Below are 144179 nucleotides of genomic sequence, written 5' to 3'. Positions count from 1 at the left end.
CAGTCCAACTGACACCCTTACCTTGGAGTGTGATGAAAATAGCGTTCATACATGCAAGGGTTTTTTCTAATGTTTATTTCAAAACTATCAGCTGATTAAATAAACATTTTTTGTGATATGTATATATTATGGTGGTTGAAACATTGTTTTCAAGCATTCCTGATATATATCCAAGAGTACTGTTGCAGCAGGACAAGTTCCGATTGTCGCAACAGAAAAGAAAATAAGTTCCAATCCAGGATTATAGATCTTCTCCCACAAACCATTCGAGCTTTATTATAAGAAAACAAAATTGTATAGAGGCAAGCACATTTAAATATAACAACAATAATAATTAATGAATCAATTAACAAGTCATTGGACTGCAATTCTTTGAGTTAAGTATATAATATAGTTAATAATATCATGAAATCAGCAAACAAATGGAACGATTTCTTTCAAACCTAACCAGGCCAAATGCTTGTTTTAATATAATGGACCATGTCAAGTTGACCATTTCTTTACCTCTTTTCTCTTTTCCCTTTTTCTGGCAACAAGTCATATTCACACTTGAAAATTCAAACTTCAAAATTATATTAAATTAACCTAGCTATCAAATCACTTACGGCTTTAGGCCAAAAAAAAAAAAAAGAAACTATTCAGATAAATTATCTCAGGCTTAATTTTGTATTATTGTCCTGAATTAATTCGTCATTTGAGTGGTAAACAAGGATGTTGTTATGAAAGAATTGATGGTTGAGACTGGTTCAATTATGGATGCTGGAGTACTGGAACCTTCACATAAGTTATTATAAACTAAACCACTTTTAGAGATTAATATTGGATGGTCCTTTGAAAGAAAACAACACCCAAATCGGAGAAAGACATTGCATTCCTGCAGATTGGCTTCTGAATTCAAAAAGAGGACGACGAAGGAACATAGAAAGGCTGGACTAGCTTCTTGTTCATTAGATAATATGAAACCAGCTGCTCCACCCAAATCAGAAATCTTTTATGTTAGCATCAGAGAAAGAAAGATGGAGGGTTTGGGTTACTTCTTGCAAAGCAATACCATCATCATGAGATGGATTCGGTGGATTCTGTTTCTAGTTGCAGGTCTTCATGTCGCCTCTGCTTCCACAGATACCGAAGATGGTAAAGTAGTAGACCCCAATTGGAATTTATTTCTCATGTTCTTTCTTAGTAGTAGACTCAATATTATCCCATCTCTGTAATACTGATCAAATCAACTTTGTCCACCTGAAATAGCTTTAAAGAACTTCATTCTAGGAGGATTAATGATACATAGCTATATTTGTTCTTCTAGTTTCTTCATCATCTTTGAGGCTAGAACTAGAAAAGCTCATGTCTTCCTTTTCTTCTTCTAATTTCTTTCTTTTTGTTGGTTTCTATAAAATTTCAATTTGCTTGAAGCATCCAAATTAAAACAGTTTCCTTAACGTTTTAAAGGATCTGTATCAGATTAGGCAAGAGCAGTGAGTCAGCGCGACTAGAGCATAAATTCATTTTCACGCCTTAGATCCTTGGTCTAGACTCTAGAGTTTGGTTCTGCTCCTCACACCAACTTCACAACACGTCCCACCTGCACATCAGGAGCGTTTCTCATACTTGTGTTGTGTTATTCATGGGGGAGGTTTCTAATACATAGGAGGATGTGCTGTGCGATCGATGTGAGGTGCGCTCTGTGAAGAGCAAACCCTGATTCCTCGGTGTAGGGATATATAGATCCCATAAAAATGGACTGTCAGAACTATAGAGAATGGATTTCTTCACACTGGCCCTTTTCATATGCAGATCTGTTCATGGGCCGGGTAGTTCGACAGGCTGGCCTGGCCTGGCCCATTATAAGTTGAGCTTGGTCATAATTTTAGGCCTGCAGGTTCAGGTTCGGGCCTAGAGCACCGGGTCTGACTTTTTTCAGGTTAGACTTAGGTTTTCTCAAAAAAGCCCGGCCCAAGCTCAAGCCCGATTTGATATTATATATTAAATAATAAAAATATATTTTATTTAATAAAATATATATATACAATATTTTTTCTTTATTCTTCTCTTTTTTTTTCCAAATAATAATGAGATGTTTATTATTTTTGAGTTTTAAAGGTTTTTAATATAAATAAAACATTTTTTTATTGAATAAAAAAGAAAAAAAAATTCTGCAAATTCAAATTTCTGGTTGGACTCTTGTTTGGGCCTGAATATATACTCTTGATACATACACAAAACTCGTCCCAAACCCGGCTTGGCCCGCCCATGAAGAGGTCTATTCGTATGGTAACACAACTGGGTATATCTACCATAGATGAGTTACAGAACAAATGGGGTCATATCTTACTCGGGAAATGGATAGTAAGAAATGGATTAGCTAAACTTGATAGATGTGTTTTGGGCTGTAGGATCAAACATAAATTCATAATGCCCCCATGTCAACTGCCACCCATAAAGTCTATATGGCCCACAATTATAACTGACATGGGACATTGGGGCTTTGATTAATCACATGGCCCAAAACAGAGCTATGAAGTCCAGCTAATCCATTTTTATCATATTCCCTTCTACTTGAGGTAGGGGTGTTCACGGGTCCACTAATAGACCAAATCGACCTGGTTGGTTTGAGTTAAGTTGGGTCGGTTTCGGTTTTGCTCCTGTACAAAAGGACACCTAATTGAATTCTGATTGTAATTGCCTAATGGGTTGCCTATTTAGTGTAAAAGATTATAGAAAGTTAGAAACTAGGATAGATTGTCTATTCTAATTATAATTGCCTAATGGGCCTTCTAGTTCTAGTAAAAGACTAGTTATAGTTAAGTAAGAAACTACTCAAACTAGGAACTACTGACTAGTTCGGTTCGGGTCGGGTTGACCCGATATATCAATTTATATATTTTCTCAACCCGAAACTGACTGGTATTGATGAAAACGAGTCGGTCGAGGTTGGTCGGTTTGGTCGGGTTGGACATTCTTATGAACAGCCCTAACTTGAGGGGTAAAATATTACTAGGAGCATTTCCAGACGTAGTTCAGATAATCTACAGTTCTACCCATGACACACCATATAACCTTTGTTCATGTGGGTGGCACATGTCAGGATGATTGGCTTGGTATCCTCCGGTTAACACAGAAGATTGAAAATTTGCTCCAGATTTAATTTAACATATTTTGCTCCAGATTTAATTTAATATATTTTCATTCCGGAAAGTTTGTTTTTTTGTAACGAGTCCATGACTGTAGGGTTGTTCACAAACAATGTCAGAATGACCAAACCGACCAAATTGGCCTGACCCAATTTGATTTGGTCGTTTTTTTTTTTTACCACTGGTTGGTTTTGGGTTGTGAAGAGGGATAAATCAATAATTTGGTTCGATTTTAGTTTTCATGTGTGAAAACCGAAATAAATCAAGTTAATTTCTGATTTCCTAGTCTTTCCCTAACTAGACAATCCCTATCCTAATTTATTCTTTCTAATTAATTACTTATTTTTAATATTAAAGAACAATAAAACATTAGTTAAATGGAAATTACTTTTGTCTTTAGGATTCTTTTATTTTTTTGAATAAGAAATTTTACAGTAAAATAAGGTTATTCATAAACAATGCCAAACCGACCCAAACCAACCCTTGATGTTTGAGTCAATTTTGCTTAATGGCAGATTGGTTTCGGTTTGCTCTTTAAGTAATCCGAATAGGTTAAGTCGGTTTTGATTTGCTCTTTAAGTAACCCGACTAAGTCAGGTTGGTTGAAAAAAATCTATTAAACCAACCCAACTTGACCCATGAACAGCACTACTTGATTGGCCAAGATTAGCGATTAGCCCTAAACCGTACTAAGACCCAAGCAAGAACTCATTATCCAGGTATTCAATCTTGGGCCCAACCCATCATGTCCCAGCCTGAACCCAATTATTGAAAACTCTATTGATTTTGTATCCTGATATCAGCATCTTATGTTTCTGATAAACCAGTTTAGGAGGGCTTAAGCTTGCTTTAGATAAGTTGTTTTGAATAAGAAGCTTCAACGGAGAACCGTGTAAGTAGCTGAAAAGTAATCAAAACATAAGGTGCTGTTTGGCATCAATGCTGGTGCTTCCTTACCTAAAATCACCAAAATCAACCAACAAAACAGAAATTTAGCGCTGATGTGGTTCCAACGTGGCAGTGATTTTCAGGAAATTGGCATCGATGCCAAATATCCCCTAAATTGTTTTCGCTGTATTTGGTTATGCAAATAAATTTGCACTGCTGCTGACGGTGCAAATGATTTGGGTATAAATTCTGACCTATTTTTTGTTTCAAATTTTAGTTTTTGTTTGATTGCGGTACAAATATAGTAAATTAAGACATAGAGCAGAATAAAGTAAAACTCAAAACAAAATTAAATGAGAATTTACATTTTTTCATTTGCACTCCCATACATTTGTAATAGTGCAAATAAATTTGCACTGCAACCAAACACAGCCTTTAGAACAAATCCTTCAAAGCTCAATTTCTCTTGGACTATAGGCTGATGTGGTGGTAGTTTTGGTTTTACAAAATAACACCATTCACATTGGCCAACACCCCTAAGAGAAATCTGTTGAAATTTCTGGCCATTCACATTGGCCAATTCCCCGAGGCATTCCATGAAATTCCTTGATAACTTCTCCAAACTTTTCCCTTTCTCAATTATTTTCCAAAGAACCAAGCAACCGAGAGAAACAGAAAGTTGAGTGACACTTGAAAGCTCTCAAGGAATTTCACAAAATTCCTTGATAACTTTCCCTCAACTCTGTCAAGCCAAATACAGCCCTTAAGAACCTGTACATCATCATCATCATCATCAAAGAAAACGAAATGACAAACTGATAAAATGGTGATGGAGCAGTTGCAGCACTGCGATCTCTTATGTCTCACTGGCAGAACATTCCACCAAGTTGGGGCAAGACAGATGATCCTTGTGGAACACCATGGGAAGGAGTCAGTTGCAGAAATTCCAGGATCACTGCATTGTGCGTCTCCTTCCATTGCTTCAAATTAACCAGCATTCTTTTGTCATTCCTAGAAACTCTATTCTTTACCATTGGAAAAACTAAACAAATTCTCATGGTGCTTTTCAGGAGTTTGTCTACCATGGGCTTAAAAGGTACACTAAGCGGTGACATTGGTCAATTCACTGAATTGACAACCCTGTGAGTTCTTTCTCTCCTTCCCTGTACTGACAACAGTGGCTTCACTAAAGCTTAAGATAGAAGTAGAATAACTTACTGGATTTGAATAAACTCTGTTGTCACAGGGACCTCTCATACAACAAGGAACTCACTGGTCCCCTGTCACCACGGATTGGAGATCTTCAAAAGCTTAACATTTTGTAAGGATCCTACAAGTCAACCATCCATTCATTTTTTCAGTCTCTCTGGATTACAAAATTTATTTAACTCTATAATTATTACTTACTTTTTCTTTATTTTTTTCTTTTTGTTGTTTATCTTTCAGGATCCTAGCTGGTTGTGGCTTCACTGGTACTATCCCAACAGAAATAGGCAACCTAGCAAAACTCACCTTCTTGTAATGCTCAGAAAATTTTCAATATATATTTTTTCATAATGGAACCATGAAAAACTGATGATAACACAGATCTAATTTCCTTCCTTCAACATCCCTCTCCTCAGGGCTCTTAATTCAAACAACTTCATTGGTGGTATACCTCCTTCCTTGGGTAGCCTTTCCCAACTTTATTGGCTGGACCTTGCAGATAATCAATTAACAGGGTCTTTGCCCGTCTCTGACAACAATTCTCCGGGCTTGGATCTTCTTCTCAAAGCAAAACATTTGTGAGTCCCAATCAACAGAAATGATAAAATAAAAATAGATAAAAAACAAATTATTTAACACACAGACAGCTATTGAATTTTTTTATGCTCTTACAGCCATTTCAACAAAAACAAACTATCAGGTGCCATTCCATCTAAGCTATTCAGTTCTGAGATGGTACTAATACATGTGTAAGCATAACACCCTGCCATATCTTCTTGCTCTTTCAAAGATGATCACGATGATGACAGATTTTGCTTCTTGATAGGCTATTTGATGGAAATCAATTAAATGGGAGTATACCTTCCACATTGGGTCTTGTTAAGACCCTTGAGGCTCTGTGAGTAATTGCCTATGATATCTATTGCTTGCTTGTCAATGTGATGGATTATATTTTCTCATATCCCTGATTTTCATGGTTTGTTGGTTTATGTGTAAAACAATCACATTCTGCAACAGCCGGCTTGATAGAAATTCTCTTACCGGGCCAGTTCCATCTAACCTCAACAACCTTACCAGCCTCAATGAATTGTAAGTAATCTTTTCTGATCACAATCAGCATTTCTGGTGGTTCAGGGTTTGTATACTTTATACTCATGCTCTTTTAATTTCTTGCAGGAATTTAGCATACAATAAACTGACTGGCTCAGTACCTGACCTAAGTGGAATGGGTTCCCTCAATTATGTGTAAGAAAACATCATGAGATTATAAACTCCTAATGCAAACACCCAGACAGAAAACCAAAAGGGAAAAGAAAAAGAAAAGAAAAAAAAAAGGAAAGAGAGCAGATTCATCATGGGTCAATGTATTTTCATTCTCTTACTACCATAGACTGACAATTGTATTCATGCTTTCTCCTCTAGGGACTTGAGCAATAACACATTCGACAAAGCAGAAGCTCCAAGGTGGTTCTCAACCATTGGATCCTTAACCACTTTGTAAGTTTCTTATGTACCCAGTTCAACTTTTCCAGAATATGAGAAACATCATTGAATTAACGATTCAAGCTAATGGTGGGTGCAGAGTTATGGAGTATGGACAACTTGAGGGGTCAGTGCCATCAAATCTCTTTAGCCTCCCTCAAATACAACAAGTGTGAGTATATTTGGTTAGAGAAATGTCAGAACTTGTCAAGATGAAATGACTAAAACATAGTTGCAACTTGCAAGAGAAACAAAGAATTTATTACCCTATCAAACATCAGTTTATAATTTTTGCAAGTTCTGTGACAGGAAACTGAGAAATAATGCATTCAATAACACACTAGACATGGGTAACAACATTGGCCAACAACTGCAGTTCGTTGATCTACAAAACAACAATATTCAATCAGTAAATCGCTCTGGATACTCAAACACTCTAATGTGAGATCATGCATGCACTACTAGTCTTTTCCCTTACAATGTCCTCTATATGAACTCTCATCTATTTTGACTACTAATTTTCATTTTCATTTACCATGGGTTGCAGACTTGTTGGAAATCCAGTATGTACAATTACCACGAATGATAACTACTGCCAGCTTCGAGGAACAGGACAGGCTTATTCCACTGACTTGACTATCTGTAGCTCCAAGTCATGTCCCCCACAACAAAGTGTGAACCCTCAGAGTTGTGATTGTGCCTATCCATACACAGGGATTTTAATTTTCAGAGCACCTACCTTCCGAGAATTGTCCAATGCCGCTATGTTTCATTCACTAGAAATGAGCCTTTGGGTAAACCTTAGCCTTGCGCCTGGTTCAGTTTCCCTCCAAAGCATCTTCTTCAACAAGGATGACTATCTACAGATGCAATTGGAACTCTTCCCGTCAAATGGAAAGTACTTTAACAGGACAGAGGTTCAAAGGATTGGGTTTTATTTGAGCAACCAAGTTTATAAACCTTCAGATATATTTGGGCCATACTTATTTAATGCATTTTTTTACCCTTTCCCAGGTAACTTATTCTGTTCTTGCTTAAAAACAAAATTTGAGTCATAACCCCTTGAAATGATGGATCTGATAAAAAATGAACAAAACAATTGTTTCAGATGGAAGTCAAGGAACTTCACTAAGCTCAGGTGCCATTGCTGGAATAGCAATTTCTTGTGTTGCTTTGGTCTTCTTACTCATGGGTGTGGGAATCTATGCCATTCGGCAAAAGAAACGTGCAGACAAAGCTACTGAATTGAGTAAACCATTTGGTAATGTGCTCCATGCAATTATGAATATAATGTTTTCTATACCAAATTTACAAGTGCATATGATAATATGTTGAAAAGTTGCAATTTCCAATATAAATTGCTTATCTGAACTATTATCCACCATTTGCAGCATCATTGTTTCAAATGAATAGTGATAATGGTGGTGCACCAAAATTAAAAGGAGCTAGATTGTTTTCTTATGATGAACTCAGAGCGTGCACCAGCAATTTCTCAGAAAGCAATGAAATTGGATCTGGGGGCTATGGCAAGGTACTATCCATTTGTTATAACTCATAAAGCACTTGACATCTAGCAATGCATGGCAACATAGTGAACTTTGTTCCCTTTCCAGGTTTATAAAGGAATTATCTCTAGTGGGCAAGTGGTAGCAATTAAAAGAGCAACACAAGGTTCAATGCAGGGTGGGCATGAATTTAGAAATGAAATTGAGTTGCTTTCACGGGTTCATCACAAAAATCTGGTGAACCTGGTAGGCTTTTGTTTAGAGCAAAAAGAGCAGATGCTGGTCTATGAATTCATTCCTAATGGGACGCTTTGGGAGAGTTTGTCTGGTATGTTTTGCAGTTCCATAAATGTTCTCCTATTTTGTATATCTTAATACATAGTAAGAAATTATTCTGCAATCATCAACTGCAGGGAGATCAGGAATTCACCTAGATTGGAAGAGGAGACTCCAAATTGCTCTAGACTCAGCCAGAGGATTATCGTATCTTCATGAACATGCTAATCCCCCCATAATTCATAGAGATGTTAAGTCGAGTAATATTCTATTGGATGAAAATTTAGTTGCAAAGGTTTCAGATTTTGGACTGTCCAAGCTGATATCAGACATTTCTAAGGGGCATGTTTCCACCCAAGTTAAAGGAACAGTGGTAAGTATTATTTCATAGACCACCCTTTTTCCATCTTGAAGTTCTCTTCAAGAATGCATTGCCATTATATTATTCTACATTTCTACTTGAGAGAATCACAATTATATCTAATATCAACAAATGCCAAATGTATGACTTCATAAGTACTTCAATTTGTCGAGGATACATATTTAGAAGGAAAAGATGCATCAAATTAAACATGTTATTTGATTATGGTTCAATAAACCCATTAACATTTGGAGGAAAAGGAAAATCTAAACTGGCTTTAGTTTTAGATCAGGATATCTATTGCCATCACCAGATTCTTGAGTTATAGAAACATCCTGTAAAATTATTGATCCTTTCAATCCGAATGATATTTTAGTTTAAGTAGGCTTACTCAAGAACTTAATTCCAAGAAAGTACATTGCCTAGTTTGGCTGATGTAAGAAAGAGTAGGGGGTCCTACGTAAGATCTGGCAATGGGCTTTTCTATGGTGGATGACTTTGGGTGATGTAAGATGAAGAAACAAGCAGACAGCTTGTTGTCCAACAAGAAATGAGTAAGAAATCGGAAAGAAAGAGAACTCTTTCTGTTAGAACAAACAACAAAGAGATAGCTAGCTTAAAAGAAGAAATAGGTGAGAGAATGAAGGGTCTTTTCTTTCCAAAAGAGAGAGAAGAGAGAAGAGAGATACGAAGAGAAGAGAAGAGAAAAAGTATTTGAGAGCCAAAAAACTGAAGTTGGCGGCTCCCAGCTTCCTATTTGTATTAACATGATGTAAAATAAAAGAAACAGAAATTACAAGCATGCCCCTAGTGGCCCACTTGCTTAACAGGGAAAGCCCGAGGAGAAGAACTGGAGCAGAGGGAATTAAAGAAAGAAGCACAAGTAAATAGCCCTTTCGGAGTCAAAGTCCAAATCCTCCTATCAGGTGGTCCAGGCAAGCAGAATCAAGTAACAATAGGAGCTTAGAAACTGATAAGGATTCCTCATCCCTCAACCCTTTGCGGAATCCAAGGTCCTAATTTGTCGACAAAGGGGTATACAGGGGCAAAATAAAGGAAGACAGTTTTTTTTTTTTTTTTTTTTTTTTTTTTTTTTTTTATAAAGGGAAATAGAGAAGAGAGAAGGGAACAGATCCTTAAGGGGCAAATTTCCCACCCAAGTGTCTTCCCAGAAAATAATACGAGTCCTAGAGCAAGCATCATACCTTACAAAGCGTAGGAACTATGGGAGGATGCCATGAATTGCCTTCCAAGGTATTGCAAGAGTTGCCCGTCTGGATACCCCTGCATCCTAATCATTTCCGGAATAGCCATGGATACTTGCCACCACTTCATGCCATAACCTCTCCCTCTCTAAAGGCCACCTCCATAACCACTTACCTAGAAGGGCTACATTCTTGAAAGTGATATTCCCTATTCCTAATCCTCCTTCCTCCTTACTTTGACTAACTATTTCCCATATAACCAAATGATCCTTCTTCTCTTGCCCCGACTCCCACAAGAAGTCCCTCATCATTTTCTCTAACCTCGTAGCTTCCCTAGTAGGAATCTTAAAGACAGACAAAAAGTAGACCGGCAGATTAGCAAGTGTGGATTTGATCAAAGCCCCAAATAATGAGCTTAGTAAAATACTCACTATAATGTGGGCTTCAAGTAGCTAGTAGCATCCATCTTGGAATTCTTCATAAGAATATCCTCTAATTTCCTTTCATCACGTTTATTGTTTTTCTCTTTGTAATTAATTACTCCTCTACCCCTTCGTTTTCTTTTTCAATGTTTATCTGAAACCAACACACACACACTTTCCTTTTCCATTTTCTTATTTGTACATGCATTATCTATGTATCTCTCCCTCTTGTATTTAACAAGCTAAAATTAAACAATAGTTTCATAAAATATCATCACCAATGCAACTAGGTGCTCCTCTGTCACTTGGCTTTGCCCTAGCACCTGGATAACTATGATATTAGGATACTGATCACATCTTGACCTGCTAAGCTGGTTATGACTTCTTGTTGCAGGGATACCTAGACCCTGAGTATTACATGACTCAACAATTGACTGAGAAGAGTGATGTTTACAGCTTTGGCATAGTAATGCTTGAACTAGTAACAGCTAAGAAGCCCATAGAGAAAGGAAAGTATATTGTTCGTGAAGTGCGAATGATTATTGATGAGAATGACAAAGAGAATAATGGATTGAAGGAGATTATTGATCTGAACATTAAAAATGATGCAAAACTTTTTGGTCTTGTAAGATTTGTAGAGTTGGCCATGAGATGTGTGGAAGAATCAGCTACAAACCGCCCAACAATGAGTTATTTGGTCAAGGAGATAGAAAGCATACTACAAAATGAAGGGCAGAATACAAATTCAACCTATGCATCCTCATCTGTGACACACCTTCCTCGACATCATATAGATGTTCTATCAGAAGATGATTTCAATAAAAGTGATGCCTTTGAATATAGTGGTGGGTTCATGTTTCCCGCTAAAATTGAACCCATGTAGTTTGTGGTAATTTTCTACAATTGCGAGTGGAGCATGAAAAATCATTTAAATTCATTATTTATTATTTATTATTTATCTATTTATTTATTTATTGAGAGAAATCTCCACAGAACAAGTTGTTTAAGAAAAAACTGAAGCGATAATGGCTTCTTATCATTAAGGTGCAAGTAAACACTTCTTCCAAGTGAGATATACTTTCCAAAAATCAAATGATAAAAATATCTAATAATCAACATAACCAACTTAAAACAAGAAAATCTCAACCAACACTAGTAGTTTAGTTCAATACAATGCAAATTGTACATACATAATTCAAGGTCAATATGGTTTGAGGCTTTAAAAGGAAATCCTAATAAACTGATTGCATCGAGCATAAATAACATCAATTGGCATTAATAGAGAAGGCCCTGGTAGAAATAAACATATCAACAACCTTTTTTTGGCTGTTTTGTTTATTTGAATATGAGCCACCTGGCAGTTTTAGTTTAACCATTGTTAATAATTAGGTTCTTTACCAATCTAGAATAGTAACACATGAACTATCATTTTTTATTTTTCATCATGAGTTCAGCATGAATTACCAAGCATAAATAAGGTAATGAGAGACTTGATATGAGTTATAACTTGGATATACCATTATGTTGATGGGATAGCTAGACCCCCCATATTACTCGAGTCAACAACTGATAGAGAAGAGCAATGTTTGCAGCTCTGAAACAGTAAAGCTTGAACTGGTAAAAGGAAGGCAACCAATAAAGAGGGGAAAACACATTTTTCACGTCTACAAATGAAAATCAGTAAGAATTTTTTTTGATCAATAACACTTTCATTAACTCATCAATAGAAGATTTACAATAGGAAGACAAACACACTTATCTTCCAAGAGCAACAAAGAATCTCAAGAAAAGGAAAAAAAGAAAGAAAAAAGAAAGAAAACACACTATAGTTACAACTTGGCCAAAAAAAGTGAATCCCTTTCTGCCCCTTGTTTAGCTAAACCGTCAGCTAGGGAATTAGTCGATCTTTTAACCCAACGTATCTTAACTTCCATCTCCCGCACCAACCACTTGAATTTCCTCCTCTCATTATTGTACTTCCATAAACCATTGTGATCTTTAATCAGCCACCCTATCAACACCTTTGAATCCCCTTCAATTAAGAGTTTCCTGATGTTCAACTCCTTAGTTTTTTGGACTTTTTTCATAACTGCAAAGATCTCAGCTCTAAGGGAGTCACCCACTCCAATTGGGCCTGAGAACATGGCAGAAATGACCCCATTTGCATCCCTAAAAACACCCCCAATCCCCGATTGTCCTAGATTTCCCCTGCTACACCCATCAAAGTTTAGTTTCACGAATCCACTAGGTGGAGGGGTCCAAGCCACACTCATTACTGACTTAATTTGTGTGCAACTTACAATTTCATCCCACTTCCTCAACATGTCATCCACAGTGTAATCTGTGAAAAGCTCCAAAGATTTCAGCCACTGTACCACCCTAATATGAATGATAGCCCTCAGATCTGCTACTCCTCTTTGAGCTTCTAAGAATATCCTGGAGTTTCTTTCTTTCCAAAGTGTCTAACATACTGCAGCCCTTAGTCCTCTCCACATTGTCCTTCTCCTTTTTATCTGCCACCTGAAAAGAGAAGGGGAAAAAAGGCATTGCAAGTCTGATGGGGGATTCCAACTACATCCAAATAGGGACAAAGCCCATTCCCAAATTGACCTCGCAAAATGGAAAGACACTAGTAGGTGAAAACCAGTCTCTCCATCCACTTTACAAAGAACACACCACTAAGGTGACAAACAAGTATTGGGTCTCTTCTTTTCAGTAAATCACTAGTGTTGATTCTTTCCAGATAGGCTTCCCAACAAAAACTACCAACCCTAAGAGGTATTGATCTACACCAAACCTCATCAACAGGAAAAGGAGGGAAGGTAGGACTGGTGGACTGGCTTAAGACTTTGAAGAAAGAAGCACAAGAAAAAATGCCATTGGGAGAAGGTGTCCAAATTCTAGAATCCGCCCTAGTAGGGTCTAAGACAACGTTATCAAGAATTGCAATAAGACTCAAAATATTGTCAAAATCTGAGTCCCTCAAATCCCTTCTTAGAGCCAAGTTCCACCCAATCCCAGAAATGGAAGAGGACGGGGTGGTAAAAGACGAGATCGGCTCATTTTTCAGATCAGAAAGAGTAAATAAAGAAGGAAACTGATCCTTTAGAGGGGCACTCCCCACCCAGGTTTGTTCCCAAAATTTTATGGAGTTACCAGAATTCAAATCATACTTGATATTAGGGGAGAAAACTGGTAACAGGTCATGAATGGCTTTCCAAGGAGAATTGCTGGTGGTCCTAGCTCTAATTCCAGCATCTCATCCATTATGCTCCAACCCATGAATATTTACTACTATTCTAGCCCATAGCTTCTCCTTCTCCAAGGGGAATCTCCACAACCACTTTCCCAACAGTCATATTCCTTCTCCTAATATTCCCAAGCCCCAAACTACCACACGTCTTACTCCTACAAACTATCTCCCAGCTCACTCTGTGATCCCTCTTTTCCTCTACCGGTTCCCACAGGAAATCTCTCATTAACTTCTCTAATTTATTTGCAACCTTCATTGGAATTTTAAATACCGATAGAAAAAATATAGGTAAATTAGCAAGCGTGGCCTTAATAAGAGTAATTCTCTCACCAAGAGAGAGGTAGTTCTTTTTCCATGACACCAGTCTTTTTTCAAACCTTTCCACCACCGGGTTCCAAAAGCTCTCTCTCATGCGATTATCACCTAAAGGCAACCCCAAGTAGTTCAAAGGCCATCCCGAGACTTCACACCCCAACACTTCAGCACTCTCTCTGATCTCTCCCTCCTCCAAATTCACCCCCACAACACAACTTTTCCCAAGATTAACCTTCAAATTGGATATTTGCTCAAACAATTGTATCACCGACTTCAAATTCCTAATAAAGCTCACATTACTACCTTTACAAAACAGAATCGTGTCGTCAGCAAACTGCAAGTGAGTAAGGGGGGTTTCCACCCTCCCAACTCTCCAGCCTCTAATGAGCCCCCTAGAATCTGCTCTGTAAATCAATTTCCCCAAAACCTCCGCAATTAGAATGAACAAGAAAGGAGAAAGGGGGTCTCCTTGTCTTATACCCCTACTAGCTGGAAAGAAATCTACCACTGTCCCATTCACTAGCACTAAGTAATGACAATTTCGGACACAACCCATGATCCACTTACACCATCTAGCACCGAACCCAAATTTAGTTAAAACGTTCCTAAAAAATTCTTAGTCCACCAAGTCATAAGTCTTTTCCAAGTCCAACTTACAAACCACTCCCTTCTTCTTAACCCTTTTAAAGTTTTCCACACTCTCATTAGCAATTAAAATCAGATCAGTAATTTGTCTTCCATTCACAAAAGGTCCTTGGTAGTGTGCAACGATATCTGGCAAAACCTTCTTCAGCCTCAAAGACAACACTTTTGCAATGATCTTATACAAGCTATTAACCAAGCTAATTGGCCTAAAATCCTTCAGGTGGGAAGCATCTTTCTTTTTTGGAATTTAGGCTATAAATGTAGAGTTCACACTCGGATTGACAATTCCTTTCCTGAAAAACTCCTCAAACACCTGCAAAAGATCATCTTTCAAAATATCCCAACAGTCCTAATAAAAATCCACTGTGAACCCATCCGGCCCTGGGGCTTTTGTTCTATCCATAGAAAATACAGCCTCCTTGATCTCTTCTAAACTAAAGCTTTTCTCCAACCTTCTCCTGTTCTCCACCCCTACATTTGGCCAATCCAATCCTTCTACCCACACCCTTCTACACACAGGCCTTCTTAGAATAGATTGGAAGTGCTCCACACAAGCCTCGACAATCTCCTCTTGATGCACTAGCTCAACTCCATCTACTACCAATTTGGAGATCAGGTTCTTCCTTCTCCTGCCTTTTTCTAGAGAGTGGAAAAACCTAGTGTTTCTGTCCCCCTCTTGCACCCATTTGCACCGAGATTTTTGCCCCCAACTAATTTCCTCCTTGTGCAGGCAGTCTTCTTAAATGTCTCCTGAGCTCAATGTCTTCCTCTCCAAGTTCTCCCCTTTCTTCTTTAGAGTCAAGGCTTTCAATCTTATCCAGCAGATTTCCTTTTATTTTTTCTCTCCTCCCAAACTCCACCAAATTCCACTCATTGATTTTTGCTTTCAAAAATTGAAGTTTCTTATGGAATTTCATCCTCTCCCATTCCACCAATGGGTTACACTCATACCACCACTCCCTCACTTTGTTAGTAAACCCTAGGTGGAGTAACCACATATTTTCAAATCTAAATGGGGTAGGACCTCCACACCTTTCCTCCTTACATAACACTATGGGCCAATGATCGGAGGTCACCCTTGGAAGAGCTCTAGAAGCCAAGGTTCCCCAATGAACTTCCCAATCTAGAGAGAACAAGAATCTGTCCAGTTTAGAGCAAATGGGTCTAGATTGGAGATTTGACCAAGTAAATGTCTTATGGGCTAGGGGATCTCTTTAAGCTCAAAGTTATCCACAATGCTGTTAAACTTCCTCATGCTTTTTGTCACCCTCTGGTTAACCTTATTGGATTCTTCCGAGAATCTAATCACATTGAAGTCCCCACCCATGCACCAGGGTCCATCCCACAACCCTCTAACATCCGTCAATTCCTCCCACAACTCCTTTCTCTTTCTGTAGTCATTTGGTCCGTAAACATTTGTGAGAACCCACGTAAAATTACCCTCATGCTGCTTAAACTTTACGGAAACCGAGTACTTTTTGATCAACTCCTCCAAACCTTCAACCACATCCCTCTTCCACATTGTTACAATCCCCCCGGATGCACCCCAAGAGGGGGCAGCCACCCAATTAATCCCCCTGGCTTTCCAAACACTTCGTGCCCAATTGTTATTAAACTCCATTCTCTTAGACTCTTGCAACAGCACAATGTCTGGGTCAAACCGTTTTATTACCTCTTTTATTGTCGCTCTCTTCCTTGCACTCCCAATTCCCCTCACATTCCAACTAAGGATCTTCATTCCACTCTTCTTTAAACCCCTTGCCACCTTCCACTACTTTCCCCCTTTCCTCCTATCTCCTTTTACCCCGAGATTCTTGTCTCCTACATCTCTCTTCAATCTCTCTACTTCACTCAATCTCCTCTTCTTTATTCTGATCTCCTTCTTCCTCTTCTGTAATCTTTCTTTCAACACATTCAAATCTTCCAACCTATAGCCCAACTTCTCTACAAATTCAGCTAACATGTCTTCTCTCACCGAGTCCTCCACCCATACCCTTCCTATAGAAACCCCTCCGACTCTGCCCATCTGCCCGTTCTTCCTCTCCCCTAGTCCCACATCTGTTCTTTCCTCTCCATCCAACCTCCCTCTCCTATTACCTCCCTCCTTCCCTGTTCCTTTCCCTCCATCTCTACCCTCAATCCTTTCCCTCCTCTCCACTAGCCCCTCCCCTCTTCCTTCCTCCCCTTCCCTCCTCCAAATCAACTTTCCTTCCACTTCCTTAAACACCTTTTCAATGATTTTCCACACTTTTTTGCTCCTATACCTTCCTTCCCTCACATTCCTGCTTTCCTTCATCCCCTTCTCCCCCTCCTCAGAGAGCCCACCTTCTACCGCGGCTGCATATTCATGGGCTACAGGACATGGAACAAAAACGGAATCTGGAACCAAAGACATAGGAGACACATTAGTAGCACAAACCAAATTCACTTGGTTACCTGGGATTGGTGGACAAGCTAGAAAAGGACTGCTCCCGGCCTCCCTCTCTTGTTCCAGAGGTTGGTAAACATCTGTCTCCCTTAGTTGGTTGGGAAGTACTTCTGTCCTTTGGTCAACCTGGTGATCTTTCCCCTCTACCCTTGGTTCACCCCTAGATGATGTGTTCCTGCTCAGCTTCCTATTCACCCGATTTACCCCTTCTGATAATCCTTGCACACTTTGTAATCTTGGAAATGAGTTGACCCAAATGCAATCTACACCCTGAAATAAACTAGCAATACTCCACCCATCCAAGTCACCACCAGCACAACTACCTTCGTCGTTTACACTACCCACGCTAGTACCATCAGCAGAATGGTCCTCCGCTTCTTCATCTCCTTCATTGCACTGCGCCCAACCTTCTTCATTCTCTTCCCTCTCTTCAGTTCTTTCCCTCGTGAATCTTGGATTCGGCCTTTCTGAGGAGTGTCGTAATTGGCTATGCTCCTCCATACATTGCCGGGAACCCATTGCAACACCGGTTTCTTCTCCAGCTTCCGCTGCTGCGCACAAGCCCCCCCCCCCCCCCCCCCCCTTTCTCACGACTTGGGACGATGAAAATCAATAAGAATGACAAAAAGCATTATGGATTAAAAGAGATAATGAATTGAAACATTAAATGTGCAGCAAGTTTCAAAGGTCTTTGTGAAGTTTATGGAAGTCTCCATGCGTCCATGAAAACCCACTCTACACTATTGCTCCTTTCCTACTGAATTAATGTAGAAGAAAGAAATTAAAATCCTCCTTCCCCTCCATCAACTTTGCCTTCTCTTTAGTCGAACCTACCTCCATCTTGTTAACCTCTCTAGAAACACGCAAGAAAGAAAATCCCCTGTCAAAACATTATTCGAATACCTCAAGACCATGACCGAAGCCTTAAACCCCAAGAAGATTGACCGGGCTGCAAATCATCGTTTCTCTCCAGCTTTTCTTCTCTTTAGTCGAGCCTACTTCCCAACTCACCCGACACATGCACAAAACCCACCCATGATCAGAAATCAGATTCAGTGCTAACAAATGGTGCTCAACCGTTCTCACAGCCCATTGCAACCGTGTATTGGGAATATATTGGTACCTTATGTTTTTATTCATAAGAGATATTTCCAATGGGCGTTCACATCAACCCCCCACAACGAAGCGCCCCGCGCATCCCAGCCTTGTATGGAACATCTCTTGATGATAGTACAATAGATGATGGGACATCTGAGAGATGTTCTCAGTACATGAATGAGGTGTGCTGTGGGACGTTGTGGGGGGCTGATGTGAAATCTTTTCAGTGCACAACCGAAAGTGTTATGAGAACATCTGTGCCATTTATAAAAAATGAGATGGTAACAATTTTTAGTCAAAAAGATTGATTTTATTTTTTCTTTTTATTCTCTATAATTTTTGTTTTTCCAGTATTTAATTTAACTATCATGATTTATGAGGTTGTTCATCAAACTTTTTCCAATGATAAAAAATGAGAATGCAAACTGTTAAGATGGTTGTATCTTGATTTTAATTTCCATTTTTACCCTTAACAATTTTTCTTTTCTAATATTCTTTTTTGATCGCTCAAGTATTTGATCTTATCATAAATGGCCACATACACTCTCCGGTGGTGACCTTGTTGCTATCTACTATTTTCATTTAACTCATTGCAACTGTCCATAAATTCTCATAAATTACAAACAAGACACATAAGGACTGGTAAATGGTGGTTGGAGATCGCATAACCAATAATTTATCATTATTTATGTTTTTGCTGAAATCATATATCAATCAATTATTATATAAATTCACCTTGATATTTAGAATAAAAATTAAAAATTCATGAACATCACTCAAGATTAACATAGTTCATGTAAAATCATCTAAACACCAAAACTTGAAAAGAACACAAAAGACACTTCTTATTGAATTAATATTAATTTTAGTTAGATAATATTAATCCTATTATGGGCTTAATTTTAATTTCTTACCCATTTATAAAAACTAGAGGTGTAAAGTGGGTCATGTCGGGTCGGCACGGCATGGCCTGTGGGAGGCCCGTACTCTATGCAGGCCCATGAGCCATCACGGGCCGTGCCGCCCTCCCTGGTGAAAAATTTGGGGGCTGGCCCGGCACGGCTCACGACTCGGGCCTATGTGGGTCTGTGTCATGCCATAGGCTAGGCTAGCCCATGGGCAAAGCCTTGGGCCAGGTCGGGCCGTGTATTGGGTCAACGCTGTTTATTTAAAAAAATTGACATAAAACTTAAAATTTTAATTTTATATGAATTTTGTGTATAAAATTGCTTATATATGCAATAATTAAATAAATTAGTATAATAAAATAAAAAAATATTTATTTTATTAATATATTATATACTATATATTATTATATATATAAAATATATATGGGTCGTGCTACGGGCCGGTCTAGACTGGGCTACAGGCTGGGTCGTGTCGTGCCAACCCGTGGACCTAAAATCCCAAGCCCAGCACGGCCTGCATGGTCGTGTCGGGTCGTGGGTGGCACGACCCAATTTACACCTCTAATAAAAACTGAAATGGATGAGTGTCCATCGTCCAACACACCGATTTTACATTTCCAATTCTACCCCTCCCTAATTTCATATTTCCAATCCTATTCTCTCTTAAAATGCTGATTTTATATTTCCAATTCTACCCCTTCCTTGATTTCATATTTCCAATCTTACCCCCTCTTAAAATGCCTGAATTATATATATACCCTTTATCATGTTTTTTATTTTAAATCTTGATTTTTGCTTTCCATTTTACACTTTATTATGTTTTTTATTTTTTAATTTTATTTAATTAATAGTTAACACTTATAATTGGATAACCTCTGTATCTCATCATTTATCAAAATGAGGATGGTGACAATGTTTTGTCAAAAAGCCTAATTTTTCCATAGAAAACGGTGATCCAAGCCACTCCTTGGAAATCAGGAAGGCATGGCTTAGAGCAACACCAAATATGGCGTTTCCTGGAGTTGTAGCTCGTTGCTGCCAATAGGGCAGTGATGTGGCAGTGGATAATGGGTAGAAGTGCAGAAAATGTTTCCTAGAGCATTGGTACCAAATGGAAAAAGTTGATGTTGCTCCAGGAAACATCCTACCCTGTAGCAACGATTCCAAACAAAAAAAAGGCATCATTTTCTGGTGCTCCAAGCCACACATTAGTACTGCAACTACAATATCGATGCCAAAAATATACTATATTGATTCATTTTAGGTGTTTTTTTTCAATTATCATCAGACCAATCTGGTAATCTGACACCCTACCAATGTAATATCGTAGGGATTGTACTTGGTAGGGCCATAGGGGTTTGGAATGCATTTTGTTGGCAGGAGATCTAGATTCTTCTATATAAATCGAATGGATGTTTGATTTGAATCTCAATATAAACGGATTAGGATTAACCTATATCCTAGTGCTAATCATTAGATATGCAAATAACGACCCCGCCATTGATGAGTAGAACGACAAGAGGTAAAAGGCCAAATGTCATCATTCACACATGAAGCGAAGACATAAATCCTAAAACCCCAATTCTCTCCTTTAAAACCTTCTCTGCATAGTGTATATCTTATCCACTCCCCTTATTTTATAGTAGGAAGGAGGAAGCAGAAATGGCATCACTCTTATCCAATGCATCGTTTTCATCAAAATGAAGAAAACGATATAAATTATAGAAAAACAAAGAAATACACAAAAAATTACAAAAATTTCTATACCATACTAAAAAATGAGAATGTTGTCTATATACCATTTATAAAAATGAGGATGGTGACAATGTTTCGTGAAAAGACCTGATTTTCACTTTCCATTTTTACCTTTTTAGTTTTCTAATTTTATTTAATTAACGGTTAACACTTATAAATGGATAAAACAAATGAAATAATAATAGTTTTTTATTTTTCCAATTTTATTTAGTTAACAGTTCACGCTTGTAACAAATAAAATAATAATAAAACCACTATGGAACCTACTCCTCTCTCTTCCCTTAGGCCTTATTTGATCTTCTCCCCAATAGGGTTGCAATCGGATCGGATTCTGATTGGATGTAGCAAAATCCACATCTGATCCGAATATTAAGTACATTCAAATTTGATCCAAAATTTGATTGGATATAGAGACTCGGATTCGAATTTGAATCTTAACAAACTTATATCGGATTCGGATTTAATCCGACTCCACTTTAAATTCTCTAAAATACAAGTAAAATTAAAAAAATATTTATTTTTCAACTTTTATATATAATTAATTAATATAAAATATAACATACTAAATTTATTCTATATGAATTCATATATAATATAATATTTAAAATATATTTTTATAAATTTTAATATAATTATATACAAATTATATATTAAAATTAATAAATATTATAAAATAATCATATTCAAATTTTAATCAAATCATATTGGGTTAAATCCAAATCCGATTTGATTATTAATTGGATGTTGATTGTAACATCCAAATTTATCTGATTGTATAAATACGTAATCTGAATCCAAGATAATCAGATTGGATGTCGAGTTGGGCCTCAGATTTTCAGGTACCATTGACAGGCCTACTCCTGTTAGGCCTACCTAACAAACCTCTTCATTAGTTAGAGCCAACATTTGTCAAGTATCAGATGGTTTGCCCAAAACCCATGAATTCAACTTGAAGGGAGGAATGATTTTTTTCGACCTCTCAATTTTCATCATCGAACAATCAATTAGATGGTTAAATGAAGCCTTTTTTGGTTTTCTCCCTATTTTTTCAAGTATTTTTCCCATTTCCCCTCTATTTCGATTGTCTCTGTTAACATAATAAGTTGTATTGGATCAAGAGATGCTTTCAGGTTCATTATATTGATTTGGTTTAGGGTGTTTTTTTCTCAACAATCATCAATCCAGTCCAATAATCTAACACCCTACCAACGTAATACCATAGGGGTTTGGTACTTGGTAAGGTCATAGGGGTTTGGAATGTGTTTTGTTGGCAGGATATCTGGACTCTTTTACAAAAATCGGACAGATGTTCAATTCAAATCCGAATATAAACAAATCAAGATCAACCTATATCCAAACATTAGCCGTTAGATATGCAAATAACAGCCCCACCATTGACGTGCAGAACGACATGAGGCAAAATGCAAATATTATTATTCACATATGAAGCGAAGAAATAAATTCTAAAACCCCAGTTCTCTCCTTTAAACCCCTCTCTGTATGGTGTATATCTTATCCATTCCCCCTACTTCACAATAGGAAGTACGAAATAGAAATGGTGTCTCTTTATCCTATGCACCATTCTCCTCAAAATAAAGAAAACAATATAAATTATAAAAAAGAAAACAAAGAAATACACAAGCATTTACAAAACAAATAGAAAATCATAAAAATTTCTATACCATGCTAAAAAATGAGAATGTAAAATACACAAAAAATTTACAAAAAAATATGGAAAATCATAAAAATTTCTATACCATGTATATCTTATATACCAAAAAATGAGAATGTTGCAATTGGTTTGGTAAAAAACCCTGATTTTACTTTCCAACTTTAACCTCAACTTTCTATTTTTTCCATTATATATTGTCACTACAAAATAATTGTGAAAAACATAAAATGAAGAAAACAATATAAATTACAAAAAACAAAAAAATACATTGAAAATTTACAAAAAATGTAGAAAATCATAGAAACTTATATTTCATATTGAAAAATGAGAATGGTGCAATTGGTTCGGTCAAAGCACTCTAATTTTACTTTCCAACTTTACCCTCAACTTTCTATTTTTCCCATTATATATATGTTATTGCAAAATAATTATGAAAAAACACATAAAATGAAGAAAATAAAATAAATTATAAAAAACAAAGAAATACATAAAAAATTTATAAAAAATAAAAAATCATAAAAATTGAGGAAAATAACATAAATTACAAATCTATATCCAATATATAAAAGCATAGTCAAATATCACCATCAATATCAAATACCCCGTGCATCACACGGGCCATTCCACTAGTTTGTCAAAAAAAAATAGAGAAAATTATAGTCAGAGTGATTGTACATTTAAAATTAGACTGTAGGTTGGTTTAAAAACCAATAAAACTCTAACAACCGGCTCTACATTTCAATTATAAAAACTCCCACCATGTCATCGGAGGCTTATGTTGTTGTTGCCAACATGAGACTCTTGATCCATATTGGACACAACAAAAAGCCTATACTGAAATTTCCATCAATGTTGGGTGATTTGAAAATAAACAAAAAGGGTTTTCAATTTGTCTCCCTCTCCTTGTGTCACTCAATCACCCTTCCACTCTTTCATTCTCATAGTCGTTGTCTCTCTCTATTCAATGGTTGTGTGATTTGAAAATAAACAAAAAATGGTTTTTGATTTCGATATTTACGTTCTCTCTGTTCATTTCTCTCTCTCTGTTAACCTATCATTTTGCCTCAATGTCTCCCATTCTCTTTCTTGACCGATCTTTCAATCTTGCATTCTCTTTTTCAATTGATCTCTCCTTCCTCTATCTCTATTGTTCTCTCTTAGTCTCTCTCCCACTCCCTCTCTCATTCCTTTTTTTTTATTTTTTTATTTTCTTACACACTTATACCATATGAAAAACATAAGACCAACTTAATATGGTTCTAAAATCATCATGGCAATTTGATAAAAATTCACAAGAAGCTCTTGACTATGAAATTTACACCAACTTGATAAAAATTTATAATTTAATTGTACAAGTGGCTGGTCCCTTAACTAACTTAATAACTTAGATGGTATTAATTAGATTGTATAAATAAATATAAATACCAACTTGATAAAACTCACAAATCATTATACAAATTTGACAAAAAATTACAAGAAACTCTTAACCAACTTGGTGTAATGATTTTAGAGCCATACCAAGTTGGTCGTATGTTCTTTTATATGGTTTGATTAATACCGTATAAGTGTGTAAGAAAAATAGAAAAGGAACGAAAGAGGGAGTGGGAGAGAGATTGAGAGAGAACAATAAAGATTGAGGGAGAAGGAGAGAACGACCAAGAGAGAGAATGATAAAGATTGAAGGAGAACAAGATATTGACGGAGAGACAAAAGAAGAGAAATTGATAGAGAGATTGACTACAAGAGAATGATTGAGATGAGAGATAAGGGAAATATAGAAACTGAAAACCCTTTGTTTATTTTCAAAGCACATAGTCAATGAGCAAAGAGAGATGACCGTGATAATGAGAGAGTGGAAAGAAGATCAAGAGAGGAGGGGCTAGGAGAGAAACAAAAAAATAAACCCTTTTGTTTATTTTCAAATCACCTAGCTTTAATAGTAGTTTTGGTTTAGACATTTTGTTGTGCCCAGCATGAATTAAAAGTCCCATGTTGGCAACAACCACATAAGCCTTTGATGACAAGGAGGGGTATTTTACAGTTTGAAATGTAGAACCAATTGTTAGAATTTTGAAGTTTTCTAAACCAACTTGCAACCTAATTTTAAATGTACAGTTGACTCTAACTATAATTTTCCCTAAGAAAACACCCATTTCAAAGTCTGGTACCTCAGGTTACTACCAACACTCATATGAATTTCCCGAGTGAACATAAATCTTGTTCAAAATTTCAATATTGGGATCTACTTCCCCATTTTAATCCCAAGATGTTTGATTGGATTGTTAACAAGTTAGGTTGTTCGATTACATTTAATTTTGTAGACTTAATTGAAGTAGTTTGGTTGATTTCAAGGTCAACCAATAAAGAGGGTAAACCCATCTCATTGTTTTTGTTTCGCTTCATGTGAATTTAATCCCAACAATAGCAAATAGGGTTCCTTTATACATGAAAGTCCTAAACTGATTGATTGGATTGTTCATTGGTCGGTTCGATTTAGTCGCAATTAATTTTGTAAACTTAATTGAAGTAGTCGGGTTGACTTTGGGGTTAACCAACACCAACCAAGGAGGGCAAATCCCACCTCATATTTTTTTTAATTTTTTAATCCCAATAGTAGCAAAAATAATTCTTTTGTACACAAAAATCCTAAATTGATTGATTCACGGTTGCATTTAATTTTATAAACCTGACTGAAGTAATTGGGTTGATTTTGAGGTCAACCAACACAAACCAACAAGGAGGGTAAACCCCACCTCATTTTTTTTTTTTTTTTTTGCTTCACATCACTTTAATCCCAAAAGTATTAAAAAGGATTCTTTTGTACACAAAAGTCCAAGATTGACTGATTGGATTGTTTATGGGTGGATTCAGTTTAGTTACATTTAATTTTGTAAGCCTAACTAACGTAGTTGGGTTGATTTTGAAGTCAACCAACAAGGAGGGTAAACCCACCTCATTTTTTTTTGTTTTACTTCACATCAATTTAATTATTTTTAATTAAACTAAACCCAAATCAATGCTGCAGCTTTAAAATGTCAATCTTAAATAAGTAGGCCCAGACTCTATCTCTACTCCCTACAATTGCAATCAGCCAATCGAGTGTTAGTCCATATTAAATATGTTGTCTCTAGTCTTCTCTCCTAGTCTCATAGACTTGCCCTTAGCTTTTACTTGCTGTTAGTTAGATTTTACTTTTTGTGGGTTTTCTGTGAAAGAAAAATAAAAGGATTAAGCAGTGTTTAGAAAAATTAGATCGGATTGGCCGGTCGGACCAATTGAACCTGACCCGGGACTTTGGCTGGTTCAGTCATTCCATAGTAACCACTTTGGTTAAAAAATTAGTGAAAACTGGGTGACCAACTGATTTAACTGGAAAACTAGTGAACCGGTCCCGGTTTCATGAAACCACCCAAGTCCTTAACTAATAGAAAGTTTAGAATGTGCTCAACAAGATTCAAACCTATGATCTTTTATTTTCATATAATTGCTTAATTACCATTAGTCCCCCTCTTAACTTGTGTTAAATAATGACTCTTGTTTGTACACTACTTTATTATGCATGTATTTAAAGAAAATGTAAATTAAGAGACTTGAGCCCTAATAATCAATGTTCAAAGTATCGGAAACACAAGGTGTATCGAAAAGGTAATTTTAAGAGAAGTATCGAGATATGCTTTGAAAACACATAGATACGGACAAAAAATCAAGATACGCATTGATACACTAGAAAATCCAAAAAAAAAACCTTAAAAATATGAACAACAATAAAAATGAGTTTTATGTGATTATATATAATTTATTTAAACATAAAAACCATTCTTTAATGATTTGTATAAAGTATCGGGATGTAATTAGTAACCGTCGAAAAATAATAGAAGAACTAAAATGTATATGTGTGTATATATACTAATATTTATTATATATAGATTTAGATAGTATTTATTATGTATACAAGTTAATATATACCTTATTTTTTAATAAATAAATATAATTTGTATTCATCTTATTATTATATAAATATTAATAATCAAATTTTAGCATTTGTTGGGAAATATTCACCAAGGCAAGAAAGATTATTTTAAGTATAAGAAAAAACATGTTGTTTTAATAAGCAATTAAGGTTGGTATAATGGTTAATTAATCATTGCTATATGCAAATGGCTTGGGTTCGAAACTTGTTATCTTTAGTTTGTGATTTTTAATTAACATGTTATTTAACTTAAATAACATTTAATGACATATTAAATGTCATAATTAAAGGTAACTCAAATGATCATTTAATTAAATAATATTAGCATTTAGTGACGTCCCAAACTTAAAGGTTTAATTAAAATTGATATTAATGAGAGAGAAGAGATGAACTAAATTTAAATTTAAAAAGGAGAGGGAAATTAAATCCAATTGATACATAATGCGTATCAGTCCACTTTGGGTTGTATTGGCCGATACGTACTCGAAGCGGGCCGATACAGACCGAAAAATACAAAACCACCCAATTATACATGTTCCATGTATTGGAACTCTTTGGAAACACATGGCAGAAAGCCCTATAAGTGATAAATCTATCTTGCCTTCAAGAATGAACGAATAAACAAACAATAAGAACAACGTCAACACCACAATCAAAGACTAGAAAACAAAGTTCCGCAATTGCTTATGGATCTGCAACCCAAATAAAAAATAGAATGAAGGAAAGAAACATGGCAAAATGATGCAATTTTTATATTAATTAGATGTTTATCTTTAATCCTACTCGGGGTTCTAGGAAGATTGCGCTTTTTTGTTGTTGTTGTCGACAACGTAGGTGCTTGGTTACCAGACGAAGATGCGCTAGCTTTTTCTGAAGTTGTAGAAACAATAATGATGGATGCATTTTCCAACTCCATAGGCATGTTTCCCAAAATTCTACGATTCTTAGGAAAAAGGATGACGGCAAAATCTGGGGATTTGATGATACAAGAGGAATAGAAAATAAAGCCAAAGCTGCTCAATAATTCCAATCAACAAATCAAAACCTACATAAATCTTCCTTGCTTTGATGAAAGTGTACTTGGGTGATACGACGGTTGTAGATCTCACGACAAGGTTTTGAAAGGACCTCTGGCTTACTATGATTTTAGAGGAGATGTTGCATAGTTCAATTGGCCATGGCCGTGACCTCAGAAACAAGTTTGATACCCATCTCGGGTCCCTCTATGAAAAACTCAATTGTCATATCTTTCAACCATGCGATTGATCCAGGTCTCAGGCCTTACAGTGTAATCTTTTATTTCTTCATATGAGTTGGTTCGTGTAAAGGAAGTATTGAGGGTGGGTTTACATGAGTTGGATTGTGTAAAGGAAGTTTTGAGGGTGGAAAAGTCTATGGTGGCTGAATGTTTCCTCTCTCTTCTAAACTCCATGTATGGGAGATTGAAATATAAGACAGGACGTCAAGTGGGTGATTCATATTGAAGTTTCTTTTAGGGTTATTTTGGTAAAAGTTTATATGAATATCATATATAAAAAGGGTAAAATGAGTATTTTGAAAAAGTTCAGGGGAGGTTTGTGTTGGGCTTTCCAAAAAGTTCAGGGGAGGTTTTTGTTAAAATGAAATTTTAAGGGAGATTTTTATATTTTATCCTAAAATAAATCAAACCTCATAAATCCTTGTTGTTTGTTTTTGTTTTTGTTTGATTTTTTTTAAAATTATTTTCATTGCATTTTCATTTTAGAATATACTTTGTGCTTTCATTATGTTGATCATTTTTATGCGAGTTAAAGTTTCTTATTATCAATATAAACGTTCCATTCATATAATTAATTAAAGTACTTGATTTTTATTTACTCATGCATACCTAAATATTCATTTAACCATCTATGCCCGTCCAAATTGTATTCAAATAAAGCACTTTTGCCTCTTAAATCCTCTAAATATTTGCTTTGCCCAGTGCTAATCAGTGATTAGTGATTGGTGCAAGGTTCAAAATTTCGATATATATCTGACTGTATCGGTTGATTTATCATATGGCTGACATCTTGATATGCCTCCATAACGGTATTTCAGGGTCTGACCTAATGGAAAGGATAGACAAGCCTTAATAAGCCCTCTGAACCAGTTTAAAAAATAAATAAATAAAAGTAACGCAAAATATGGTACGATACCCCAATCGATATTTTGATCTTTGAATTTCGATCACCAAGTTGACAATAAATAAATGTGATGAGACACCACCAAAACAAACAAGCCACCATAATAGTTAAAGTTAGATAATGGGATCAATCATTATATAGATGCTTACGCAATAGATGATGTATTTATATAAGGTGCCATAAACTGATGAGACACCACCACCACCACCACATGTTATCGAGATGCTTTTTTGGCAGCACTTAGCATTATATATGTAGCGATAAGATTCAATGTTGAAGGTGAAAACTGATGACACGTTATGCTCTAAAAATCCAAACTAAGGTCGGTGAGTATTTCTCCATTATTTAATTAGATCATATCAAGCTAGCTTGATTATAAACCAAGGGTACTACAAGACCAGCTGTCTTGCTGAGCAGATCGATCAGAAAGAATGGCCGAGACTGGGAAGGTTACTGATTCCGGCAAAGGCGATTGCTGCAGGTAAGTTGATGAATTAATTGCCCCAGTACATAAACTCTAATTATCGGTTGGAAGATGTACATATACACATGAGACCACAGTGATTATCATAAGAAATCTAATAAAGTATAGCCTTCTGTTTTGCTAGTAGGTCTGTATCGGGAAGCAAAACCATCAAAGTTGAGTATACGCTTTGCAGTATTGACAGCCCAAACAAGTCTACAGCTGATGAAATGGAGTGCCCCAGCGCTGGCGAGGCGTTCTGCAAGTGTGGACAAGGATGGAGTTGTGTCATCACCAGAACTGAAGGCCCTGATAGTGGCAAGGCCTTTTTCAAATGCGGTGAAGGCTGCACCTGCACGGCGGGTGCTAGTTGTCCAGTCAAGTTAGCCACGTGTCCCGGCGTAGGTGAGGTATTGTGCAAGTGTGGAGAAGGATGGACTATTGTCGTCACCAGGACTGAGGGACCAGCTGATAGTGCCAATGCTTTCTTCAAATGCGGAGAAGGCTGCATGTGTGTCGCACAAGCTTGTTGATCAATATTTTCTATCTCCATGTGTAGTGTAAAATAATAGTGCAAGATAGACATGGTTCAAGAACCTAATGGAGCAATTTTAAAGGTCATATATGCTTTCTTTTGAACCATATATGACCATATTATATGCAAGATAGACATGGTTCAAGAACAAGTATATGTGTGGTGTTTTTGTGGAATTAATGAAGGCCCAAGTCTGAAATATGTCTTAATTATATGCTTTAATGCATGGAAATTAAATAGACTGTTATGAAAGGTTATGCTTAATTTATTTATACTCAAGTTTCTTATCTATCTATAAACTATATATAAAGTGATATTGTCTAGGTTGAGGTGGATGAACAACAGATAAACGTCTTGATAAGCTGGACAAGTTGAAACTGATCTAATATTGATTTGAAAGAAGAGAAGTCCAGAGGTCCTCAGATGGTTTTCCGTGAAGGAACATTCTGATGCTCAAGTCCATAAGAGGATAAAGACGTCGGTTAAGCCGAGCTGGTCATAGCTGAATTGAGCTAGAAAGTCTAAAGGGCTAAAGAGAGAAAGTTAAAATGCCAGAAAGTGGAGAGAGAAGTACCTTGGATGGTGTGCCCATAAATACGTACAGGGGAGTGTCGTTGTGCTCCTCACGTGGTGTGTTCCAAGATCGTCTTTAACCAAGGTTCCCAGAGGTTATTTTCGTACTTTGAGTATGAAGGAAGTTGGATAGAGCCCAGTGTTCGTCATGTGTCCCCCTTTGCTCAAGATTTGTGTTGTGCATCACTGTCACCCTCCGTGGCAAATGATAGTGCACGCATAGCCATTCCCTACGTCGTCCATGCTGAGCAACTCAGTCAAGTGTCGTTAACATTAGGGTTCACTTAGAGGTTCAACAAGGGTGGTTTATGCCCCCATCACCTACCCCTAGTTCCGAAGTCAGGGAGCAATGTGTTTGGCAGCCATTAGGCAGATGAGCTACTTGATTTTTTGGTTGTGGAGCTATTCACTTCTCTTCATGGACCAAGCTGAACATTTTAGACTCAAATCGGGCTTGGTTCAAACATTAAATTCCAATGATTGGAATCTACCCGGGAGAAACTTGAAAAATTAAAATTCTAAACTACGGTGAGGAACAAATCGATATATGTTATGGTCCCGCGCGTAGGATCTTGTCATGGTCGGTCCACGGTGAAAAAGTCTTGCTTTGCCTTGCGTCTTCTCTTGTGTGCAGACCCTATTGCAAAAACTGAATGGGTGATTTGTCCAGGAGACCACCCGAACTCTCCCTTGGGGTGATTTGTCCAAGAGACCACCCGAACTCTCCTCACTCTTTTCTTGATTGGAAAACTGAATGCCTTTATTTCAATTCGTAGCTCCTTAAATAGGAGATTACAGAAGGAAATTCCTAATTAAACCCAAACTCCAACTTGAACTCAAACTCCTAATTACCTACTCCTAATGGTAACACACTCTTAAGATAAGGATAAGATAAGATAGGGATAAGGGATAAGGGATAAGATAGGGATAAGGTAAGCTGGCGACGAGTTGGCAGGCAGAGCTGATGTGGTAAGATAAGTGTGGGCCCAGCCTGATGAGCTGTCGTGTGGGCCCCGCCCTACTGTTGCTGCCGGGCGGTGCGCGCTTCTCGCGGTGCTGCTGCCATGAGGTGCGTGCTGCTGCCATGCGGTGCGAGCTGCTGCCTAGTGCTACTGTCGTGCGGTGCGTGCTGTGTGCTGCCAGGCGGTGCATGCTGCGCGCTATCGGCGGTGCGTGCTGCTGTGCGGCGTTGCCAGGCGGTGCCTACTGTTCATGCTGCTGCCTATAACTACGCCGCAGTGCGCTGCCGGATGGTGTGACCATAACAATATACCTTTTTCATTTGAATGAAAACGCCTGTTGGAGTTTGGTTAGAGCCTTCATCCTCGTATGGGGTGCTTGTCTTTGGTGTAGAATTCAGTAGTAAGTTGCCATGTCCTCGTCTTCCTCTTCATTGTGGTCTTAGGAGTCGAGTTGTTCCTACTGGGGTAGCGAGCGGAGTAGTGAGAGTGGATTGCCTCAAGACGAGAAAGTTAAGGTGGTGGTCCCCGAGACTAACACCAACGATGCCAAGGTCGAGGTGGATGAGGCTGAAGTCAAGGATGATGAGGTTGAGGTCGAGGTGGAAATCCTTGGAGTCAAATCTAAGGGAGATGTTTGAGAGGAGGTGGATGAGGACTTTGTTCCTTTAACCAAGGTTGAGGTGAACCCTATTGAGGAGGCCAAAGAGGTTGAGGAGGTTCCAACTTGGGCCCCTACTAGTCTTGGCAATATTTCTTATACCTTGCATGAGAGGGACATGGGTGGGATTATAAAGTTATACTCAATTTCTCTGGAATTCGAGCTCAAGTGCCTTAGAAAGGAAGAGAGGGCCGATTCACCTCGGCCAGGCGAGCTTAATTTGTGTTATGAGGGTAGCCTCGAAGTTGGACTTAGGTTCCCCTTATACTAGGGGTTACTAGACATGTTAAGGGACCATTGTATGCTACTCATCCAATTAGTTCCCAACTCCTTCTTATATGTGGTCAGACTCCTTTGCTTTTGTATCATCCATGGCCAGCCGATGACTTTCAACATTTTCCACACCCTCCTCTTTTTGAAGAAGCACAAAGGGGATACTATTACTTTTCTGCTCGTTCGAACTCGAAGGTGTTGTTCGGAGACCCTCCTCGATTCATGAATGGAAAGGGAAGTTCTTCTTTTGTGAAGTGTCAAGATGGGGTAGCCCTTTGAGTCCAAACTCGTTGTCCCAAAAACCAAAGTGAAGGTGCTTGGTCCAAAGCTCCTTTCTGATGAGGAGAAAGAAGGCACAGTGTGGTTGGACAAGCTCAAGGTTTATGTCTATTAGTGTACATCCAATGCCTTGTTAATCTGCACTGAGTTGTACCCAACTCGACTGGGTAATGGAGTCACTAAGTTGTTGACTCTCAATGTTTGTCTTTTGATTACTAGAGTGTGATTATGTTTACTAATTGTTTGTAGACTCTGAGATGGTGTTTGCAGAGGAACAACTAAAGAATGTCGAGGAGGATTATATATGAAGGCTCCAAGAAGCTCAGGCCTGGAAGAAGAGGACAGCATTGGGCTTGAAGGTGAGGTCGGTTGCTAGATTTTTACGTGGAGAGGTGGCTGAGGTCTTTGCCTCCTTGGTTAAGGTCAGGGCCACCAAGGGCGACGCAAGGTGGATGAGGTTTTGAGGGTAGTGAGGAACCTGTCTATCACCCGGATTGGAAAGTTCAGCCAATAGACATGCTCAAGGTGGAAGAAGTTCCCAAAGAGACAGCTCAAGGTATCTTTCCAAAATCGTCAAGGAGATGAGAGACCAACCTTGTGGGTCAGTCAGGAGCATGACTGATGGAGGTAAATTTGACAGTGCTCAAGGCGCGAGCTCCAAGAAGAGGAACCCCGAACTCCCCCAAGAGGGACTTGTGACCCGAGCTCCCCAAAAGAAGCCCGAACTCTCCCCTTGGCCCCAAACCTTGCGAGGAGCACAAAGGGCCACAACCCGAACTGGCCCACCCCAGGGCAGTTCGGGCCACACTTCTATCCAAACTCAAGACTTTACCTCATGCACCACTCCGGCACATCGTCTCTTGGCCACCGAACTGAACCACCGTACCTGACACCAGAGTCCGTATCCTGAGGTGGCGCACCAGACTAACTTGGGATCTGACGCTTGATAGCCGCACTTCAACGACCACCTGCCACCGCCACCTCCAGTTACAGAGACGGCTCCGACAAAGAGAGCAGTGGTGGTTGCCTGCCCCAACAGAGGTAATGATACCCGACCTGACAGGAGCTTGGGAGTGAGTGTGCGAAGTGGTTATAAAAGGCCCTCTTACCCCCGAGAATGGAGGTACGTGATAACTTTGTGCTATCTGGTTTTGATCTTGCCTTTGAGGAAATACTAACTTGAGCTTCGGAGCACTCTCACCAGGTTCCTCCCCGGAGACTCCTCGCCTTCTTCCCCATTTCAGGCACCTGTTGCTCCAGTCAGAGGCAAGGTCGTTGACAGCTAGGACCAACCGGATTGCGCAACATCATTTGGCGCCGTTTGTAGGAAACGCTTCTAAAAGCCCCCCTCTAAAACTTTCGTAGAACCTTCTGACCAAGAAACCCCAACACCTATGGCTTCTTCCAGTAATGCTGGACATAGCACGGAGATGAACGCCACCAGGGAACAACTTCAAGTCCCCGTGGTATGCATCGGACAGTTCATCATCCCCTTTTCGGTGGATGGGATCCCCAGCCTGAGTGCGCCGCGAACAATGGCGCCCATGAATCTTCCCTCCATGAACGTCCCCCTTCCTCCCTCTGTTGGAACCACCTTTGCTGAACCTACCATTGTTCCCCCGACAACTAGCCAGTACCAGTTCGATGAACTGATGCATGGCATGTGGGCCATCCAAGCCCAGATGCAGTAGCTTCAACAACAACAAATCCACCAGCAGCAGATGCTGCACCATGTCTCCCAGTACCACTACCAGTAGCAGTTCCCCCAACTGCTTCAAAGTCAGCCGTAGCTCCCACCTCAGCACCCCACCGCTAGGCGAGCCAAGCCCTCCCCTCAAGGCGGGCACCCCCACCAGGAGGCTTCCCAAGCTCGGGCTCCCCAAGCTCAGGCCTCCCAGCCTCGAAGCCCCTCTAGGAGCCAGGCCTCATCCCCTGGTAGGAGAGAGCGAGCTGCGGCCCCCACCTCACCACACGCCGACTGATCAGGAACCCGATCTGTCAAAACAGCATCACCTCGGCACCCTCAGGATGGGCTCCTGTACACCGAGAACCGGTTCAGCGCCTTATCCGCGGACTACCCCCAACAGTCCAGGCCCATCGAGCTTGGGAGCACCGAGGCAAGCAATGCCAGTGTCGGGCCTCCCAAGCAGCAGAGGCGCCACCGACAAAGTCGTCAAACTGCAACTCGCATCCTACTCGAGCTCCGAGGCAAAGAAGAAGCGAGTTCGGACGAGGTAAAAGCTACCCCAGTCCTCTTAGTCCCTTCCCCCTGTCATCAGAACTCCTTGCAGTCCCCATGCCCAGAGACATCAAACTCCCCTCACTTGACAATTATGACGGGTCCATTGACCCCAACGACCATGCCGATGCCTTCCAGTCCCAGATGCACCTGGCAAGGGCTAGCGAGTCCTGTATGTGTGTAGCCTTCACCACCACCTTCAGAGGAGTGGCTCGCGCCTGGTACAGGAACCTGGCCCCCGAGTCAATAAGGAGCTGGGCCCAGTTCGTACAAGTCTTCACCGTGCACTTTGTAACCAGCAAGCGGTGCCCCCGAACTGAGGAGAGCCTCCTCGGCGTGGTCCAGAAGGAAGGAGAGCCCATCCGCAACTACATCAAGCAGTTTAACGATGCATGCCTACAGATCCCACGCCTGGACCCCGCAGTTCAGCTCGCAGTGGCCAAGAACGCACAAGGAGTTTAAATGACACATAGTGGCCAACCAGCCCACGACCATCGTCGAATTCCTTGATCTCACGGACAAGTTCATGCGAACGGAGGAGGAGATCCATCAAAGGACTAGAGGCGGGTTTGAAAAAAGAAATAGGGAAGAACTCCCCAACCAAGGAGATAGCCAGAAGGATCCTGCTCGAGCACCGAAACTGAGCCAGCCATTCCGAGTTCCCGTGGCAGGTCGGACAGACTATACGCCCTTGAACACAAAGCAAGCTGAGATCTTAATGACAATCATGGACGCCCCGTACGTAAAGTGGTCACCTCGCCTAAAAGGGAACCCAAACGAGAGGAATAAAAACTTGTACTGCAGTTTCCATAGAGATCACGGTCATAGTACCGAAAATTGTAATAATCTCTGCGACGAGATAGAGGAACTTATCCGCCGTGGGTACTTAAGAAATTTTGTACAACATAGTAATAACAATAATAATAATAATAATAGTAAGACAGGTCGGCAAGGGGAGCGCGGCAAGGATGCTCTTGAATCTAGCAGCAGGCCGGCCGAACAGCCACAGAAGCAGCCTCTGGAAGAGAGGCCAGTTCGGGGGACCATCCACGTGATAGTGGGAGGTTCGGTTGTAGCAGGGTGCACTTCGGCAGCGGCCCGGACGTTAGTTCGCGAAGCTGCCCGAGAAGACCAAAATCCTCCAAAGTGGCCGAAGGTGGAAGAGCCAATTCTTTTCACAGAAGATGATGCGCGAGGTGTCCATTACCCTCACGACATTGCACTTGTGATAAAGATGAGGATCAACGACTTCGAAGTCAGGTGCGTGCTTGTCGACTTAGGCAGCTCGGCAGACATTCTCTTCAAATCGGCGTTTGACCAACTCCAACTGCGGGGAAGTGACTTGAAACCCGCGAACACTCCCTTGGTAGGCTTCAGTGGGGAAGAAGTCAGGCCCCTTGGGAAAGTGACAGTACCCGTCAAGGTCGGCACGTGGCCCTGTGCGGTCAGACTCAACCACAACTTCCTGGTGGTCGCGACCCCCTCCCCGTACAACGCCATAGTAGGGTGGCCAATCACCCATGTCTTAGGTGTGGTGGTCTCCACCTACTATTTGGTGATGAAGTTCCCCACGGACTTCGGTATGGGAGTAGCGCGGGGTGACCAACTCGAGTCCTGCAAATTCTATGTGGCCGTCTTGAAGGGAAAAACCAAGGTGGCCGGCGAACTCGAACTGGAACGCCTTACGGAGCAAGGCGAAGAGAGAGCTGCGCTCATAGAAGAAACGGTCACGGTCCCGACTTTGATGACAGACCTAGCTCGGACGCTACAGATTGGTGCTTCCATCCAAGAACCTCTACAATCCGAACTAGTTAGTTTCTTACTTCAAAATTTAGATATTTTTGCTTGGTCCGCAGCAGAAATGCCCGACATAGACCCTGTGCTCAGAACTCACAAGCTCAATACTGACCCTGCAGTCAGACCCATTAGACAGAAGAAACACAACCTAGCCCCAGAACGCTTGAGGGCGGTTGATGAGGAGGTTGAGAAGATTCTCGAAGTAGACTTCATCAGGGAAGCTCATTACCCGAGCTGGGTAGCCAACCCAGTTCTGGTAAAAAAGGCAAATGGCAAATGGTGCATGTGCGTCGACTACACCGACCTGAACCGAGCTTGCCTGAAAGATTGCTTCCCCCTCCCCAGGATTGACCGCCTAGTAGATGCGACCTCGGGACACGAGTTGCTAAGCTTCCTAGACGCCTACTCGGGCTACAACCAAATCAGGATGGACCCAACCGACAAGGAAAAAACAACCTTCATAACCGAGTTCGGCCTGTACTGTTACATGGCCATGCCCTTCGGACTGAAAATTGCTGGGGCGACCTTCCAAAGACTTGTGAATAAGCTGTTTCAGCCCTTAATTGGCACAAAGATAGAATGCTATGTAGACGACATGGTCGTCAAGACAAAATTTTCGCATGAATTAGTACAAGACTTGCATTCAGTCTTCCAAATTCTTCGACAATTTAACATGAAACTAAACCCAAATAAGTGTGTTTTCGGTGTCACATTGGGTAAATTCCTAGGGTACATCATCAACCAGCGTGGTATTGAGGCCAACCCAGACAAAATAAAGGCCATCTTAGATATGATACCACCACAAAAAGTAAAAGAGGTTCAGAGGCTAAACGGCAGGATAGCCACTCTGAGTCGTTTCATGTCTAAATCAGTAGACCACTGCCTGCCCTTCTTCAAGGCAATAAAAGGCAAAGGTTTCGAGTGGAACCCGAACTGCCAGCTTGCATTTGATGAGCTCAAGAAATACCTCGCCAGTATCCCGGTGTTGACCCGGCCCGAAGAGGGCGATGTTTTAGAACTATACCTTTCGGCAAGCGACGAAGTGGTCAGTTCGGTACTGATAAAGGAAGCAGATCGGGTCCAACGACCCATCTACTATGTTAGTAAGATATTGTAGGGAGCAGAAACGAGATATCCAGAGATAGAAAAGCTAGCCTATGCGCTAGTCATCGCGGCCCGCAAACTCCGCCCGTATTTCCAAGCCCATACCATCGTCGTCCTCACCGACAAACCCCTAAGGCAGGTATTACTTAGATCTGAGGTCTCTGGACGATTGACAAAGTGGGCCATCGAACTCAATGAATACGACCTTTAGTACAAGCCCCGAACTGCCATCAAAGCCCAAGCCTTGGTAGACTTTGTTGCAGAATGCACGTTCCGCTCCGAGACCCCTGGCCCGGTCGAGCATGAAGCTCCCAGTTCGGGTGAGCTCGGTGCTTCCAGGAAAATCGAGTCCGAGCACCGTGAGGTCGTACCCAGATCGGTATCTCTTCTGGTTAGGCCAAGTGCGAACTAGGATGAGGAGCCCTGGATCCTTCACGTGGATGCCAACATAGTCGTCTGCAGTGATTCCCAGCTCATGGTCAACCAGGTCACCGATGAATATGAAGCTCGCGAGTCAACCATGATCGCCTACTTACCAAAGGTAAAGGAGGCTCTCATCAACTTCCAATCACACTTCATCAGACATATCCCGAGGCCAGAGAACACTGAGGTCGATGCCCTGTCCCGGTTAGCTAGCACCAGTGACAACACCATGAGAATCGTGTATATAGAGGACTTACCTCGGCCTAGTATTCTTAGGGGGCCAGAGGAGGTTGCTCCCGTCCTTGAGGCAGAGCCGAGCTGGATTGACCCACTCGCGAGCTTCCTGCTACATGGAACCCTCCTTGTAGATCACAACACACCCAGAAGTGTGCAGTGCCAGGCAGCCAAGTATGTCATAATAGACGGATGGCTGTACCGACGATCCTACACGCTCCCCTATCTGCATTGCTTGCGACCTACCGAGGCCGAGCTCGTACTACGCGACACCCATGAGGGTTTGTGCGGTGGACACTTGGGGGGCAGGGCTCTCGCCCAGAAGGCACTTCGACAAGGGTACTACTGGCCAACAATGAAGGCCGAGGCCACCGAGCTCATTAGAAAATGTGACAAGTGCCAGAGGCATGCCAACATCCACCATCAGCCTGCCACCGACCTCAAGTACCTCACTAGTCCGTGGCCCTTTGCACAATGGGGCATCGACCTACTAGGACCATTCCCGCCAGCAACAGGTGGGAGGAAATTCCTAGTAGTGGCGGTGGATTACTTCACGAAGTGGGTAGAAGACGAACCTCTCGTAACAATTACAGCCCAAAACGTCCAGAATTTCTTTTGGAAGAGCATAGTATGTCACTTCGGGTTACCTCGGGTACTGATCTCCAACAATGGCAAGCAGTTCGAAGACATCAAATTTCAGGAATGGTGCCAAGATATGGGGATTCGGCAGAACTTCACATCGGATGCACACCCGCATGCAAACGGTTAAGCAGAAGTTGTGAACAGAGCTATCCTCCACGGACTAAAAGCGCGACTAGACCGAGCTAAAGGGTTGTGGGCGGATGAGTTACCAAGAGTTCTATGGGCTCACCGAACTACGAAAAAAACCGCCACGGGAGAGACCCCCTTTAACCTCACCTACAACACCAAAGCAGTAATACCAGTAGAGATCAAAGTACCCACACTGCGACTAGAAGCATACGACGAGCAGACGAACGGAGAAGAACTATGTACCAACCTCGATCTACTCGACAAGGTAAGAGATCTCGCGTACATCCGGACCGCAGCTTACCAGCAAAGAGTAGCTCGGTACTACAATGCCAGAGTAAAAAAGTGGAACTTTCGCGTTGGTGACCTAGTTCTCTGTAAGATCATGGCACCTGAGCTCGGCGTCAGCAAACTTGGACCGAACTGGGAAGGGCCCTACCGAGTAAAGAGAGCGCTCGGGGGAGCATACGAGCTCGAAACTTTAGAGGGCAAGTACCCCGAGCGTGGAATGTCTTTAACTTGAGATGATACTACCTATAGATCACCAAGCGAAGTGGACTAAGAGTCGTTACCAGAGCTTAAGGTCTAGAATGCCGAGCTAACAAGGACCTCGGCATGGGCAAGCAAAGGCAAAAAATGCTAACCAAAAGCTGACAAGCAAAGTGCTAACAGTGAGCTGATAAGGACCACAACATCTCATCATCAGAGGCCAAGTGTTAACACCAAAACAGGCTGCACGAGTACAGTAACCCGAGCAAAAAATGGATTGGGCATATAGTCAGTTCGGCAATATGGTCAGTTCGGAAGAAAGAGTGACAAAACAACACTTAACCAAAAGAAGAACATTTCATTGCAAAATACTTTGTTTACATTCCAAAAAAAAAAAAAAAAACAAACAACAGAAGCGAGCTCACAGGCCCGGAGGTACTTCTTCACCATCGGAAGACACTTCAACGATACCCGAAGGTCCTGCCTCGTCCTCAGAATCCGGTTCACCGTCAACCGCATTGGCCATCTCCTGAGTAATGTGCGAAGTGGTTATGGCGCTAATATCGAGCTCGGGGTACGTATTTCGGATCATCCACCGGCTCAGTTTAAAGCCCCTCGGGTACGAGTTCACCATCAGGTCATCAAAGTGCAGCGAGGCAATATAGTCATCGACGGCCTTCTTCTTGGCATCCTCGATGCCCTGAGAAAAGATCTCGGTCCTCTCCCGAATGTCCTCCTGAAGGTATTCGACCTGACGCTGCAAGTCCAGCCTCAGGTCCGCAATTTGCTTCACCACCACTCCCATGGCCTCAGTGTCTCTCTAAGACCTCGCCAGCCTGGCCTGTGCAGTGCGAGAAGCCACTTCGGCAGCTCGGGAAGCCTCTTCGGCAGCTCGCGCCTGCCTCAAACTCTTTTCCGCTTGGACCGTTAGAGCATGGATGGAGGAGTTCACCTGCCAAAAAGGAAAATAGCGACAATATTAAAAGAGTAGAAACGAAAAGGGTAACAACAAGGAGCCCGACAAGAAGTCACTAACTTACCACCATAGCATAAGAAGCAACACGCCCGGCCACATGGTTCAAAGGAAGCTCGGCCCACGCCGCGACCTCCTTAGGGTAACAAGCCTCCCTACTTTTTTGAAGTGCGTGGTTTGGCGACAGCACGCTCCTGAACTCACCTCGGCCTCCCGAGCCTGAAGGCCCAACCCGGGTATAAGCGGCCTCGGTGTAAGGTGCCCCCGTATAAGCAGCCTCGGCGTAAGGGGCCCCTGCCGCTTCTTGCATTGGAGGGGCCACCTCGGGCTCCCTAGGTGGAGAGCTCGGCACATCGGGCTCCGCGTCTTGGGGCGGTTCGGCACGAACCTGTTTGGCAACTCGCTTCCTCCTCTTCATGGCATGAAAAAGGTTCCCACCGCGAGTCTTTTCTGAGTCCATCGCACCTGCAAAAAGCAAAAGAGAGCTCGGCATCAGAAAAAAACAAAAGAATGAAAAAACAAAGGCAAGCCTCTGAGCGAGGAGCATACCCGAACTCAGGCCGGCCTGGATGTGCTTGGCCTCCGTCAAATAGTGGTGGCATTTTAGGCCGAGCCCCACTCCCAGAGGCCCTTCGCCATCTCCCTATCTAGCGTAACACCGGGGTCAGGGGCAGCCAACCCCCACCCGGTTTGAAATGGCCACCCCGATACACTTCGTACCATGAAGTAGTCCCGTTTCCACGTCGGGAAGGTCATGTAAAAGCTTGAACCCCAGGCGAGGAGACAGGTAGTACGCCCGCCTACGCCCGAGAAGGGGACCCGCTTGCTTCTTAAGCATAAGGATAGAGGAGAAGATCTCTAGGTCTAAGGGCAGAATGTGTGCGGAAAAAAGGGAGATGGTCCCAACCAAGTTACGGATAGAGTTCGGGTGAAGCTGATCGACGGTAACACCGAAGTGGTTCATGACCTCGACGATAGGGGGGTGGAAAGGTAGGCGCAGCTCAGCGACGAGCTGCTCCCGAAATACTACAATATCATCCGGACCGTGTTCCCAAGGGAAATCACTCGAGGGTATAGAATAAGTATACTCCTCGGGCAGGTTGAACTGGGCGATAAGGGAGTATAGCCCCTCGGGCGTCATGGTTGAAGGCCCGAACTTGTCTAACGTCCGACCTCGACGGGAGGAGGACGCCAAACTACCCGAGGCAACTCGGCCTACGGGTTCGAACTCTTCCTCGAGTTCCACTTCAGGTTCCGCCTCGAACTCACTAAGGTTGTCGGGGGCCGCAACTCGGTTCGAGGAACCTGCATATGACCCCCTCGAGAAGTTGTCTGAGCTGTCCGAGCTAGACATGTCGAGGAAAGGAAAACCAAAAAGAAAAATACTGACTCACCCAGAAAAATCTAAACAGACTATGGAAGGTTGACGCAAGCTAAAAATCTGGACGCGAGCTCAGGAAGCAAACGCAGGAGAATGGTGGAAGAAAATGACTGGGGTCCCCCACTATTTATACCCACAGTGACCGAAAACCAATGGCTCTGATCAAGACAAATCCAACGGCTCGCGACCAGGCTGACCGCACGCCTCCTAAGACCGAGACGTGACTAGGCTGCACGTCTTTGGAAACTGAAGCGGCGCCGATGCACGTCTCCCTACATTAAAAGCGGCAGTGGCACGCTTTTTGAATTTAAAATAATGCCCGCCGCCACGTCTCCCATGTCTCCCAGCATTGAAGGCTGCAATGGCGGGATTTTTTGAATTTGAAACACTCACCGTCGCGCCTCCATTGAAAGGCGGACTGGCACGTTTTTTCTGACTTTTTGGCGCTCGAGGAATCCAGGAAACTCCTGATGTCTGCACACTTCACGCCGTCAGTCAGACGGTTTGAAGAACGGGTCAAATCCACCCGTCACCTCGCGAACTCCCCGCACTAACGCAAAGACCCTTAGCACGAGGAGTGGGGGGCAATTGATGGAGGTAAATTTGACCCGACCTCTTGACCACCCGACACGTGGAAGCAGCCAAGGGTGACCCGGCAGGAACGACAGCTCGGCACGGCAGTGCTCAAGGCGCGAGCTCCAAGAAGAGGAACCCCGACCTCCCCCAAGAGGGACCTGTGATCCGAGCTCCCCAAAAGAAGCCCAAACTCTCCCCTTGGCCCCAAACCTTGCGAGGAGCACAAAGGGCCACAACCCGAACTGGCCCACCCCAGGGCAGTTCGGGCCACACTTCTATCCGAACTCAAGACTTTACCTCGCGCACCACTCCGGCACTTCATCTCCTGGCCACCGAACTGAACCACCGTACCTGACACCAGAGTCCGTATCCTGAGGCGGCTTACCACTTGCCACCGCCACCTCCAGTTACAGAGACGGCTTCGACAAAGAGAGCAGTGACAGTTGCCTGCCCCAACAGAGGTGATGACACCCAAACTGGCAGAAGTGCAGAGGTGACGACACCCGAACTGGCAGAAGTGCAGAGGTAATGATACCCGACCTGACAGGAGCTTGGGAGTGAGTGCGCGAAGTGGTTACAAAAAGCCCTCTTCCCCCCGAGAATGGAGGTACGTGATAACTTTGTGCTATCTAGTTTTGATCTTGCCTTTGAGGAAATACTAACTTGAGCTTCAAAGCACTCTCACCGGGTTCCTCCCCGGAGACTCCTCGCCTTCTTCCCCGTTTCAGGCACCTGTTGCTCCAGTCAGAGGCAAGGTCGTTGATAGCTAGGACCGACCGGATTGCGCAACATCAATGACCATCAAGTTAGCCATGCAAGTAGACTTTATAACTTTGTCTTTGTGTTCCTTTCCGAGCTTCAATGGAGCATTCTCATTTTGCAAACCCTTGCACCGTCATACACTTGGTGAACAGAATGAGGGTGGTCTCCCATTACTCTGAGTGTACAAATGGTAAGCTCAAGGTTTCCTACGCCTAGTTGGAGGTGGAGAGGTTCAAAGCCAAGGCTGAGAAAGAGAAGCTCTGACATTGTATAGGCGTGATGAAGTAGCTGGTGGTGGAAAAGAGCATGACCAAGGAGGAGAGACCAAGGCAGTGGAGGAAACACAAGCCCAAGCAACCAAGGAGGCCCAGCTATCTAGGAATTTCACATGATAGAGCAGTACAAGTAGGAGTTGGATGATTATGCTACCAATTCCTGCATGCTTGGATTCGAGCATTGTAAGAGGTGGGTCTCGAGGTTGTTCCTTGAGGTGGCCAAGGCTATTGTAGACTTTGATCCCTTCGCTCTCGATGAATTAGCAACATGGGCCAAGAAGAAAGGGGACGAGGTCAAAGAGGGTGAGGTCGACAGGTAGATAGAAGAGAGCAGGCAAGCTGATGGAGCCGATCTTGTGGCCAGGTAGTGAGCCTTGAGATTTTTCGTTGATCTTTTGAAAGTTTTATTCTTGATATAATCACTCTTCTTTTCTTCTAGTATTATGTAGCTCGGCATGCGTATTACCCTCACTTCTCCTCTTTTCTTTTTCTTTTTAACAAGTAGATAACTCAGTTTTCTAAGCTTTTTTGGACATATAAATGATGAACATTAATAGAAATATACCTTTTGGGTTTAGTATTCTTTTGTTCTTTTTTCCTTTTCCTCTCCTTTGAATTGTTTTCATTTTGAAAAATTGAGGACCTAGTGGGCCTACATAGGTTGAGGACCCTTGACTATGTGCTCTTTGATGAGGGCGGATTTGGCCCTCCAATGGCATTATGACACCTGACACCTCATGAGAACTAAGTGATAACAAACCAGGCAGCTCGCCTCTTCCAAGCAGCTCACCACTTACAGGCAGCATGCCACCATGCAGCACTCGCAGGCAGTAGGCAGCTCGCCACCATGCAGCACTTACAAGCACTAGGCAGCTCGCCATCATGTAGCCTGGCAGTTTATAGAGCCTAGCACTCACAGGCAACTCGCCGCCATGTAGCACTTACAGGCAGCTCGCCACCATTCTGCCTGGCACCTTACGGGTAGCTCGTTTCCTAGTCAGACCGACCACTGCATGACAACCCGGAGGAGCTCACCACCATACCCCGCATTTTATGGGATTATGACTTGTAACGACTATACTAACTCACCTACTCCCCGATTCAGGTGGGAATGGGCAACCTCACCAGTTGGTGGCATTATCCCCACCTAACATGAAAACAGGTACCATCACAGCAGGAATCCAGGAACTGCTCCACCAAACCCGCGAGGACTTCAGTATATAAAGATCTCACCCCCCAAAGGAGGAAATGAAGGGAGGCGAGAAAAGAGATGGTAACCCCTGCTCTCTAGCTCTCTAACTCTCTGATATCATCTTCAAGCTCTCTATTGTGTGCTAACTTAGCCATCGGAGTGTCCCCACTGGGTTAGCCACCCCGGGTTCTGTGATTCAGCTCTTGCAGGCAACCAGTTCCCGCCGTCTACAAAGATGAGCAGATCATCTCCTGCAGGGAGCAGCCGGATTGCACTATGCCAAGGAGCTCCGCTTCAGCCCCTAAGTCATCGGCCACCTGGGAGCAGACGGGATGACGAGGTACTTAGCCACAAAAAATGATACGTGACCAGAAATGATTTCATCATTTGGCGCCGTCTGTGGGAATCACTACAAAAAGCTAAGTTCTCATTCTACAAAAGCTAAGTTCTTATATTACAAAAAGCTAAGTCCTCTTCTCCTAGGCTCCCGTGCAATCTGGCGACCTAAAGTCCGTAGTGCTGCCCCTGTTGGTCGAGCTCCTAGCAGCTTCTTGTAGGAGTGGGTGACCGGCACCATGAGGCTGATGTAGTGCAATCATAGCTCTAAGGCACCCACCCGGTGACTTGCACGTGGCCTGGCAGCCTGCGTACGACCTGGCAAGCTGGCCCAGGCACGAACTCACAAACTAAAAAGGCACCAGCCTCAGAAACAAGTAAGCAAGCTCTAGCTCTTAGATTGTGATTTCTAGCTCACAGTGTACTATGAGAGTACTAACTTAGCCATCGGAGTGACCTCACCGGGTTAGCCACCCCGGGTCCTCTGACATTTAGTTCCTTGCAGGTCTCTAAAGAGCAACGAAGCTCATCAATCTAGCTTGGCACCTAATCAGCCCAGCGCCTCACAGGCAGCTCGACACCTCAAAGGCAGAGACCTCGACGCTACAATAAGACCCATTCGCCTCTTCGGCATGGGCGAACTTCAGGAGTGGACTAGGAGTCGCTCCCCAAAGCCTAAGGGCCACAATACTGCATAAGACCCAGCCGCCTTTTCGGCATGGGCAAAGTTCAGGAGTGGACTACGAGTCGCTCCCAAAGCCTAAGGGCCACAATACTGCATAAGACCTAGTCGCCTCTTCGGCATAGGCAAAGTTCAGGAGTGGACTACGAGTCGCTCCCAAAGCCTAAGGGCCACAATACTGCATAAGACCCAATTGCCTCTTCGGCATGGGCAAAGTTCAGGAGTGGACTACGAGTCGCTCCCTAAGGGCCACAATACTGCATAAGACCCAGTCGCCTCTTCGGCATGGGCAAAGTTCAGGAGTGGACTACGAGTCGCTCCCAAAGCCTAAGGGCCACAATACTACAAAACACCCAATCGCCTCTTTGGCATGAGAAAAATCTAGGAGTGGACTACGAGTCGCTCTCGAAGCCTAAGGGCTACAATACTGCATAAGACCCAGTCGCCTCTTAGACATGGGCAAAGTCTAGGAGTGGACTACAAGTCGCTCCCAGAGCCTAAGGGCTATAGTACCGAACTGGCAGAGACCTCGGCACCCTACGGGCAGCTCGCTTCCAAGCAACTCCAAGAGCCTAAGAAAATGAATCAGCGCTTACAAGCTCGTCGAATTACGGGCCAAAAGGAGAAATCTACTCCCTTCGCCGAGTTACTTTTAGCTCGGGAGTGGGGGGCAAATGATGAGGGCGGATTTGACCTTCCAATGACATTATGACACCTGACACCTCATGAGAACTAAGTGCTAACTAACTAGGTAGCTCACCACTTACATGCAGCTTGCCACCATGCAACATTCGCAGGCAGTACGTAGCTCGCCACCATGCAGCACTTACAGGCACTAGGCATCTCACCATCATGTAGCCTGGCACCTTACAGAGCCTAGCACTCACAGGCAGCTCGCCGCCATGCAGCACTTACAGGCAGCTCGCCACCATGCTGCGTGGCACTTTACGGGTAGTTCGTTTCTTAGTCAGACCGACCACCGCATGATAACCCCGAGGAGCTCACCATCGTACCCCGCATTTTATGGGATTATGACTTGTAACGGCTACATTAGCTCACCCACTCCCTGATTTTGGTGGGAATGGGCAACCTCACCAGTTGGTGGCATTATCCCCACTTAACACAAAAACAGGTCCCATCACACGGGAATCCAGGAACTGCTCCACCAAACCCGCGAGGACTCCAGTATATAAAGACCTCACCCCCCAAAGGAGGAAATGAAGGGAGGCGAGAAAAGACATGGTAACCCCAGCTCTCTAGCTCTCTAACTCTCTGATATCATCTTCAAGCTCTCTATTGTGTGCTTACTTAGCCATCAGTGTGTCCCCGCCGGGTAAGCCACCCCGGGTTCTCTAATTCAGCTCTTGCAAGAAACCAGTTTCCGCCGTCTACAAAGATGAGCAGATCATCTCCTGCAGGGAGTAGCTGGGTTGCACTACGCTAGGGAGCTCCGCTTCAGCCCCTGAGTCATCGGCCACTTGGAAGCAGGCGGGGTGATGAGGTACTTAGCCACAAAAAATGATACGCGACCAGAAACGGTTACATCACTCTTAGATGGGTATGGTCTAGTTCGTTGCTTATTTAGCCAAGGTGACCAAGCTCTCATAGTTCCAAGATCACATTATAAGGGAGGAAACCACTCGTCTTTTTCCAAGTGTGGGAACTTAGTTCTACGGGGTTGTGCTTATGAGTCCGTGCGAGGACTTTCCCCTGGATATGTAGTTGAGGCCAGCCATTGGTTCCGGGCTAGCTAGGTGGTTAGCCCTAGTTGTAGGACCAAGGGGTTAGTCTCGTTGATCTTTGGCCTTCGAAGGCCGAGCTAATGAGGTGATTGGAAGAATCCAAGTTGATCGGCCTCAGGCTATTGGAGGTCGATAGGGTCATCCTTTGTGTTATTATTGCTTAGTGTGTGCAGTGCCATTAGTGCTCGAAAATTTCATACATATGCAAGCAAATGAAGAGGACAAAACTTTTATTGCTTGTAAGTGCAAATTATAATGCTTAGGTACTTAGGGTTGCCATTAAGTTTGGTGTCTAATTGATAGTACATTCATAAATTTACAAAGTTCTAGGTGTAGGGTATGGAGATCCCACCGAAGTCTTGTAACTGGTAAGAGCTCAGAGCTAATGCTTTGGTGATCTAAAAGAGCCTTCCCAATTTGCACTAAGCTTGTCAACATCAAGCTTGGGTACAATGACCTTTCTCAGTACAAGGTCTCCCACTTAGAATTGCCTACCATAAACCCAAGCATGATAGTACATTCGTAAATTTGCAAAGTTCCAAGTTCGGGGTATGGCATTCCCACTGAGGTCTTCTAATTAGTAAGATCTTGGACCTAATGCCTTGATGATCCTGAGGAGCCTTCCCAGTTCAGACTAAACTTGCCGACATTGAGCTCAGGTGCAATGACCTTTCTTAGTATAAGGTCTCCCACTTTGAATTGCCTACCGTAGACCCGCGCATGGTACTTCTTAGCTACTCTTTGCTACTAAGGAACCATTATGATTTGTGTCAATCTTTGGTCTCTTCTAGGAAATTAGGGTTGGCCCAGAGTCCTTTATTGTTTACTTCTTTGTTGTATTTCTCAGTCCATAGTGTGGGAGTACAACCTTGACTAGGATAACTTGTAAATCAAAAGTTAGGATGAAGAGCGTTTCTCCCATGGTTGTCCTAGTGGTTGTACGATATGCCCAAAGGGTGCTTGTAAGTTCCTTGACCCATCATCCTTTAGCTCGGTTTAACTACACTTATAAGAGAGTGTGGTTTGTAACTTTGGTCTAAATGTTGCTCTAAGGATAGTGAACAGCCATGAACTATTTATCTATGTCGAGCTCCTTGCAAAAATCCTTGAACTTCCTATTTGTGAAATGGGTTCTATTGTTTATGATAATTACCCGAGGTATACTGAATAGGCAAATGATTGATTTCCGTAGGAACCCCTAGGCATGCTTGGTTGTAACCTACTCCAAGGGTTCAACTTCGACCCACTTGGTGAAGTAGTTGATGAAAACAAGAAAAAACTTCTTCTAGTTAACTACATGTGGGAACACACCAAGGATGTTCATCCCCCATTGGGTAAAAGGACATGGACTAGTGATGGGTGTCAAGGGGACCGTAGGATGATGAGGTATATTTGAGTACCTCTAATAGCGGTCACTTTTTGACAAGTGGTGTTGCATCTTTTGCTTCATGGTTAGGCAGAATACCCTTACCGAAGAGCTTTATAGGCCAGTGTTTGGCTTTCGAGGTGATCGCCATAGATCTCTTCATGCATCTTGCTTCATTGTTGGATCTAAGTAATTTCAAATACGGCAATGTTTGTGATATTCTGTACAAGTCCGTCAATGATGCGATACGAACCTGCCCTGTATGTAGTCTTCCTAGCCTTTTGTGGAAATGTGCCATTATTTAGATAATTGAAAATAGGATCTTTCTAGGTTGGTTGGGATTCAATGGGTAAGGCATGCAGAGGCCCCTCGACGATGCTAAATTAGGGAAGAGTGTCAACACAAACCATACTTTTGAGGTCGGAGTTGACCGAGCTAGCTAGTCAAGATATGGTGGCATCCTAAACATTCTCTAATTAGGCTTGTAAACAAATCAAATTCCAATTGAATCTAACTAGATTTGAATTTGAAACCAATTATGATTCATAATATGCGAATTCGATTCAATATTCGACGGACATCTAAAACTCAAGTTCAAATTCTAATTTGATTTCGATTATAAGTCAAATATTTGATTCAACCGATTAATTTGACTTTTCAAATATGAATTTGATTCAATTCAAATTCTATTCAATTAACTTCTTTTTACTATTTTATGCCTATCCTATCTAATAGAATAAAGTAGGTTTCAGTGGATGTTCTAATTCATTAGATTCGATTCAATTCTAGTTCATTTGATAACAATGCCAGGTCTCAAATGTACATTTAACAATGGGAAACCCAGTGGTCCAAATAGGTTTTGTTTTAAAAAATAAAAAATAGGAATTTAATGCAAAGAGTCTTGAAAAAGCCAACACTTTAGAGTCTGTAAGTTATCTACTTGTCATTCAACCTCTTGGTGTATCTCTATTCTTCAACCATCTTGCAAGCCTAAAAATATCATGTACAAATACAAACATTTGATAAATGAAAACAAGATTGACTGAATACAAGAGATGATATAGACATATTTATTAAAAGCAAAAAAGGGATGCTAAAGACATAGAGTAGTTGACCTCCACTGGTAAATAATTTGCCTATCTGATTTCCAACTTAAAGTCAAGGATGATGGGTATGTTGAGTGGTAAACCCATAAATCTCTTGAAAGTAATCAACAACTGATTTCATGTTCATTTGTTCATCAACTGAAAAACTGTTTGACGAACAAGACAAATATTTTAATGTTGGATAAAGCATGAGAAAGTGAACCAAAAAGAATCATTCAGAGATATTTGGTACATTAGTTCTCTTGTAGGTTGTGAGTAACTTCAACTTTTACTCCTCTAAGGGCTTTCTTGGCCTATTCAATGTATCAAAATATTAATGTTACCTTCATTTGAATGAATTGCAAGTTGTAACATAGCTTGGATTACTGATATAATGAAATCTTACAATATAAACAAGTATATGTTGCAGTTACATTAATTAAGTAAATAGATGCTTTTTTCTATACAAGAAACAGAAGAGCTCGCACTTGCACAAAATGTAGGAGTGCAACAATCTACCATGTTTACCTCTGGCTCTCCAAGATCATACCTAACATCAGCTAATATGTACAAGAACATGCAAACATTTCTAACATTGCTTGTCCTCACTTGGCTAATAACTAGTCGACTAATTACAATATTAATTGTCTATACACAAATGAACATTCAGAGGCATGATTATTGTCTATAGTGCTTCCTCATTTATAAGACACAAGTAATAGTTGATCAAAACTTACAAGGAAAAAAGAATGGAATCATGTATGGCAATTCTAAGTAAAAAAAAAGAAAATTAAGACATAAAACAAACAAAATGAAAGTTGGTTGCATAAAACACATAACCATATAATGAGAAACCCAGTGTGTTTAAAAGTGTACATTTCAATGCTCAACTTTGATGATCATGCCTTAGTGTTGATTTGTATATTTATATTTGTGCTTGTAACTAGTTTTTATTTAAAGACATTTTACGGTATTATTTAATAGTAGAAATCACTAATTGCATATTTAGTCGAGTTTCTTGTGAAAGGAAAGAGGAGGAAGATGAAGATTAGGAGAAGAAGAAAAGAGTAGGAAGTCAACTAGGATTTTAAAATTAACTCTAGCCGCCTACTTCTCATTATATTTATACTTAACTTAAAGGATGAGATATTACAAGGATGCCCATAGTAGGGTGGCTACTAATATAGCTGAACAGTCACAATTAAAAAAAACATAAAATAATGGGCTTAAAGCCCAACAACTTCCTAACTAAATAAAAACAATTCGGACCAACTCAACACTCCCCCTAAAGTTGGGAGTAAATGTCACATTCCCAACTTGCGTAGATCATGCTCCAGCTTGTTCTTAGCAACATCTTTTATGAAAACATCAACGAGCTACAGATCAGAAGCAACGTATGGAAGACAAACTTCTCTAGAAGTTACCCTTTCTCTGATAAAATGTCTATCCACTTCAATGTGCTTAGTTCGGTCATACTGGACTGGGTTATGGGCAATGTTAATTGTTGTCTGGTTATCACAGTATAGCATCATAGGTTCTTCTGCCTGTACACCAATTTCTTCTAATAGGGAACAGATCCAGAGAAGTTCTGAAACTCCATGTGCCATGGCCCTGTATTCGGCTTCAACACTTGATCTTGCCACCACTGTTTGTTTCTTACTCTTCCATGTGACAAGGTTACCCCCAACAAAATTTGGTACTAGCTTGACCATAGCCATTTGGTACTAGCTTGACCATAGCCATAGCCATAGCCAGGCCTACAAAATTTAAACCTAATTTATAAAACTCCTTTGAAATTATACTCTAAAAAAAATAAACATAAAGATGTCAAAATTATTAGTTGTTCATTGTTTCCCATATTAATCAAAACATTAACTATCCAATATTTCAACGAGCATAAGCAACAAAGGAGAAAAGGATAAACATAAGCTACTTGATTACTTTAGATTATAGTCCAAGCCATATTCATCAAAGTAGAAAAAACAAAATCTCACTTTGCCACATTAAACTATCAACCAAACGAAACCAAAAAGGAAAAAAAAAAACTGGCATATATCAAGTTTAGCTTCAATTTAAAATAACCAATTAGCTATACAATCACTACAAAAAAAAAGTTTAAAAGATAGTTCAAGGCTTTAAGCCTCCAAGGCAGCCTACAATCCCATTCATAACTTATTAACTTGTCCAAAGGCTCCAAGTTATCCTTCATGCAAATGAGCAATGTTAAAGTCTAGAAAAGAAAAGAAAGAATAAGAAAACCTCGTATTGCTCAAACCCATGGAAAACATCAACCATAATTCATAAATATTTAAAAGATTGAAAGTTATTTTCAATCTTAAATATTCTAATCGGTTGCACCACTTGCACGAGCACCATCATTTCCATCAAAATTTGCATTTGCACTTCCACTTGGGTTTGAGGATGGAGTCAATGGACTTTATTTTCATCATTGAACAATCAATTAGATGATTAAATGAAGCCTTTTTTTTGGTTTTCTCCCTATTTTTTCAGGTATTTTTTTCCCATTTCCCCTCTATTTCAATTGTCTTTGTTAAAATAATAAGTTGTATTGGATCGAGAAATGCTTTCAGGTTCATTATATTGATTTGTTTTAGGGTGTTTTTTTTTTCTCGACGATCATCAAGCTAGTCCAATAATCTAACGCCCTACCAACGTAATACCGTAGGGTTTTGGTACTTGGTAAGGTCATAGAGGTTTGGAATGTGTTTTGTTGGCAGGAGATCCGGACTCTTTACAAAAATCGGGCGAATGTTCAATTCAAATCCGAATATAAACGAATCAAGATCAACCTATATCCAAATATTAGCCATTAGATATGCAAATAACAGCCCCACCATTGACGAGCAGAACGACATGAGGAAAAATGCTAAATATTATTATTCACACATGAAGCGAAGAAATAAATTCTAAAACCCTAGTTCTCTCCTTTGAACCCCTCTCTGTATAGTTTATATCTTATCCATTCCCCCTACTTCACATACTTCACAATGGGGAGTAGGAAATGAAATGGTGTCTCTTTATCCTATGCACCTTTCTCCTCAAAATAAAGAAAACAATATAAATTACAAAAAAGAAAACAAAGAAATACACAAGCATTTACAAAAAAAAAATAGAAAATCATAAAAATTTCTATACCATGCTAAAAAAATGAGAATGTGAAATACACAAAAAATTTACAAAAAAAAAAATTATTTTCCAACTTTACCCTCAACTTTCTATTTTTCCATTATATATGTTATTGCAAAATAATTATGAAAAAACACATAAAATGAAGAAAATAGTATAAATTATAAAAAACAAAGAAATACATAGAAAATTTATAAAAACAATAGCAAATCATAAAAATTGAAAAAATAACATAAATTACAAATCTATACCCAATATATAAAAGGATAGTCAAATATCACCATCAATATCAAATACCCCATGCATCGCACGAGCCATTCCACTAGTTTGTCAAAAAAAAAAAAAGAGAAAATTATAGTCAGAGTGATGGTACATTTATAATTAGACTGTAGGTTGGTTTAAAAACCAATAAAACTCTAACAACCAGCTCTACATTTCAAATTATAAAAACTCCCACCATGTCATCGGAGGTTTATGTTGTTGGTGCCAACATGGCACTCTTTATCCATATTGAACATAGCAAAAAGCCTATACTGAAATTTCCATTAATGTTGGGTGATTTGAAAATAAACAAAAAGGGTTGTCAATTTATCTCCCTCTCCTTGTGTCCCTCAATCTCCCTCCCACTCTTTCATTCTCATAGTCGTTGTCTCTCTCTATTCAATGATTGTGTGATTTGAAAATAAACAAAAAATGGTTTTCGATTTCTATATTTACATTCTCTATGTTCATTTCTCTCTCTCTTTCTCTCTCTCTCTCTTAACCTGTCATTCTGCCTCAATGTCTCCCACTCTCTTTCTCGACTGATATCTCAATCTTGCATTCTCTTTTTCAATTGATCTCTCCTCCCTCAATCTCTATTGTTCTCTCTCAGTCTCTCTCCCACTCCCTCTCTCATTCTTTTTTTTTATTTTATTTTCTTGCACACTTATACCATATAAAAAACATAAGACCAACTTAATATGGTTCTAAAATCATCACGGAAATTTGATAAAAATTCACAAGAAGCTCTTGGCTATGAAATTTACACTAACTTGATAAAAATTTATAACTTAATTGTACAAGTGGCTAGTCTCTTAACTAACTTAATAACTTACATGGTATTAACTAGATTGTATAAATAAACGTAAATACCAACTTGATAAAATTCACAAATCATTATACAAATTTGACAAAAAATTACAAGAAACTCTTAACCAAATTGGTGTAATGATTTTAGAGCCATACCAAGTTGGTCATATGTTCTTTTATATGGTTTGATTAATACCGTATAAGTGTGTAAGAAAAATAAAAAAAAAGAACGAAAGAAAGAGTGGGAGAGAGACTGAGAGAGAACAATAAAGATTGAAGGAGAAGGAGAGATTGACCAAGAGAGAGAATGATAGAGATTGAAGGAGAACAAGATATTAATGGAGAGACAGAAAAAGAGAAATTGATAGAGAGAGTGACTACAAGAGAATGATTGAGATGAGAGAGAATGGAAATATAGAAACTGAAAACCCTTTGTTTATTTTCAAAGCACATAGTCATTGAGCAAAGAGAGATGACCGTGATAATGAGAGAGTGGAAGGAAGATCAAGAAAGGAGGGAGTAGGAGAGAAACAAAAAAATAAACCCTTTTGTTTATTTTCAAATCACCTAGCATTAAGAGTAGTTTGGATTTAGACATTTTGTTGTGTCTAACATGAATTAAGAGTCCCATGTTGGCAACAACCACATAAAACTTTGATGACAAGGTGAGGTTTTTTACAGTTTGAAAAGTAGAACCGACTGTTAGAGTTTTTAAGGTTTCTAAACCAACTAGCAACCTAATTTTAAATGTACAGACGGCTATAACTATAATTTTCCCTAAGAAAACACCCATTTCAAAGTCTGGTACCTCAGGTTCCTACCAACACTCGTATGAATTTCCCAAGTGAGCATAGATCTTGTTCAAAATTTCAAAATTGGGATCTACTTCCCCATTTTAATCGCAAGATGTTTGATTGGATTGTTAACAGGTCAGTTTGGTTCAATTACATTTAATTTTGTATACTTAATTGAAGTAGTCTGGTTGATTTCAAGGTCAACCAATAAAGAGGGTAAACCCATCTCATTGTTTTTTGTTTTGCTTCATGTGAATTTAATTCCAACAATAGCAACTAGGGTTCCTTTATACATGAAAGTCCTAAACTGATTGATTGGATTGTTCATTGGTTGGTTCGGTTTAGTCGCAATTAATTTTGTACCTATTCGAAGTAGTCGGGTTGAATTTGGGGTTAACCAACACCAACCAACAAGGAGGGCAAACCCCACCTCATCTATTTTTTTTTTTATGTTGCTCCACACCAATTTAATCCCAATAGTAGCAAAAAGGATTCTTTTCTACACAAAAATCCTAGATTGATTGATTGAATTGTTCACGGGTCAAGTTGGTTCAGTTACATTTAATTTTGTAAACCTGACTGAAGTAGTTGGGTTGATTTTGAGGTCAACCAACACAAACCAACAAGGAGGGTAAACCCCACCTCATTTTTTTTTTGTTTTGCTTCACATCAATTTAATCCCAACAGTGTTAAAAAGGATTCTTATGTTCATGAGTTGATTTCGTTTGGTTACATTTAATTTTGTAAGCCTAACTAACATAGTTGGGTTTATTTTGAGGTCAACCAACACCAACCAACAAGGAGGGTAAACCCACCCCATTTTTTTTTTTTTACTTTACATCAATTTAATTATTTTTAATTAAACTAAACCCAAATTAATGCTGCAGCTTTAAAATGTCAATCTTAAATAAGTAGGCCCAGACTCTATCTCTACTCCCTACAATTGCAATCGGCCAATCGAGTGTTAGTCCATATTAAATATGTTGTCCCTAGTCTTCTCTCCTAGTCTCATAGACTTTCCCTTAGCTTTTACATGCTATCAGTTAGATTTTACTTTTTGTAGGTTTTATTTGAAAGAAAAACAAAAGGATTAAGCAGTGCTTTGAAAAATTAGATCGGACTGGCCGGTCAGACCTATTGGACCTGACCCAGGACCTTGGCTGGTTCAGTCATACCATAATAACCACTTTGGTTAAAAAATTAGTGAAAACTGGTTGACCAACTGATTTAACTGGAAAACTAGTGAACCGGTCCCGGTTTCATGAAATCACCCAAGTCCTTAATTAATAGAAAGTTTAAAATGTGCTCAACAAGATTCAAACCTATGATCTTTTATTTTCATATATTGCTTAATTACCATTAGTCCACCTCTTAACTTGTGTTAAATAATGACTCTTGATTGTACACTACTTTATTATGCATGTATTTAAAGAAAATGTAAATTAAGAGACTTGGGCCCTAATAATCAAGGTTCAAAGTATCAGAAATGCAAGGTGTATCGAAAAGGTAATTTTAAGAGGCGTATCGAGATATGCTTTGAAAACACATTGATACGGATGAAAAATCAAGATATGCATTGATACACTAGAAAATCCAAAAAAAACCTTAAAAATATGAACAACAATAAAAATGAGTTTTATGTGATTATATATAATTTATTTAAACATAAAAACCATTCTTTAATGATTTGAATAAAGTATCAGGATATAATTAGTAACCGTTGAAAAATAATAGAAGAACTAAAATGTATATATGTGTATATATACTAATATTTATTAATTAATATTTTTTTGAAGCCATTTATTAGTTAATATTTATTATATATAGGTTTAGATAGTATTTATTATGTATACAAGTTAATATATACCTTATTTTTTAATAAATAAATACAATCTGTATTCATCTTATTATTATATAAATATTAGTAATCAAATTTTAGCATTTGTTGGGAAACATCCACCAAGGCAAGAAAGATTACTTTAAGTATAAAAAAACATGTTGTTTTAATAATGGAAAAATGATGCAATTTTTATATTAATTTGATGTTTATCTTTAATCCTACCTGGGGTTCCAGGAAGATTGCGCTTTTTTGTTGTTGTTGTCAACAACGTAGGTGCTTGGTTACCAGACGAAGATGCGCTAGCTTTTGCTGAAGTTGTAGAAACAATAATGGTGGATGCATTCTCCAACTCCATAGGCATGTTTCCCAAAATTCTAGGATTCTTAGGAAAACAAACGACGACAAAATCTGGGGATTTGGTTATACAAGAGGAACAAAAAAGAAAGCCAGAGCTGCTCAGTAGCTCCAATCAACAAATCAAAACCAACAAAAATCTTCCTTGGTTTGATGAAAGTGTACTTGGGTGATACGACAGTGGTAGATCTCACGACAAGGTTTTGGAAGGACCTTTGGCTAAGCCCGAATGCTGGGAGAGGCGCTTGGAGATGGGAGAAGCTATTGGAATGAAGAGTTAACGGTAAGTTAGGGATTTTTGAAATAGTAGGGGTAAGTTAGAGATTTTTTTTTAAATATAACAGTAACGTGATGTCACGTGTGAATGGTTTATGACAGAGCATTAACAATAAGGAAGGTTTTAGGCAATAATTGTCAGAAACAGTAGGGGTGGTGCAAGATAATAATTAAACAGTAAGCGTAGAATTAGTCAATTAGCTAAACCATAAGGGTAGTTTAAGAAATTTGCCATTTTACATATACATGGTTTCTTTTGTATGTAGGACTTAAAAGTTTTGTTGGAATATGTTGTATGCAGTTTGAGTTCTTCTCAGGTTGAGAGAAGAAAGAAAGAATGGATATACATGAGTCAGTAGTTGGTTTGGATTACAAACCACAATATATTATGCATTGTTTCTCATTTTCTTTAATAATGAAAATAGTTTTATTCCTTTTTGTGGATATCGACAATAAAATCAAGGGTAAAATATAAAAACCTCCCTTGAAGTTTCTGACAATCATAAAAACCTTCCCTAAGGTTTCACTTTAATAAAAATCTCCCCTAAATTTTTAGAAAACCCAAAAAATACCTCCCTTTCATTGTTGACCCAAAGAAAAAAACAATCAAGTTACAAAATTACCCCTAATTGATCGTTAGGGCATCTTCAATAGATTTTAAAATGCAAAGATGCCCTTCACTTGAGTTTTGCCCTACATATCTTTTGTTCGCAACCCCCGTCAGAAAGCCTTTCCTTTCAACTCTAGATCGCTATGTAGTGGAGCTTCCAATTCTCAGAGGGAGAGTAGGTGGAGGAGGTAGAGAGAGAAAACTCGCCCCTACAAATGCTCTAAGACCTACACCACTGCTCCTCTGATACAAAGTTGATTGCAGGTGTGGTAATCTTAATTTCTACAAAAACGCAGACAACCCCAATTAAGAAAAGAGTGAAAAGAGATAAAAGAAGCACAAGGGCCCAATTGGGTAACAAGAAAAAAAATGAGAGATTTTGATTGGAAAACACAAGATAAAAACAACAAAACCAACTGGGTTTTTTTTTTCTCTGTTCCCTAAATTCTAATAGAGTTGTAATGAGATATTGATCCTACGATGAGAAAGAGCTTTTGATGGAGGGCCATCTCATCATATGGGCGACAAATCATGGGAAGAATTCAAGATAAGCCAAAGAACTCAAAGAATCCAAGATAATTCAAGAATTCAAGATAATCAAGAACTCAAGAATTCAAGATAATCAAGAATTCAAGAATTCAAGATAACCAAGAACTCAAGAATTCAAGATAATCAAGAACTCAAGAATTCAAGATAATCAAGAATTCAAGAATTCAAGATAATCAAGAACTCAAGAATTCAAGATAATCAAGAATCCTAGAGATCAAGATAATCCAAGACTTCCAAGATTCATGGATTAGATCCAAGAAGATCCAACGGTGAAGATCTTGCCAGAGAGTTCGATCCTATCAAATTAGATATTTAGATCTATCCTAGTTATTATTTCCTAGTTCTTTTACAATTTCCAAATGTATTATAAATACTGCTATTTTCCCAAAGTTATTCATCAATTCATACTTCAGATTTTTAGATTTTCTTGAGTTCTCTTCTTTGAGTTTTCGCCAGCTTTTCTCTCTCCTAGAGAAATCGGTGTTATTCGCTAGGTGCTAGCGAACGCCCGGTGCTTGCATAGCCAGCTCCGGTTTTCCATTGCTTCCACACTGCGTCAGGTGGTATCAGAGCAGGGAATTCGCCTAGTCATGTCCAACCCAGACGGTAGCAGTCGTAACCCACCCTGTGATGAAGATCAGGGGTTTGCAGCTGTTTGGAGAGCAATCGAAAAACAGCGTACAACCACACGTAACATCGAGCAGCAGTTGGTAGAGATGGCCGAACAACTGCGAACCTTGTTACGGGAGGTTGTCCCACAAAATCGGGAAAATCCACAGCAGATCGAAGGAGACAACCATGATAGACCACCCGTCGCTACTGCGTCCTGACATCCAGTTCTTGACGACAACAGTGATGATGATTTCGAATTTGGTGGGGTTCCAGTTCTTCCCGGCAACGACAGAAATGGTAGAAATTGGCATCAAGGTAATTTCAATCCCCGTAGGAATAATGACGAATTTAAACTCAAGGTAGATATTCCTACTTTTAGTGGAGATCTTGGTATAGAGGGACTTCTAGATTGGATCACAGAAGTCGATAGGTTCTTTGATTACATGGAGATACCAGAGGAACGAAGGGTAAAACTGGTAGCTTTCCGATTAAAGGGAGGCGCATCTGTTTGGTGGGAACGGATGAGAGAGACCCGAATGAGAGAAGGAAGGGGTCCTGTTTGAACCTGGAGGCACATGAAACAATTAATAAGAGGTAGATTTTTACCTCCTGACTATGAACAATATATGTTTGAATCTTATCAGAGGTGTGCGTAGGGTTCTCGTAGTGTTAACGAATATACATCTGAATTTTTGAGATTAGCTGAAAGAAACCAATTATCTGAAAGTGATAACCAGCAGGCAGCCCATTATCTAAGCGGTTTGAGACCGTCCATCAGAGACAAAATTGGTGTACAAATGGTTCTTAGTGTGCAGGAAGCAAGGAACTTAGCCTTGAAAGCAGAATTAATGTTTCAGGACAAGGCACGCAGTGATAATTATCGTCGGTACAGCGGGAGTGACAACAGACCGACAACTGTCGACAGGAACAAATCAGTCCCGGCAGTACAACCTTCTCACCCGACAGGTACAAGTAACGCCAGTAAGGCTACTACAGGAGGACATACTCGAGGTAACCCTTCCAATCCTCCTAAACCCAGTAACCTTTATGCAAGGCCTACTCCTATTAAATGTTTTAAATGTAATGAGGTTGGACATAGATCCAGTGACTGTCCCAGGAGGAAGGCAGTTAATATGGTAGAAAGAGAGAAGGAAGAAGATATTTTGGAAGAAATATATTGTGGGCCTGATGGGGAGGATGAAGAGGGTTCATATGAACATGAAGAGTATACTTGTGTGGTAAGAAAATTAATGTTGTCCCAGAAAAATAAGGATACTTCTCAAAGGCACAGATTATTTCGTACCAGATGTACTGTTAAGGGAAAATTATTTAATTTAATTATTGACAGTGGTAGCCAGGAAAATACTATTTGCAGGGATGTCATCCAACAATTACAGCTGATTCCTGAAAAACATCTCAACCCATACACAATTGGGTGGATCAAGGAAGGAGGCGGCGTACGAGTGGAAGAAAGCTGCAAGGTACATTTTTCTATTGGTAAATACCATGATGAAGTATATTGTGATATTGTAGATATGGATGCTTGTCATATTTTGTTAGGGAGGCATTGGCAATTTGATACAGATGCAAGGCACATGGGTAGGAAGAATACCTACCAACTTGAAAAAGAGGGTATACGTTATACTTTGTTACCCAAGGCTGAAAAGAATATTACAAAGGCCCCAAAAGCAAATGAGAAAAATTTCCTTACTATTACCCATCATCATGTTGAATTTGTAAAAGAATGTAATGATACCCGCGAGGTACATTTGTTGAAGGGAGAAAATATGAATAAAACACTGGAGGAAAATAAAATTCTAGTGGAAGTGCAGGGACTACTTGATGAGTTCCATGATGCAGTTCCAGATGAGTTACCACATGAACTCCCACCCATACGAGATATATAGCATCACATTGATTTTGTTCTTGGTACTAGAATCATAATTCCCCTTGTAAATTCTTCAAAGGTTAAGGTTTGTGGTCGATGTGTAGCTATGCCAGAAGACCTTAGTTTGATGCAAGAAATCGTACTGTGTGTAAGCTTTCACATTCATAGTTCCATTTTCATTGAGGGTGATAAGTCTTCATGGAAGTTAGAAGTTCCTTCATACTTCGATTCTACTCTTTGTCCTCTTCCGGCTCTTTTCAAATTGCTGAAAATTAAGCCATATCAGAAGGTAGAAGTTATCCCGAAGGATCTTGACAAGCGAAAACGTTCCTTAAGCCTAGAGGGTGATTCAGATGAAACTGCAACACTTTTTCCTCTTTTGAAACGAAGAATGGGGGGCCAACATCCTGAGCAAAGTAACGATGAACAAGTTATCTCAAAGTCAGCTCTAAATAAGCTTGTCGGTATTGCAGATACATACAATATGGAGGAAATGGATCCCCCAAAAACACTCATGTGTGGTCTAAGGCCATATCAGAACCAAGCCTTTTATTGGGTGACAGAATTGGGGAAGGGAATTGATGTTGAGCAAGCGGCCAAAACACTTCATCCATGTTGGTCTGCCGACCGTATATGTGATAAGAGAGCGTCTGCAATCTATGTTAACAATTTCTCAGGGGAAGCTACTACAAAATTTCCTAGTGCTTTAATACTTGCTGACCTTCATCGCTACCTACCAGAGACGGTGCTCGCATATCCTAGCCACGACTCGGGGTCGAGTCTTTTCCAAGTGGGGGAGAATGATGGAGGCCCATCTCATCATATGGGCGACAAATCATGGGAAGAATTCAAGATAAGCCAAAGAACTCAAAGAATCCAAGATAATTCAAGATAATCAAGAACTCAAGAATTCAAGATAATCAAGAATTCAAGATAACAAAGAACTCAAGAATTCAAGATAATCAAGAACTCAAGAATTCAGGATAATCCAAGACTTCCAAGATTCATGGATTATATCCAACGATGAAGATCCAGCCAGAGAGTTCGATCCTATCAAATTAGATATTTAGATCTATCCTAGTTATTATTTCCTAGTTCTTTTACAATTTCCAAATGTATTATAAATACTGCTATTTTCCCAAAGTTATTCATCAATTCATACTTCAGATTTACAGATTTTCTTGAGTTCTCTTCTTTGAGTTTTCGCTACCTTTTCTCTCTCCTAGAGAAATCGGTGTTATTCGCTAGGTGCTAGCGAACGCCCGGTGCTTGCATAGCCAGCTCCGGTTTTCCATTGCTTCCACGCTGCATTAGCTTTGTAAAGTTTAACCCTCTTTTTTCTTGGTGGGATTTGTTTTAGTGCAGGAAACAGAGAAGGGTGACCTCTCTGATAGAGTTTCTAAAGTGATATGTAAATTTCTCTATTTAAAATGTTGAGTCTTAAAACGAGATCAAAGAGAAAACGAGGGTTTGTTAGAGAGAGAGAGAGTGAGGCTTAGCTATGATTTTAGAGGAGATGCTGCATAGTTCAATTGGCCATGGCCGTGACCTCAGAAACAAGGTTGATACCCATCTTGGGTCCCTCTATGGAAAACTCAATTGTCATATATCTTTCAGCCATGCGATTGATTGTCTATGGTGGCTGAATGTTTCCTCTCTCTTCTAAACTCCATATATGGGAGATTGAAAGATAAGACAGAGGACGTCAAGTGGGTGATTCATGTTGAAGTTTTTTTAGGGTTATTTTAGTAAAAGTTTATATGAATATCATATATAAAAAGGGTAAAATGGGTATTTTGAAAAAACTAATGTATAAATCAAACGTTTTTCATATGGGTCAAGGAGGGAAGGGAGGTATGTGTTGGGCTTTCCAAAAGTTCAGGGGAGGTTTTTGTTAAAATGAAATTTTATGGGAGGTTTTTATATTTTATCCTAAAATAATTCAAACCTCATAAATCCTTGTTGTTCTTGGTGGTGCTTATTTCTTTTGTTTTGTCTGATTTTTTTTTTTAATTTTTTTCATTCCATTTTCATTTTAGAATATACTTTGTGCTTTCATTATGTTGATCATTTTTATGCGAGTTAAAGTTTCTTATTATCAATATAAATGTTCCATTCATGTAATTAATTAAAGTACTTGATTTTTATGTACTCATATATACCTTAATATTCATTTAACCATCTATGCCCGTCCAAATTGTATTCAAATAAAGCACTTTTGCCTCTTAAATCCTCTAAATCTTTGCCCAGTGCTCATCAGTGATTAGTGATTGGTGCAAGGTTCAAAATTTCGATATATATCTGACTGTATCGGTTGATATGGGTGGCATTTCGATTTGCCTTCATAGCGGTGTTTTAGGGTCTGACATAACCCCTCTGAACCAGTTTAAAAAATAAATAAATAAAAACGAACCAAAATACAGTACGATACCTCAATCGATATTTTGAACCTTGAATTTCGATCACCAAGTTGACAATAAATCTGATGAGACACCACAAAAACAAACAATCCACCGTAATGGTTAAAGTTATGCAATGGGATCAATCATTATATAGATGCTTACGCAATACATGATGTATTCATATACGGTGCCATATACATGATATTTTGGCAGCACTTAGCATTATATATGTAGCGATAAGATTCAATGTTGAAGGTGAAAACTGATGACACGTTATGCTCTAAAAATCCAAACTAAGGTCGGTGAATATTTCTCCATTATTTAATTAGATCATATCAAGCTTGATTATAAACCAAGGGTACTACAAAACCAGCTGTCTTGCTGAGCAGATCGATCAGAAAGAATGGCCGAGACTGGGAAGGTTACTGATTCCGGCAAAGGCGATTGCTGCAGGTAAGTTGATGAATTAATTACCCCAGTACATAAACTCTATTTATCGGTTGGAAGATGTACATATACACATGAGACCACAGTGATTATTATAAGAAATCTAATAAAGTATAGCCTTCTGTTTTGCTAGTAGGTCTGTATCGGGAAGCAAAAACATCAAAGTTGAGTATACGCTTTGCAGTATTGACAGCCCAAACAAGTCTACAACTGATGAAATGGAGTGCCCCAGCGCTGGCGAGGCGTTCTGCGAGTGTGGACAAGGATGGAGTTGTGCCATCACCAGAACTGAAGGCCCTGATAGTGGCAAGGCCTTCTTCAAATGCGGTGAAGGCTGCTGCACCTGCACGGCGGGTGCTAGTTGTCCAGTCAAGTTAGCCACGTGTCCCGGTGTAGGTGAGGTGTTGTGCAAGTGTGGAGAAGGATGGACTATTGTCGTCACCAGGACTGAGGGACCAGCTGATAGTGCCAATTCTTTCTTCAAATGTGAAGAAGGCTGCATGTGCGTCGCACAAGCTTGTTGATCAATATTCTCTATGTATCTATCTATCTATCTATCCATCTCCATGTGTAATGTAAAATAATAATGCAGGATAGGCATGGTTCAAGAGCCTAAAGGAGCAATTTTAAAGGTCATATATGCTTTCTTTTGTCCCTTTCCCCTTATTTACTTTATCTTTTTGGTGATGAACAAGTATATGTGTGGTATTTTTGTGGAATTAATGAAGGCCCGACTTGTAATATGTCTTAATTATATATTTTAATGCATGGAAATTAAATAGACTGTTGTGAAAGGTTATGCTTAATTTATTTATACTTAAGTTTCTTATCTATCTATAAACTATATATAAAGTGATATTGTCTAAGTTGAGGTGGATGAACAACAGATAAACGTCTTGATAAGCTGGACAAGTTGAAGCTGATCTAATTATGACTTGAAAGAAGAGAAGGCCAGAGATCCTGAGATGGTTTCCCGTGGAGGAACACTCTGATGCTCAAGTCAATAAGAGGATAAAGACGTCGGTTAGGCCGAGCTGGTCATAGCTGAGTTGCGCTAGAAAGTCTAAAGGGCTAAAGAGAGAGTTAAAATGCCAGAAAGTGGAGAGAGAAGTACCTTGGATGGTGTGCCCATAAATACCTACAGGGGAGTGTCGTTGTGCTCCTCACGTGGTAAATTAACTTTATCCCAATATTTCTTGAATTTTCCCATGATTTTTATAGACATTGCTTGAATATAATCATGCTTGCTCAGTAGCCACTTATCAATCTGCATACGAATCTTCCAAATATCAGGAAAAAATAAGTTGGAAGTTAGATACGTAGTCCCTGAAAATGCATTAGTTGCCTCATAAAAATATTCCAAACATTCACAAACAACATGACCAATATTCTACTCCTCAGAAGATGGACTAAATTTATATTTTTTATCAATTTATTCCAATTAAGAAATGCATCCCCATACTCCAGTGCAGTTTTGAGCCTATCATATAATGTATTCCACCTTGTAGGGCAATCTAAAACCAACTCCTTTTTACAATGAATATTCAATTGATTTTTTGCCATTTCAAATTTCAGATTTATTTGGATTAAAGCTTGTAAATATTTGATTGATTCTCTTATTTTTCCCATCAAGTGCCTAACAACCTATAACCCATCTTGCACAATGGGTTCAAAGTATTTGTTGTGCAACACACATGGAACAATTCACCTGACAAAAGAAGTTTACCTTGCCCAGAAAGCCATTTCTTCATGTTTCTAATTACAACATCATTCATAGAGGCATTATCAAGAGTGAAAGCGATCATTTTACCATCAAGGTTCTAATGCAGAATAAGATATTTGATGACTCTAGTAAGGGTTATAATATCATGCTTCTCTTTAACAGCTCGCAAACCTATAATATTCTTTTTTAATTGCCACTCATCATCAATGTAATGTGCAGTTAAACAATAATATCCAATATTTTGCCCTAATGTCCATATATTAGTAGTGAGACTAACTTGGGAATCAAGCTTATCAAGAATGTCATAAAGTTTCTCTTTCTCATCCTCGTAGATTTTCATGCAATTATTCCTAATTGTGTTGCATAAAAGTATTTTAAACATAGCATTAAGACCAATAGCCCAAATCTCAAGAAACTCATGTTCTGCCATGCTAAATGGTTGGTTATGTTTGAATAGGTAAATTGCAAAGTCATATCCACTCTTTATGGGATCATATCTCCACCCCTTAAGTCCGATTCACTTACATTTTAGAAATTGTCAACAATTGTTGTTCAACATTTCTTTGTCCTTTTCGTAATCTTTGTGGACATCTTGAAACATGATTAGTTAGACGAGTCGTCCTCCTAGCGCTTGTAGCATTAAAATCTTGTTTACAATACTTGCAAACAACCATTTCCTCATTTTTTAGCATTCATGATTATGTCATAATGCACCCACACTTCAGATGTTCTGCTTTTTCTAGAAACTAGTGGGGGCAATGAAGAACTACGACTATTAACATTTTCACCATTCTCACTATTGGCATTAGGTCCACTAGTATATTGGAAAGGATTAATTGTTCTAAACATACTTAATATTTTCCTCAAAAGTAAAATGGAAGCTAAACTAAGATTACAAAATATAAAATAAAATGACTAAGAAGTGAGAAGCAACAAATATTCACAATATCATTTAGGAATTAGGACAAAAAAATTTGCAACATAATCACTTCTCATTTATGACAGAGAAGCAATAAAGATTCACAATATCATTTAAGATTAGGACAAAAAATTTTGTAACATAACCCCTGACATTCCAATTCCATGATAAAATTTTTAAGCTTCCTATGTAACAAAACCCAAAAACAAATCATTCTAACTTAAAGAAAAAAAAAAGAGAAACATATGACTATTGGATTAGGTTTTTGTGTTTCAGATTACATGAGAAAGGGGAAGAGGAAATAATCACCTCTTTGCACTAGAGTGTCAAATTAAAAACCCCAGATCTATAGTCCAAAAAATGGCCTGATGCCGGAATAGGTGCACTGGTGTGAGTGCGACGACAGTGGTTGATGACTAGTGTTGGACGGCTGGACTACTGGAGTGGTGGTTTCTTTGCTTGAGTTGGGCAGTGGTGAACTAGCAAACTGGCGAACGACTAATCGAGAGAGACTCAAAGAGTAGCATGACAAAGGTGGCCGGTGACTGGTGTTGGACTACTGGCGCTAGTGGTGGTGTTTGCTTGAGTTGGGCAACGACAAAGGGTTAGGAACTAAGGGTTTTGGAAATTTTAGAGAGAAAGATAAGAGGGTAGAGAGGTAGGGTGAATCGAATGGAATGACTTAGTCGACCTGGGTTGGAGTCCTAATTCCTAATTTGTTTTACCTCTATACACTCATTAATTAAATAAATGCTTGTATATATTCAATTATATATACATATATACATATATATATATATATATATTCAAATTCGATTTGATTATGTTGAATCTCAAATTCCAATTTAGATTTTCGAATACCATTTACAAGTTTATCTCCAGCAGAGAATCTGTTGTGTAGTGAAGTGCTTCAATCTAATGATGATTTCTTTGACTTCTATAAGTGGCACACCATGGTGGTATCGCGAGCTTCAAACTCACCATTAATTTGGATTATGAGAGGCTAAGAAGCGTTGAAGGCTTCCCACATGCTATGCTCTAATCTCTTATGCTAATTGGATACATGCAATGAGTGCTTAATACTTTGACTCATTGTTGGAAGCCTTTAACTCAAATCTGAGTGTGTATTCGAGGATAGTGTCCTTCGTCTCGAGGAGTAATAGGCTGGCACCATTGTCTTGTTGATTTGATGAGTTGTTCACATGGAGAGTCCAAGTCGGTGAGGACTCTTTGGTGTGCACCAAGGTGAAGGTGCACTAAACAATAAAATCAGCCAACACCTAAGCTTTAATGGTGGATTGAGGCCTGTGCTCAATGTCAAACTCATTGAGCTCAATTTCCTATCTAACCAATCTACCCGAGGTTTCAGGATTCTAAAACACTTGCCCTAGGGGTTGTCGGTGAGAACAAAGATGTGGGCCTAGTAGGCTTAACGCTTGCATGCCAAGGTCACAAGGGCTAATACTACATTTTTCAGGTCCAAATACCTGGTCTCAACATCTTGCAACATCTTCTTGGTGTAATATATGGGCTTCAACATGTCATCTTCTTCTTTGATGATGATTTAACTAACTCCCACATCTTTATCGGAGAGGTACAGGAGCAACTTGTCATTTGGGCTTGGTTTGGTTAGTAGAGAGGGTGAGCACAAGAGTTGTTTCAACTACTGGAATGCTTGCTCACACTCTTCAGTCCATAGGAAACCATTTGCCTTTTTGATAACTTTGAAGAAAGGCAGGCACTGGTCTATAGATTTTGACATGAATTTGTTAAGAGTGGCTATCTGGCCTGTAAGGCATTGCACATCCTTAATAGTCCAAGGAGAGGGCATATCTAGGATGGTTGTTTTTTTTTTATTGGATTCATTCCACTATTAAGTCACCATGAACCCTAAGAATTTACCCAAGCCCACTTCAAAGGAACACTTGGTCGGATTTAACTTTATCTAGTAGTGTAGAGGAGTTAAAGACTTCTTCCAGTTGGTTAGGTGTTGCTCGGCTTTGAGGCTCTTCATTAGCATGTCATCTACGTAGGCCTTGACGTTCTTACTGATTTGGTCCTTGAATATCATATTCATCAGTCACTTATAGGTCATGCCCGCATTCTTCAAGCCGAAGGGCCTCGCCTTGTAGAAATAAAGCCCTCGGTCAATGATGGGTGCATTTGAATCTAGTTGTTGCCCAAGAATCCATCCATAAAGCTGAGCATCTTCTGGCTCGAGGTGGCATCAAAGAGTTGGCTTATCCTCAACAAGGGGAAGCTATCTTTTAGGAGGTCTTGTTCAAGTTGATGAAGCTATTTTTAGCCTTCATCACCAATTAATCTGAGTATTCCACTTCTCAGATGAAGTCCATGGCAAGGAGATTGTCAACCTCCTCCCTTATCACTTGTCACCTTTCTAGTACGAAGCTCCTCTTCTTCTACTGCATAGATTGGTTGTGCAAATTGATGATGAGTCTATGGGTCATAATCTAGGGGTCGATTCTGGGCATATTTAAATTAGATCATCAACAAGCTTGTCAGATTGTGTTTAGAGTTCATCCCTAAGGCCTATGCCATTAAAGGCAATGGCTTCTTAAGAGGTCATCTTTCCCTTCAATGTTGTGGCATGGCATTGTTGAGAACTTCCTCGAATAGTTCCAATGCCATGCTCAATTGGCAACTTCAGTGTGAGGTGGTATGTGGACATTGAAGCCTTAACACGTTCAACATTGGGCTGTTAAGGATGACATTGTTTGGAGATGGAATTTTCACTACTAGGAAGTCTATGAAAAATGTGGTTTTCTGTTTTCCTTCCCCCTTCATGAGCAATAGGGTGTGATGCTTTCCTTTGGCCTCGTAGTGTTGCTAGAGAAGTTGACTAAAGGGGTATTCACTAGATGCAAATACTCTCACCTTATCTTCATTCTTTGCAAGGCCTTATTGAAAATAATGTCAATTGAGCTCCCTATATTGATGCAAATCCAATGCACTCTAAAGTTGGCGATGTTGGCTGAGATCACCAGTGTATTGTTGTGAGGCATTTGAATTCTCTCCAGATCGTCCTCAGTGAATGTGGCAAGAGAGTCCACCTTGGACTTCTTCTAAGGTTGGCCTTCCACTTGGTTCAATTGAGCATAGGCCTTCTGAGTTGAGGAGATCTCCCCTTAGTTAGGGTTAAAGCTAGGGTTCATATTTAGGTTGGCCCTTAACCTAAGCCAATCCATCTAATTAACACCCCTACTTTATTAGATAGAGCTAAAAAGGATTAAAAGAGATTTAAAAAGGAGAAGAGGGATTTAATGGGGAGGGGAAATGTTACAAATATTGGCTATTAGTGTGTGTGTGTGTAAAAGAGAGAGAGAGAGAGAGAGAGAGAAAAGAATGGTGTTATTAAAGAGTAAATATAGGTTTTATGACAGTCAATGAACTTGCATGAAGGTTTTAATTTTGCCTTGTTATATTTTTAATGATATTATTTAAAAATAAAATGTGCACATGTGTGAGAAAAGGAGAGTAGGAGAAGGCACACGCAAGCTAGCTCTGTGGAACAGCACACTAAATTGACAAGAGATCATAGAATCATTTCATGAAATTGAATATTTTTGAGCATTATATTATCTCATTCAACCAATATAACATTCCAGCCTTGGTTCCAACAACAATGAAGACCATAGTAGAGGGCATTAACTTTAGCTTGCATTGATGTGCAATGGCCATAAAGCGAGTATGGTGAGAGGTTTCAAAATTATAAAAAGAAGGGTAAATTACTTATACCTCCCTCCATGTTTTTGACAAATATTAAACCTCTTCTAAAGAAGGGTAAATTACTTATACCTCGTTTCTGACAAATATTAAACCACTTCAAAAATTTAACATAGACAAATTTATTAAACTACTCTTATGGTTTAGTTAATTGACTAATTCTATCCTTATTGTTTATATATCGTCTTAAAGTATTCCTACTATTTTTGACTATCAACATTGTTGTTGTTAAGTGCTAACTGAAAAAATGAAGTATCAAATTTGCCTCCACCATTCTTCAAATTTTTAAAATAAAACCTAACTAATGAAAAATTTAAAAACCACCATTGCTACGAGTTGCAGCAGCAGTCGTGAAAAACAGAGGTGACAAGAACGGAAGGTAGCACTCACAACAACAGTATTAGTAGTAGGAGCATTAAAGAGGCACCCATGCTCAATGGGACATTAATTGTCGATGCCAACCCCGGTACGGCAATTTCCATGCCTTCCATGTGGACTGTATTTATTTCTTGTTAAAGAGATCACTCGTCTCGGAAAAAATTAAAATCGGTGAGGAGGAAGGAGGGAAATAAAAAGGAAGAAACTTGGCAGTGGCAATGACGAGCACAAGAGAAAAAACTCTGAAGTCTCCATTCTTTAACAGTTAGCGCTAAATATTTCTAACTTGGTGGTGGCAATGACGAGCTTCTCCGTCATGAAGCTTCAGAATACAAGAGAAAACATGGTTTTTGTTCAAAATTCAAATCCACGACCATCTGCAATGTGAACTCCTACTCCTCCTCCCATTTTTTCTCAATCGAAAGCACCTTTCTGTTTCTACAATTCAAGCTCCAATCTGAGCTTCCACTACATATTTAAAGTTTGTTCCTTCAAATGAGAGAATCACCACCGCTGGTTCAATGGTGATAGAGGTACACGGGTCCCACTCCCGGGTTACGATGCCATAAGTTCTTTGTGACAAAAGGGTATTTTAAGGATTGTTAAAAAATATATCAGTCACGTGATGCTGCATGTGAACGGTTTATGATGAAGAATTAACGGTAGGGGAGGTTTTAGACATTTATCATAAACAATAGGGATACTTTAAAACAATATGTAAATAGTAAGGATAAAATTAAGGGTTTTTTGCAGATAAAGGCAATTTTTTGCCCTGAATATTAATAAAAGATAATATTTTTATAAAATAACCAAAATAAGGTAAATTTTTTTGAAAAATATCAAGAAAGGGCAATGACATTGTTCATTGTCTTCCTCTGCCCTTCATTCTTTGCTTTCTCAGTCACTCGCACTCAGAAACCCAAACAAAAAAGAGAACAGAAACACAGCGACAACGCCATTTCTTTCTATCTCGCTCTCTCAGTCTCTCGCCGTCGCGACTTCTTTCTATCTCTGTGTCCTACCTCCACGATCTCTACCAGTACAGGGATGCCACCTTCATCGACCAAAGCGATTTTCGCATCCTACACAGAAACACAGTGACAACGCCATTTCCTGCGAGAACCACCGTTAATGCGTTGACCAACTCGGACTTTGTTCTCCTTCACCGAACACAACGAATAAAGAGCCATTAATGCGACCTTTTTTCCGCGAGAACCTCCATTCTCCAATAGGTATACTAGAAGTGGGACGATGCCATTTCCCGTGAGAACCACTGTTAATGCGTCCTTCACTGAGGTTTCAAATCCTATGTATTCGGATGAATATAGAGGCAGAGGAAGGCGATGAACAGTATCATTGCCCTTCCTTGATATTTTCCAAAAAAAAGTTACCTTATTTTTGTTATTTTATAAAATTATTATCTTTTATTGATATTCAGGGCAAAAAGTTGCCCTTATCTACTAGAAATCCTAAAATTAATCAATTAGCTAAACCACAAGGATAGTTTAAAAAATTTACCCATTTAAAATGGGTTAACTTTGGCTGTTGGGGCCCAACAGCATAGGCTGTTGACACAGTTGGGCAGTTCACCTATTCACACCCATGCTTTTGTTTTTAGTCAAAATAAATTAAGATATAATTACTAATTTACCCATTTTCATGATAATGTGGCATTCTCAGAAATTCTCTCAATAACATAGCCTGTTGGCCCCCAACAGCTAAAGTTTTTCCATAATTAACATCTCAAAAAAAAAAAAAAAAAAAAACCTTTGATGACGTTTGGGGTAAACTATACTTTTTGACCCCTTTTACTAGTTTAATATTAGAAACCTAACCAAAATTGATGAGTTCATGCTTTAAAAGACTTTAAAATCCCTAATTTACCTAAGGATGATGTTGCATTAAAGGAAATTATAAGAAATAAAAGGTAAAACAAAAAAAAATAGTGGAAAATGACAAAAACAAAATAGAAAAATAATAAAAATAATTGAAAACAAATTTAAAATTGAAACAACTAAAATAAAGTAGTGAAACAAAAATAGAAGAAAACTATAAAAATAAAAAATAAAAAACAAAACATAAAGGGTAAAAGACTTGAGCATACCCTGCCTGAGTTTTTGTAAATTGAATTAAATATTTCCTAAGGTTTTCAAGTAGACTTAAATGCACCTTGTGGCCATTAGATATGACAGAATTTAACTGAAATACTTTTTTACCCTTCACCATTCTTCGAATTTTCAAAGAAAACCAGAAAGACCCAAACTCCAATGACCGCCACCTAACGGGCCAAACCAAAAGCAATGTCTACCTTCTACATTCCTCTCTCTCTCTCTCTCTGTCCTTTTTCTTCTCTTCTTCTCCACCATTGTCCCCTCTGTTAGTGCTGCTATTCACCCAGAAATAGAACATAACCACCTACACCTACATGGCTACATTCCTCTCTCTCCCTCTTCCGATCGTTCATTCTTCACACATATTTGAACAACATACCGTTCATGCTATTTAATTCATCCAATTAAAGATTGTGTTTCTTTACCTTGCATTAATTACGTGTCAGTAATGAGCATAAAAAAAATAATGAAAGCACTTGGCTAGCTGCTTGAGATGGGAGTCAATTCATGCAAATTGAGTTCTCTAACCATGTGAAATAAAGCCTAGATACCACTTATTGGTTCATTTGATCATTGATTTTGTTCTTGACTTCTTTATCAAACGATGGACTATGCTATTGTGCAGTTAAAAGTTACTTAAAACTTTGGCAATTGAACGTTCTCAACTAGGGGGTGTGAATCTACGGCTGGCCACGAGCCGAGTTTTTTATAAGCTATTCGAATTCAGTTAATGTAAAGTTCGATTCAGTTCGATCTAAATCGAGCTTTGAAACAAGTTCGAGCTTAATATTAATATATAGGTCCGTTTGTTAATGGAATTAAGCTCGAGCCTAATAAAGCTCGGCTCATAAGGCTCGCAAGTTTAATCGAGCTTTTACATATACGTATATACGCACATACATACATACATAGGGATGCAAACGGATCGGATCGGATTTGAAGTAGGGTATATCCGATTTCGATCCGACATTGTTCATTACAGATCCAATCCAATCCGAAGATCCGATGGGATCTGATAGAAAAGGATCTGAATTTGAATTCGATCAGGAAATCGGGTATTCGAATCTAATCCAATTCGATTTGTTTTCTTTAAAAATTAATAAATTATTAAAATAAAAATAAAATATACCAATTTAAATAAAGAAAAACAAAAAATGCAAGTATTTTTTAAATTATTTTCATCATATACATACATGTTTTTTATACAAAATAAATAATATAACAAATTTACAAAAATACAATATAAATAATATATTTATAAATAAATAAATAAATAACATATATATGTATTATATATATTTATATAAAAATATATATAACATATATATTGGATCAAATCTTCTCAGATTGGATAGGGGGTGATTCGAATCTGAATCCGATCCGAATATCCAAATAGGGGTGATCCAAATTAAACCAAATAGGATCGGATCATGATTTGATCCATTTGCACCCCTACACACACATATATATAATATAAAAATATTATACATAATAAAAAATATTATATATAATATTTTTATTTATATATATATATAATAATAACTAATTTTTATAAAACTTTTGGCTCACAGTCAAGCTCGAGCCTAATAGTTTGTTGGCAAGTCAAGATTGAGTAGCCAGATGTTCAACTCTGCTCAGCTCGAATCCACTCTTAAATGTGATCGATGTGCTATAATACAAATTATATTGTGTGGACAAACAAAACTTCTTGGAGTTGAGAAACAGAGCAGGAAAGGAGGCATATTCTTTTAAAGGGGCCAATGTTTACAAAGGGTAAAATAGGAATTTTAGAAATTAAAAGAAGTTAACGAAACGACATATAACGTTTTATCAAATGGGGGTATGTTTAAGTCGAGTGGGATCAGACCACAAGGTACATTTTAGTCTATTTGAGAAACTAAGGGAATACGTAAATGAATTCGAAAAAAACTCTAGGGTTTGTTTAAGTCTTTTACTCAAATATACATTAATATAAATAAAATGAAAAATAGTATACAACAACCATATGAGTAATAGGAAATTGAAAAGACAAGAGAAAAAATAATAACAAACAAAAAAATGTTTTTTGATCAGTAATAAACAAGAAATGTTCAAGAAATAATACTAATAACAATGAAAAGTTAATAGGAAATGATAAGGGTAAACCTGTAAATTTATCTCTCCACCATATACTCAAGTTAACGGAAGGGGTCAGTACGTATGTTTTACCCAAGCATCAGGGGAGGTTTAAGTATTGGTCAGAAACTTCAAGGGGTATAAATAATTTATCCTTAGAAAAGACTTTCCATTGATAGAAATTCTCTTGATACTTCAACCTTGCTCTTGAAGACCAAAACTGTACTATTTTATGCCCATCCACGTTGTACCAATGTATCAGATTGATGTGCTATATCATGATTGGCTTTGTATTCTTCTCTTGATGGAGGATTTGAACAATTTGGGGGTAGTCTTGGTAGTGATGTAATGAGGACATAGTCACATTGTTTCAGCTATTGATCAAGGGAGTGCCCAGTAAGCTTACTACACCAAACCATCCTGTTGGTTGGATTTATTATATACAAACATTTTGTACTGCTTTTTGTGTTGTGAAAATCAATTTTATAAGAAACACCATTCAGACATTTACCGGGATAGAATTGTAAAAACAGGCCTTGATTTATATGCAAGCCTACTGTTGGGGGAAGTTTCATTTTAGCACCTTCCCCCAAAGGGTAGGCATTTATTCACTGTTTTGTTGATGTGGTGCCTAATGGCATATAGTGGATAGTGACACTTAAGTGTCAATAAACGGGTTCATTATTAGTTTTTTCAGTTTTGCAAATAAATCAAATACAAATGCTTAGCAAATAAATGCCCCCATGCTTCCAAACACATATTTATAATAAATAGTAATAAACAAATCTTTAAAATTCGGATGAATTTCCCATAAAGAGTGTCCCACACATGCCCCACAAGGTCACACACATCCCAACCGTGAATTGGAAACATCTCCATATGACAACTACAGAATATGTTCTGTTGTTCACAAATCACAATGCATACTGAGATGCATTGTTTTGAAAACCAAACCAGACAGGATGGTTAAACCATTTGACCCAGGAATCGGTTGTGTTTCTGGGTCCAGTTTTGGACAGGGCCGCTTTTTTGAAGAAAACATTGAATTGGTCAGAAAACCACTGACCCAGACAATCGAACTGAGAAATCATTCAATTTGGGCAGTGGTTTCAAATTTAATTAAAGTTTATTTATTTTTTATGATTATTATAAAAAAAAAAAAAAGAGAATGAGAGATGGAGGGACTCGGACAATCTTAGATCTGAGATCAGAGAAAGAGAGCCATTGCTGTTGCCATCACCATCGTCATCATCATCACCGGTGAATGTTGCCACCGCGATCAACGCCGGTGAATGTCACCACCGCTACCTCCTCCTCCATATTCTTCTTTTCTTTCCCTCCTTTTCTTTCCTTTTTTTCTTTTTTTTCCTTTTTTTCCTTTCTTTCTTGTTTTCTCAGCCCACAGTCTCCTATCTCTTTTTTCTTATAAAGAGATGTGTATATGTCTGTCTATCTAATATTCTAATCTAGGGGTCGAACCACTTGAACCGTTCTACTCAGACGGTTGAGCCTCGGACCCAAAAACTGATGATCAGAACAATTCCATTTCTGGGTCGTTTTTTAAAACCTTGCTGACATGTACATGTGGGATGCATTCAGTGTGGAGCCGATCTCAAACTCTTTTAACGCTTTATGCCCAACCGATTTTCTTCCCAATTTCCAATGTTTTTATCAAATACAAACACATCTGTACAACACCATGGTAGAAAACACAACCCAAGTACAATCTACTGCCCGTCCAATAGGAATGTGTAGCTGTAGCACCATAATTACAGCAGCACTTGCTATTTGGAAATAGCTTAGGCTGCGTTTGGTTTGAAGGAAAAAGTAGAGAAAGGAAAGGAAAGGTGGAGAAACCTTTACAAACGTTGTACGAGTTTCCCTACCTTTCCCGGTTTTTTCCTTCAAAACAAGCATAGCCTTAATAAATTGCAGTTGTATGAGATATTGAAATCAACCTTAGTTCTTCGGTCTTCGGTTAGAGAAAAAAATGAATGCAGATGAAGAAACTCAAGGAAACATGTGAAATGCTAAATTATAATACGTTCTGGTACTCTTGAAGTCTCAAATGGTGTCAGGAAGAATTTGGCAAACACCTCCCTCGGTATGGCACTTGAACAGAAAATTTGAGTACATCTCGTACTTCTTCCACAATTCAAAAGCAAATTATAGAACAAAAAATATGAACAGAGGCTTTCTTCTAGAATGTAATTTCCGCCATTAAATATTTTTCTTATTAGTTCGTTTAGTTCTCATATTACTGGCAGTAATGAGATGGTACTCAGATGGAAGCATTTCACTCAGCTTGCCAAACCTTGCACCATAAAAGTGCCAAAGCTCTGACCTGCTCAAAAAAAGGTACCCACTATTAATCTGGAAAAGGTAGAAAATCAATCACGAAATGAGGATGATAAGAAAGAAGAAACTCAATTACTTTTTCATGACCTACCAGTATGCTAAGAACTGGAATGGTGCGTACCCACCATAGATCTTTTCAACATCTCTATGAACACTTTGAATGGTGGATTGTCTTGCATGGACCTGCACAAATAATGTCAAAAGTACGAAGTACAATTGTTATAAGAAACCATAACAGGGAAGAAACAAAACAAACCTGTTTTAAATGTCTAATAGTTTCACTATCAACTGGAATCATTTCATAAAATCCCATGCACATTAGGACATTGGCACAAGTGAAAGGACCAAATCCATCTATTTCCCTAAACTTGTTGAAAAGCATAGCATAGAGAGATGAGCTTTCTCCATTGCAATCCTCTTCAAGTTCTCTTAGTTGAAGTTTGCCTTGCACAATACTCTGGGCAAGTTTCAGTATGCGACTTGCACGATAGCCAAGATTGCAACGTTTTGCCAAAAGGGCTTCATTAAGGCCTGCAATTTCTCTTGGGTTAGGAAAATTTCCAATTTTACCGTTAGTACCAGATACTTTATCTTCTGAAAACTGCAGATCCAAAGCTGGATTAGCATCAACTTTAACTTTGGTACACAACTGTTTATTATAGCAGCAATGCTCTTGTGACTCATCTCCCTCCAAAGGTGAGGCCAAGGTTGCACTTATTTTCTCTTTCAATTGTAGACATTGAGTTGGATGATCAGAATTGGTCTTCCCATACACATCTGCTTCCAACTCATTTTCAGCCTTCTTAAATTTGCTATCTAAATTTAAGGAGATTTTGTGCACTGCACGCCTTTTCTTTGAGTCTCTCCCTATGGGTGTCTTGGGAAAAAAATCCTCATATTTGGCTTTTGAACACCTTGAATCTAGAGAACTTCCTTGGGAATCTGAGCATCCTAATGAATTACACTTTAGATCTGATTGAAGCTCAAAGAGTGCTTTTGCCATAGCCAAAGTCCTCGGCCACCTGTAAGAGGAAGTAAACTTTTAATGTAAAGTAGAAAGACTGAATTTGGAAACTCCTTAAACATCTGAAACATCTTATGTCATAGCTTGTTCAGAAATTGTCTACTGCTCACTTACATTGTGAGCTCCTTAACATTTTGGTTAGGTGGAGGCCATGGTGTCAGGGTTGTCATATTTGTTGCTATGCCCCCAAGAATGTGTTGGACAGTGTATGCAGGTTGAGAACCAATCCACACATATTGATGGATCCACTAACCCATTTGCCACCCATGTTTGTTGATGTTAATTGGTCACAACCCACCCAGACCCTGACCTACCCATATGACCACTAATCCAAAATTCGAGTGCGAAAAAAAAAAAAACCATAGAAATATTTTGACTAGAAACACAAAAACTGATAAAAAGTTCAAAAAGATATTTTTCAAATAAAAAATAATAAAAGGATAACACAGAAAATTGCAAAAAAATAAAAAAATGCAGGAAATTGCAGAAAATAACAGAATTATAAAAAATGTAAAATTTGCAAATAAAGAACAAAAACAATACAGGAAAATGGTTTTATGAGTGCAAGTTCTTTAGAGTGAACTCTCTTCCAAGCTACTTTCCTCTATCCACTCGCCATATCAATGTGAAGCCCATATAGATGTTTGTTTGCTGCTCCCTCTTCCAGCCTACCTTGCTTTTTCCCTTTTCACTTCTTGGCTTCTACATGTTACCACACAAGGCATCCAAGACGGGCAACCTTTCTCTATTTATACCCACACACCAAAGACCTGAAACTCCATTTCATTCGACCTAAGTTCTTTGCCATTCATTGCAGACAGCTAGTGGCAAAAAGGGGTGAGCAATTGTACGAACAAAGCATAGACATTTTTTTTTAATTAATTTTTTCTCACTAGTCCCCCCACCCCCCCCCCCCCCCAATATTCCCCTCTCCTGGGTTTTCTCCCCTAACCACTCTCCCTCCTCTCTTTTCCCCTGAATTTTTCTCTTCCTGTTTTACTTTTCCTCTTTCCCACAAGCTCTTTCCTTCTATGGACCAAATCCCATCTTAAGGACATCTAAACCTAAAATCTGTAGCATGAACAACTAACATCGAAAACCTAGCTAGAGTCTTTAGTTTCAAGGTTCCTAGCATCACTGTTATATGTTTAGTCTTGGACAAGGAAACGTTCTCCTCTCCATAAATTTTGTTCTTATCAGAACTTTGGATCATGATTTAGATGGACCATTATGCTCACAGGTTACTAAGGAGATGGAGATCTTCATTCAGGCAAACTAGGTGGAGAAGAGTGATTAAGATGGAGAAGAAGAGAATCCTTCTCGAGAAAGAGAAGTCTGAAGATTAGGGAAGATAAAAGAGCAATGATTGTCATGGAGAAGGAAGCGCTGAGCTGGTTCAAGAGCTTTGTGGATGGATTAATCTTCACTTAGAGAACACAATGTTGGAGGAATGAGTTGGCAAGAGGTGGCAAAGAATTCCTGGTAGAAAACAGGTGGAACAAAAATGGTTGGGTTGGAGAGAGTCCCCATAGTAATAGGTTCCCTACTATTTATTCACCATCAGAAAACAAAAGGAGAGTGATCTCTTCAGCTTTTATTGATAATTCTTGGGACCTGGGTCTTAGGAGAGGTCTAAGGGAGTCGGAAACGACAGTGGTGGATGAATTAGTTATCCTTTTAGGATCAACCTATCTGGATCAATCCTGTTTGGACAGTAGAATTTGGAAACCTTCCCCATTTGGTGTATTCACTTATTCCTCTTTCTTTTATGCCCTCATTCAGTCAACAAACCCTGAAAGAAACTTTCCTTCAAAGGAGGTTTGGTGTCGGCAGTGATTTAAAAGGCGTGCCTAGGTGCACAGGCGAGGCACATTTTAGGGTAGGTGCCTCGCCCAAGTCCTAGGCACAGTCCTTTCAAAAGAAGCACGCCTGGTGTGCCTAGACCTTGCACCTCAGCCCAGGCGTGTGCCTTTAGAAAATTTGACCCCCTATTTGATAATGTTGTCCATTCATTCATCCTAATAAATTATCTTCTTAAAAAGCAATTAAAACTATAAAATCATTATTTTTTATGTCAAAACTAAGAACTTAAGACCCTAACATGGACTTTTTTGGGCTTGCCTCGAGGGGCGTGACACAAAGGTGGCTCATAGAATTAGGAATGTAATATGCCACATTAGCTACTTGAAGTAATGTAATTGAGAAAAAAAGAGATTATGCATTTTATATGCTTGAAAATGCTTTATATGTTTGATTTTATTTTTAAATTCTCATTCGAATATTCTTTACATGTTATGTTCATGTATTTTAATTTTAGATAATAAGTTTTTTAAAACATTTATTTTAAAATTTAAGTTTATATTTTTTATGTTTTATAATTTTTTATTTTTTGGCTTTTCTTTAATTTTTTGGCTTTCTTTTTATTTTTTTAAATTTTTTAAATTTTTAGCTTTTTTTTATTTTTGTGCCTTGCTTAACAAGGCGTGCGTCTCACTTTGCACCTTGCACCTCAAACGCAAATTAACTGCTGTGCCTTGCGCTTTTAAAACACTGGGTGTTGGTTTGTACCTCAAAAAATTCGGGCTTTTTGTTGGAAGGTGGTTCCCAAAAAAAATCAATACTCTAGATATGTTGCAAAGAAAAAGGCCAAATTTTTGTCTGTCACCTCATGTTTGTAGCCTTTGCTTGGGTTCTAGTGAGGCAATCACACCTATTAATTTCTTGTCCATTTGTGTGCTTTCTTTGGACCTAGTTCTCTTCTATCTTTGGTTGCAAGTGGACAATTCCCTCAAACATGGTAAGCCTTTTTGACCCAAGCTCTTTTAGGCAACTGAAGAGCTGTGGAAATGTAATGTGGAGGGCCAATCTGGGAAGAAAGAAACAATAGGATCTTCAAAGGAGTTAAGAAATCCAAGGAGGAAACTGTAAAAGGAATAACCATTATGACTATCAATGGTTGAAAACTTCGGATTTATTTAAAGACTTCTCAGCTGAGGACATTTACAAGAATTGGGGAGTGGTGGCATCTACAACCTCCATAAAACCTACTATGTAGGAATTGTGGTCCCCACCAACAAAACAAAGAATGAAATTGAACTTTGATGGAAGCTCTAGGGGTAACCCTGGCCCTTCAAGTATATGGGGAGTATTTAGAGATGAAAATGGCAGAATTATGGCTATGTTTTCAGGGCCAATAGGAGTGGGGGACTCATTTAGAGTGGAGGTGATGATCTTGCTTCAAAGTGTAAGATATGCCAAACAATTGGGGTTACACCAAGTTGAGATTGAGGGAGACTCTAAATTGTTAATTGATTGGCTACAATCATGTAAGTTGGGAGCCGGGATTTATAGACAACCCATAAGGGAAATCCTCAATATAACAAGGGAGATTGGTGCAACTAATTTGTTTACTTTAAGGGAAACAAAAACAGAGCTGGAAGTTACTAGATGCAGCTTTGGAAGATGCTACATTAGAGAGAGAGGAGACAGTGAAAACAGAACAGACTATCTCAGAGAAAGAAAAAAGAGGAGTATCTAAGCAAGGTGGATGTCTGAATGCTACTTTAGATGAAACAGAGCTAAATGATCAAGTTGGGAATATAGTGTTAAACAAGGGACTGTGAGGGAAAGTATGTTCTAGGCAATTTTGTAATAAAGATAACTAGGGACTCAACACCTGGTTAGGGGTGGACAGTTGTACTTAATTTTGTATTAATGAAGTAACCATTTCCAATAAACAATGAAATGGTTGGTTCATTACATTGATTGAGTTTTTGGGGAAAGGAAGCAACTAATTTGTGTACTTGAAGAGAAACAAAAACAGAGCTGGAAGTTACTAAGTGCAGCTTTGGAAGACGCTACATTAGAGAGAGAGGAGACTGTGAAAACAGAACAAACTATCTCAGAGAATGAAAAAAGAGGAGTATCTAAGCAAGGTGGAAGTCTGAATGCTACTTTAGATGAAAAAGAGCTAAATGATCAAGTTGGGAATATAGTGTACTCTCTACTGAAACTTGTTCAAAAGTAATGTGGGAAGGCTTAATCAAGTTGTTTGGGAATGCTGTGAATGCGGAAATCCTTGCAGTCTTATAGACAGTGGAGCTTGCTAGAGAGTAGGGTTTAGGCAGATTGCTAGTTGAAGGTGACTCTCAATTGGTAATTGGGTGGCTAAGGAAACCAGAGAAAGCGCCTTGGTCATTTAGGGGGATTTGCGAAGATTTAAATGGCTAACCACAAGCATTGAAGTAAGGTTGAAGATTGGTGAATGGGGTGGCAGATTGTTTAGCTAAGCAAGGGGTACACAAGAATCAGTTATTTGGGCACAGTTTTTATTTTTTTTTGATATATGAGTTATTTGGGCACAATTTTGATTTGCTTTTCACTCCTTGAGGCTGCAGCTCGCGCCTCTTTGGTGGTAGTTTTCACCTTGTACCTTTCTCTTGTTATTCTTTAATTTCAAATCAAATTTATTGATCAAAAATAAAATAAAATTTTATATCTTATCAAAAAAAGAGGAAGGTAGTAGGTAGTGAAAGTAAAAGGTGGAGTGAAGGTAGTAGCAGGAAGTATTCGAAGTGCTGGTGGAGAAGCTTCAGTTAAAACAAAAGGTCTTCCTTATTCTGTTTGATGAGCAAAGTACAATCCTTGATGTAGGGGATTCCCAACTGGTTGCGAGGTCCTTAAACACAAAACTTGGTTAGGTTCTGGTAAAAACCGGTCACCCTCTTATAATAAGAAGGCTCTCCCACAGAGTACATTCACGATTAAACTCCTAGGGCAACTGTTCAACCTTTGGCAGGAAAATTTCTTCCACAAAGTTGCAGTGATCTGCAGTGGAGTCTTGGAGTTGTTTTCCATGCAAGATCTTTGAGCAACTAAAATCAAGGTGGTTGGTGCAAGAGCAGAGAATATCTCCCGAGTAGTGGAAATATTTGCAGATGATAACTGGAGAACAACCTGGAGAACAAAGTTGCAGTGATCTTCTCCAATCTGCATCTGAACCCTCACAATAGTCACTGTCTTTCTCTTTCTCAATCTCTTTTGTTATTTGCTTCTCTGTTCTTTCTTTCTTCCTTCACCTTTCCAAATTCTGTTTTCAGCAACAGAACCTTAACAGTAGCCATCTCACCCACTCTCTTTTCCTCTCCTATTGTTCCCCTCTCTTTTCCCCCATCTTCCTCTGTTTCAACTGACTAAATAAGAGAGGTCAGTCAGTTTCCATCTTCTATTTCTTTCTTCTTCTTATCACTCTCTCTCTAGTCTCTTCCCGCATCCTTCCCATTTTTTTCTCCCTCCTTCATTCCTCCTTTACAGCTACAAGGCAAGGACCACTGAAACAGACTACACTTTTTTTCTCCTGTCCCTCCTCTTCTTATCTTTTATCCTCTCCTATTGTTGCAGCTGAATAGTTCACAGTCAGCACCGTGGTCCCCATCATTAATTTCTGGTCATGTATCTTGCTCAACTTAACAAAACTGACTTGGAATTAAGCTGCTGTGTTCGTCTCTGCAACTGAATCAAGTTACATCAGAATACGAATATAGAAGGCCCTCGTCTTCAGCACTGCTATTTGCCAACAGCACACATTCCTTCAAGAGAAACCACAAAAGTATTTGCTATAGCTGAATCTAGGAATTGGTCACCAGCCCGAAGTATCGAAAATTCAGTTTTGGCCAGAATTCCAGGAGATACATCACAGGTTGAATAGGAAGGTAATTTAGGGCCCTCAAAAAGGTATATCTTCTCCATTTGGGTTTTGGATTAATTCTTATAAAGTTCAGATCTGCACCAGTATTAAGTTGAGAACAGCAGTAGAAAGAGGTTAGAAGAGATAGAAGAGAGAAGAAGAGGAAAATAGAGGAGAAGAAAAGACTGGTTCGAGCAAGAGAGAAAAGTCACCTCTCTCTAGTCAGCCAGGTTATATTTATAGTTTTCTATAATAAAACAAAATGTCTATTGTGTCCCTACTTTAAGTATGGGGCACATTACTTAACTTAAACATTACACCTTACACCAAACATAAATAAAAAGACTAAACTGCCCCTATACAGTCGGCACTAACAGTCCCCCTCAAGCTGGTGAGTATATATCATATAGTCCCAGCTTGTTACATACATAATCCACTCTTCCCCGACTCAACCCTTTGGTGAACAAGTCTTCCCATTGACTTTCTGTGTTAACATATGCAATACTTATCACTCTGCAAAGTACCTTCTCTCTCACAAAGTGACAATCAACTTCTATATGTTTTGCTCTCTCATGAAAACCTGGATTAGAAGAGATGTGGAATGCAGCTTGATTGTCACAACAAAGTTTCATAAGAGTTGTCAATCGAGTACCCCATCTCCTGTAGGAGGTTTCTCAACCATGGCTCTATATTTAGTTTTTGCACTGCTTCTTGCCACTACTATCTACTTCTTACTCTTCCATGTCACCAAATTACCCCTAAGAAAGGTACAATAACCTGTAGTGGACCTTCTGTCAGATACAGAACCAGCCCAATCAGCATCGGTGTATCCCTCTATTTCATGATTTCCTCCACTCTTGTATAACAAGCCACAACTAGGAGCTCCCTTCAAATACCGTACAATCCTTAGAACTGCATCCCAATGTGGAACCTGAGGATTTTGCATAAACCGACTTACCACACTAACTGCAAATGAAATAGTTGGCTGAGTAATGGTTAGGTAGTTTAGCTTACCTACCAACCTCCTGTACCTTCCGGGATCTTCAAACTCCTCACCCACATCACTACTCAACTTGGTATTTGATTCCATAGGTGTTTCAACCGGTTTGGCACCTAACAATCTTGTCTCCTCCAATAAATCAAGAAACATACTTCCTCTGACACAGATTAATACCATGCTTAGACCTTTCTACTTCTATCCCCAAGAAATATAGTAATTTACCAAGGTCCTTCATTTGGAAGTGCTCCCACAGAAAAGTCTTCAACCTATCAATCCCCAATCTGTTGTTGTCGGTAATAACAATGTCATCTACATATACCACCAGTAAAATCTTCCCAACATGTGAATCATAGATAAATACTGAGTGATCAACCTGGCACAGTTTCATGCCAAACTTCTTTATCACTTCATTGAATCTACCAAACAATGCACAGGTGGGTCCATAGTAGCAGGTTGCAGCACCTCGACCGGCCAAAACTCAGTCCTTGAGCTGATCCACGAAGAGGAGAACCCACAAAAACGGCCACGGGTTAAAGAGGTCATCTACTTCACTAAGGATGATGCATGCGAGGTCTAATACCCTCATGATGACGCCCTCGTAGTCAAACTTGTTATCCATGACTTCGAGGTAAAGCAAATTCTTGTGCACTATGGCAGCTCGGCAAACACCTTGTTCTTGGAGGCCTTTGAGCAGATGGAGTTGCTGAAGAAAGACCTTATTCCGGCCGACGTATCCCTGGTTGGCTTCAATGAAGGGGTGGTGCTACCTCTCAAGAGGATAAACTTGTCAATGACAACGGGTTCTGCACCAAACAAGGTTCACTTTAATCATGACTTTCTCGTAGTGGCAACCTCCTCTCCCTACAACACGATCTTGGGCCGTCCTATCTTGCACACATTGAGAGCAATGGTATCCACTTACTACCTGGCGATGAAATTCCTCACCGACTACAGAGTGGAAATAGTGCACAAAGATCAGGTCGTAGAGGTAGACCTGGAGCCGCCTCCGAAAAATAACGAAGAAAGAACTCTCCCCATGGAGGATACTATCCTAGTGCCAGTCTCAGATACCAAAGGAAAGCAGGTCGTAGAGGTAGACCTGGAGCGGCCTTGGCGCTTGACTACAAGAACCACTGTTCTTTGAGCTGGTAATTTTTTTAATTTCTAATTTAGATGTTTTTTCTTTGTCAGCTGCGGACATGTCCAACATAGACCCCTCTATCATAACTCATAAACTAGAGGTGGTCAGCTCGGTATTAATCCAAGAGGTGGACAGAGTGCAGGGACTTGTCTATTACACAAGTAAAGTCTTGCATGCTGCCGAGACTAGATACCCTAACATCGAAAAGCTAGCCTTCTCCTTTGTTTTAATAGCTCGCAAGTTGCACCCCTACTTCTAGGCCCATATGATCGTCATCTTCACCAATAAGCCTTTGAGGCAAGTGTTCCAAAAGCCTGAGGTATCAAGAAGGTTGACGAAGTTGGCAATCGAGCTTAGTGAATACGAGATTCAGTTTGAGTCTCACCCAACAATAAAGGCCTAGGTCCTGGTTGATTTTGTCATGGAGTGCACATTCAGCTCGCCAACCCCTGAAATTGGAGAACCTGTGACCACCTTGGAGGCATCAACCAGTGCAGCACCTGTCCCAACCTGGGATGAAGAGCCCTGAATCCTCCATGTGGACGGTTCGTCCAATCAAAGAGGAAGCGAGGCCAGACTGATCCTCCTCGGACCAAGTGAGGTCAAGTTAGAGTACTCTCTCTAATTCGCGTTCTGAGCATGGACAATGAAGCGGAGTACAAAGTTGAGCGACTCGAAGAGAATAAGCCGAAGACCGAATCTAAGACAATAAACTTGGATACTAAGAATGAACCGAAAGAGGTGTTGATTGGGTAGACTTATCTTATGAGCAGAGGGTAGTTTTGATACGGTTATTGTACGAATACAACGACATTTTTGCCTAGTCCTACAAAGATATGTCTGGTTTAGATACAGACTTCATAGTTCACAAGATTCCCACTTATCCTGATGCGAGGCCTGTCAAACAGAAGCTCTGCAAGCTTAACCCAAAGTGGTCACTTTAGATCCAAGAGGGAGTTAAGAAGCAGTTTGAAACAGGGTTCATAGAGGTAGCCACTTATCTAAAGTGGCTTGCCAATGTTGTTCCAATGCCAAAGAATGGAAAGGTCCGGATGTGTGTTGATTTTCGGGATGGATTTTCAGCATATAATCGAATAAAGATGAATGAAGTAAATAAGGAGAACACTACTTTTATTACACCTTGGGGAGTCTTTTGTTACAAGGAGATGCCTTTTGGGTTGAAAAATGTCCAGGCAACTTATCAACGAGCTATGACCACTTTGTTCCATGGCATGATCCACATAGGGGTGGAGGTTTATGTAGATGATATGATAACAAAGTCCAAAAGAGCAGAGGGCCATCTACGGGATCTCCGCAAATTGTTTGAGTCATTTCCCTAGTGGAGTCGCCAACCTGTGAACATTAGAAAAAAGTGGCAACTCACTTCATGGTTGAGTAGATGGAGTTGCCAGTCATCAAAGAGCATAATGGGGAGTGATGGCCATTCCGGTTTTCCCGACGTTCATGCAGTGAACTACCGGTTTTCCCGATGTTCACAGTAGTGTTTATAAAATCCTTGCCAAACTGCTAGCTCTAAGGTTAAGGAAAGTGATGAGTTCTCTAATATGCAAGTACCAGAGTGCTTTTATTCATAATAAGCATATCCAAGAAATGTGTTGATTGCAAATGAGCTTATTGACTCAAGCAAAGAAGTGGGAAGCAGGGGGTAGTTATAAAGGTTGATTTAGAGAAGACATATGACCATGTAAACTGGGCCTTCTTGGATTACATTATGAATAGAATGAACTTTGGGCAAAGATGGAGGAATTGGATCAAAGCGTTGAAGAATTGGGGTTACACAAAACTTGGAGGAGAAGCTTTGAGGCATATCTAAAAACGTTGTCTTTAGAACGTTATTTGGCCCCACTTAGTTTTACTGAGTTTGTTGTTGGCTTACTGGCAAATTCGTTCCCAAGATACAACAGAGCCTTGGGTGAAAAGCTACAACCAGCAAAGTTGAAGATTCTATGAGGAACACTTTTGTGAGATAGTAGCAGATCAGAATGAGAAAAACAAGTGTTTTTGTTGTGAGAAGTGAGTGAAAACTTGTGTAAAAATTGGCTTAGTTTACATCCTTTTATAAGTTCTGGAGGGTCACCACAAAGAGAGGTGTGTTCGTCTGAAGAGGTCCTTTGTACAATCACCAATTCAAATTTTGTGACTGTTCACAGAACATTAACGGTTAATGACCGTTATCGTTTGAATGATGTCTCTTGATCACACCCAATCAAGTCATGAGACTCATGACCATTTGAAACTTCTTGATTTTAGACACAGAAAGACACTCCTTCAATGTCATCCACCTCCTTCTCCCCTTTCTAGTCTATTGCTCCCTCCAGCCAAGCCAACCAAATTCACATTTCCCTTTTCCCTCTCTTCTTCCCTCATTTAAAACTCTCCCTTTTGCCTCCTGCATAAAAGAATTAACTTTTTGCACAATCTGAAAACAACAAAAGAGGTTCTTGGATGACACTGCTCACCACCTCCATCACCACGAACTAAGATTCCTCAATCAACAAGCAAATGGGCACCACAGGAATAACTTTATCGAGTTTATGATCAATATGGTATCACATCTCTCAACCAGATAGCCTCCTGTGTCCTGTCCCAACACCAACATCCTTATTAGCTTCACCAAAATTCTCAATAGATTGACAACTAACCTAAAAAACCATGCCCTAAATTTGCCACTGTCACCTCTGAGTTATACCTTGCAAATGCCTTACTCAACTCTCGTCTCTGCCTCCCCTGTCAACATTCATGCAATCAACCTCTGGAGTAGTGTCGAACATTTCCTTCTCCAACTCTTTGTCTCTATAGATGAAACTTGTCGAAGACTAGCCATGGTTTCCCCTGTTTTTACATGAGATATCTTCAGCAAACAAGCCCTTCAAAACCCCTCTCTCATTTCGCAACCTGAATTGAGAAAGCCCATCATCATTTCTAAGACCATTCAGTTTGGCCAACACCTTACCTGATCCAGCTTCCCCACCACTATTTAGCCTAACGAAAATGGGCCTGCCCCGCCCAACCATGTCATTAACATGTTGAGAAAGTAGAAACATTTGTGGATCCCTTATAATTAGATCGAACTGGCCCAACACCCCTGGCCTTATTTAACTGGTTTGATCCACAAATGCAAACTCTGTGGTTTACCTAACTTCTCACAACCCTTCATCTCCTAACATTAAACATTGAACAATAAGAAATTCTATTGCTATTTGTTCCCAATCATAAACTTAGTCTTTGATCGCACACTCCATCTAAATACGTTTTTTGTACACCCAGTAGTTAGAGTTACTTTGTTATATCTAGGCGTATTCTAAAATTCAAGATAGAAGTACTCAATTCTTTTGTGGATAATCACCTATATACATGTATGAATGCTGAATTCAGCAGACATAAATTTCTTTACTTGACATACATTTAATTTATTCTTTTTAAGTATCATTTTCTGGACTCAATGGCCACAAATCTTTTCAGAATCATCTAAGTGAATACCTATATTTAAAATTTCTGCATATTTCCCTCAAGACCTTTATAATTCCTTGTTTTATTCCCCTTTATTTATCTCGGACCTGATTTGAATTTCAGAATTTCAATCCACATATTCATTTATTTTATACTTTTTTTATCAATATTCATTTATTTAATACTTGACTTTGAATTAGTAGTGAAGTTCTACAATTCACAAAGTTTTAGGTCTATATCAATTGCAAAATTTCAAGTCTTTATTGTTCATTTTGGACTTGACCTATCATTAAACTAGAGTAAGTGCTGTTGCCATTACCCATTATTTTTATTTAAATATTTATTCCTTATTTTGTAATTTCATTTCATTAGTGAATTTTTATTGAGATTTTACCTTGTTATTTTGATCTCTGTGAAATTCTTTTTGTGACTCCATCCCTGCAGTGAGTTACTTTTGTTACTTAACTTTCTGTTATATCTTTGTCTCTATTACCATCATAGATTTCTGCAATTTCAAGTTTGATTGAGAATAAATCCTCTGCAATATCATATGGGTCCTAATGAGTTGAAAACAAACTTCTTGAATTTGCTGGTATAAACTCAACTTTTTGGGTATTAGGCTCAACCCAATGATTTATAAAGGCTTGGACTTGCTTGTTATCATCCCATCATGACTCATGACAGCCACTCAAATGTCTGTAAGCTCAGTTTGGAAGGAGTACAAATACAAATATGTAGAGGACAAAACCTTGTATTTTGTATACTGTACATATTTGCATTTGCACTCTTTCCAAACTGACCCTAAAAATCAATAAATTCCTTTATGTCTTTGTACTCTTAACACAACCAATGAAACAATCAAATCAAAGGCATGTCTATCCAATACCCAAAGAATACTATGACATAAACTAGTTCTAATTCTCATCAGAAAACCTGCACTAGTGTGTGGAGAAATAGAAAGGAAAAGAGTGAGAGAGAGAGAGAGAGAGAGAGAGAGAGAGAGAGGAGAAACTGACTGGCAGTTACAGAGGAGAATGCACTTGACCATATCTTCGAACAGGGTCGGGGAGCGAAAAACTCGGCCAAAACCCCTTTCCTTGGCTTCATGGTGGATCTTGTGAAACTCCCTTATATTCCTTTCATCACTGTCCGACAATCGCAGCATTCGGGTTACCTGAGCCTGAAATTAACAATCACACGCTAATAAACTGAATGAAGAGAAAGAAGAGCAAACACTGAAAGTAGGTAGATGGTTGAGTACCAGCAGAACTCGTTGATCATCGGGAGAGAGGAAAGCGGTGCCGAGAACGCGGACATGGAGAGAAGGGGAATTGGGGGGATGGGAGATGCGGACGAGGATTGAAGTGGTTTCATCAGAGAGTCGCAAGGGGCGTTGGAAGGTCTTAGTCGATGGGTCCCACTGGTTCGGTGCCATCATGAACAGCCCATGGCTGCAGACGGCATTCTCCAGACTGAAGGTCGAAACCGATTCCCCAAGCGGCAGAGTGAGCAAACACGACAACGACGGTGACACCTCCAGTTCTTGTTGCCGGTGGCCATCTCTTCTGTCGTCGGACTTCTCCGTAGAATGCTCCATTCTTGCTTATTCAGCAAGGGAAGGCGAGTCTGAACTCTGAGAAGAGTGTAGACAGTGAAGAGACGGAGATAACCGTTGACAGACTGCAGTGTATACTTTTAAAACTTTTCATGTTCCCAAAGGAAAAACCGAGGAAATTAACCCTCGCTGTTGATTTGTCGTGATTTGTTTGATGCCCCACCAAATCCTACAACGGTTGCAGAGATTGTCCAACTTCAATGGAAGGGGGAGAGCTCGCATCGTCTGTTCCGCTAGGGACAATACTCATTTTTTTTTTAAATAAAAAACTGAAAGAAAAAAAAAAAGAAAAGCAATTTTCGATAAATCATCTCTATTTGGGGAAAATCTATGATATGGAAAAAACCTATGGGATGAGATCGACCAATCAACATTCAACTTTTTGTTTGGGTGAATACGGGTTATCCCAGATAACCAGTTTTAAAAATAACTATTTAAATCACATTTCAAAAAAATGTCACCTTCCCCCTTTTCTCTTTATCTCCAAATTCCAACTCCATGCCCTGCGTTATGCCAACCTTATTATCAAGAAGCAATCGAGTCCCGCTACAGAGAGAGACAACCTTTATTGCTGATGGAAAATGGCTTCCCCAGCTGCAATCGAGTCCATTGTCATCTTCAAGAGACCATACAACCTTCGCTGGTAGAAGGTAATAATTAATTAATTAAGCTCTTTAAATACTTATTATTCTATTAACCACCTGCAGCCACATCTATAGACTGTAGTCTATAGGAGATGAGAGGTGTATTTTTCTGCATTTTGTTATTAACCAGATTCCTTTTTTGTAGGATTCTGCCATCAAAGAAGAGTTCCACAATGCACATATCCGTGGGCAATTGCCGAGGTGGTGAAGTAGCTGAATTGTAGCACTAGAGATTGAGTTAGTTTTTTATTCATGGGTGAGTTCATGAGGGTAAGATCAGTTTCTGTTCACATTGCTATAACTGCTAATTCGTATAATACAGCATCGTACTGGTAATAATGGTCTTTCTTGGTAGAACTCTAACTCCAACATAACAAATCGTAACAAAACAAAATATGAAAATCTCTCTAGCTGGTAACAAATTCAGAAATATGTCCAACCCAGAAGAAAATACAACTCAATTAGTGTTTCAGCTTCTTTGTTAGCATTCAGTTCCTCTGAAAATACAACTCAATTACTAGTTCCCCTGTATGTGCTTATTTTCAACTTCTCAAAGCATTTTTTCACTTAATTTGGTAGCCATGTTATCTAGGAAGAATGATAAACAATATTTATGTTTTTGGGGTTTTAATATTGTTGCACCAGTGCTTTACAATTCTTGCCTTGTCATGCTAAATCTTAGATGTCTTGGCATGGTATTTGATCTTGATGAAACACTTGTAGTTGTAAATACAATGCGATCATTTGAGGATCAAATTGATGCATTACAGCAGAAAATAAATACAGAGGTGGATCCCCAACGCATTGGTGGCATGTTAGCAGAGGTTAAGCGTTATAAGGATGACAAGATTATTTTGAAACAGTATGCATAAAATGATTAGATTGTTGACAATGGAAAGGTGATTAAAGTTCAATCTGAGATTGTTCCAGCTTTGTCTGACAACCATCAACCAATTGCTCGTCCACTTATAAGGTTATAGGAGAGGAACATTATTTTGACTCGCATAAATCCTGGGGTATGTATTCACCAAATCCAAATCCTTTACTTAGGTCAAATCCATAACCCAATTGTAGATTTACAATTTCAAAAGGAGAAGTTCGACCAGAAGAGGGAACTCGAAGGAGATAAGAATGGGTAACGAGGATTCGGTTAACGGATAAGTTAAAGAGTGTTTTAAATTTTAATTAATATATAAAAAAAAATAATTACCGGATACTTAAATAAATTTGGTAATTACTGTATATGTGGCAGTAATAGAGGTTTTAGATATGGTATGGTTTTTCATATCATAGTCGGACCCCTCTATTTTTAGTCCTTTCTGTTTGTTGTCAATGGGCAGAAAACTAAATGGAATTTGGAGTGGGTGGTGGAAGAAAACTTGAAGGATGGTGATAGAAAAGAAGGTTTTCCGCAAGTTCTATATCCTTTATTCTTCAGATGGAAGACATAGATTGATTATTCTCTCTCTAGGTTTTTGGGTGAATGGATTTAAATAGGGTGAAACTTATTTTTTGAATGGGTTATAGACTTTTAGGGTGGAAGGTTTTTAACAGGGTAAAATTTCATAAATAATTGCTTGAGTAAGAAACTTTTATGAGATTTTGAGCAGAGTAAAACTTCTATGAGATTTCAGAGATCTTCAAAGACAATCAAAGCTTTCATGTATAATTTATTGGAGTATAGGGGTTTGTTTTAAACAAGAAAGACAACAAACTATCAGGGATTATGGAATTGGCGTGATATTGTTGAATATGGTTTGATTAATATCGTATAAGAAATTTGAAGCCTTTATGTGATTTTAAAGATCTTCAAAGACATTTGAAGCCTCTATGCTCAATTATTAAGGTATAGGGGCTTGTCTCGAGAAAGAGGCGTAATAAACTATCAAATTTATGAAGTTGGTGACATATTATTTAATATGGTTTAATTAATACTGCATAAGAAATCTATGTGATTTTAGAGACGTCAAAGGCATCCAAAACCTGTATATGAGCTTATTTTGAGTGAGCCATAATAACCATTGTTTGTGGGAAATAGGAATACTCTCTATTTAATATGGTTTAATTAATACTGCATAAGAAATCTATGTGATTTTAGAGACGTCAAAGGCATCCAAAACCTGTATATGAGCTTATTTTGAGTGAGCCATAATAACCATTGTTTGTGGGAAATAGGAATACTCTCTATTTGTCTTTTTTTGTTCGCATTGCTGGGAGGAAGATTTAAAACAATAGAGAGGGACCGACTTCTCAATGGGTAGATAAATAATTGGAGAAACAAATACCTGAGCAATAGAGGACTTCAAGAATGTTGGAAGAGAAGTGATTCAATAGGTTCTATGTTCTCTCTATTCATCGGATGGAAGACATCAACTGGTTGTTTTCTCTCTTTGAGCTTTTAGATGTGGGCCAAAAGGTTTCGGACAAGGTAAAATTTTATAGACTTTTAGGGCGGGGGTTAAAAGATATATGTTTTTTTTTTCATTTTTGTGTTTGATAAAAAAGGAAAAAAAAAAAAGAAATAACGGGAGTGTTAACTCACCTCTCGTTACTTTTACACCTCTCCCAAAAGAGCAAAACTTGGATGGAAGTTCAGCTCGCGTTGTAACAACAAACTGTGTAGCCCATCCGGTCTCAATGCTAATGTAGTCTGGACTCCAAAATTTAATCAAATACAATTAATACTTTGTTCTCTTTCCTCTAATCTCTCCTTACCACCCCTTCATCCTCACCATCACACAGTGCAGATTTCACCCCGTCGGAGCTGTTTAAATCCAATGGGTTTGATTGGTCAATTACATGAGAATTTGTACCTGAACACTTGTTTGGAAAATTAGTTTTTTTCTTACAAAACCCAGTTTTGAATTTGTCCTACATTGAAAAATTATAAGTTTTGTTTTCAATATTTGAATAGGAGTTGATTTACACTCCTTAGAAATAGTAGAGAGTATGGAGGTATGATACCACGCAACGTGCATGCACGCGTGTGTGTGGTGCAATGAGGTGCTTTAGAGGTGCACTTTACTCGCACTTCTCGCAAAGGGCGACTTTGGTTTTGGTGCGATGTTGACCGTTGATCACCGTTGATGAGATCAATGGTCACGATCGATCGGGTGTGATCAAGAGGTACAACTGTTAATTACTTTTTAAAGTCACAATGTTTGAAATTGTGACCGTTCAAGGTGCCTTCTCTGAACCAGCACATACCTTTTCTTCATACCTCTTCATAAACTATTTAAGGAGCATGAATCAAACTTCAAAAACACACATTTTTCGAAATCCACTTTCTCTCTTTTTCTCTCTTAGTCCGGTTTGCTATAGTCTCACAGAAGGTTTCTTTGAAAATTCTTCAAGTTTGCTGATTGCAGATTCTCGCTCAAGGCTCTGTTATATCCCGGGAATGGATTTGCTTGTAACCCAACAGCAAACTCAATAAAACTGAATGGGAGCAAATAACGTTCTAAAGACAATGTCTTCAGACACACCTCATATCTTCTCCTCCAAAATTTCAATGACCCCATTTTCTAACAGGAGCAACCCTCACACCCCTCTCTCTTCTCTTCTCCTCCCTCAACGGTTGGAGACGGCAAAGCTTGCCACTACAACCCTCGCATCCCCTCTCTTATCTTCTCCGGCCTCAACAGTTGAAGACAGAAAGGCTCCTCGCTGCAACCCTTTTTGGGATACTTGTCATAAAGCAAATGAAAGTACGAGTAAAATGCAGGGAGAAGTACAAATCAGTCATCTCTTTAACAGATGACTGGAATCCCGATTGATAAATATTATCAGAACTCTCTCTCTCTGTATAAAGTGAAACAATTATTGTCCATAAGGAATCCCGATTGATAAATCGGGTAATTACATCAGAAAATTAAAATGAGGAAAAGATATTGGCGAGAAACAACTGGAATTATTTACTCCGTTTTCTACAGAATTATTGCTGTGTTGGTCTTAAGAAATATACTCAAATTGATGAGTTCCTCTTTCCCATTTTTTATTTCTTTTGAATTATTGAATTGTAGGTCAAAAGGAGAACCGACTTGGTTTATGTGGGAGGCAGCATTGGTTTAATGGGTCTCGTCTCTCAAGCTGTTTACGACGGCAGTCACCACGTAATTGGGTAAAATCTCTCTCTCACTGTTGACACCACAGTTCATCTCGCATTACTCGATATTTTGTTTAACAAGAAAGAAATCTGTGTAGCGGGATCCCCTGTATATATGTTGACGAAACTCATCTTCCATCCCGACATTTTCTGAAGGTTTCCAGTCGTCAAGTCCTAGATTTTCCAGTTCTAGCAAATTTTTCTTTGACTCTCTCTCTTTCTCTCTATCTCTCGGATTTTTCTTTAGCTCTTAGAGAGCTTTAATTCTCGAAGGATGAATAGAGCCACAAGGTGACAGAACAGCTACGCTGGTGGTGGCCATTGATAGAATGTTTGTCAGTGCCATTTATTCTCCGCCATTCCTGTTTCAAGTTCGGAGGTGGAGAGAAAACCAGAGCTGATGGTAGAGAGATAATGCTTATAGATCGACAAGTCGTTGCCTAAACATTCATATCTAGTTTTGGATGCTGGTGCCGGAAATGTCAATGTTGGTGCGTCAGAACTGGTGTCAAGGGGATAATGAGATATTCGGCCAGAGCCAATATTGGTGCTGGTGTTGGAAGTTATAATAAAGATATATTGAGTATTTTCAAAAGTTATAACATTCAGGTGATATATATTTGAATGGTTTGTGATGGGACATTAATGATAAAAAAAGTATTAATCAATTGTGAGAAATAATAAGAATAGCGTTAATCAATTTTTAAACGGTAAGGATACACTTGATTAATTAGTTAAACCATAAGGTGGTTTAAGAAATTTATCCTTTCTTAAATAATAGAGTAAATTTGTGTTCATTTACTGAATCATAGCGGGTGTTTATAAATCTTTGGAGAATTGGAGTCCAGACCGCTAACGACAGTTTGGACACCGTCAGTTTCGAAAGAAGAGGGGAGGGTGGCGTGTTCGGCTCTCATTAGACGGGACAGAAAAAATTGTCCCTACAGGGGACAGACGATGTGAGCTCGAAGGGGGACCCGCTCAACGGTGAAAGTGGAATGCCATCCACCACAAATGAGGCATATTTTAATGACGGAATGGTATTTTCTGAGGACTGAGGGAGAGAGAGAGAGAGAGAGAGAGAGATGGGATTGGGCTGTGCTGCTGCTGCGTCTACATTGTTCTGCCCAACCCCAACGCCACCTGTTTGTCGTGTTACGCCATTGCAATTACAATTGAAGCAGGGCTTAGTAATTAGAAAATCCTGCAATCATCATCGGCATTGTCATTCCTTCGTCAGTTCATGTCTCTCTACTGCATCTCCACCGGCAAGCAGCAGTAACGTCTTGGAGGTGAGAGAGATAAGGGAGAGAAGTAAAAGATGGCAGTGGAGAGGCCATTCTATCAACTACTTCGTTCATCTTCCTCCACAAGAAGGTCCTTCCCCTCCACCTACTCTTCTCCTCGTTCACGGCTTCGGCGCTTCCATCGCCCATTGGCGCAGGTTAGTCGATTTTCTTCCTTCTTGATTTTCGATTTTGAAAAGAAGGATTATCTGCAATATAACGTTTGGAATCGAATTCAGTAAGCGGAAAAAAAAAACCTGATTGTTTTCTGACAAAATAACATCTACACTGACTCATTCACCATAGAATAGAATTTAGTGTGTTTGCAGCTTGAATCTCCAGGTGACTTGGTGTTGGAATTCTCGAGGATTCCAAAGAGTAGATTTCTGCATTTGTCAAGTTTAACAGACGAATAGTCAATAAAACGTCAAAGCCCAGCGTATGAAATTGTTGAGGAAAAAATCTTCGAAGTGAGCTTGTGGATTTCCTTCCAGTAACGTAAAGCTTCCCATCCTTTCCAAGCCTTGCATCAAATAAATAAAAAAGCAATCTACAAGTACCCAAAAGAGAGAATAGGAGTTTAGACACAAAATCCAGTAAAGAAAATCACATATGAAATAGAGAGAGGTTAAAGAAGGTGAATGGCCTATGATTGATGAGAAATATAATATCAATAAAGTGTTACATTAGGGGTGTCAACTGTATTCGGAAATCCAATTTCAAATTCGAGATTTGACATAATGTAATCGGGATATCCTATTCATACCATTTAAGTAAAATATTTTATATAATTTAAATATATAATAATTAAATTATAAAAATAAGATACTTATTTTATATATTTATTGATTACTTAAAATAATTAATCGGCCAATTTCAAATTGAATTGAATTGTCGAATATTTAATTGAATTCGAACATTAATTTTCAATATCCGTCGAATATTGAATTTGATCCGTTTACACCCTGAGTCACACTGAGTTACACTAGTAAAACATAGCGAAACAAGGTGTGTAAGTTAGGACCTGAAAGGTGTGTGAGTTACACTAGTCCGCTGCAGATTGCCATGCCTTTTAAAACTAGAATATCTTGTATATGGTAGGGGTGTAACTTGGGTTGGATTGAGGCCAACCCTAGCCTAATCCAAGGTGTACTGCCAAACCTAAACCTAATTGAAATCAACCTTCAACCTTCAAGCCAATTTAGTCAACCCTAACTAGAGGTGCAAGTTGGACAGGTTAAGGCTGGGTTTAGGGCTAACCTAGGCCTAACCCTAAGACCTGAACGAGGTCTTATTATTTGTAGCCTGACCTGGAAGCCTGGGCCTAGTCCCACATCAGGCTTGAAAATTTGTGGATTAGGTTTAGACCAAATACTTTAAGCCTAGCTTGGGTCTGACCAATGTGAGCTTGTCTTGCACTGTCGGTCCCAAGCTCTCAGATAAAGGAAGATGGTTGCATTAGGTTGGTAGAAGGCATTTAAAATTTTTGAAACTCTTATGGTCATGAATCTTGAATTATCTTTCCATGCTCATGCTTGGGTGTTCCCTAGAGCAGCGTGCTACACTTTAAACCTAAGTGTGGTGTTAAATTGGCAAGGGTATGCTAGGGTGTTCCGCAAAATCCATGCATCATGGCTATGCCTAGTTGTGGTGGAAAATAGGCATGGGTTCCTGCATCATTTTGGACAAGAGTTGGCAAAGAAGTTTGTCCAAAAAACATGAATTCATTTTTTTATCAATAGAAACACAAGTTCCCCCTTGAAATATAGAAACACCAATAGGAAAGACTATTTTTGAAGGAAGGTGAAATATATTGTATTAATTCAAAAAAGTATATGGACCTTTGTACTATGAGTTTCTGAACAGGTATAAGCCCTATTAGGAACTCAAGAAAAAAACTCATAAAAGAAACAGCCATAGTATGATTCTTAAATACATTATTCATTATTAATAGTCAACCAATCTCTAAGAAATTCTACCACCATAGGGTAAAGAAGAAAGATTAATATTGCATGCTTTAAGAAACTAAATGAAAGGGTAAAGAAGCTAAAGAAATTGATGGGTACAAATTATAGTACACAGAGAAGTAAATAATAGAAATTGAGTAGCAATAATGGTAAGGATCTAAAAATGAAATTATAAATGTTAAAAGAATTGGAGATATAATAATTTTAATTAAACTTTTTTTAATTGATGAAATTATTAACATAACTAGTGCTTATACACCTCAATTGGGTTTAGAAGTAAATATTAAAAGACGATTTTGTGAAAACTTAGAAAGATTAATCTAAAAAATTCCAAATGAAGAGGAGAGAGAGTTACTGATGAGTTAATGAGAAAAGTTGTAAAAGTGATTGGCTACTAGAGTTATTTTGTTCAATTTTAAAAGAATGAAATAATAAGAAACATTCAAGGAGAAAGGAGAGAACATAGATAGATAGATACCATCACCTGCTCATGTATTACCACAAATTCTTAAAGTAACTAGCATGTATAAAGCAGATTAAAAAGCTATTTGATATCATATTAAACAATTATAGATAAACATAAATAAAAATCTCTAGAATAGCATTGTCATTAGTCGATTAGTTGACATAATCAATGCTTAGTTGTACTAGGTGACTTTATACTGCATTGATGGACTAGTTAGTGACGCAATCAATATGGCCCTTAACCAGCTAATCAGTCGACTTATTTTAATGAAGCCATAGAAAAGGAAGAATTGAAATCTCAGAAGGAAGAAGAGATTAAAGAAGTTTGAATAGGATCTATAAAAGACTCCTATTTCTATCTCAATCCAAATTACAAAAGCTGATTGCTGGCATGCTGATAATACTCTAATACGTGCTAAAAGGGTTAGGCCATACATAAGTGAAGTTTCCTCAACAGATGTGACTTTCATGTATGTAGAAATTTAAAGAAGATGTAAATGTTATTATATTTACTCTGATATATGACAGATACAGTTCTCAAGTGTTTGTTGATTCCCAACTCTTCCATGGGAAGTAGAGCATCAATAATTCACAGTCAATGTGATATTCACTGAAAATATTATAGGCACCATTTGAAAATATACAACTATGTGCATAGATATGAAATTTGGCCCTTTCATTGATGAGGTTTTAACTCTATGTTAAAGGTATTGAAACATGTGATGTTTTCCTGGCAATACTGTTGCCATATGATGTCCTGCTTCTCACCTCTCAAGAAAGAGGTTAACTACATCATCCAGTTAACCTGAAGGAAGATTCAATTTCATTGTTAGGCATGGATAAAGAACTTGATGACATCTCTTTCAATCGCAGCTTAATGGTGCACAATGTTTTGGAGGAGGTAGGCTTCAGTGATTCTTCTTTTCTTTCTGAATTTGAAGAGGGGAGGAGCTTGAAGAACACACAACCAGAGCATGGGAGAGAGGATATTACTACGATGGTGGATTTGAACCAGTTCGCAGGCCTGAATCCTGTTGAAGAGGAAGAAAGAGCCATTGAGGTTTTAAGGATAGAGGAAACCTTAGTAGAGGGGCCCCACCCTGTTATAATTGGCCCAGATCTATGGAACAAATTGGACAAAAAGAAAGAAGAAAACGTAAAAGGGACTTTGCTTGCTGATTCTGGTTCTAAGGTTTATTTAAGGAAAAGATCATATTGAGCAAGACTTTTAATAGAAGAAACACTGGAAGGTGATGACTCTTCTGACGAAGATGAGAGGTTAAGTGAGTCAAGTGAGGAGGAAGTTTATTTGGATGAAACACACTACGTCAACAAGACCATTGACTTAAACAAAGTGGTTGATAAGGCATTGGAGGTAGGTAAGGCCCTGGGTTTGCTTGTGCTGGGAGGCAAATCTTTCAAAAGGAAGATGTTTAAAGAGCTAGAGGAACGCTATGAGATGCCTGTAAGGGAGAATGGTGGAGATTCTCAAGAACATCCACCACTGACTGAAGAGAGTTATAATGATTTGAGTACAATTAGACCAGAAGAAGCTGATAACGAAAGAAGTACAGCTTTGGTTGATTCTCAGTATTTTGAGAAGAACATGGTCCTAGAGCTGGAGAGGATTAATGAGAGATTTTATTGCCCGTTGGAGTCCAGGAAGATTGTTGCAGCAAATAGAAGACTTAAAAGATAAAGAAAACATAGAAATGTCTTGGTTGATTTGAGTACAATTAGACCAGAAGAAGCTGATAATGAAAGAAGTACAGCTTTGGATGATTCTCAGTATTTTGAGAAGAACACGGTCCTAGAGCTGGAAAGGATTAATGCGAGATTTTATTGCCTGTTGGAGTCCAGGAAGATTGTTGCAGCAAATAGAAGACTTAAAAGACAAAGAAAACATAGAAATGTCATGGTTTCAAAGGCTTTTGCTAGACTAGAGGGAAGTCTCTTTGAGATAGGACCAAATAAGAAGTTGCTGAAAATCAAGAAGATTGTAAGAAGATATTAGTTTTTAGCAGATCACAGGTTGTAGCTTGTGAGCTGCTTTTGGTTTTGGTTGTGTTTTCGAGTTTTAGAAGTGCATTTGTGGGGCATTTTGAATGGTTCTTGTTTTGAGTTTTGTCTTTGGACTAGATTTTTGTTTTTTTTTTTGTCTGTTGAGAGGCTTTTGTCTTGTGGGCTCTGCTTTTTGATGGTCTTGTTGAGGCTAGGCTGGCTTAGAGTTCTCGTGTTTTGAGCCTTGGAGTGCTATTTTGTTCCTCTTCTCTCCCGAGTGGCTTTTGGTCACTCTTCTCTGTAATCTCTTTTTCCTTTTAATAAATTTTTATTTTATTACCAAAAACTATTTATCATATAAAGATGTCCTGCTTTTTGGAAGGCAGCAAGAGCTGCTGTGGTGTGGACTATATGGGAGGAAAGAAATCAAAGAGTTTTCTTTGAAAAAAGCAAATCAAAGGAGGAAATCATTGAAGCCATAAAAATCAGAGCTGCACATTGGGTGATGGCCATGGAACTATTCAAGAACATCTCCACAAATGACATTCTAAGGAACTGGACTGAAGTGGCACATATGTACCAAAAGAAATTATGAGAGTCGAGTGGAAACCACCTGCACTAAAGAAACTAAAACTAAACTTTGATGGGAGTTACTTTGGCAACCCGGGAAGGGCAGGTATAGCCGTATAGGGGGTGTGTTTAGAAATCATCAGAGAGAAGTTGTAGCACTATTCCCAGGACCAATAGGTATTGATGACTCAATTCATGCTGAAACTCTAGCTCTCCTACAAGGCTTAAAGATGGCCAAGCAGATTGGAGCAACAGATTTAGAAATTGAAGGAGACTCACTACTGGTCATTTCTTGGGAAAAGCAAATCACTTCAGCACCTTGGAAGCTCAAATTTATCTTTAGGGAAATTGACCTACTTGCAAGGAGGTTCAATTCTCAGTTTGGTAGATACCCTAGCAAAACAGGGAGCAGATAGACCTACTTTGTTCTGGGCATAGCTGTAAGTGTTTGTAGTTTGGGTCAATGCAGTGCTGAAACCTAACTCTTGTACCTTAATATTATCTTTGAAATTAATAGAAGTCTTATTTACTGACAAAAAAAAAGATGTCCTACTTTTTTTTTGATATTCTAACGAAACACACTAATAATTCTCAAGGTAGCTGGAAACAGGTAGCGGGACTCAAATCCGCATCTCCGCTGGGACTACCCAGCTAACGTACAAACTGAGCCACCACTCGGTGATTAAAAGAATTGTTTTTAATCCTTGGAGATTCTCATAACTCTGTAGGACTAATAATACGTCCAAGACCTCTGTTTTTTGCCTTATTTGTCACATACATTGTGCTACCAGCCTACCATTGATTTGATTTGGATGATCTTGTCTGGATTTCACCTGTTATGGACTACTTGTTTGACCCATCTTCCACATTTCCTTTCTATTTGTTTTTCCTCCACTTGAATTCAGGGATACTAGAAAATTGATGGACCTTTTCTTACAATTATCTTCTTTGTTGTCATTCATCTACTGGTAAAAGTGTGCCTAAACCGTTCCTATAAAATCCTATGACACTTCAACATTCTCATCTATCTATTTCCAATTGTGTTTCTTTAATTTTCAGAAATATTGGTGTACTATCTCAAAGCTACATTGTTTATGCCATTGATCTGCTTGGTTTTGGTGCTTCGGATAAGCCTACAGGCTTTGCTTATACAATGGAAGCATGGGCTCAGGTATATCTCCATTTATGCCTTTATTCTATCTTTCTTTTGTGCATGTCCCTTTATCTTGTTGACCTGACTGTTTTATTGTGACAGCTGATACTGGATTTCTTGGATGAAATCATTCAGAAGCCAACTGTTCTTGTTGGGAATTCTGTGGGAAGCCTCGCCTGTGTCATTGCTGCCTCAGGTATCTTCATAAGGCGTTGTGGTTAAAGGGAATTCTTCCTTTCTTTTATTTTATGATGGTAAACACAAGCATGATGACATGTTAAACTGTATTGAACAGTGGCCAAGGTGTTTATATCAATTTTCTTTTGTCAAATCAGGTTCGATGCATGGCCTGGTTCGGGGGCTTGTTCTTTTAAACTGTGCAGGTGGCATGAATAACAAGGCAATTGTTGATGACTGGAGAATCAAATTGTTGTTGCCTTTGCTTTGGTTAATCGATTTCTTATTGAAGCAACAGGGAATTGCATCGGCGATCTTTGAGCGTGTCAAGCAGAGGTACTGTTCCTTATTGTATCAACTCTCTTTTAGAATCCAAGAGTACTCGATGCACGAATCTCATGCTTTTATGTTTTACACAGAGAGAATCTAAGGAGCATCCTATTGTCTGTATATGGAAACAAGGATTATGTTGATGATGTTCTGGTAGAGGTAAGATAAGCCTCCTATGCTTGGATGTCTACATAACATCATGTTATAGTGACTGAATGCTTGCATTTTCATGAAAATGCAGATCATAAAAGGACCAGCTGATGATGAAGGGGCACTTGATGCCTTTGTTTCAATTGTGACAGGTCCACCAGGGCCAAACCCAGTACAGTTAATGCCAAGAATCTCAATACCTGTTCTGGTTTTATGGGGTGATCAAGATTCATTTACTCCTCTTGATGGGCCTGTTGGAAAGTATTTCTCTTCTTTACCTTTTGAATTGCCAAATTTAAGCCTTTATGTTCTTGAAGGAGTAGGGCACTGTCCCCACGATGACAGGCCTGACCTGGTCCATGAAAAACTACTCCCTTGGTTGGCTAATCTTCCTGCTTCATGAGTGAACTTTCTACCTTGAAAACGTGGCAGTTTCCAACATGTAGATACATTTCTTGATTGTTTATAGATTCAGCCAACTATAGTGTATATACCATAAAGCAATCAACTTATATTAGGGAGATTACATCTCAGTACTGTAATTCCCTTTGATGTCTCTTCTTTTTCCGTGAATTGTCAAGAAGAGAGAGGACAATATCAGAAGGAAAAAATGAATGAAAGAATGATCTTCTAAATAACGTTATCGGTTATTCCATTCGTTTCATTTCCTTTACAGTGATTATCCAATGCCACTGTCTGACATCGAAGTGCTCAATGTAGATATGGGATGTTTTCTCTTTAATTATTTTATTATCCTTAAATCCTACTAGATTTGCTCAAATATCTAGGTTGTTCTTTGGTTTTTGATGCTTTTGGTTGTTGTAGTTATCCTCATCTCCATGAATTATCTGATGAAGAAACTCTTAATTTGAACATCAAAAACTTTGATGTCTTCTCCCAGAAATCCGTAAAGAAGTCTCAAAATGTTCTGGGGTATAAGTACTTGCTCCAACTCTTGGAATGTTTTGACCTTTGCACAATTTGATGGTCATATTGTTCAGAATTAGGAAGTCTTAAAACTTGAGCAGGTATATTATAGTTGCTTTATTTGTGGTAGAATTAGAAACCAACAAATGAAGAAAAACAAACGCAGATACAGCGGAAAATACAAGATTTAAGGTGGTTCGGCAGTTTGTGCCAATGTCCAGTGATAAAGCCATGAAAATTCACTTTTTTCAACTCTATAATTACAATCCTGGCTCACAGTGTATCTTATATCAAAGTGTAAGTTTTCTGTAGCTTGATTCCAAATAAGAATATATACAGGCAGTACAACAAATATTGAAATAACCCCCGTCCAAACAATGCACAATTGTTTGGACCCCATTTTGCATGTAACTGGGCTATCAATTAGTTGGGTCAGAATATTTCTGCTTCTGATCTAAGGGTCTATTTGGTTTGCAGTTGGAATTGAAATCAAAATCCGTTGGAATCAGAATTCCCCCTATCTGTTTGGTTCAGGCGAGAATTGAAATCAGAATCAGCTGCAATAGGATTATCATTGTCAAGGGAGGGGAGGGAATGATCTTTGGTTCAGGCGAGAATTGAAATCAGAATCAGCTGCAATAGGATTATCATTGTCAAGGGAGGGGAGGGAATGATCATTCGCTCAAAAGGAAGAATGCCATTAAACCAGAAATGGGAATCGGATTCCAATTTCACCTAATCAAATGATTTGAATCATTCCAATTTCGACTCTAAACTCCTATTTTTATGAACCAAATGGATCCTAATGAAATATGGAAACTTGGAAACTTGGTATCATCACAGACTCTATGGGTTACCCTATTATTAATCAAGTTTATCGAACCCGACCCAACAAAGCATGATAGTAGTTGACATGCCTTAGATTGGCCTTTTAACAATAAACCAGTTAATTATCTGCTCTTTATTTTGGAAGTGTCTTGTTTATCACATAGATGTTTGTAAATTTAGACATCTTATATCAATTATTACAGGCAGACATTGGGTATCTTTGGGTAATATATCAGTTTGGGTCTCAATTTAGTAAAGTAGCCAGCTTGTTAATTTTAATATATAATGCATGATGTTTATAGGCTACCTTTTCCTTGTTTGTGCTTTAGAAGTGGAGAGTACGGCATGGACACTTAGAGTGGTATCTCATTTATTCATGTCTGACTCAGGCATGTCATGGGTGAGGGTGAATAACATCATATACGTTGACAATAAATCCCTAGGATTTGCCCTATGTTCAAACAAGTCACCTAATCGAAAAATCGATCGAAACCAAACCAAAAATCTGGTTAATTAAATTGATCGATTCGGTTTTGGTTAATCAATATAGAAAACAAGCAGTTAATCGAATTGACCAATATACATATATTTTATATATATTTATATATATTATATATTTTTTTATATTTTTTATATTATAAATTAATAAATATGTATTATATATAAATATATATGTATGTTTATAATATATAATATATTATTTATTATTTAAAATATAATATTATATATATTTTTATTTTTTATTATACATTTATATGCTTTTTATAATATATATTATAAATATAAGAAAACCCAAAAACCGACAAAACGAATAGATGGTTAATCGAATTGGTCAATCAATTAACCGATCAATTTCAGTTCGATTTTGGTTACCGGATTTTCAGAAATCGGTAAGACTGATTTAGTTTCAAAAATAGGCCACGGTCAGTAACTCCTAAAGCAGGTCATATATCAAAGACAAAAAGTTGAGTGGATGGATGAGCTTTATTTGGTCTTTGAAGGTTTGATGGATGTCGGACAGCCCAATAGGCGCAGATTAGCATCTTATAGCATTTATTATTAGCATCTAAAAGACAAACAATTGCATGGTCACTTATAAGTGATTGGATCGGCTGCCCACAAAGTGGAACCAACTCTACTTTGAAGCAATAATTAACAAGTGCATTACAAGAAATAGAGGGAGAGACTAAAAAAGAAGTCAACTTATGGAGCTGATCTCATCTGCTTGGGCCCTTTGGACCTTAGAAACCACCAATCAGATAGGATGGAGTAATTTAATTTAGGTTCAGATTGATCACCATCTGTCCACATCTCAAAATAATCTGGTTCCAGTTAAGACTTTTTTCCTCTTTCTTTTCATTATCTTCTGATCATTTTATTAGCATCTAAGTATCAAGATATGCACAAAACCTAGAGAAGAATCTGTCAAACGTTACTATAAGTCAGTCTAAGCTGAGTTATCTCTGGTTTGGGGCCCAAAACCGCTCAACATGTTCATCCCCCCCTAGCTTCCATTAATTGTATAAATTTTGGCAGAAGAAAAAAAGCTCAAAATAAACCCTTTTTTCAGAAAACTTTGATAATAAAATATTATAGATAATATTGCTTTTGGAACTGACTAATGGAAAGTGGGGTGTAGGCTGATGTAGATTGCAAAGGAGCGGCTATTTTATTCAGAGGCTTACCTATAGCTACTTGGTGATTGACTTGAATAGGCCACATCATCCCTCTACTTGAAAGAAAAATGCCAGAGAGGACCATACTTATAACCTGATAATGAGAGAACTTTTTTTTTTTTTCGGCTGTATTTAGAAATGATGCAAAAGTGTGAATGCAAATATATAGAGTGTAAAATGGTTTATATAAATTATAAAGTTGGGTTAGCTTTGCATTGACAAATTAGGTTAGATGGATTTACTTATAACCTTGATGTATATTTACACTCCATTTGCATCGTTTTCAAGCGCAGCCTTTACATAATTGGGTTAGATGGATGATTTAGCAAATAAAACTGAATTATTAAAACTGTATTTGGAAGCGATGTAAATCAAGAATCGATGTAAAATTTACATCGGTTTGGTTTTATAGGCGTTTGGAAGGAGCATGTAATTATGACCAACGTAAAACTCCACTCCGGTTTAGTTTTGCATGCATTTGAATGGAGTGGAGTTTTATGTCGATAATCGATGTAAAATCTTATCAAGCATAAAGTTTTACATCAATAATCGATGTAAAAACTACATCGATTTTATTGATGTAAAACTTTACAATATTCCACCCATTGCGTTTTTCAAAAAGTAACAGTCACTTTCGCGGTTCACGTGTAAAACGTTATCAGTGTATTTTTACACCAATGACGTTTTACACTGATTCCAAACGCAGCCTAAGGAAATAATAATCAACCATGGACTCGATCACAGTACATGGTGTAGGGCAGCTCATTAACAGGTGCAGTGGTTGGCACCCCAACCCAGGTGCAGGCGGGATTCAGTCCTAAGTCTCTGCTAAAACTAGCAGGAGACCTTACCAATCAGCTGGTTGGTACTTTGAGACAGTGGTGCTTTATAGATAGGGATATGGGAACAATTTGTGAGTAGCAGATCTAAAATGGGAAAAAACAAGGTTTCCTGTAGCACTCCATCAATGGTATTTTACCATTCATCAAAATATAATAGTACTACGTATCCTATAAGCAACCGCCTACAAAAAAATTCAAGAAAGAAAGAATATGGTGGGATGAATCCTGACCGTGAATCGATGCTAAATTTATGGGCAGGATGTGATTTATAAGGGACTGTAATTTCAGATTTCTGAGGTGGAGTGCAGTCTACCTATCCCAAAAGAAAATGGTGAGTATATATGGTTGACATGGTCGTGTTGATTAGATGTGGATGACGAGGCTAAACGTCATTATATTAGTTTACTTCATCCATTTTCTTTAAGGAGCAAAGGCCCACTATAACGATGGATAACAAAGGCGAGGCAAGTATAGCGTAGAAATATTTGCAGGGTGGACGACAAACTGTGTTTGGGACATTTTACATTTAGTTTTACAAAATTTTGGATTCTTCTGTTTGGCTTCGAAAAGGTAGCCCATTTCTAGGAAATAAATTCACATTTTGGATTATGGGGTTCAAATCTGGGCTCAGGCCCATATATATAGAGAGAGAATATATGGCGATATTTTTCAAATCTGGGTTCAAAGCTGAATATATGGCGATATTTTTCACTACACCAAAATCTCATGTTCTAGAACCCACATCACATCTATTTTATTTTATTTATTTATTTTTTTTACGCCCACATCACACCTATAGTTTAGTTCTCTTGTCCATGTTTACAAACTTTTGCCCTCCCTATCCATGTTTACTAGTTTTTCGCCCCCTCAAGAAAAAATCCTAGTTCCATATCTGATGACCACAATAAAGAAGACTTGGTGACGTGTGGTGTATTTCAAAACACACCATTTCAAAGTTCAAACTGACCAAGATGGGCCCAGTGGCCTGGAATGTACCACGCATCTCAGTGTGCATTTGGAACATCTACCCAAGGATTAAAGTATCCATGGTCATGGATACGGGATACGCCACGACTGGGTATGTATCCCATGAATCGTGCATATCGGCACAATACGCCTCCGTATCAGGCTGTATCGCATTGTGTCAGTGGACACTATCTGATATACACCGATACAGAAGTATATTTGTGCCTAGTTTGACAAAATTGTATATTGATTGCTTTTGGATTGTTTTTCATCTTTAATAAAAATTAAAAAATATAATTATAAAAACTGAAATAAATAATGTGATGTAATTTTTCCAAAAAAATGTAATAAAAATTAAAAATTATAAAAATGATATATTTCATCTATCTTAAATAATTTATATATTTTCTTTACACATAGTTATATGTTAAAAATGAAAACATAGTTATTATTCAAAAAAATAGAGTTATTATATAAAAATACTAAATAAATAAAATTTCCCAACAAAATTAATGGAAAATAGAAAAATATAATTAGAAAACTGATATGAATAATTTAAGATTTAATTTCCAAAAAATTTAATAAAAACTAAAAAATATAAATAATTTATTTTATCTATCTTTAATGATTTATATGTTTTATTTTACAATTATATGTTAAAAATGAAAACATATTTATTATTTAAAAAAGAGTTATTATTTATATAAAAATACTAAACTAATAAATATTTCCAAAAATTAATAAAAATTGAAATAGAGTGATAATTACTGTATGATGTTCGAGTGTTTTAGAGTCCTGATATTGTTGATTGTAATGTTTCTCTTCATATATAACCTATTGAAGTATGCATTTCTCATGTGTTTATACCTTATTCATAGATAATTCATCTTTTAATTTAGTATTATTAATATATTTATGTGATTTCTATGCATTTTTCTAGCATATCTAATGTTTCTATATCTTTCGTCTGTATCCATGTGTTTCCAAAACATATCCATATTCGTATCCGTATCCAACTTGTTTGATACAATACCTGATACCGATAATTTAATCCTTGCATCTACTATACTTGTCATTACGAGATGTTCCCAATACACGGGGGCGCTCTACGTGGCACCCATGCGAATTCCTTCACAATTAGGGGGGGAGGGGGGTGGCGGCCCATCAGTTGGATTTTACTATATGGTTCAATAAGGTGCCTCTCATTGATTCATGACTCATGAAGTGTGGCTCCAAACTTCAGACAAGGAAATAATTATTGTGAACATTAATTTTCTATCTTTGAGAGAATGGGTTATTAACATGTAACCAATGTGATCAAGGGTCATTGAATGACATCCTCCCATTTGAAATTAAATATAATAGAGATGACTGACCAAAGGGGATTACCAGTCCCCTTGGACTTGGCCAAAGTCATTAATTAAACACAGCTGGTTGAGGTATAATAATTATATATAAGGTTCTATAAAGTTGGCCAAGTAGTTATTTAATTGCCCCCTACATCACCAGCTGTGTTTGGTAGCTAGAGGCCAATAGAACTATGTAAGTGTGGAATTGGAGGTATATATATATTATATATTAAACTGATTAGTCTCTTCAATAAATTTAATTTTTTATGTTTGAATGTTTCTAGGAGTTGAGGAAGACTATATTAATTAAACAATCAAAAGCATCTAATCAGAAACCATAGAAGATAGACATCTCCAAACTGTACAAGAATATTCAAATATATATTATGCCACAATATGGTGATTTTCAGTTCTTCAGAGTCACCTGGTGCATTGAAAGAAATCTTTTGATGAAGTTGTTGAAGAATCATCACAGAAGAGGAATAAGGAGAGTTGTTTACTTGTGTTCTAATTGAGATTGAGTGGTTTATTTACTTGTTATCCATTTTATGTTCTTTCATCAATGGACAAAAAGATCCAGGCCTGTCTTCTGGTCGTTCTCTTTCAAATTTCATTTTCAGGTGCACAGACAAATTCTAATGATGGTAAGCCTTGTTTCTTGAATTTATTTTAGAAGATTAAGATAGATTATCACAGAGAAGGAAATTATAAACTGGGTTTCCATAAGTAGTACACTCCAAAACATGTAATGTTTTTAATTACCTCTCTGTCTCTGTTAAGACATATAGAAACACTGGATGTGTTTTGGGTTTTGCCCAAACACTAGATGTTTTTAAACACGCCCTTACAGAGAATAATTTCTCATGAGAATGAAAAAGTATCAGGAAAAGAAACTATGTACATTCACCAATTCAGGACTCAGGAGAACTTTTTCATGGCAGCTGCCTTTTACTTTCAATTCGATCTTCAGTCCTCAAGCCTCTCCTTGAGAAAAAAAAAGCCAACTTAGGTCCCGCCATAGTTGTAGTTTTCAGATCATTGGAATTTGAGGTTACTGGGTTGACTGTAAGAGTGATCATCTGTTTATTACATTGGCTACTGCTCTATCAGTTCAATGCTATATATGGATCCTAGCAAATCTTGTTTCCTTAACAAAGATCCTGAGAAGATGATTCTGTTCCTTGGTTTCTCCCTTCATTTCATCTGGAATAAGTTGAAGATTAATTTCTCTGCTATAATTTTTTAATTGTAAATAGTTACCAGAAAATAGTGTTCTTATGATGATGTTACTTCTGTTTTGGTATGTCTGAGTCAGTTGCTGCTCTGAATTCAATAAGACTTCTCTGGAAAAACACGCCATCCAATTGGGAAGGTTCAGACCCTTGTGGTGGCGGGTGGGTAGGAATTACCTGCAACAATTCTCGTGTTGTCTCCATGTAAGTCATTAACCAAGCTTTTCTTTTTCTTACTCTCATGGATGATTTTTGCTCTTAACCATCACTTCATACCTTTACACAACCAATTCGATTTCATCAGAACATTGTCAAGCATGGGACTGAAGGGTCAACTCTCCGGCGACATCCAGTCCCTCTCTGAGTTACAGGCTTTGTGAGTCTTCTCTACTTGAACTACTCTTTCTTGATGGAGATGTGATTGACAACTTGCCTTTTCCTGGTTAATTACATAATTATGAAGAGTCCTAGCTAGCTTTATAATCAGTTGATCCATGCGTGTAGGGATCTGTCCTACAACAAAGGTCTAAATGGATCCCTCCCGGTATCCATTGGGAGCTTGACAAAGCTTTCTAATCTGTAAGATAAAACTTGATGACTTCTACACTAGTACCTTTTTCTTTGGATAATTTCTAGAAGGGTGCCTGATTGCTTAATTTAGAGTCCTATTGATCAACTGGTTTCTAATTATGTCAGGATCCTGGTTGGGTGCAGCTTCTCTGGGCCAATCCCAGATACAATAGGTTCTCTAAAGCAGCTGGCCTTTCTGTAAGGCATCAAATTTTAGAAGTGGTTCTTGTGTTCTGTTGAATGGGTCAACCAATTAGTTGTGTCCTGATTTCTTAAGGACAAATTTGTCCAATTAGTGCCATTATTTATTCTTCTAAATACTTCCCCCTATTTATTTGTAAAACAGTTGACTCTTCTAAAAGATTTTTATGTGTAATACTTTTTGAAGAGAAAAATCGAACCATTTAGCCATTGATCATACATGTATTATAATCAAGGTTCAAATTATCAACATGCCTATCGGCCTGTATTCGGTACTTTTTTTTAGGTTTTATTTTTTTTTTGAAACTGGTTCAGAGGGGTCGGTTTAAGACCTGGCCACCCTTTGAACCAGTGCCTGACCCGATACAACCCCTGGAGGGGCATATCGGGAAGCTATCGGCATGATACGTCTCGACCGTTATGGGCTGATACGTACGTATCAATACTTTAAACCTTGATTATAATTACTCTCTCAAAGAAAATATCAATTGTTACTTATACTGTCTTCTCTGCTTACTCATCTTTGGATTCCAAAATTTATCGCTTTGTTACACCATTTATAGTGGATAACTATATTGTATAAATATAAATAAATAAATAAACCTAGAAGAGAACCATACGATGCACAAACTAGTGTTAAAAAGATGCCCATGCATGCATTCAATTTTTTAATAATAATAATAATAATAACTGAATTGGTTGTGAGTAAGTTTAAATATATCTATATTTTATATATTTTTTTATATATTTTCAATTCAAATTTTGAAGGGATTGGAAAGAAAAGGGAGGAGAGAGAATAGACTGATGTAGATTGTTGACCAACAATGTTATATATATCCACGAATAATTTTTTCTTTTTCATATATATATATATGTATTAAATTAATTTTCTAATATAGTATATAGAATATTGGATTGATATAAAATTAAATTTGCAGAGGAATATTATTTTAATCTATGGTTAGCTAGGAATGACAATGAGCCAGAAAAATATTGATTTATTTGTCTTAGCATAATTAGAAATCTAATTTATTTTTATATTAAAAAAATCCTCGAATATAATAAATAGAACATTGAATTAATATAACTTAAATTAAGATAGAATCAATTGACATTTCAATTAATAATTGATTTCCTAAGTTTTCTGCAATTAATGATAATGGAGCCCTCATTATGCCTTTTTGTTTCTTTTACATTTTTACAAAATTAATTTTAAGGAGGAGAAACTTTTTAAGGAGTCGCCAATATGTCTTTCCGGTAACATAGATTTTTCCGTGCATATAATTTAATAGATTCCACCACGTAGAAGGCTTAACTATCTGTAGAAAATTAGGATTCAAAAGGCAAAAACCCAATTGACAAGAAATGTTAAAACCCTACATGGATCAAAACAGTAATTCACTCATGTATTTAGGACAAAAGTATCATAGTTGTTACAGATTTGAAACTAAGGCCGTTAATTTTTTTTCAATATAAATTATATAATTTAGAACACTCCTATAAACAAAAACTAACGTGTTTCTTTCATGGTTTTCAAAACCGGACCGGACCGGACAGTTGGACTGGAAAAATCGGGAACCGGTCCGTTTTACCCTAGAACTGTTATTTTGCCAAAAACCGTTGATATAGTCAGTAAACCGCTAACCCAGGTGATCAAACCGTTTGAACCATCCAACGGTTTTGACCGTATTTATTTATTTATTTGTCAGAACAGGCCATCCATTTGATTCGAACGGTTAGACCATTCGACCTGAGAATCAGACCCCTAACCGGTTCATTATTCGGTTTGGTTTTAAAATCCTTGGTTTCTTTTGATAGGAAATATTTCAAAAGAGAATACAAAATAAATATATTTCATATATGGTCAATATCAATGTTCCCTATCTCTTTTAAATTTCTATTTCCTACTTAATTTCCTTTTCATAATTTGTTTTCAAATAACAATTCAGAAGTTAACCAATGTATTAGTAGAAACATATATACAAGATAAACAAAAAAGCATTAGGAAAGAGAGAGAGGCTAGGAGTTGATTGGTAATATTTAGATGGAAACTAAATATATACTTGAAGAACCAACAGAAAATGTGTAATTTTCTTGTAGGAGAGAAATAGGAAATTTGTTGTTGATTTTTCCAAGCATGAATGATGTTTCAACCTTCATATATTTAAAAGTGTTTTCCTGAAACTATTTATTCTTTGTAGATCTCTAAATTCTAACAGCTTCACTGGAGAAATACCTCCTTCCATTGGTAATCTGTCCAAACTTTATTGGTTGGATCTAGCTGACAACAAGCTTACTGGAACCATTCCAGTCTCTAATGGGAGTACACCTGGTCTAGATATGCTAATTCACACCAAGCACTTGTATGTCCCAACTCATTAATTCTATTTTGGATTAGTTGTTTTGTTCTTACTTGAATTCATTTTGAATAGAAATTCACATAGATTATGCTCATCTGCAGTCATTTTGGAAAGAATCAGCTCTCAGGAACCATCCCACCTCAACTTTTCAGCTCAGAAATGATTCTCATACATGTGTAAGGCCTTCAATAAACTAGTTACTAGATCCAATTGTTATTACACCTAATTTAATCGGGTTCTTCATATTGTGAGTGTAGTGTGGCAAACATTGTAATAAATAAATGGCAACCTTTCTCAAAAGCTCCAACGGTAGCCATCTATATGTTTTTCTACAAATTATATATTATTTAATATATAATAAATAAATGGCTGTCCAATTAACATTGTATATATATGGTTGTGGTTCTATACTTCTATATATGTTATTCAAAATTCAACCAAAACCAATACTAGAACACCTAAATAAGATCAATGAAGTGTCTCACAAGCGAAGGCATAGAATCCCAATCCCCATTCAAAAAATTAATACTAACAAGGAGTCCGAGATAATAGTATGGTTTTAAAAAATGATCTGAAAATGGAATCATTTTGGCCACTGGTTTTTGGGTCGAAAAGATGATCTGTTTTGATAATAAAAATTAAAAAAATTAAAAAAAATTAAAAAATAAAAAATAAAAAAACGGTTATAAACCATTGAATGGGTCGATAGTTCGACCGTCTGGATCAATGGGTCATCGACTGATTTTTAACGGTTTTTGACTAAGATTGAATTTGGGATAAAACGGAACTGATTGCCTAAATGGTTCCTGGGCCCAATGGTCCAACCATATGGGTCAACGATGGTTCAAAAACCATGCATAATAGTAAAAGAAGAATAACTCTAGCCCCTTGTAAACAAAATGGCCGCCAAAATTGCCTTTAGTTCCATCTCTAAGACCAAAACTTTCACCTCTACACATCCTCCTGCAGTTAACAAACTTCTTAGGTAGAGCTGAAAATTAGAATTTAAGCTTAAAGTGATAAAAGTATGATTTAAGCTCTTAACAATCTTCTTATTTATATATGAAAAATCCTGAATAAATTCAATAATATCAGTCTTCATAGCCTCCCAAAATTCCTTAAAATAAAAGCATATATAGGACCAGAGGCTTTGAAATTACCAATACTAAACAAAGTCATTTTAATTTCTTCCTCCCATGAAATCTCAGCTAAAAGGGCATTATCTTCTCGAGTAATAACTGAAGTAAAAAGATCATTAAGGTCAGTCAGATTCTCCTTTTTTCCGAACTTGTGTATCTTCCTTTGTTCTGTTAATGTAATTTTAGTTTTATCAAAAAAAAAAAAAAAAAAAACATTAAAGAACCATAGTAGAACGTACACACGAATGATCAATATTTTTATTTTTTAAAAGCAAAAAAAAATTAAAATAGTGTTATTTTAAATTGGCTGCAGTTGGATGTAATGTAAACCAAGAACCGATATAAATTCTGTTTTGTAAAATTATATTCCAATTCAATTTTAACGTTGATAATCGATATAAAACCTCAAAATCTAACACCACATTTTGTGATGGAACTAAGGTTTGTGTCATGATGTTTTACTTTTCGATCGACTTTGTGTCAGGCTCTTTGATAATAACCAACTGACTGGGAGCATCCCTCCCACTCTAGGACTCGTGAAAACTTTGGAGGTTGTGTAAGTATTTTCCAACACTGAGGACAACAATCGTATCAGATTTAGAGCCAGAAAAAAAAAAAAAATCCTTCTGTAAATATCACGCTTTGATTATTGGGTTTCATCTTTGTGGCAGGCGTCTTGACAGGAACTTATTAAGTGGACATGTTCCTTCCAGCCTCAATAACCTAACAAGTGTTAGTGAGCTGTAAGATGATACATGACTTAACACTTGTTTCCAGAATGAAACAATTAATCATGCTTCGTTGTTATTGCAATTCAAAGATTATATATAGAATCTGACTTATCAGTACTCTATTTTTAGCCACTTGTCCAACAACACGCTGACAGGTCCGGTGCCTGACCTAACTGGCATGGATGTCCTCAATTATGTGTAAGTAGCAACTTGTTAACTTATTTGTGAAAGCATAGTAATAGTAGTTGGAAGCAAAGAAAAGTAATTTAAACATTGAATAAATGCTTTTTTTTTTTTAACAAAACAAGAATGATGGTACTTTCTATAAGCAAACAAGACATATGTTTGCAAATTGCGATAAGATCCCTGCAATGTTGCACCGATATCTATAGGTAATGCAACACTTGCAGCTCAAAGTGCATTTCATGGTACCAGTATTAAAAAAAAAAAAAGTAATTTTTGTATAAAATTGCTTATATATATACCACAAAAACAAGGGTAGTTAAAGATATATTCCCGCTTTCAAATTTATTTCAAAATTTAACCAATTAGACCCCAATGAACTGCAAAAGTGAATAATATCCATAAACTGAGGTCTTTAACTTAACCCCATATGGAAATTAAAGGAGACATTGCCTTCTTTAATGAAATTGAGGGAAACTTGAGGCTACGTTTGGAAACGATGCAAAAAAGTGTGAATGTAAATATGTATAGTGTAAAACAGTTCACATAAATTGTAAAGTTGGGTTCATATAAATTGTAAAGTTGGGTTAATTTTGCACTGACAATTTTATCTTCTTACCAAACAGACTTTTAGCTGTAATGGATGCAAACATGAATTTCAATAAAACATATACTTTTTTTTTTATCAAAAATCCACTCGAATGCAAATTACTTCCTTTTTTATTGATGTACTTTTACATCTTATTATCAATGTAAATATGCATTGGTCTGTCATTTATCAACACATAAATGTAATGTTACCAAACACAGATAAAAGTGAACCAGAGTACAAATTTACCCTGAACCGAGATTTACACTCCATTTGCATCGTTTCCAAACGCAGCCCTGAAAAATTCCCCAACCAAGGAGACTATCTTGCCCAACAACTACTATGGTAATTGCAAGATCCAAATGGAACCTACTGATCCCAAAACAATTTCTATCTCTGCAACCTAACCATTTTCATGACTAGAGCCACAATACAATGATGCTTTATTGACACTGGGTGTTCACTTTGTGCTTAATAGGGACTTGAGCAATAATAGTTTTGATGCAACAGATATTCCTCAGTGGTTTTCAACCTTAGAGTCCTTGACCACACTGTATGTACTTCTCTCTCTATCTTATCTAAACGTATAAAGATACACATATTCCATCCCCAAAATTAACCAAGTTTGAGTTGCAGAGCAATGGAATATACACAACTTAAAGGACAATTACCGCAGGCCATGTTTTCAGCTCCACAGCTGCAGACTGTGTAAGTATTGCCATACCTTGAAGAATATTTACCAGATATGTTAAAATTGATCCATTCTAATGAATGTGCTATTCCTGAAAGGTTCAATAAGAGGAAGAAAACTACAAATCTTCATAGTATATATGCATAATATTAGATATTATAATATAGACTAATGGTTTGAAAATATGGTCGCAGGAGTCTAAGGAACAACAGGATTAATGGGACTTTGGACATTGGCCTTAACTTTAGTAACGAGCTAGAACTGATTGATTTGCAAAAGAATTTCATTTCTGCTTTTGTGGAAAGAGGAGGTTACAGTAATCAGTTATTGTAAGCTAACTACACTTCTTATGAAGCCATTATTTCCATGTTAGCTCCTAACTAGCTAGTTTTGGATATTCCAAGCAATTGAAGATGTGAAATTTAGAGTCCGTTTGGTTCACAGTCGGAATCGGAATGGGAATCAGAATCAAAATCCTTTGGGATTATAATCGAAATGGTCTATTCCCATAGTCTGTTTGGTTCAGACAGGAATGGGATTTCATTCCCAAGGGAGGGGCAGGGAATGACCATTCCCTCAAATGGGGGAATGTCATTCCAGCAGGAATGGGAATGGAATTCCAATTCTACCCAACCAAACAGTTGGAGTTGGAATAGCCCATTCCGATTCCGATTCCAGACCCCTATTTCTGTGAATGAAACGGGGCCTTAAATGTTTGAGGCATTGCTAATTCCTTCTTATCATTATTACTTAAGTCTTATTTATCCCTATGTAGTAGGGCAACCTCTCTTAGTGATCATCTTCTTTATTTTTGTTAGGCTTCAAGGTAATCCAGTTTGTGAGGAATCAGGAGCAACAGCCAAATACTGCACACTTCCACAGAAAACCACTCCACCATATTCCACCAACACAATTAGTAACTGTACTCCAGTCCTCTGTCCTCCAGATCAAAAGGCCAGTCCCAATTGCAAATGCGCATACCCATACATGGGCATCCTATATTTCAGAGCTCCTTCATTCTCTGACTTGGGGAACTCATCCTATTATGTTACTCTTGAGAAGTCACTAATAGCTTCATTTCAGACCTATCAACTTCCTGTTGATTCAGTTTCTCTGAGTGACCCAACCAAGGATTCAGATAATTACCTTGAATTGGATCTAGAAGTCTTTCCTTCTGGATCAGAACGTTTCAATCAATCAGTAATTTCAAAGATTGGCTTCATGCTTAGCAACCAAACCTTCAAGCCCTCAAAGCTTTTTGGACCATACTTTTTCATTGGTTCAGAATATGGGGCCTTTGCAGGTAAGTAATTAATAATACCCTTTCTTTAGAATTAGCAGAAGAATTTGCTTCACTTATGATAACCTTTCTTTGTATGTATCAATTAGAAACATCTATACAATCGGAATCCAGTAAATCAGTGAGCCTTGGAGTTATAATTGGAGCAGCATGTGGTGGATTTGTGCTTGTCCTAGTCCTAACCCTTGCAGGATTATATGCTTTTCATCAAAAGAGAAGAGCTGAAAAAGTTATTGCACAAAACAAATCTTTCTGTAAGATCTTGATTTAGTCAATACAAATTTAATTCTCTCCTGTTAATTTTGTCCTGTTTAATTACTTTTCTTCTCTCTTCATGGTCATCATGATGGCTTCTATGTTATGCCCATGCAGCTTCTTGGGACCCCAGCAAAAGCAGTAGCAGCATTCCTCAGCTAAAGGGAGCAAGATGGTTCTCTTATAATGAGCTGAAGAAAAGCACCAATAATTTCTCAGAGGCTAATACCATTGGATCCGGGGGTTATGGGAAGGTAAATCATGGTTCCCTGTCTGTTGTTTGAGCATCAACTACAGATCATCTATTTTTGACAACAAATAATTTTACAGGTTTATAAAGGAACCCTTCCCAATGGTCAACTGGTTGCAGTTAAAAGAGCTCAGCAAGGATCCATGCAGGGAGGCATCGAGTTCAAAACTGAGATTGAGCTGCTTTCTCGGGTTCATCATAAGAACCTTGTTAGCCTTGTTGGATTTTGTTTTGATCAAGATGAACAAATGTTGGTCTATGAATATGTTCCCAATGGTACTCTAAAGGAAACCCTTTCAGGTAATTTAACTAATTATCTATTGATTTAACAAAAAATGGATATCCTCCCAATTCAAATGAAACTATTACCTTGGCCTTGTAAATGATTTATCTGGATAAATGCATTTATCTAGCTCACAGAAGAAAGCATTTAACGTTGCTCTTTTATTCCCTAGGTAAAGGTGTACAATAATCGATTTATCCAAAAAAATTAACATTATTGAAAGGAAAATATTGTCCCATTATGTATTAACAATTTTGGCACCCATGTATAAGTAATTTATCTAAATTTGAGGAAAATATTACTTCTCCAAGTAAATGAACTGTTTAGGAATCGTTATTTTTCACGAGACCCACTAATGCCAGAAAACAAATGCAAGTTTATTTCTTTTCAATAGACCCACTAACTTGTCTGCCCCAATTTCTTCCCAAAAAATGAATGAGGCCTAAGTGTCACTAGCATATTTACCAAAACAAAGTTTCCCTAGCATATATGCACATAAAAATCTGGATCAAGCCAACAATGTATTGTTATGTTTGTGCCTTGAATTCTTTGTGGCAACCCACTTCATGAATCTGCTGCAAATTAATTTGAGAAAAACCCGAATACAAAGAGTTATGCATTTTCGGGGGGTTCTTTCTTATATACAGAGTCTTAGTCTTGTGAGAGATGAGTGAGACATTTGGTGTATTTGGGGTTTAGGGTTTTTTTCTGTAAGAGCACAATTCTGTATTTCTTCTCCATTGCCAAATTCATAGTGGATTTCTGTTCCTCCTTCGCCCGTGGACATAGGCTATAAGCCAAACCATGTAAATCTGTATGTGTGTTCTACGCTTATTTCTCTTTATCTCTACTTTTACTTTCAATTTGGGTGCCATTCGAATTTATTTTCTTGGATTTTTCTGCACATGTATCAATAAATGTTTGGCATTCTGCAAATTCCTAGATTATTAATACACAAGAAAAAGGTTTATTCAAGTTGCTTCTTACATGTCATTATTATAGAAATCCATCCTCACAAAAATGGGGCTCTTTGCCATATACATATTCGAATTTTGTGCAGGTAAGTCAGGAATCCGGTTGGATTGGACAAGGAGACTTCGAGTGGCCCTCTGCTCAGCAAGAGGGCTAGCTTATTTGCATGATCATGCGGATCCTCCCATAATACACAGAGACATCAAGTCGAACAACATTCTATTGGATGAAAGGTTAAATGCAAAAGTTGCTGATTTTGGTCTATCAAAATCTATGGGTGAGGAGAAGGATCACCTCACCACCCAAGTAAAAGGAACAATGGTGAGTGGTCAATTAACTAAATTTGGTGCTGACAATAACCATAGATATAAGTGCCATTCCAACTGTTTGGTTTAGCGGAATCAGAATCCCATTTTCATTCCTAGTGGAATGACATTCCCCCATTTGTGGGAATGGCCATTATCTCTCCCTTATTTGAAAGTGAAATCTCATTCCAACTGATTTTAATTTCCATTCCCATTTCTGTCTGAACCAAACAGGTTATGGAAATTAGACCATTCTGATTCCGATTCCGAATACAAAGCAAACAGACCCTAAAAGGAATAGGGTGATGTGATGTAGGACTTTAGCTTTTGTTTCTTATGAAAGAAATCTAATGTTGGTTGTTGCAGGGCTATTTGGATCCTGAATATTACATGTCTCAGCAGTTGACAGAGAAAAGTGATGTGTATAGCTTTGGAGTGTTACTACTAGAGTTGATAACTGCAAAAAAACCAATAGAGAGAGGGAGATATATAGTGAGAGAGATGAGAATAACAATTGATAAGACAAAGGATCTATATGGGCTTCATGAATTGCTTGATCCAGCCATTGGCTTAGGCACTTCTCTCAAAGGATTCGAGAAGTATGTGGATCTGGCAATGTGGTGCGTGGAAGAATCAGGAACTGATCGCCCCACAATGAGTGAGGTGGTGAAAGAGATTGAGAGCATTATGCAGATAGCTGGTCTAAATCCAAATGCTGAATCAGCATCTACCTCAGCAACTTATGGGGGAACTAGTGGAGGGCATTCTAGACATCCTTATGGGCATGAGTCCTTTGATTACAGTGGTGGGTACCCACATGCCAAGGTGGAACCACAATAAGCAGAATACATTTGTATATAGATGATCGTGAACATGGAAGTATATATGCAACCAGGTTTAGCCTTTGATATGTTTATATTATACTATGAAGAGCAGTAGTTCTGGATAAATATAACTGGATGCATGTCAGTTTGATGGAAGAGGAATGGGGAAATGCTTAAAGTTCTAGTTAATCCAATTGTCTTCTGCATGTTTTATGCATAATGAGTATTTCTATGTGAACCCAATTTTCCTACTCACATTTAATTTCCTACCCACTCTTTACCCGCCTTGAATTTCAGCCACACATCTCTCAATTCATAATAGAGATGTGTGGCTGCAATTCACGGCGGGTAGAGGGTGGGTAATTCCGTTATTTTCTATTTACCTATTGGATTTTTTTCCCTGATAACTTCCTATTTTTCTCTTATTATTTTTTTTTATTTTTATAAATCCAAAACAGTTTAAGGTCCCATTCGTTTTTCGGTAAGTTACTTACCCGGGTAAATATACATACCCAGGTAAGTGTTTCCCATGAAAGACTTACCTGAGTAAGTGCATTTACCCATGTTCTTTTATTTCCCATGTAAATAAAGCTATGACTATTTTATCCATAAAAATCCATTATTAAAAGGGGCATTTTTGTCCCATTCAAGTGTTGGCAACTTTCTGCCGGTGGGAAATTTATTTACCCACCTAGGAGATGGGCATCACTTACCCTAGGTATCACACACACACACACACACACACATACATATATATATATATAAGAGCGAATAGCCCCATTTTCTGGACTTTTCATTAGACATTTTTACCCCTTATCTAAGCAACATACAATGGGCATAAAAAATGGCATATATGTCCTTTACTCTCACTCCAAAAACTACCCACTTATAACAGTTAAGAAACTATCCACTAATAACTGTTCAAAAACTGCTATGAATTGTAAATAGTTTTGTCTTGGAGATACTATCACGTGCAAATGCACGCAATTATACATAAATGAAGTGGGAAGGTCTTCAGACCATATCCCCACACTTATAACAGTTAATGAAAATGCTCACTTATAATTTAAAGGAAGGTCTTCAGGCCATAGCCCCCCACCATTCAAACATTTGGCAACCTTAACTTTCTAGAAAAAGAAAAAACCCACTCCTCATATACATAAATTGCTTTTAACCACATTTAAATTTTTGAACTCTAAGACAGGTGTCATACATTCAATAATAATTCTTTAGAAATAAATGAGAAGTGAGAAGCTTCCATTCCTAAAAAATGGAGGAAATGTAGAAGTGGTTATCCACAACCACTTCAATCTACGGTTTACAATTTCAATAGTCAGTTTTATTTGAATTTCAAATATAAATATAATTATTAGACAACTAATGAAACTCAAATAAAATCTTCTAAAAAACTAAAATAAATTAATATTACTATAAAAACAAACAAAAGAGTAAAATTGAACCAAATTGATACATATGTGTGACTGCGTAGAATTTCGAGTCGGAACAATGCATGATTTGAAAATATCTCCTCCCTGTACTCCTTTTTCTTTTATTTAATAATATAATTTTAATGAAACTTCAAGGTGGTCAAAACTCCATCTGAAGTAAATTTTGGGTAAAAGAAAATCCGGTTCTTCAATCTGAATTCTATAAAGAGAGAGGTAGCTGCCCTAAGCTCTCTCTAAGTTTATGCTATGATTCTAATTAGGTCTGTAAACAAATAAAAACACGGATCAGACATATCCAGATTCAATCTAATTGTTGAAAACCAAATGGAAATCCAATCAAATCTAAGGGTTTCAGATCGAATTCAGATCCAATTGGATTCTGATATTATTCAAGTTTGATTTGTTATGAAAAACTAAAAAATTAGCTACTTTCTTATTAACATATGCATGTAAGTATATACTAAGTTATGTTAGATTTGATTCTATATTTCATATTCATATACCTACTATAACTTTATATGTATGTGTATGTCTTAATGATAAAGTAGCTATTTTTTTGTGTTTTGTTTTTTAGAGATAAATTTATATATACTTATATATAATTTAAGCCGACAGAGATCATCTTAATCAGATAGGGGTTAGATTCCATCCATCGGCAGCCCTACTTCTTATGTTAAGGCTGTGTTTGGTTGCAGTACAATTTTATTTGTACTAGTATTAATACATAGGAGTGCAAATGAAAAAAAAATACAAATTCTGATTTAATTTTGTTTTAGGTTTTACTTTATTCTTGTACTGCAATCAAATAAAATGAATTAAAATTTAAAAGAAAAATAGGTTAGAATTTACACTCAAATCATTTGCACTGTTGCTTCAGTACAAATTTATTTACGTTGCAACCAAACACAGTCTAAGTTTCAAAACAACAGTGATATTATTCATTAGAATAGTTGGGTTTTCTGTGAAAACTTTGAGGGTTTTTTAAGCTTTTGTATTTTGGTTATATACTTGAACATTATTGCCTGGGATTTTTTTCCCTAGATGTTGCCTAGGAATATGAAATTGATAATTGCCAGAGTCTCTCTTTTTAAGCCCTGCGAGATGACTGCTTATGGGCTGGGCTGGGCTTGGCCGGGGCAGCCTAATTTGGTTGAGCTAGAACCTATTTGATCAATGGCATAGCCCAGGCCTAGGAATAAAATAATATTTATATAGCCCAGAGGCTAGAAATTTGTTGACCAGGCTAGGAATGACCATACCCAGTAAGGCCTCCACTCTTTGCTCCTCCATGCGCCTTGCAATGGGAGGTCCCGAAAATAAAAAAGGTCATTACTAATGTAGGTTCCAAATAGGGGTGTCGATTGGACTGGATTTGGTCCAATCCGATTCAGTTCAATGTGAGTCCATTACAAATGGATCAGGTTCAATTCAATTTAAGGAATAATTTGAATTATTTTGGACGATCCAATTTAATGTTTGGGCCGTCTAATTTGTTCAAATTCATTTTAATTTAGATTGGTTTCAATCCAAACCCGGTTCATTGACACTTATATTTTTATCTTATATCAATGGACCGGATATTGGCTTAATCCAACTAAATCCAATATAAATTTATTACAGACGGACCAGGTCCAGTCCAATCTAATAAATACTTTGAACCGGATTGGTCCAATCCACTATGTCTTTTTGGTCCGTCTAATCCGTCCAAATTGATTTTAGACTGGACGGGGTTCAGTCCAAAACCGGTCCATTGACACCCTTAGTTCCAAACATCTAATTCTAGGGTCTTGGAAAGTATGGACCGGATAAAGTCCTAAACTATGAATTTTTTTTGCACAAATTAATTATGATATTATTAAATTGAATGTTAGCAAGTTAGTAGTATAAAATTTAAGAAGATAGTCAAATTAATTATTATCTCATTAGATGTAAGGGTGTCAATTGGACTGGATTTGGTCCAATCCGATCCAGTCCAGTGTGAGTCCCTTACAAATGGACCAGGTCCAATCCAATCCAATGAATATTTTGAACGATTTGAGATTGGTCTAATTCAATGTCTGGACTGTCTAATCTGTTCAAATTCATTTTAATTTATGTTGGTTTCAACCCTAACCTGGTCCATTGACACCTATATTCTTATCTTAGATCAGTGGACCAGATTTTAGCTTAATCCAATGCAATCCAATATAAATTTATTACAAACGTACTGGGTCCAGTCCAATCTAATAAATATTTTAGACTAGATTGGTTCAATCCAATATGTCTTATTAGTCCGTCCAATCTGTCCAAATCGATTTTGAATTAAACGAGTCCATTCCAAAACCGGTCAATTGACACCCTTAATTGGATGGAAAAGTTCGGACTGAAACAATTTCATCATTCTACTTTTCTAAGCTAATTAGTTGTGGATGTGTCTTTTATCTATTGCACTTTTCCATACTATAAATGTCACTTGATAATATAGTTAGTTCCTAAGTTTTAATAAAGCTTGATCCATTCAAGGGCTCTCCTTTATATTTCTAGTTTAGAGTGATCGCATTAGTGGAGGAATCATGGACGAAAGGTTGGACGAAGGTGTGTAATTTCTGAATTTGTGGAAGGGTGCATTGGGGTGGGGTCTTATATTACTCTTCCCAAACTTAACTGAACCTAAGGACCAATCCAAGTTAGGGGTGATCATGGGTCAGGCCGGGCTTTACACTTATGATAAGGGCTATAGCTTAGGCTTGACTTGGGGTTTCTGGGCCTGAAACATAAGCCTTAGCCCAAGTCTATATGGGTTCAGGCTGGGCCAGGCCTGATTTCGGACTAATGTCACTCATATATAAAACATTATATATCTATATATTAAATGACATAACATGCATATAAACTTATTTTATACATTACATAATATAAAACATTACATATAATATAAATTATACCTGTCATGTTATAATATCTATATATAAAATAACATGTATACATACGTATACATTATACACAAAATGTGTAAGTTTAAATATATGTGGGTGGGGCCGGGCTTGAAATATTAAGCCCAAGCCCGACCCTAAAATTTGCAGGCTTTATGTGGGCTTGGGCCTGGTGTGTCCGAAAACACGTCGTTTAACACTTCGGAACACCAGTTTAAACATTTATAACTTTATTCCGATTCTCGAACAACTACTAATGCAATAAAGTGATGAGAATGGGTCATATCCACAGGGAAGCAAGGGAAAAATAATTACATACTTAGATTCGGGAGAAAACACAAAAGGGAGTTGCGGAAATATAAAATTAATTAATTAAAAAGAAAGAAAAAAATAGAATTCATTAAAACCAAATTCGAACAATACTGAGAATAACAAGTGCATAAAAATAAATAACAGAAACAAATAAATAAAAGGAACGAAATAAAAATGTTCGAAAATCCGATTAGAGGTAGTAGTCTCCGGATCTCTCCTTCGACCCTCGAACTTCTCGAGCAAGGCCTTCTGTCTTACCTGGCCGAATTTTAGCTATGCAGAAAAGAAATAAAACACAAATTAAATCTAATAAAAAAATTTGTAGGAAGGAAAAAAATTAAAATGGAAATTAAAGAACAGAAAGTAATTCTAAAACTGAAGAAAAAATGGTTAGGATTCAAATCCAGAGGTGGTAGTAGTGGTGTTGGTCAACTGCAAGTAGGAACCCCTCCTCTTGCCTGGGCGTCCTCATCTTCCTCTACCCTTGAACTTCTCAAGATCAGCCTTCCTTCTTACTTGGGTGAATTGACCAACCCCTTCTACAGGGCCCCTGGGACCCTTTTTTATAGAGAAGGGTGGACACAACTAGAAATAGGGAGAAAGATGGGGGGTGGCAGCTGGGATTTAGCAAAGTTAGGAACGCCCTAGGGTTTCTAATGGATGGCTAAGATGGTTTTGGGGTGATCCTATGGCTGAAAATAAAAGGAAAGGGCGCCCAATATTATGTAGGACTGAGATTTGGACACCTAGAAATGGAGTGTAGATTAGAACATTTAGGGTTGAAGGGTTAGGATTAAAAGAATAGGTGGTGCCCTAGATTGAATGGTTGGGATATAAGATAGAGGGAGTGGCTGAGGTTTAATGGTAGGAGAGCTGAATGGTGAGGATTAGCAGAATAGGTGGCATCCTAGGGTTTAAAAGCTATAAAGAAGAGCCATAAAATGAGTGGTTGAGATTAAAAGAGGTGGAGGGTGGAGAATAAACACCTAGGGGTGGCTAGGGTTTGTTAAGAGTGAAAAGATTAGGTTAAAAAGGCTCCCTAGGGTTTGCTAAGGAGAGGGGAGCATGGTAATACAATAGGATGTGCGCCAACTGGGTTTAGCAGATAGGAGGTGCCCTCCTGTCCTCAATTTTTTACAAAAACACCCCCTCTCTCAACAGGTCTTCACACCAACTTCCCAAAAACTGTACTTCAGCCTAGAAAATTTCATAGTTTTCTATATAATTTGCACCGAGACCCTCAGATGTCACATAATTGATTTTAATTGGGAAAATAGTACACTTTGACTACTCTAAGGCCGAAAATACCCCTGAATTGATGCCCTTAAGGCATCAAAATGCAGGGTTATCACACTCCCAACTTAAACATTACTAGTCCCTTAACAATGCAGCCTTAAAATTACATTGAGTATATAAATCTTTCCCATTACAAGGTCATCCCTAATAGAATTAGCCAAGCATCCTGTTTCCAGCATTCTCAAACTCTGTATAGATCGGTATTGGGTTTTAGGGGTAAAACTATCTTATTTTGAATATTACCAAAACATGGCTTAAAAATCTTACTTACCCTTCCATTTGCAAACTGTCTTGATAAGATGAGATTGATTTTAAAATCAAACAGGTATTCTTCTTATTATTTCTAACAACGGATTTCTACCCCTAAACTTATTTTCATTGTTACCTTTCACCGTTTTACGCGAATCTCAACACTTGACTTAGGTGAAGAGACCCAATTACTAAGTCTAGGGTGTCCATTGACCTTTTATTCTCTCTCTTTTTTTTTTTTGCAACACTGTTTAGGATAATCCACTGTCTCTTAACAATTTGAAGAATTTTGTCTAGTTTCTCAATCTTTCTCTTCCTATCTTGACAGAGACAAACTTGGGAGTATTTTCTAATTTTTAAACGGTTTCGACAATATTCAAACAAGACAAATTTTTTATTCCTATCACTTGCTACCAATTTCTATAGAATTCAATATTATTTTATCAGTTTCCTTAACTTTTTCTGTTTGGGAATCTCTTTTAATGGAAAATTTTAAAAATTTTAGTAAAATTTTAGTTTTCCATCTTTAAAGGCTTAGCTTCACATTTTTTTCAAAATTTCTCTCTCTTTTCTCACCCCCAACTTAAATGTCATTGTCCATAATGGCATGACTAGAATGATGCAAAAAGGATTTGGGCCAAAGGGAATAATGGATAGGGTTTTTTTGAGGGGTTCAAGGTTTGCCACGTAGTCTTAAATTAAGAAAAGAAACAACAATTCTAACACTACAGACAAAAATCAACTAAAAACTACGTTGGGTTGCCTCCCAACCAGCGCTAAGTTTAACGTCTTCAGTCGGACACATTCGCGCACTATTCCCATCTATACTCCCCAACTCACTTTCATCTTCCGACAGATAGGGTTCAGATTGGGGTAACCACGGGGTAGACAGGGCCTCTAAAATATCATCAATTATGTCCACCTTGCATTCATCTTCCCTTGTTTCGGATACTTAGAGGCACTAAAAATGTTTAATCGGACTTTCTGCTCCTCTAATGAAATGCCCATTTCTCTTGATTTACAGTTGAGATTTGTATCAGTCGTTGCTAGAAACGGACATCTTAAGATTATCGAGATGTGGTTCAGTTCCTCGGTTAAGGTCATGTCTAGGATAAAATCCAATGGGAAGTGACAACTTTCTTTCCTGACCATGACATCGTCAATAACACTTCGAAGAGTGTTGACTGACCAATTAATGAGTTACAAAATTATTGGGGTTGCTTTTAACTCGCCGATCCTGAAACTATTATAAATGGATGGAAGCAGATTTATACTAGCCCTAAGATCCACTAGTGCCCAATCGAAGGTGATTCCAGTGATGACACAGCTTATGAGAGGAGCACTAAGGTCTTTCTTGTTCCGGGGGAGTTGATTTAGGAGAGTTGCACTAACATTTGCCAAGAAAATCATTTTTTGTGGGGCCGATTGTGGCTCCATCATTTGAATACACGGCTCTTTCAAGAACTTGGCATAGGCCAGGACATATTGGATCGCATTGAGATGAGGGATGCTAATATGGACTTCCTGGCTCTCCTCGTTGTGAGTTTCTTTGTTCTTTAGCATTGGCCCGATTGTAAGTGCAGTTGGAAAGAAAACTATGGGTTGGTTTACTATAGGATTTTCTTCTAAAGTTTCATTTCCTTCTTATTCTCCCCCCAACTTAGGATCTTCCTGCTCTTTTTCATTAACTCTCTTTTTCTCATATGGGGTCCTCTAAAATCCTCCCACTCCTTAAGGTTGTAATAGCCTTTGTACTTTCGCACTGAGGCTTCTTAGGAGGTAGCTGAATTTTTTGTGGAAGAAAACCCGGTGGCTGATTTCTTGGAGTTGCAACCGGTTGACTCGGTATTTTCCCTACTTCTCCCCTCGCCTTGGTTTCTACCAGCTGTCCTATTTGGCTCTCATTTACTGTACGTGCTTGAGGAGGTTGTGGGTAAGCCTGATTAGGTTGGGCTAGTTGGTTCCTAGGATGCATCTACTGGAATTGACATGATGGGCCATGGAGGTGTGGCCTCTGAAATTGGTGGAACATGGAGTTAGATAGGTTGTGTTAGGACTGTGAATAGGTTTGACATGGTTGAGCCGGTTGAGTTCCATGGTAATCATTGTACTCCTAGTGAGTTTGGGCTTCAGACTATTGAGAGTGCATATCTGGCAGGGGGTTTTCTTGGTCTTGGGCCCTATAATTGAAGTTGGGCTGATTTTCCCACCCAGGGTTATATGGACTAAAGAATGGGTTAGCATTGGGTTGGAAAAATCTATGGGCCGCATGTACTTGGTTGAGATGATGGGCCGGGCTTGTATGGATGGAACATGATGGATAGGATGACAAGGTTGGGCATGGGCCATTTTATTAACGATATGCAAGGACTTGGTCAAGTCTTTGGGCCATACCTTTAATCTTGTCCAGTTGTCGAGAAACATGGTTCCAATCTATTTGCGGCTCAGGTTGGAAGTAATTTCTCATTCGACAAACTCTAGCCATTGAATTCATTTTATTTTAACCCCCTTTTTCTTCTTTTTTTTTTGAAATTTGAAATTTAAATTTTGAATTTTAATTTCAAATTTAGATCTTGAAATTTAAATTCTGAAATCTGAACTCAAATTTGATTTTTTAATTTTTTTTTAATTCGAAATTTAAATTCAAATTCCTAAAATTTAAATTCAAATTGAATTTTATTTTTTTTATTCTTTTTTCTTACTTTTTTAAATGCAAACAAATCAACCACACGACCTAGTGACTGACCTAGGGTTTCCTAAACTAGTGGTTCAACCAATGTGAATCATTTTAGGTTCACATGGAATTACACCACTTCCTTTGGTTAGCCAAGTAAGAGGTAGGGATGTAGGCTCCCCTTGCTCTCGCAAGGACCTAATTAAGTAACCACGAAACCCACTTAGGCTTAGTCGTTTAACCTCTTTCCTTAGACACCAACCGCTGATTATGAAAAATAATTTCAAGCTCTTTTAAAATTCAACACACCTTAGAACCAAATGTGAGGCTTTCCTAAAGGATCTTTCTATTCAAATTTTAAATTAGGGTTAGGGTGAAGTGCACATGAATGATGGTGATTTTCGGGCAAAGGAAGGGTGATGAAATCCCCACCTTATCTTATTTAGTTTGGATGCCCTTAAATGAATTAACAGAAAAACAAAATAAACACAACAAAATGCAACTAACAACAATGCATGAACAAATATTTCTAAGATGCAATTCAACAATTAAACCGAAAAGAATAAAGTAAACAACTAAGCAAAAGGAACAATTAAAATAAAAACAACACCTAACACATTCACAACTACTAACAATGAAAATTTCAGCAATTAAATAAACCTATATGATGCATGCTCTAGAATTTAAAACCCTAAATATTGGAATGAAAATGCAAGAAAAACATTAACCAATTTTTTTTTATTTTTTTAATTCAAAATTTAATTTTTTGGGAGTTTAAATTCAAATTCAGATTTTCAAATTTAAAATCCTAAAATTTAAATTTGAATATTCAAATTTTTAATTTTTTAAATTTTTAAACTTTTTTTTCAATATTTTATTCGAAAATTAAAGATTCAAATTTTAAAATTTGCAATTCAAATTCAAATTCAAATTCAGATTCAAATTAAAATTAAAACTTAAATTCAGATTTGAAATTTAAACTCAAATTCAAAAATTTAAACAATTTCCTATTTAGCAATTAATTATTCAATTAAAAACTAAAAGAAAAGAAATTAAATAATGCAACAAATAATAATTGCAAATAGAAAATAAAACAACAACTAATTGTGCTAAATAGAATTAACAACTACCAAAAATAAATTCTAACAAACTAATTGCTAATCTAAAAATTAAACTGAAAATAAAATGATCAAAAAGAAAAATGATGAAAAAATAGATAAAACAAAAGAAAAAAATATGCTGAAATTTTTTTAATATTTTTTCGTTTTTTTTAATAAAAGAAAAACAAAAATCTAAAATTAATACGAAAAGAAAAACAAAAGAAAATTATGCTACAAGAAATAAAATAAACAAAACATTTTTTTGTTTTCTTTTTTTAATCTGAAATAAAAGAAAAACACAAACCTAGTAAAGAAAAAAGTCAAACAAGAAATTAAAATAAAGAAAGAATAATAGGTCTAGAAACAAAAAGGAAGGAAATAATACTAAAAAAAATCAGATCTAAAAGAGTTAATAAAAAAATTTGAAAATCACTATTCTACCAAGAAAAGGAGTTCAAAAATAAAAATAAGAAAATTAAAAATAAAATGGAAAGACTGCAACTAAAACGTAATACAATTTATCTTCTCTTCTCTTCCGTCCCGCAGTCCTGCAACGCTCCGGTACCCCACCTTTCGCTATTCCGTCCTGTAGAATCAAAGAGAAACAAGAACTAAACTAAGATAACAGATCAAGTAATAAAATGAAAAAGAAAAACATAATGAAAAAGATCCAAAAAAAGTAAATAAATTTTTTTTCTATGCTTCCCCGACAATGGCTCCAAAAACGAGGTGGAGGGTGGAGATTAAACACCTAGGGGCAGCTAGGGTTTGCTAAGAGTGAAAAGATTAGGTTAAAAAGGCTTCCTAGGGTTTGCTAAGGAGAGGGAAGCATGGTAATACAGTAGGATGGGCGCCAACTACGTTTAGTAGATAGGAGGCGCCCTGCTGTCCTCAGTTCTTTACAAAAACACCCCCTCTCTCAACTGGTCATTTGACCTGCTCCCAGGAGAGGATGGTGGAGCTCCCTGGTGGTGAACTGCCTGGGGGAGAGCTATGCCGAGCTCCCTGATGGCGAACTGCCCGAGGGAGAGCTATGCTGAGCTCCCTAGTGGTGAGCTACCTTGGTGGACTCGTCATTTGACCTGCTCCTAGGCAGCCTGTAACTCAGAGGATGGTGGAGCTCCCTGGTGTAGCGCAACCCGACTGCCCTCTGCATGAGGTGATCTCCTCTCCTCTGTAGGCGGCGGGAGCTGAGGGACCTACGAGAACTCCATCTTTTCCTCCTCTTTGTAGGCGGCGGGAGCTGAGGAACCTGCGAGAACTCCATCTTTCCTATGCTTTGTAGGCGGCGTGAGCTTGAGGAACCTGCGAGAACTCCATCTTTCCTCCTCTTTGTAGGGGGCGGGAGCTTGAGGAACCTACGAGAACTGAACCAGGGGGCCCGGGGGTATTTACCCGACGGGGACTCTCCGATGCCTAAGTTAGCACTCTGATTGTAGAGGGCTTGAAAATGATATTAGAGGAATGAGAGAGCTAGAGAGTAGGGATTACCTCCATTTTTTCATTCTCTCCCCTTAGCTTTGGGGGTCGGAGTCCTTATATAGCGGTGCCCAGTCACATCAGGCGTAACCGCCACTGCCCTAGCCATTACTGCCAAGACTGAGGTGGTAGGTGCAGGCTGCTGCTGCAGGGTATGGACTCGTCAGGCGTGCCATGATTTTTAGAGATGGCAGGCATGACGCCGCCTGGCAAGAGATGTGGGCGTTGCCACCAGATCTGTCAAGTACGGTTGTCAGGCAGGAGATCTTCCTGTGATATGCCGAACTGCTCTTCTGTACTGAGCTACCCTGCAAGTGGCGAGCTGCCTATGGCGATGAGCTCCCTAGTGGCTACTTGGTGATGAGCTCCCTAGTAGTGAGCCACCTTGATGAGCTGTTGAGTGCGCTGCCTTGGTGGAGATCTCCTTGGAGAGCTGCCTAGCTCCTTCGTGGTGAGCTCCTTGGTGAGCTCCTTGGAGAGTTGTCGAGCTCCTTGGTGGTGAGCTGCCGAGCTCCTTGGCGAGCTACCTAGCTCCTTGGTGAGCTCCTTGGTGAGCTACTGACCTCCTTGGAGAGCTGCCTAGCTCCTTGGTGGCGAGCTCTTTGGAGAGCTCCTTGGCGAGTTCCTTGGAGAGCTGCCTAGCTCCTTGGTGGGATCCTTGGAGAGTTGTCAAGCTCCTTGGTGAGCTACCGAGCTCCTTGGAGAGCTGCCGAGCTCCTTGGAGAGTTGCCTAGCTCCTTGGTGGTGAGCTCCTTGGTGAGCTCCTTGGAGAGTTGCCGAGCTCCTTGGTGAACTGCCGAGCTCCTTGGAGAGCTGCCTAGCTCCTTGGTGTGCTCCTTGGTGAGCTACCGAGCTCCTTGGTGAGCTCCTTGGAGAGCTGCCGAGCTCCTTGGCAAGCACCTTAGTGAGCTGCCGAGCTCCTTGGCGAGCTCCTTGGAGAGCTGCCAAGCTGCCGAGCTCCTTGGTGGCGAGCTCCTTGGTGAGCTGCCAAGCTCCTTGGGGAGCTCCTTTGTGAGCTGCCTAGCTCCTTGGGGAGCTCCTTGGAGAGCTGCCGAGTTCCTTGGAGAGCTGCCTAGCTCCTTGGTGATCTGCCATGAGGTGCCAGGTGTCATAATTCCATTGGAGGGCCAAATCTACCCTCATCACTAGCCAACCCCACTTTTTGTATGAATTTACTTACTAGAATTTAGGGGAATCTTCGGTCGGCTCCTCCTCAGAAGTCGAAAATTCAATTAAGGACATACGGAAACCCGATTCAATTCCACCCCCACCTAATAAATGTAAAATTTATTTCGGTTCCCCCCCGCCACGTCAAAAGTGAAACTTTCGACCAATATACCCCTCATATCCCAACGGTAATCTTCTTCATTTGAAGCGAGCACAGTAGCGGCCATTTTCTTCTCTTCTTCATTCGAATTGAACATAGCAGCGACCAATGGTAATCTTCTTCTTCATTCAAACCGAACACAATAGCGTCACCCCATTCGGCCAACGGTAATCTTCTTCTCTTCTTCATTCGAACCAAACACACCAGCGACATCCCCGTCATCTTCTTACTCACCCCAGGTGAAACATCTTTTATCGTCGACTTTTGAGGGGAAGCAGACCGAACCAGTAGTGTCTTCTTCTTCCTAACCAAATGCAGCAGCGTCTCCATCGTCTTCTTGCTCACCCCAGGTGAAACATCTTCAATCGTCAACTTCTGAGGGGGAGCTGACCAAACCAGCAACATCTCCATCATCTTTGGATAGTCTTCTTCCTCATCTGGATGGAATGTAGCAGTTTTGGTCTTCTTCCTCATTTGAACCGAATGCAACATCTTACTGACCGAAGCTAAATTTCGAAGCTATCGCAACGCCTTCTTCTTCCTCATTCGAACCAAGAGCTCTACAACATCTTACTCACCGAAGCTAAATTTTGAAGGTCAAGCATTTTACTACAACATCTTCTTCTTCATCATTCGCACAAAGACGGCCTGTGTTTCCAACACAACACTTGTGTATCCGGTTCATTTTGGATTGGCCACCCATGCATTTACTTTGTTACATTTTTTCCCTAATTGGTTGTCGTAAGGACCTATGTAAATGAATATTTGAATGCTAACTAATCTAAATTAACTATTTAATGTTGATTAAAATATGAATGTCGTTACCGTGGGTTATTGAACATTTGTAGGTATGAATAGCCAATGGAGTGTCGGGAATGAATGTCCGACTAGTTTGCAATATGATACTAAGTATTGCTATTGCAAACAAAAATGCATCCTCCGAATTTCTACAACTTGAAATAACCCATAGAAGTTATTTTATAGCTATCGATTAAAATCCGAGGTAATATTTTTAGTTTGATGATATTATTTGTTAGCATCGACATAAGGCATGTATATTGCTAATGACATGTGTTGCACTTGCAGGAGCAAGTGTTTGATAGCCCAACAACTGAAAGTGATTCTATTGGTGGTTGCTAATTTTTTAAGTGGGCAATTCCTTGAGATTGGTACGATGAGTTTACATCGGGAAATCATCATGGTGATGTTCTAGAACGCCTTGAAAAAGTAGAGAGAGCAGTCGATGTTTGCATAAGGCAGATTGAGTGTATGAAATCAGTCCATGAGTTAGCTACTAAAGGCATGGCTACAATTAAACAACTTGTTTTTGTTCTTTTTGTTATTATTCTCCTGACATTGGTGTTTTGGAAATAGTTCATCATTGATGGTGAATACGTAGGTTTAGTGTTTTTAATATTGCATTGAAAGACTCCCCCTTTTGTTTCCATGTTGGTCAACTATTTTTGTATCTTATTGTAAGTATTTTGACTTTTTAAATATCAATATTTAAACATAAATTGCTTAGAAGATATTTTTTTCTTGATAAAGAAGTATATCTTAATTCATCTAACATATCTTCGGGCAAGAGGCAGAGAAGCTCAGGCTCACCGAAAAGTCCGCCGGATCGGCCTCTAGGCAATTTGGCCAATTCCCAGAAACAAACCAAAGGGGGGAGGGCGTGGGGGTAGTTGAGCGGTGGAACCACCTCCACGGGGTGGGGGGAGGTCCCCTATAAGTACCTAGATGAGGCGGAGATGACCCGGTGCAACGGGGAAGGCTGACGGCGGGAAAATATACTTTTGCAGAACCACCATTTCCCATTATCTGCCCGATGGGCGATCGGAAGGTGTCGGGATGGTCGGTGGGTGAGTGGAAGTAGAGGGGAGTGGGTTTGGTGGCCATTGCACCCCTTCACACCCACCGGATCGGCCTCCGGGCGATTCGGCCAATTCCTAGAAATCCCAGAGGGAGGTGCGCAGGGGTTGTCGAGCAGTAGGACCACATGCACAGAGAGGGGAGAGGTCCCCTAGAAGTACCCATATGAGGCAGAAATGCCCCAGGCCAATGGGGAAGGCCAACGGTGGGAAACGGTGCTGTTGCAAAACCACCGTTGGCCCGGGCCATCGGGCCGATTGGCGATTGGAAGGTGTCAGATGTTGGGTGGGTGAGTGGTAGTAGGGGGGAGTGGTTTTAGTGGCCATCACACCCCTACGCACCCACCGGATCGACCTCCAGGCGATTTGGCCAATTCCCAAAAACAGTCCCGGAGGGAGGGCGCAGGGGTACTTAAGCAGCGGAACCACATGCACAGGGAGGGGAGAGGTCCCCTATAAGTACCCAGATGAGGCGAAGATGCCCCGGGCCAATGGGGAAGGCCAACGGTGGGAAAAAGTTCTTCCTCAGAACCACCATTTCCCATTGTCTACCTAGGCCAATTGGCCGATGGGCGACCAACAAGTGTTGGGATGCTCGGTGGGTGATAGGTAGTAGGGGGAGTGGGTTTGAAGAGGTCCCCTAGAAGTACCTAGATGAGGCAGAAACGCCCCAGGCCATTGGGGAAGGCCGAGTGTGGGAAACAATGCTTTTGTAAAACTATCATTTCCCAATGTTAGCCCGGGCCATCGGGCCGATTGGCAATCGGAAAGTGTCGATCGGCTAAGTGAATGAGTAGCAGTTGGGGGAGTGGGTTTAGTGGTCATCGTACCCCTCCGCACCCGATGGATCGGCCTCTGGGCGATTAAGCCAATTCTTAGAAATGGTCCAGGAGGGAGGGCGTGGTGTAGTTGAGCGGCAAAACCACATGCATAGGGAGGAGAGAGGTCCACTATAAGTACCTAGGTGAGGCGGAGGCGCCCTGGTCCAATGGGGAAGGCCGACAGTGGAAAATAGTGCTTTTGCAAAACCACCATTTCCCAATGTCGGCCTGGGCCATCGTGCTGATGGGCGATCGAAAGGTGTTGGGATGCTCAGTGGGTGAGTGACAGTAGGGGTGAGTGGGTTTTGTGGAAATCCCACCCCTTCGCACCTGATGGATTGGCCTCCATGCGATTCGCCCAATTCCTAGAAATGGTCCCAAAGGGGGGGCATGGGGGTTGTTGGGCAGAGGAACCACTGCCATGGGGTGGGGAGATGTCCCCTATAAGTACCTAGATGAGGCGAAGATGCCTCGAGCCAACGGGGAAGGCCGACAGTGGGAAACAGTGCTTTTGTAGAACCACCGTTGGCCCGGGTGAGTGGCAGTAGGGGGGAGTGGGTTTGGTGGAAATCTCACCCCTCCGCACTCGTTGGATTGGCCTTCGGGAGATTCGGCCAATTCCTAGAAATGGTTCCGGACGGGGGGCATGGGGATAGTCAGGCAGAGGAACTACCTCAACGGGGTGGGGTGAGGTCCCCTATAAGTACCTAGATAAGGAGAAGATACCCCGGGCCAACGGGGAAGGCCAACGGTGGAAAATAGTGCTTTTGCAAAACCATCGTTTCCCAATATCAGCCCGGGCCATCGGGCCGATTGACGATCGGAAAGTGTCGAGATGCTCAGTGGGTGAGTGGCAGTAGGGGGAATGGGTTTAGTGGCCATCCCACCCCTCTGCACCTGATGGATCGGCCTCTAGGCGATTCGGCCAATTCTCATAAACGGTCCTGGAGGGAGGGCGTGGTGTAGTTGAGTGGCGGAACCACATGCATAGGGAGGGGAGAGGTCCCCTATAAGTACCCAGATGAGGCGAAGACGCCCTGGTCCAATGGGGAAGGCCAACAGTGGGAAATAGTGCTTTAGAAGAACCATCGTTTCCCAACGTTGGCTCGGTGCATCAGGGCGATGGGCAATTGAAAGGTGTTGGAATGCTCAGTGGGTGAGTGATAGTAGGGGGAGTGGGTTTGGTGGAAATCTCACCCCTCCGCACCCGCCGGATCGACCTCTGGGCAATTCGGTCAATTCCTAGAAACGGTCATAAAGGGGGGTCCCAGGGGTAGTCGGGTGGTGGAACCTCCTCCACGGGGTAGGGGGAGGTCCCCTATAAGTACCTAGATGAGGTGAAGATGCCCTGGGTCAATAGAGAAGGCCGACTATGGGAAATGGTGCTTTTGCAGAACCATCGTATTGCACCATTTCCATGACCATCGCCATGGGCCGTCGTGCCGATTAGCGATCATAAGGTGTCGGGATACTCAGTGGGTGAGTGGCAATAGGGGAGGGGGTTTGGTGGCCATCGCACCCCTCCGCACCTGCCGAATTGGCCTCCTGGCGACACATCCAATTCCCAAAAAGGGTCCCGGAGGGAGGGCACGGGGGTGGTTGAGAGGTGGAACGACATGCACAAGGAGGGGAGAGGTTCGCTATAAGTACCCAGATGAGGCGAAGACACCCTTGGCCAACGGGGAAGGCCGACGATGGGAAATGATACTTTTGCGGAACCACCATTTCCCAACGTCGGCCCAGGTCATTGGGCCAATGGGTTATCGGAAGGTGTTGGGAGGCTCGGTGGGTGAGTGATAGTAGGGATGAGTGGGTTTGGTGGAAATTCCACCCCTCCGCACTGTTAGACAGTTTTGTATGCCCTTAGCTTTAATCCGATTTGATGTATTTTTAACATTTAGTGAAAATAAATAAAGTGCATGTTTGATTCATGTTGTTTGGTATAATTCTGTGTAAGACCCTAAAATTGGACACTTATAGAGACTCGAGTTAGTTTTAAACGTTCACAGCCATGGGATAAGTCTGGGGAGATTTATCCTGCCAAGGCTGATACTGGTGTGCTACCAAGTGTTGGGATGGCCTGTCTCGGCCACTAGGGTAAGACCCAAGGCACATGCAATATGGGATTAATTGAATCCATGAACCGGACCAGATTTCCAGTATTGCCCTGGACCTTGGAGACAGATGGGCAAAACTAGAAAATTACACCTGACCCCTAGACTCGATTATGACACTTCACTAGGTGTCGGATCGGGCTGTCTTTGATATGCCAATCAGTGAGATCCTTAGCGGGGGTCAAAACTTGGGCATGTTGGGGCAATCTGAGAATTCATCTGAATGGGTGATCATAGTGACAGGATCAGCCCCTTTGTCGGACAAAGGCATTGATTAGGAATGCACTCTCTCTGATGGAAACCAAACTGCCGGCAGTTGATTTCAATCTTTGGAATTTTGTTTTGCAAAATTAATATATACACATATATATATTTGTACAGTTTCAAAAGTGTTTGCAAATGGTTTTAATTCCCGGGATCCATGTGAGTGGAGTGCGGCACTATTCCTTACAGCCGAGGGAGAGGTCCTCTCTTGTCGGGTAGTGCTTGATCATTAAGGGCTGAGAGGTTAAGTGTAAGACCATTTAGGATAGTACCTGATGGGCTAATCTTGCACCTGCCCATAATCCCAGGGTTTTTATAAGATGGCTTGGCCCAGGGACCACTTAATGTAAGTGTTGGGCCCATAGGGTCCATGTGATGGGCTTAGTGGTTCACTAAGTTTTTCAGTGAATTCGGTTGGGCCTTGTAATAAAGGCTGGGCCGAACCCATGTGGTTGGTGTGTAGATCAATGCTTGGGTCCCACGCCATACAAAGAAGCCCAACTGGTTAGCAGATTGGAAACTAGTTAAGCACTGAACACTTAATGGGCCAAAAGCCCATTTCGAGCTGGGCTGATATGATCACCCATCTATGGGGCGGATCTGAGATTAATGTTAGCAAAAGGATTGGGCCTTTAACCTTATCCACTCTGAGAGTCCAAATTCAAATCAGATTTGAATCTGGTAAACTCCTGATATTAGGAGTAAGTTAACTTAATCTGCAGATAGGAATAAGATCATCCCCTATCCAAATACTGATTTGGATTGGGATAACTCTTAATTAGGAGGTTTCTTAATCAAGAAGAAAAGAGGAGAAACCCTAAGAGAAACACATCAGATTTCGAACCAAGGGTAGTAAGCAAGAAAGCTTCCTGCGAATTGAGATTAGATCTCATTCACACTCTAGAGAGAAGAGAAGCAGTTCAGCCATCTTCATCCTAGGAGTTCTCCTCCAACCGCCGCCATTCCCTCTTGCAAGATTTGATCTTTGCAGAAGAAAGAAGTCAAGAAGTCGATTCTTGACATCAGTCTTGTAGAAAAGACTGTAAAAGATTTGGTGCTCAGAGTTTCTAGAGGGTTCTTGAGAAGGATCTAGTGTGTAGGGCGCACTCTGTTGGTTCCGTTCCACATACAGCTATGTCATCTTCAGCAGGAGCGGATCTAGGTGTCCTCTTTGGGCATGAACACCAACTTTGGGAGATACTGTTTCTCCGGATCAAGTATAATCCTCCATTTTCTTTTTGGTTCAGATCTGGTTCGATTATGGTTCAAGTAGGATCTTTGAATATTGTATTCTAAATTTAGGGAATACGATTCCCAGTTGGGAGAAGGTAGGAAAATTTTTGAAATTCGCCCACCCATTCCGCAACCTTTATGGCGTCCATTAGATGGATCCTACCATTCTTTCAGTGGTATCAGAGCCATAGGTTCAAATCTTGAACCAAAAGAAAATCAGATCTGAACCTGCGTAGATGGACAGAAGTTGTTCTGCCAAGATTTGCGCAGATTGTTTTCTTTATTTCAAGAAACTGTTTCTTGTTAAGGGCGATTGATCTGAAATTATTTTTTGTTAAATCCAAAATTTATTTAGAATTGTTCTTTATTTATTTTGATTTAATGAATCGTTCGAACCTGGAGATCGCATTGCAGATTTGGCGCAGATGGTCTACGCACCCTTTTTCCTTTTGATTCATTTATTTTATTCAATTCGGTCTGTAAATAATTTTTTTTTATTTTTCTAGACTGAATGTATAGGATTTGATCAAGAATGTAATAAATTAATAGAAATAGGATTTCTGTTTTTTATTTTTCTTGATTGAAGAAGAAGGAAGAAGAAGGCGGTGCTGGAGATATGCAGATGGAGAAATCGCTTTCTGCGATTTGCAGTTTGTGAAACTGCAACCCTAGTGATTAACCTCTGTTTTGCAGGTGGTGCGAACAGTCCATAGTTGTTTTGTGATTGTTGAAAATAAAAAATTATTAATTTCAGATCTTTCATGAATTAATTCTTGAACTAAAAATCAGTTTCGGACCATTTCAGACTAGATTGGACCAAAACTGTTTGGGCCGAATCTAGGGTTCGAAGGGGACTGTTTTTCAATCCAATTTTCTCACTCTTGCAGTTCCAAATCCGATGTTCAATTACAGGGATTAATTCGGCCTACCTGTAACCATTTCAGACTAGATTGGACCAAAACTGTTTGGGCCGAATCTAGGGTTCGAAGGGGACTGTTTTTCAATCCAATTTTCTCACTCTTGCAGTTCCAAATCCGATGTTCAATTACAGGGATTAATTCGGCCTACCTGTAAAGCCCAGTTTTAAAAGGTTAAAACTGTAAAAGCCCACTCTTGTGAGAAAAACTTTATGGGCCGAACTGCTAACTACGATTCAGCCCATACACCTAGTAGACATTAATTGTTAATGTTATGGTTTTTAAATGGGCTGTTCAATGGGCTTTACAACAGTTAATTGATTGGATCAATTCTTCCTTTACATGTGATGTTTGGATGTTTGATGTGTTGCGACCATGGGCCATAAGCACTTGGCCCATGAAGACTCGTTAGTAGCTCTTGCGTGCACCATGGCTGAATGCACATCATTGCCATGATGTCCCTTAAGGTCATTGGATGACCTCTCCTTACTTGGTGGGCCCCACAACCCTGAAAAGGGATGCGTATGGAACCCCTAGCCGATTAAGGCCCACCAGAAATCTGACTTTATGAAAGTCAGTGGGAGCCACTTTGGTTTGACCTAAAATTAGAACTATGGCGTAATCTTGTTCCCTCCAGCAAATATGAGTGCATGTGATAGGGAGATCCATATAATGGACTCTCTAAAGGCCTTCCGTCATTAGCACAATGATGGGTCCTTCAGTAATGAGAAAATGCACCATAAAATTGGGTTATCCATTTGTTGTTGGATCTGTCAGAGTGTTTCATAAGATGATAGGGGCATCATAGACCGATGTGGGAGGGGCTTCACCAGAAAATGGGAACTCTCTCACGGTACCTTGGCGTAACCTAAATATGATGGGTGAGCACTCACTGGACAGAAAGGTTTACTTGAAAACGGCTCTGAACCTTGTCTGACAAAGGCCAAAGGGAAACTCATTCGATGAGTGGATATGATCCGTCACAGAAAGGTCGTGGGGTTATGCAGCTGAAACAGTTGGCTTCACGCACCCCATGTGATTTCCCACATTTCCAGAGACATTTCGTCATCTCCATCACTGAGAAAAGAGGGAAATCTCAAAGATGAACAAATGGGAATGGAACATAGATTAAAAACCATATCTATGTAGGTAACATGAATCAAAGTAAGGTTGTGGACTAACGTCTTTGCTGTTTTATCAGAAAATGGCAAACGATCAATTCGCAAAGCTTCTAGACGATAACAAGCTTAAGGGCCCAAACTATGCCGGCTGGTACAGAAATCTTATGCTGGTCCTAACTTCCAAAAAGTTAGATAAGGTGGTGAAAAATCCTGCCCCGGAGCGTCCGGGTCATAGGGCTTCTGAGGCCCGTAGGAGGGATTACCAAGATTGGGAGGATAAGAACTCCCTAGCCCGCTGCTTTGTCATTGCCTCATTGGACAACTCAGTACAGAGGCAGTTCAACCAGATCGAACTAGCCAAGGACATATTGGACAGTCTAAAGACAATGTATGAAGAGCAGAACCGTTCTACTCGACAGAAGGTCCTGAAACTGTTCATGACCACGCAGATGTCCAAAGAGTAGAAAGTTCATCACCATTGTCTTCGGATGATGGGCTACATTAACAAACTCGAAGCCCTTGGATCCGGGCTAGATCTTGGCACACAAGTGGATGCCATCCTGAATTCTTTGCCCTCTTCCTTCAATGCGTCA

The 144179-nt window shown here is 39.0% G+C and overlaps 4 protein-coding genes and 2 long non-coding RNA genes across 7 annotated transcripts; 5 read left to right on the top strand and 1 right to left on the bottom strand.

The window, feature by feature from the left end:
• Positions 1–805: 805 nt before the first annotated feature.
• Positions 806–11416, top strand: LOC104593876 (leucine-rich repeat receptor protein kinase HPCA1-like). Its single transcript, XM_010253930.3, has 19 exons — positions 806–1134; positions 4858–4981; positions 5090–5161; positions 5266–5340; positions 5466–5537; positions 5642–5803; positions 5900–5974; positions 6052–6123; positions 6243–6314; positions 6402–6470; positions 6648–6722; positions 6808–6879; positions 7017–7148; positions 7255–7721; positions 7816–7968; positions 8099–8238; positions 8321–8540; positions 8626–8861; positions 10871–11416. The coding sequence occupies exons 1-19, from the start codon at positions 957–959 to the stop codon at positions 11357–11359; spliced, it is 2955 nt and encodes a 984-aa protein (XP_010252232.1). The 5' UTR covers positions 806–956; the 3' UTR covers positions 11360–11416.
• A 17554-nt stretch (positions 11417–28970) lies between these two features.
• LOC104593877 (uncharacterized) lies at positions 28971–29952 on the top strand. The gene is made up of 2 exons (XR_016075965.1): positions 28971–29163; positions 29291–29952. It is a non-coding gene; the product is annotated as an uncharacterized LOC104593877 (long non-coding RNA).
• Positions 29953–63560: 33608 nt separating this feature from the next.
• Positions 63561–64620, top strand: LOC104593878 (uncharacterized). The gene is made up of 2 exons (XR_016076575.1): positions 63561–63845; positions 63973–64620. It is a non-coding gene; the product is annotated as an uncharacterized LOC104593878 (long non-coding RNA).
• Positions 64621–76850: 12230 nt separating this feature from the next.
• LOC104593879 (uncharacterized) lies at positions 76851–91254 on the bottom strand. Its single transcript, XM_010253937.3, has 5 exons — positions 90771–91254; positions 90526–90689; positions 77444–78209; positions 77279–77370; positions 76851–77173 (listed from the first exon to the last, which is right to left on the bottom strand). Exons 1-5 carry the CDS (start codon positions 91104–91106, stop codon positions 77050–77052), a joined length of 1482 nt encoding a protein of 493 aa, XP_010252239.1. The 5' UTR covers positions 91107–91254; the 3' UTR covers positions 76851–77049.
• Positions 91255–96915: 5661 nt separating this feature from the next.
• Positions 96916–104619, top strand: LOC104593880 (alpha/beta-Hydrolases superfamily protein). The gene is made up of 6 exons (XM_010253938.3): positions 96916–97317; positions 103222–103333; positions 103418–103511; positions 103651–103828; positions 103912–103981; positions 104064–104619. The coding sequence occupies exons 1-6, from the start codon at positions 96959–96961 to the stop codon at positions 104373–104375; spliced, it is 1125 nt and encodes a 374-aa protein (XP_010252240.1). The 5' UTR covers positions 96916–96958; the 3' UTR covers positions 104376–104619.
• Positions 104620–110909: 6290 nt separating this feature from the next.
• LOC104593881 (leucine-rich repeat receptor protein kinase HPCA1-like) lies at positions 110910–122645 on the top strand. 2 transcript variants are annotated; one of them, XM_010253939.2, is made up of 19 exons: positions 110910–111204; positions 111876–111996; positions 112097–112168; positions 112297–112371; positions 112489–112560; positions 114765–114926; positions 115025–115099; positions 116547–116618; positions 116734–116805; positions 116923–116991; positions 118044–118118; positions 118202–118273; positions 118451–118585; positions 119075–119559; positions 119646–119810; positions 119929–120065; positions 120142–120361; positions 121405–121637; positions 121988–122645. In XM_010253939.2, the coding sequence occupies exons 1-19, from the start codon at positions 111123–111125 to the stop codon at positions 122459–122461; spliced, it is 2868 nt and encodes a 955-aa protein (XP_010252241.1). In that variant the 5' UTR covers positions 110910–111122; the 3' UTR covers positions 122462–122645. The 2 variants fall into 2 exon arrangements, with proteins under 2 accessions (XP_010252241.1, XP_010252242.1); XM_010253940.2 differs by lacking the exons at positions 112297–112371; positions 112489–112560.
• Positions 122646–144179: the final 21534 nt, after the last annotated feature.

Source organism: Nelumbo nucifera, chromosome 5 (genome assembly GCF_055504915.1).
Source record: "Nelumbo nucifera cultivar China Antique chromosome 5, China Antique-T2T, whole genome shotgun sequence".
NCBI lineage: Eukaryota > Viridiplantae > Streptophyta > Magnoliopsida > Proteales > Nelumbonaceae > Nelumbo > Nelumbo nucifera.
The sequence above is the reverse complement of the archived record's forward strand: the minus strand, read 5'-3'. Positions and strand labels throughout refer to the sequence as shown.

Coding starts and splice junctions, on each gene's coding strand:
- LOC104593876 (XM_010253930.3), top strand. CDS start 957: ATGAAACCAGCTGCTCCACCCAAATCAGAAATCTTTTATGTTAGCATC. Junction 1,135..4,857: donor TTCCACAGATACCGAAGATG/GTAAAGTAGTAG, acceptor GTGATGGAGCAG/TTGCAGCACTGCGATCTCTT. Junction 7,969..8,098: donor TGAATTGAGTAAACCATTTG/GTAATGTGCTCC, acceptor CACCATTTGCAG/CATCATTGTTTCAAATGAAT.
- LOC104593879 (XM_010253937.3), bottom strand. CDS start 91,106: ATGGAGCATTCTACGGAGAAGTCCGACGACAGAAGAGATGGCCACCGG. Junction 90,690..90,770: donor ATGATCAACGAGTTCTGCTG/GTACTCAACCAT, acceptor TGTTAATTTCAG/GCTCAGGTAACCCGAATGCT. Junction 77,174..77,278: donor TTCCAGTTCTTAGCATACTG/GTAGGTCATGAA, acceptor TTTTTTGAGCAG/GTCAGAGCTTTGGCACTTTT.
- LOC104593880 (XM_010253938.3), top strand. CDS start 96,959: ATGGGATTGGGCTGTGCTGCTGCTGCGTCTACATTGTTCTGCCCAACC. Junction 97,318..103,221: donor TCCATCGCCCATTGGCGCAG/GTTAGTCGATTT, acceptor TTTAATTTTCAG/AAATATTGGTGTACTATCTC. Junction 103,982..104,063: donor TTGATGATGTTCTGGTAGAG/GTAAGATAAGCC, acceptor ATGAAAATGCAG/ATCATAAAAGGACCAGCTGA.
- LOC104593881 (XM_010253939.2), top strand. CDS start 111,123: ATGGACAAAAAGATCCAGGCCTGTCTTCTGGTCGTTCTCTTTCAAATT. Junction 111,205..111,875: donor ACAGACAAATTCTAATGATG/GTAAGCCTTGTT, acceptor TGTCTGAGTCAG/TTGCTGCTCTGAATTCAATA. Junction 116,806..116,922: donor CTAACAAGTGTTAGTGAGCT/GTAAGATGATAC, acceptor CTCTATTTTTAG/CCACTTGTCCAACAACACGC.